This window comes from Bufo gargarizans, chromosome 1 (genome assembly GCF_014858855.1).
Source record: "Bufo gargarizans isolate SCDJY-AF-19 chromosome 1, ASM1485885v1, whole genome shotgun sequence".
NCBI lineage: Eukaryota > Metazoa > Chordata > Amphibia > Anura > Bufonidae > Bufo > Bufo gargarizans.
In genome coordinates, this window is record NC_058080.1 from 540,273,984 (window position 1) to 540,414,846 (window position 140,863).

The 140,863-nt window shown below is 45.8% G+C and overlaps 2 protein-coding genes across 2 annotated transcripts; both read right to left on the reverse strand.

Annotated features, from left to right (window-relative positions):
• Positions 1–10,352: 10,352 nt before the first annotated feature.
• Positions 10,353–22,621, reverse strand: LOC122934308 (macrophage migration inhibitory factor-like). The gene is made up of 3 exons (XM_044289686.1): positions 22,446–22,621; positions 16,787–16,959; positions 10,353–10,531 (listed from the first exon to the last, which is right to left on the reverse strand). Exons 1-3 carry the CDS (start codon positions 22,551–22,553, stop codon positions 10,465–10,467), a joined length of 348 nt encoding a protein of 115 aa, XP_044145621.1. The 5' UTR covers positions 22,554–22,621; the 3' UTR covers positions 10,353–10,464.
• A 16,414-nt stretch (positions 22,622–39,035) lies between these two features.
• LOC122934316 (solute carrier family 2, facilitated glucose transporter member 5-like) lies at positions 39,036–100,824 on the reverse strand. Its single transcript, XM_044289698.1, has 12 exons — positions 100,747–100,824; positions 89,953–90,051; positions 87,347–87,507; positions 86,015–86,139; positions 85,798–85,927; positions 85,502–85,650; positions 63,433–63,620; positions 54,464–54,574; positions 51,191–51,292; positions 49,891–49,966; positions 41,195–41,322; positions 39,036–39,605 (listed from the first exon to the last, which is right to left on the reverse strand). Exons 1-12 carry the CDS (start codon positions 100,768–100,770, stop codon positions 39,408–39,410), a joined length of 1,491 nt encoding a protein of 496 aa, XP_044145633.1. The 5' UTR covers positions 100,771–100,824; the 3' UTR covers positions 39,036–39,407.
• Positions 100,825–140,863: the final 40,039 nt, after the last annotated feature.

The following is a 140,863-nucleotide window of genomic DNA, read 5'->3' on the forward strand; positions in this document are numbered from 1 at the left end:
TGAGAGACTCTAATGGCGGAGCCATGCGTGAGAGACTCTAATGGCGGGGTCATGTGTGTGAAATTAATACGGAGAAGCCATGCGTGAGACTCTAATGGCGGAGCCATGCGTGAGAGACTCTAATGGCGGAGCCATATGTGTAAAAATAATACGGAGAAGCCATGCGTGAGAGACTCTAATGGCGGAGCCATGCTTGAGAGACTCTAATGGCAGAGCCATATGTGTAAAACTAGAACGGAGAAGCCATGCGTGAGAGGCTCTAATGGCAGGGCCGTGCGTGAGAGATTCTACTGGCGAAGTCATATGTGTGACACTAAACGGAGAAGCCATGCGTGAGACTAATGGCGGAGTCATATGTGTAAACTAACACGGCAAAGTAATGCGTGAGAGACTCTAATGGCGGAGTTATATGTGTAACACTGAAACGGAGAAGCCATGCGTGAGAGATTCTACTGGCAAAGTCATATGCGTGACACTAACCGGAGAAGCCATGCGTGAGACTAATGGCGGAGTCATGTGTGTGACACTAAAACAGAGAAGCCATGCGTGAGAGACTCTAATGGCGGAGTCATATGTGAGAGACTCTAATGGCGGAGTTATTGTGTGAAACTATAACGGCAAAGTGATGCGTGAGAGTCTCTAATGGCGGAGTTATGTGTGTGAAAGTAAAACGGTGAAGTAACGCGTGAGAGACTCTAATGGCGGAGTTATAAGTGTAACCTAAAACGGCGAAGTAATGCGTGAGAGACTCTAATGGCGGAGTAATGTGTGTAAAACTAAAACGGCGAAGTAATGTGTGAGAGTCTGTAATGGCGGAGTAATGTGTGTAAAACTAAAACGGCGAAGTAATGCGTGAGGGACTCTAATGGCGGAGTTATGTGTGAAACACTGAAACGGAGAAGCCATGCGTGAGAGACTCTAATGGCGGAGCCATGCGTGAGAGACTCAAATAGCGGAGTCGTATGTATACAACTGAAACGGAGAAACCATGCGTGAGAGACTAATGGTGGAGTCGTGGGTGCGTGCTAAACCGGAGAAGACACGCGTGGGAGACCAATGGCGGAGTTCTGTGTGTAAAACTAAAACGGAGAAGCCATGCGTGGGCGACTAATGGCAGATTAAATTTTTTAGTTTATTTTATTTTTTCACTTATGCGGCACCAATAGTACTCGCATAACCATGACCATCTCGACAATGAACTTGAGACACTAACCCGCCTACAACCGTATAGTACCCCTAATGGACAACACGAGAACGGTCACCGGGCCCCTGAAGCCAAGGGACTGAACGAGATAACCTCACGGTGATGATAAGTAGTTAAACATGAGCCAGACCTGGTGGAAAAAATGCATGGACAGTAGTGATCCGAACCACGTGCACAACCGAAACATTAATCAACCGTGAACCGTGAATTGAACTGATGGAGAAAACAAGAGCCAGAGGCATTGCAGCTCGCTAAGAGAAGACCCTTGTCATGACCAACGAATAACCAACTTGTGAACATAGTAGGAACACACTCTCATAGGCCTAGAAATGAAAAGAAATGCAGCTTTAGTGGAAGCAGGGTAAAACGCATGATGTGAGAACAAGTGGGTGAATGCAGCACTGGATGCGAGTGGTGCCTCACTCTTATAGGCCTAGAAATGAAAAGAAATGCAAATCGTAAGAGCAGGTGTACGTACCTGGTGGTAAGAAAATTCACAGAACACATGTGTGGAGAAAAATATGTCTATGCTAGACCGCCTAAAAGGGGTTTGAAAGAAAGTGGTAAGACGAGTGTGGACTGTGGTGCGAACGGACACATAACCTTGATGGGATCATGAAACGTGAGTATGAAACAAGTACATGCTTGCGCGTGTGACTGGTTGGATCGAGACGTGAGAAATAAGGCTTAGCATGTGGGCTGAAATGACCGTCATGAACGTGTGACCGCATGGTCTACGTAGGCGCCAAACAATTTATTTTATTTTTTTTTGGAATGTGTGACCATGAGGACTATGGCGGTTTTTTTTTTTTGTTGGGACGTGCGGCCATGGACTATATGGCGGGATTTCCCTTTCTTTTATTTATTTATCTATTTACTTTGGACCATGGGGCACGTGGGTGATGTGGTGTTTTCTTTTGGGAACATGTGGCCACGGACTATATGGCGGGTTTCTCCTTTTTTGTTTTATTTTTTTATTTTTTTCCCGTGGCCATGGACTATATGGCGGGATTTTCCTTTTTTTTTATTTATTTATTTACTTTGGTCCATGGGGCACGCGGGTGATGTGGCGGGTTTGTGTTGTGTTTGTGGTGCTGTGACCTGGTGGTGGTGGGGTGTTTTGATATGGAGGGGATGTGAGGGCAACAGGCAGGATGCCCCCCCTGGACTGCGCCGCCTGTGTGGGAGGGGGTATGAAGTAGAACGCCTGACCCGGAGTTCCGCTGGTCAGGCAGGAGGCCGGGCAGACCTGCGGCGGCCCCCCGCATCAGCCGTACCGGCGGACGGCCGCCGGGACACTGCGCACGCGCCGATGGACCGCCGTGCATGCGCAGTACCCCGGCCGCGCGTGCGCAGACCAGGCACCAAGACGCGGGCGGCCGCCATCGGCAGCACGGCAGGAGGAGCGGCAGGACGGTCGTCTTGCAGCAGCGGCGCGTGCCCAGTGGTGCTGACCATGAAGGGAGAGTGTGTGCAGTGGGGCCTGTGCGCTACGGAAGGCCATGTGAGCGGGTGTGTGACTTGTGGCCATGCTGCTTGACCTGAACAGGGGGGGGGGCACGTATGTGAGTGATGCAGGGTGGTGATGGAAGCGAACTGGAATGGGCGGTGAAGCACAGGAACGATAACCTGGGCTGGCTTCTGGGTTGGTGACTAGAGTAGGGCTACTGCGCAGTCGTATCCCTATGCATAATCCAAAAAACATGACAGACATGAAATGGCAAGTGACTTGTAAGCGAGAAAAACCGTGACATGAGTGCAACGATGGTGAAATGAAATGAGTTGGTACAGGGGACAAACAGTGAGGCCCCGTGCTGTACCGTGTGGATGACTCACAGTTTAACTGGCAAACGCGACCCACAGTGAAACAAGTGAAGCAGGACGGATGGAACCGGAATGCTCCAAATCCAGAACACTGATGGCAACGAAAAACTTCCAGAAACTCAGCAACTCGTAAGTGACTCTCCAGTAACTCCACAAGCGACTCTCTCTCTCAAAGCTCAGACCTCAGATGGAGCAGGAGCCAGGTAAGGGGAGTGCCCTAAATAGGCTGGAGGCGGACCTCAGCCCCTCCCACAAATCCAGGCAAATTGCCTTAACACATATAATTTCCTGTGCAAAAGTGACAGTGCCAACTGTTTACATTATAGATTTTTATATTTGCAAGCAGCTTTCCAAGCATCTTTGAAGAACTGGCAGCTGCAAGGAGATTTTGTCCGCTTTTTACTATTGATGACCTACATCAGATCGGTGACTGTTCCATCTGTTCAAGTGAATACTACAGAGCCATCCTATTGAAGAGAATGAGGACGCCATACTTTAATTACAGTGCCTTGCAAAAGTATTCACCCCCTTGACTTTTTTCGTATTTAGTTACATTATAGCCTTAAATTCAATGTTTTGTTAATCTGAATTTTATGATGGATCAGAACACAACAGTCTAAGTCGGTGAAGTGAAATGAGAAAAATATATAAATAAAACTATTGTTTAGAAATAGAAAACAGAAAATTGGCATGTGCGTATGTATTCACCCCCTTTGTTAGGAAGTCCATAAAATGCTCTGGTGCGACCAATTACCTTCAGAAGTCACATAATTAGTGAAATGATGTCTACTTGTGTGCAATCCAAGTGTCACATGATCTGTCATTACATATACACACCTTTTTTGAAAGGCCCCAGAGGCTGCAACACCTAAGCAAGAGGCTTCACTAACCAAACACTGCCATGAAGACCAAGGAACTCTCCAAACAAGTAAGGGACAATGTTGTTGAGAAGTAAAAGTCAGGGTTAAAAAAAATATCCACATCTTTGATGATTCCCAGGAGCACCAGCAAATCAATCATAACCAAATGGAAAGAACATGGCACAACAGTAAACCTGCCAAGAGACTTCCGCCCACCAAAACTCAAGGACCGGGCAAGGAGGGCATTAATCAGAGAGGCAGCACAGAGACCTAAGGTAACCCTGGAGGAGCTGCAGAGTTCAACAGCAGAGACTGGAGTATCTGTACATAGGACGACAATAAGCTGTACGCTCCATAGAGTTGGGCTTTATGGCAGAGTAGCCAGAAGAAACCCATTACTTTCAGCTAAAAACAAAAAGGCACGTTGCGAGTTTGCAAAAAGGCATGTAGGAGACTCCTAAAATGTATGGAGGAAGATGCTCGTCTGATGAGACTAAAATTTAACTTTTCGGCTATCAAAGAAAACGCTATGTCTGGTGCAAACCCAACACATCACATCACCCAAAGAACACCATCCCCACATGTTGGTGGCAGCATCATGCTGTGGGGATGTTTTTCAGCAGCCGAGACTGGGAAACTGGTCAAAGTTGAGGGAAAGTTGGATGGTGCTAAATAAAGGGAATTTCTTGAGCAAAACCTGTACCACTCTGTGCGTGATTTGAGGCTAGGACAGAGGTTCACCTTCCAGCAGAAGAAGGACCCCAGACACACTGCTAAAGCTACACTTGAGTGGTTTAAGGGGAAACATGTAAATGTGTTGTAATGGCCTAGTCAAAGCCCAGATCTCAATCCAATAGAAAATCTGTGGTCAGACTTAAAGATTGCTGTTCACAAGCCATCTCGGTGATTCCTATTGCTATATACACAGTGCTCAATGAGCGTTTGGTATACAGATCAGGAAGTAGCCATGACACTTCCTGCTGTGGTCCTAGCAACAAAGTGATTGCTGAGTTTAATGCATGAGCTGCTGGGTCTTAGTTGTCACAATAGGTAGGTAAGCGGGGAAATACCCAAACACAGGTAAACAAACAGAACAAATGACTAAGCCCAAAAGCTAGGGAGAAAAGGGTCACCTCCTAGCTATCCCCAAAAGTTTTCCCTAAACTGCTGTGCCCATGTGCATACCCTAATTGTGGATATGCACATGCCATCGTGCCTAAACCTATACACCCTGGGCAAACCCTAAGCTGTAGGTAAAAGGGAACAAACAACCTGCTTCTTCAAACCCGGAGGAAGCAAGCGTCTCCCTAGAAGCCTAGATAAAGACACAATGAGAAATAACGGAGAGGACTTATCTTGAGCAGATCTGGAGCAGACGATCCACCACACATCCAGAGCTCACAGGAAAGAACTATAACCTGCACAGGCCACTGGGGGAAGGAGGGATAAATAGCCTCACTAACAATCAAACCCAGTACACCTGAGGGAAGGTGGATCCAGCTCAAACCAAAACCAAAACAAACAGAGAAGTCAGACATGTGCAGCCAGTCTGACAGACCTCCGCACATTCACAGGGCAAGGCGTGACAGTACCCCCCCCCCTTCTACGGGTGACCTCCGGACACCCTGGACCAACTTTATCCAGGTGTGCCCTGTGAAAGGCCCTCACCAGGGGGCTAGCACTGACATCAGTAGCCGGAACCCACATTCTTTCCTCAGGACCATATCCCTTCCAGTGCACCAGGTACTGAAGGGAACCCCGAAGAACACGCGAGTTTATTGTGGACAAGAATAGGACATGCAATACTTTTTTTGCGGACAGGAAACACGGACAGCGGACGCGGAAAAGAAAGGTTGACTACACCGCTATTTTAACAGCTCCATATAAAATGCATGGGTAACCATCCGATCAGCCAAAAAATGGAACGGACACAGAGAAAAACAATTGTCGTGTGCATGTAGCCTTAAAAGCAAAGAGATTGAAATTTAGAAAACAGTGAATTTTTTTAACTTTTTGTTAACTTTAAAAAAATATATATATAGGTGAAATATATTGACTCAAATTTACCATTGGCATGATATACAATATGTCACGAGAAAACAATTTCTGAATGGGTTGGATAAGTAAAAGCATTTCAAAGTTATTATGACATGTCAGATTTGCTAAATTAGGCATGGTCAGGATGGGGGTTAAAAAATAAAAACACACACCATCTAATAATATTGCATAAACGTAAACAATAAAAGAAAGTGTTTTAGTGCCAAACTGTTGTGGCTAGTAAAAAACAATAGTGAAATACCATAAAGTAACGTCTAAGTACCGTATTTTTCTTAGGATAATAAGAAAAACATTTTTCATTAGACCTCAGATCAGACCAGCAATCAGACCCCCAATGTTAATGACACCTCAGCTCAGACCCACAATCATACCTCAGCTCAGACCCCAATGTAAATGACCCCCTATCAGATCTCAGATAGCTCCAATATAAATAAGACCCCCTGTTCAGACCTCAGATGAGACCCCAATATCTCAGATAAGACCCCCATGTCTCATATGAGCCCTCAGCCTCATTTATTCAGCCCAGATGACATAAAATAAAAAATCCACTTACCTCTCCCTTTTCGGACACCGCCGCTCCTCACCTCCCGTGCTCCTCCTGGCGTCGGTTATGCTATGACCCGAAGCGCATATCATGAGGTCACAGAGTGCCCTCACGCTGTGCGCAGCTACAGCACAGGCGATAGCAGAGGACAAGGAAGAGATGAGTACAGAGCCCGGGGAGCGCTGCATTCACTGCTTCCCGGTCATCCGGTACTAATGAGCGCTTCCATAATGGAAGCTGTTCTGCCGTGCCAGGTTTGAGAATCATTACAGATCACGTCTGCCTCAGTTTTGGTATTTCTGTAGTAATTAGTGTGGTTATAGCTCCATCTAGTTTGTTAAGTTGTATTACACTTTGTTTTTCCTGTTACAAAGACTACTGTATTGTGGGTGGTGCACTGCATTGTCGGAGTGCAAAGCATTCTTGGAAAGAAGTCTCCAGGACACAGTACAGAACGGTCCTATGCATATCTCCTTCTCAAACTCCACCATCCTTGTAAATTAATATCTGGTGAGAGATCTACCTTTGTTTCAGGGATATTGTGTGTTGCAGAGCTGTTCAGCTAGTTGTAACTGTTACTCAGGGAGTTGTTACTACTGTTAGATAGACATGTAATCTTATGTATAGGCAGCCATTTTACCATGTGCTTCAGTGTTAATGCAAATGTTATAGTACATGCTATTCTATACTTTATACTTATACATGTTATTTGTATTCTTGTAGTTTTACCAAACAATCCTGTTTTGCCAATTAACAATCCTGTTTTGCCAATAAACAAGCTAGACTACAAAGAACAGTCCTCTTATTTGGAAGACAGGAATGGTTTATGCTGAATGTCAGACTGCACACCGTGTGAACATGTATGAAGACAGATCAGACCCCCCCCCCCCCCCACACACTTTGGGACGAAAAAGTGTGTCTTATGGGGTAAAAAATATTAAGAAACGGCAAAGCATTGTTTTACAGAACCCAAAAGTAGAGTGGCAATTGGTTTCATTTTTACAGCATTCAACATGCAGTGTAAATGACATGCTAAAAGGGATTTCCAAGATTTTTCAACTGATGACCTGTTCTCAGGATAGGTCATCAGTATCTTATCTGTGTGGGCCTGACACCCAGGAGCCGCACCAATCAGCTATTTGAGAAGGCACAGACGCTCCTGCGAGTGCCGTGGCTTTCTCACAGCTTACCAAGCAGTGTGTCGTACATTGTATAGTGGCTGTGCGTGGCATCGCGCTTAGATCTATTCACTTCAATAGGGCTGAGCCGCTCCCAGATCACATGATCGATGAACACGTTGTCACTTGGCCTAGGAAAAGCAGCGAGAAGGCTGCGGAGCTTACAGGAGTGCTGATGCTTTCTCAAACAGCTCATCGGTGGGGGTCCCAGGTGTCGTACCCCCACCTATCAGATACTGATAACCTATTCTCGGGATAGGTCATCAGTATGGAAATCTCAGAAAACCCTTTTAAACTTTATTCTGCGGCTCAGTACTGTTTCAAAAGTTTCTGTAGCTCCTACTGACTTGGGGTGTTATGGAAACGGCATAGCACAGTCCGCTCAGCTGTCTCCTGCCAGGCATAATACTGGCTCTCTGGATCACAGCAATGCATGGCTAATAAAGAAATACCCTTTTAAATCTGTAAAATCATCTAACATTTCAGTTTTACACTGAACAAAAATATAAACCCAACACTTTAGATTTTGCTATCATTTTGCATGAGCTGAACTCAGATCTGAAACATTTTCTACATACACAAAAGACCCATTACTCTCAAATATTGTTCACAAATCTGTCTAAATCTGGGTTAGTGAGCACTTCTCCTTTGCCAAGATAATCCATCCCACCCAAGATGCTGATTAGACAGCATGAATATTGCACAGGTGTGCCTTAGACTCTCCACAATAAAAGTCCACTCTGAAATGTGCACAGTTTTGCCTTACTGGGGTGGGGGGTGGGGTGTGGGGGGCGTTCAGAAAACCAGTCAGTATCTGGTGTGGCCACCATATGCCTCACACAGTGCAACATATCTCTGTCGCATAGAGTTGATCAGGTTGTTGATTGTGGCCTGAGGAATGTTGGTCCACTCCTCTTCAATAGCTGCGCGAAGTTGCAGAATATTGGCAGGAACTTGAACATGCTGTCATATACGCCGATCCAGAGCAAACACCCTCAATGGGTGACAGGTCAGGTGAGTATGCTGGCCATGCAAGAACTAGGATGTTTTCAGCTTCCAGGAATCGTGTGATGTTAGTGGATGAATGGCACAACAATGGGCCTCAGGATCTCATCACGGTATCTTTGTACATTCAAAATGCACCTGTGTTCGTTGTCCATAACATACGCCTGCCGATACCATAACACCACCGCCACCATATCCACGTTAACGTCAGCAAACCAACCACCCACAGAACACCACACACGCTGTTTGCCATCTGCCCTGAACAGTGAAAACCAGGACATTGAATGTGAGCATTTGCCCACTCAAGTCGGTTACCACGACAAACTGCAGTGAGGTCCCGACCCCGATGAGGACGACGAGCATGCAGAGGAGCTTCCCTGAGACGGTTTCTGACAGTTTGTGCAGAAATTCTTTGGTTATGCAAACAGATTGTTGCTGCAGCTGTCCGGGTGGCTGGTCTGACGATCATGGAGGCGAACATGCTGGATGTGGAGGTCCTGGGTTACACGTGGTCTGCGGTTGTGAGGCCGGTTGGATGTACTGCCAAATTCTGAAACGCCTTTGGAGACCGCTTATGGTAGAGAAATGAACATTCATTGCACAGGCAACAGCTCTGGTAGACATTCCTGCAGTCAGCATGCCAATTGCATGCTCCCTCAAACGTTGCAACATATGTGGCATTGTGCTGTGTGATCAAAATGTACATTTCAGAGTGGCCTTTTATTGTAGGCAGTCTAAGGCGCAATATTCATGCTGTCTAATCAGCACCTTGATATGCCACACCTGTGAGGTGGGATGGATTATCTCGGCAAAGGAGAAGTGCTCGCTAACACAGATTTGTGAACAATATTTGAGAGTGATGGGTCTTTTGTGTACGTAGTAAATGTTTCAGATCTTTGAGTTCAGCTCATGCAAAATGGGAGCAAAACTGAAAGTGTTGCGTTTATATATTTTTGTTCTGTGTACCTACCAGGCCGTGACCAAGGTCTAGTGTTTGCGAGTAAATTTGTATTCACCTTCTGGATGAATGCCATAATGATCAACTAATAAAACGTATATTTGATACACCAGCAACTGAGTGCCCTGGTCTATCTTCTACTATATGAACGGCAAAAATTACCACTGAGCACCAACCGCACAAAAAGAAGAGGTGTGCCGTTCAACTTCTTCTTGCACTATTAAACTACTTGTATTCACAATCTAATAATTCTGGAGCATCTATTCTTATGTTGTGCATTTCTTTTATTATTCCTGCTAGAAGTTATGAACGACTACTTACTAGGAGTTTGCAATGAAGGTCCAGATGGGTGTTAAACAATTGGAGGTTTTGTTCCTGCACAGTCTGACACTATCAAACCAGTGCCACCAGTGTCAGACTGTTCAGAGACATTCACCTCCTCACCCCCAACTGGTAATACCCATCTGGACCTTCATTGCAAACTGCTAGTAATTAATTCATAACTTCTAGCAGGAATAATAAAGGAATGCTACAAGATAGGGTTATAAGAATAGATGCTCCAGAATTATTATTACATGGGGAATACAAGTAGTTGGTAAAATAGACATGTCAGGAGAGGTGACGGGTCCTCTTTGATCCATGTAACATTACTGGGGCATGGTGAACCATAGAAAATCAGAGCCCCAATCACCATGAAACTAGGTAATAAAGAATGACACAATGACCTTTTAGTTACCAAGTTTATTTAGTATGGAATGTAATACACAGGTAAATCACATTATACTGCTGTGGTTCTCAGTTCATCTGCTGGCCATCGAGCACTAAGGGCATGGTTAGGCAAAGGTCGTTTTGTTCCAGCCCACATTACTTGGATTCAAGTCCACAAAATTGAAGTAAACCCTGTAAAAGAAGAGACTGACAGTTCAAATACCCACAAAATGAAAAGTAGCCAAAACAACTAAAAGTACCCCATCCGCAACTAAAAATCTATGGCTGAGGCATGGGGAGATATAAGGGGCACAATGCAAGATTTTGAGGAATTCCAGCAGACAGCATACTTGCACTGCACAGCAAACAATTCTAATGATACAATTCAACTCAAATCCCCCTTGAATTTCCTGCCAAACCATAGGTGGATGCTGAAGTCTGCTGCTGCATGGATATGGGCGACTATGCATTGTCTATTAGATGCAGTAGGAATCTGGAGAGGTTACTAGCCAACTAGCACTACTCAATAGGCAACCCATAGAAAAAAGTAGTGTGCTCTGCATTAAAAATGTTTTCCTATTCACGACCTATCCTCAGGATAGGTCATCAATATCAGGTCGGCGGGTGTCCGACACCCCCACCGATCAGCTGTCTGAGGATACGGCGTGCGCATGAGCCGTCTCACTTCTCTCTGTCCGATAGACGTACAGCAGCAGACATGAAGAGAGAAGGGAGACGGCACATGCACACAGAGCGCGCAGTGTGCTCAAAAAGCTGATCGGCAGGGGTGCCGGTTGTCAGACCCTGAGGATAGGTCATCAATATTAAAAGCTCGGAGAACCTCTTTACCCCAGCACCTTTACTATAGTGACCGCACTATGCTATATGCTAAGAACCCTCGTATGGCTTCAGACATCAGCAATTTATTTTATGCTCAGTTGTTGCTGAATCCAATAAAGATGCTTTTTTAATCCTCTCGAATGCTACACATTTTGCTGTGGTAAGGTTGGGTTCACATCACGTTTTTGCCATCTGTTTAATAGATACATTGTAATAAATAAAATAAAAAAGGATACAAAAGCGCAGCACACCACGCTTTTGTATCCTGCAGTCCATTAAAAAAAAAAATTATATGTTAACGTATACTTTTTTTTTTTTTTACAATGGAACTCTATGGTGAACAGCTCCCACTGTTTGGCATGCAGCTGAGGCATCCATTAACGTATACGTTTTTTCTATACAATAAACGGATGGCAAAAACGTGAAGTGAACCCAGCCTTAGAAGTGTTGAGATGAAAGTGCCAATCGCCTAGGGTAGATACCCAACAGTTGCCATTTGGAAAACAGGTAAAATATGACTTAGGCCTCTTTTTGGCCCTTGTCCAATCCGGAGCTCCCATAGAGAATGAATGGAGCGGCAGTGCACATGCACGATTGCTGCTCTATCAGAACGGGACCCATATTCTCATGATCTGTGGGGGTCACAGCAGTCTGACCCCCCCACTGGTCAGCTAGTTATCCGCTATCCTGTGAATGGGGGGGGGGGGGGGGCGCTGTAAAACACTCAACAGGCAAGAACCAATGATTCCCTATGGGAATGGTTCTCACCTGAGCGTTTTACAGCGCGTACGTGAGCTTCTTTGGGGCGTCTTGTCGTGCGTTCCTGTACATAGACTTCAGCAGGAACGCACAACAATGGGCGTTTGCTTGTCTGTATGCGCGATTGCAAACGCCTGTACAATCGCGCATACAGAGCGCTCCATCGCGAACGCTCAGGTCTGAACCCAGCCTCATAGAGGATACCCCAATGATGTCCTAAAACCAGCAGATCGGACTGCATTATCAGCAAAGCGGTCCGATCTCCTGGTGCCCAAGGTCAAAGAAGAGACGGAGAAGATCCGCCTCATCGCAACGTTAGATGAGGCATCAGGACAGATCAGCGATATCCCTCGCAAGCACTGGCCCGTCCTATTGATGGACTCCAAAATTAGGGAGACAGTCTTCAGTTATCCACAGATCTCTTTTAGGAAAGGCAGTATCCTCAAAGACCTGCTTGTCCATAGCCACTACACCCCAACCACTAAAGGGGCGACATGGTTGGACCGCAAGATCAATGGCTGTTATAGGTGCAGTGGCTTTGTGGCCTGCAAGATATTACAAAGCAGTAATACCTTTTTCAGTTCAAACCTACAGAAGTCCTTTACCAAAGATTTTATTAATTGCCGCACACAGGGTGTGATCTACAAGATCACATGCGTGTGCGGACTTGAATATATAGGAAAGACTAAAAGAGAGCTGCGCAGACGTCTTGGGGAGCATTTGGGTGACATCACGAAAGAGCGTGATACACCAGTGGCCCGGCACGTGAAAGACAACCACGGCGGGGACCCCAGCTGTATTAGAGCTATAGGCATCGACAAAATCCCACCACCTACACGTGGCGGGGATTGGGACCATCTCCTACTACAGCGGGAAGCACGCTGGAGTTTTTAACTTGATACAGTATCCCCTAGAGCAAGCATGGCCAACCTGAGGCTCTCCAGCTGTTGCAAAACTACAATTCCCAGCATGCTCAGACTGCCTACCGCTATCAGCCTGCAGCAGGGCATGGTGGGAGTTGTAGTTTTACAACAGCTGGAGAGCCACAGGTTGGCCATGCCTGCCCTAGAGGTTTGAATGAACAGCTTCATTTCGGCTGTTTCCTGTAGTGTCTGCCCTAATAATGAACCCCTCTCCATACTTTGGTAGAATGGATTCTACCTCTTATGGTGCCCACCATTCCCTTTTTGGGTCTCTCTTCTAGCCACAGTTAAGAAATTAAAATATTAAACCACCACAAATACCATTCTGCATTTACTATATACCCATATCAGGGTTTTTTGGGTGTACATTGTATGGACATATATCCCGATGCCCATCGATGTACACCCATACGGTGCTTATATATCAACGCCCGTATGCACGGACTACATATGCATCTATATTGTGTCCGTTTCATGCTTAATATTGGTCCACAGTATGCATCTGGTGGAAAGTCCCCCCATGCTTATATTTGTATACACTGTGGAACCTTCCCTCATGCTATCGATACTAGCATGAGAACTGTGATGCCCGGCGAGAATAGCAGTGCATCCTCAAGTTGTAGCATATATATCGGAGGCGATGCGCCTGCGCGGTGCCCTACTTTCACTATTGGCCACTGGCACACTTAGCACTGCTCCAAGTACGCTACACTTCGGGTCCTGGCAGACTGCTCTGCGCATGCGCCGCATCCACATCTCGCAATGACTGACGTCGCTGCATTGCACGTTGCGCACATATGCCGATGCAATGCTTTAAAAGAAAGGCGGGCTCCTGCAGAAAAAACAGGTAACATCAATGCCTGCGGCCTCAACCCGTGTACCGCAATGAAGGGAGGGGGTGCTTCATCTGTCCCCTTTTTTCTTTCCCTGTATGCTGTGCACTCTACTCTATCTAGGAGCCATTGCTCCTAGTGGTTTTTGTACCTACTGGCGACTACTACTCCCAGCAATTGCTTGGCGGTGAACATAGTCTCCAGCAAGTGAACCATACTTTTTGGCCCATTCTATATATTCCCGATGAGAGGACAGTTTCTGCCTCAGAAACGTGCATGTTGGGATCTTTTCAGGGCTAAATAGGGAATGCAATTCCAGGGTTAGGTTCCGGACGGGGGCTCAATTAGCGGCATACCACGTGGTTAGACCAACAGGACTATTGTAGGTTCCCGAGGGTAGTCTAGGGATAGAAAGGAACATCCTCCTGTGATCCCTTCATATCGTACCGACTTTCTGCTGTCAAACTGGACCACCCTAACCAGAAACATCAGAGAACCCACCATCTGTAGGGTAGGACACTGGGTTTTCAATGGTGCCGCCGTGCACCTTGTGATATGGGTGTAGCTGTGCATGTTTGTTGCACAGTTTCTTCTTACACCTAATCATTGTATGCTTTCTGTTGTATGTCGTTGTGCATTATGTAAACACTGCTAAATATCTTTGTCTGCATCATTGCCTGAATTGTGCACATAAGGTGTCAGTATACACTGACTGTTACTACCTTGTTTCTGTGCACCTTAGGTACTAGTGCATAGCTCTTGTTACCTTCTAGTGTCCGACACTGACTATATAAGTGTGGACACAGCTGTTACTGTTTCCAAAAAGACTCCCCTCGATTGTGGGGCAGTGGAAAAAACTGTATTGTGTATTCAGCTTTTAGTTATTTTGAGGGATATATCTCATTTATTTTATATTGTATCAAAAGTAAAAGTTAAGTCTTAAATAATCCAGATCACTATTCACTACTTCCTATGAATCATGTGAGTGATCATTTGCGAACATCATTTTTTCTAATTTTCAAATAAAGGAATGACACAACATTGAGCCATAAGAATAGATGCCCCAGAATAGTTATTACATGGGGAATGCATGAAGCTATTAAAACAGGCATGTCAGGAGCGGTGAGAGGTCCTCTTTAATGTCAGTATACCTGGTCATCTAGAGCAGTGAATGGGGTTAAGGTCTGTGAATGGGGCTGGGCCACAATACCAAGCAGCACAGCCGATGTACAATGTAGGCACTGTGCTTGGGAGAGAAACCAGGAGCCAGCTGCACTCACACGGTCCCCGGGAATTTTATAATGATGACCTATCCTGTCAAGTGATCAAAGGGAAAAAAAATAAAAAAATATAAACCCCCCCCCCCCAAATGGCACCAATAGAAACGTCGACTATTCCCGCCAGTAATTTGCCTCTACATAAGATGATCAGCAGAAAAAAAAAAACATATATATGACTTTCAGAAAACAGCCACACAAAAACATGAAAAAAAAAAAAAAAAGAAAGAAGAAAGCTTTTATTGTGTAAAACTGAAACAAATTAAATTAAAAAAAATGACATATTTGCTATTGCCACCTTTGTAACAACTGGCTCTATAAAAATATCACATGATCTATCCTGTCAGGTGAACACAGTAAAAAACAAAAATAAAAGGCGGTGCTATTTTTTGTTTCCTCGCACAATATCAAGCAATCCAAATACCCCAAAATAATACCAATGAAACTGTGACATTATCCTCCTTATCCTGTAGTTTCCAAAATGGGGTCACTTTTTGGGAGTTTCCACTGTAGGGGTGCATCAGGGGTTCTTTAAATGCGACATGGTACCTGAAAATTATGTGAAATCTGCCCTCCAAAATCCATGTGTTGCTCCTTCCCTTCTATGCCCTGCCATATGTTCATACAGCAGTTTACGACCACATATGGGGAGTTTTGGTAAACTGCAGATCCAGGGTAAAAAATACTGAGTTTTGTTTGGCTGTTGAAGAGGTTGCCCGGGCTTTTTAATATTGATGACCTATCCTCAGGATAGGTCATCAATATCAGATCGGCAAGTGTTTGACACCTGGCACTCCCGCCGATCAGCTGTATGAGGACCATAGACAGCAGCAGCCGACAGGAAGAGAGAAGGCACCTGCACACTGCGAGCGCTGTCTCCTCTTACAGCTGATCGGTGGGGGTGCCGACTATCGAACCCCCAACAAACTGATATTGATGACCTATCCTGAGTAAAAGCCCAGACAACACCTTTAACCCTTTCTGCCTTACAGGAAAAAATTTATTATAATGGAAAATCTGAAGAAAAAAATAAAATTTCTTCTGCATTTCCCTTAACGTTTGTGGAACACCTAAAGGGTTAACAAAGTTTTCTAAAATCATATGAATAATTTTGGGGGCGTGGTTCCTAAAATAGGGACATTTATGGGAGGTTTCGTGTCTATTATGTAAGCCCCAAAAAATGACTTCATCACTGAATTGGTTAAGTGTTTTTTGGAAAATTGTATTAAATTTATAAAATTGCATCCAAGTTTTTAATCCATCTAACATCCCAAAAAAAATAAAAATAAAAAATAAAAAAAAATGGCATTTACAAAATGATGCCAACATAAAATAGACATATGGGGAATGTAAAGCAATAACTATTTTTGAGCTATCACTATCTGTCTTAAAAGCAGAGACATTCAAATTTTGAAGAATGCAGTGAAATATAGCGGCTCAAATTTACCACCAACATGAAGTACGATGTTTTGCGGGAAAACAAATCTCAGAATGGCTTGGATAAGGCTACTTTCACAGCTGCATTCGGTTTCCGTTTTTGAGATCCGGCAGAGGATCTTAAAACCGGACCAAAATGGCAAGTGGCATCTCTTTTTAGTTTCTCTATGCATTAAAATTCTAAGTGAGCTGGAAGGCTGACTGATGTTCCATATCGAACTAAGTGCTTGTACAAAAGGTAGAAAACATGGTGTTACCAACTAACATTCTGTATTTATGGAGATATATATATATATATATATATATATATATATTATATATACACATATACATATACACACACAGTTCTAGATAATATATAAAGAACCTCAGTTATACCTGTTAGCAGAGATATGCAATTGCTTGGACAAAATATCACTCAGCAGAGTAGTGTAATTTTTGTTTTGTGGACCTCCAATCTTGCCAATGCTCTTCAGGCTGCAGAGGGCACAGGGTTCTGTGGTGCCCCCAAAGCTCATCATCTGATCGGGCATGATGTGCACAGCGATGTACTGTTAACACAAAAAGCACAGTAACTTAGAGAAAAGAAAGAAAACTAATACATTACAAAACACAGGCATATACGATAGACTGTGAATCAGAAAGCTGGTGGAGAAGCGTGTACGGGCCGTGTACGGCCTCATCAACTAGTAATAAAAATATATTTATTCTGATTACTTAAAGGGGTTATCTCACTTCAGAAAATTGCATTTATAATGTAGAGGAAGTTAATACAAGCCACTTACTAATGTATTGTAATTGTCCATATTGCCTCCTTTGCTGGCTGGATTCATTTTTCCATGGTAACAACCACGTGCAATGCAATCCATCAGTGGTGGTTGTGCTTGCACACTATATGAAAAAGCATCAGCCTCTCTGGTGGCCGGGACCGTGGGAGCGCACATAGGCTGGTGCTTTTTCCTAAGTTGTGCAAGCACTAGGGTTGTTGCGATACCAACATTTTTATTCGGTTTCGATAACATAAAAAAGTATTGCGATATTCGATACCATGCGAAAAAAATAGAACATCAAAAAAAGCCGTGTGCATTCCGCATTTTCTGGAACGTCCGGCCCATAATCGAACAGTCCTGTCCTATTTTTTGGGGGGGACAAGGAGACAAAAAAAAAATTAGCCAATCGCGCGGTTATTATTTTATTTTTTATATTTTAATAGTTTGGACTTTTCAGATGTGGCGACATGTAATATGTTTATTTATAATAAATATATATATATATATATATATATATATATATATATATATATATGCAAAAAACGGAACAGCACCTCCTGAGACTAATCGCAGGTGCAAGCTACCCGTCAATAATACAGCAAACAAATAAAGTAGCAGCACACCACTAAATGCACTAAGATTGAGTATACAGGTGAATATGTGAACAGGGTCAAATACATGACTCCAATATTATTATTATTATTATTATTATTTACTGCAAATGCAGTAAAGAAGCTATTAGCGCATATTATTGATCAAAAATATGTCGGGCCCACCTACCCGGCGACAAGGTTGCTTCTTATCAGGTGGGACCTACTCTAACATGGAGGGTCCAGCTCCATTTTCACTCTGATTTAAAAACACCAAGGGCTGGGGGATTAATAATAATAATAATATTGGAGTCATGTATTTGACCCTGTTCACATATTCACCTGTATACTCAGTCTTAGTGCATTTAGTGGTGTGCTGCTACTTTATTTGTTTGCTGTATTATTGCCGGGTAGCTTGCACCTGCGATTAGTCTCAGGAGGTGCTGTTCCGTTTTTTGCTTATATGTATATTATAGAGGACTAGGCATCCTCTTTGGAACTTAGCACTCCTCGCCCATCCCCCAGCCCTTGGTGTTTTTAAATCAGAGTGAAAATGGAGCTGGACCCTCCATGTTAGAGTAGGTCCCACCTGATAAGAAGCAACCTTGTCGCCGGGTAGGTGGGCCCGACATATTTTTGATCAATAATATGCGCTAATAGCTTCTTTACTGCATTTGCAGTAAATAATAATAATAATAATATTGGAGTCATGTATTTGACCCTGTTCACATATTCACCTGTATACTCAGTCTTAGTGCATTTAGTGGTGTGCTGCTACTTTATTTGTTTGCTATATATATATATATATAAAAAATTGGGAAACGGGGCGATTTATACTTAATATTTTGGTGTTTTTTTTATTTAATAACTATTTCCCCACCTTAGGGACTAGAACCTGGGATCTTTTCATCCCTTGTCCTATTCGCCCTGATAGAGCTCTATTAGGGTGAATAGGACTTCACACTCTCCCTGCTGCCCTGTGCATAGTACAAAACAGCAGCAGGGAGCCGACTATGGCAGCCAGGGCTTCCGTAGCGTCCTGGCTGCCATGGTAACTGATCGGAGCCCCAGGATTACACTGCTGGGGATCCGATCACAACTGCCACTGTACCACCAATAAAGAGGAGGGGAGAGGGAACCCGGTGGCCGCTGCCACCAATGATTTTAATACTGGGGGGTGCACTGTGTCACCAATGATAAAAAAACTTTAATACAGATACTGGAGGTGGGTGCTGGACTCTATGATAGGGCACTGCGATCAGTGGCAGTTAACCCCTCAGGTGCAGGCCATGTGATTCTGCCGCCGGCACCTGCCTCCTGTATTAAAGGTTAATTATCATTGGTGGCCAGGCCCGGTACCTGCTATGCTGGCGGCATGACTCTGGGGCTCAGACTGATGCTGGGGAGGACACAAAATACTCAGGAGGAAGAGGCTGCCGTTCGCAGAGCTCACTGGCTCAGACGGTGCAGCAGTTTATTACCTCCCCTATCCCGCTTCCTGCTTTAATTAGTCACACATTCATTGGTGGCAGTGGTGCGGGCAGCTTCAGAGCCCGCTCAGCAGCGGCCGCATCATTAGAGGGAGGGATTCCCTCCCTCCTTCCTTCTCCACTGTCTGGATGGAGAGAACATAGCACAAGCCAAGCGCGGCACACGCCATGTTCTCTTATAAGAGGAGATACTAGACTGCGTATCGAAAAAATGTATATCCTGGTACCGAATCGATACTGGCATATCGATTGGGTATTGAAATTTCGATACCCGAAACAACCCTAGCAAGCACGACCACCACTGATGGATTGCAGGGTGGTCATAACCATGGAAACAAGCAGTGTATAATGTGATGGGAAAATGAATCCAGCCAGCAAAGGGGGCAATATGGACAATCACATTACATTAGTAAGTGCCTTGTATTAACTTTCTCTACATGATGGAGACAACCCTTTTAAAGGGGTATTCTCATCTGAGACAATGGGGGCATATTGCTAGGATAGGACTGTCTGATAGGTACAGGTCCCAGCACTGGAGCCCCGAAAGTGGTGGAGGGCACACTGCGCATGCACAGCCACCCTCCATTCAGTTCTACGGCTTGGCTATTTCCGTCGGGCCCATAGAAGTGAACGAGAGCGGTGGCCGGTCATGAGTGGTGTGCTCCCATTCACTTCTATGAGGAGAGCACTTGGTGGTGGCCAGACCTGGGATCCTCCAGCCAGCGCTTTGGGGGCTCTGTTCTATATATAGGTGCGGGTCATAGCAGTGGGACCCGCACCTATAAGACAATTGGGGCATATCCTAGCGATATGCCCCCATTGTCTGAGATGAGACAACCCCTTTAAAGAGTAACTAAACTTTTCTACAAAATTCCTTTAATATGTTCTAAATTGCCTAAAAGTTTACTTTATTAATCAGAAATACAGTTTTTCTGCTCAAATAGGCACCCAAAGTCCTGGGTGTCTATGGCATCTTAAGTCATTATTCTAGTAGACACTGATTATGTCAGCACTGTACAGATTTCACAGGGGGCGTGCTCCTGCCTTTGCCCCTTCAAACTTGTTTAAACCCTGGCATAGCACCAGTACCCTGCTCAGCAAAATGTGTAGCAATGTGCTGGAGAGAGCCTTGAGCTGAGCAGAGCTAAATCCTGGCATAGCATATCTCTACAGGGCCTAGCCAAGTTTAAAGGGGTTCTGCACTTTCATTTAACTGATGATCTATCCTCTGGATAGATCATCAGCTTCTGATCGGCCGGGGTCCGACACCCGGGACCCCCGCCGATCAGCTGTTTGAGAAGGCAGCGGCGCTCCAGCAGCGCCGCGGCCTTCTCACTGTTTACACTGACGTCACGACTTGTATCAACTAGAGTGGGCGCGGCTAAGCTCCATTCAAGTGAACAGAGCTTAGCCGCGCCCACTCTAGTTGATACAAGTCGTGACATCAGTGGGCGGGCGGCCCGGCGGTAAACAGTGAGAAGGCCGCGGCGCTGCTGGAGCGCCGCTGCCTTCTCAAACAGCTGATCGGTGGGGGTCCCGGGTGTCGGACCCCGGCCGATCAGAAGCTGATGATCTATCCAGAGGATAGATCATCAGTTAAATGAAAGTGAAGAACCCCTTTAAGGGGGGCACAGGCAGGAGCACGCCCCCGTGAAATCTGTATGTTATATATATATATATATAAAAATAATATATGAATATAATTAAGATGTGATGCAGACTTTGGGTGCCTATTTGAGCAGGAAAACTGTATTTCTGATTAATAAAGCATATTACAAAAAAAACATTTTAAGGGTACTTTCACACTAGCGGTTTTCTTTTCCGGCATAGAGTTCCGTCACAGGGGCTCTATACCGGAAAAGAACTGATCAGGTATATCCCCATGCATTCTGAATGGAGAGCAATCCGTTCAGGATGCATCAGGATGTCTTCAGTTCAGTCATTTTGACTAATCAGGCAAAAGAGAAAACCGCAGCATGCTACGGTTTTATCTCCGGCCAAAAAAACGGAATACATGCCTGAATGCCGGCATTTTTCCCCATAGGAATGTATTAGTGCCGGATCCTGCATTCAATATACCGGAATGCCGGCCTGCGCAGACTGGTTAAAATTTGAAAAAAATTAATAAATACAAGACGGATCCGTCTGTCCACATGACAAGCAGAGAGACAGATCCGTTCTTGCAATGCATTTGTCAGACGGATCCGCATCCGTCTCACAAATTCTTTCAGTCACATCCAAAAAGTGTGAAGGTAGCCTTAGTCGATTTAAAATATTTTAAAGGAAAGTTGTAGATTACTCTTTGGTTTACCTCAACCGCAGACACTTGGGGGGCTACTGTCATCTACATCAGACTGGCATCAACAGGATCTGCTACCAATAATCTAACGTACATTCAGCATAGGTCTCTCACTCATTTTATGACGCCGCCTCTGGGCAAAGGGGCCTCCACCCACCAAAATTCTCCCCTATATTTACATACACTTTGATATCCCTGTGCACATCAATAACCAGTTCACGGACATAAATCTCACTGTGGTTACTCTGGCATTGCACATTTTCCTAATTCCACTGCCCCCAATGTCCCTCCCCCCCCTCTCTCGGTGTGTAGGTTCTCTTACTACAAATCCAAAAGCTTTATCCTGACTTCTATATAATACATGCGGAGAATAACACGTGTTCACACTACAGCGGTCTCATGTCTCCACACTCGAGGGGCGTCTGAAAAATAGAAAAGTTCTAGCAGCATCAGCGGAGCGGACCCCAATTGTAAGGGGAAATGCACACGTTCAGGATTTATGTGCAGGCAATCCGCACTGAAATCTGAAAAACCGCATACAATCCTGATCGTGTGCCTGTAACCTAGAGGTACTTCGTTTAACAAGATGTGTGTATGGATAGATAGATAGATAGATAGAGAGAGAGCGATAGATAGAGCTATATCTCTCTATCTGGTCCTCTCTGTATATACTAATCAAATACTGACTGCAGCGCAGCCTGCTTTTAAAGTTAACTATTTACACGCTAGAAATACCTAATGCACTAAATGGCACAGCTATGTGGTTGCCGTTACAAAAGGGGCAGGTTTACTACAAGCCTGGTACCGTGAACATGGCAGCCATGCCAGGGCACTGCCCCTCTGGATGCAGGAGCGCCCCGCCACTACACCTGCCCTCAGTCCGCGCACCTCAGAAGGCTTGCCTGTCGCCTTAGCCAGTTGCTCAGTCAGGCTGCAGAGGAGATTTTCAGGGATGGCATCCCGGGCCACGTTGGTAAAGAGCTCAAAAGTGGGCATGGTGTCTCCGAGTAGAGCGTAGGAGCAGCTATGGCAGCAGGCCGATACAGAACACGTGTGCCCAGCAAACCCTGCCTTACAAAGGGGACAGCCAATCCGCAGCAGCTCCCCCCCCCCCTGCTGGGAGAAGCGGGGTATTACATCCCTGTTCTGATGCAGCAGGCCCGTGACAGCGCAGCATGAGTACGTTTGTGCGCATGTCCGGTAATCAGGCTCGGTCTGTGTCCTTATCATCACCTCAGGGCACCTCAGGAATGGGCCACACCTACAGAGAGTGCCTTATGATCAGAAAGAGCAGGGTGGAGAATACTTTGTGATTATGGGTGCTACATATCTATATATGGGATCTGTAAGAAACAACTAGCTCATAAAAAAAAATGGTATAGTATTTAAAGGGGTTGTTCATCTTCTGGTTATTAAAGCAGACACCTTCTCGTAGCCAGACCTGAGGAGGGAAGCACCTACCTGTTCACCGCCGCTTGCTCCTTTCTGCTTCACCCCCAGTGACAATGTCACCCCCGCGTCACGTCAATTGGCCATGGTACACAAGGGGGGCCAATCACCACTGTGGTCAGTCATTGTATGTTCACATGATTAACATGTTGGTGATCGCCAATTTGTCTTTTTATGGTCAAAATGGTGACCTTAAAAGACGGCTCCCCATATGGCTACACCGACAGAAAAATGAGCAAGTTACAGCTCTTGGAATGCGACAATGATTGCTTGGTCATTAAAGGGGTTTTCCGATACTTTACTACTGATGACCTATTCTGTGGATGGATCATCAGTATCTGAAAAGAATAGTGCCGCCACATGTCAGATTGCCCAAACTGTTAACATATGAAAGTATTTTTCCTGTTACGACATTTACCGTCCTCACGGCCAATGGCCGCTGCTGCATCTCCGCTCACCTACTATTGGTTGCCCCCTCCCTTCGCCGCATTTTTTGATCCGTGCGACGAGGAGATGCAGCCACGGCCGTGCGGGCATCAGGAGTGACACGGGTGCCGGGGAGCGGAGAAAGTATAACTAGTATGAGGGGCCTGGGCATTTTGGAGGGCATTATAGGGGTTGGATAACAGAGTACAGCATTCTAATGTATGGGCTCAGGCGATGCGAAAGTGAATTATCACTGAAGTCTCATGATATTTTGGTGAATAACTTCGGCCATTAATTTTTTTAACTTTAAAACCATTCAAAAACATGTATCCAAAGTCGGCTTCTGAACCAGCTGGTACCTCGGTATCAAAACCGACTTTGGATCCATGTTTTAAAATGGTTTTAAAGTTGAAAAATCAAATCCCGAAGTTATTCACCGAAGTCCCACAAGACTTTGGTGATAACTCACTTTCGCCTCGCAGGAGCCAATACATTTGAATGCTGTATGGAGATGGATCTCTGTACATCATTCAAAAGAAGCTTTGCACAAATCAACTTGGGATCTAAGATCCGAAGCGTGATTCGCTAAACACTACCCGCTGCCCCTGGGCAGAAACATTGCTGATCACATGATCACCTGTGTTTGTCCTGCAAGCCTGGGGCCGCAAAACATGAACACTGATGGATTGCAGGGTGGTTGTAACCATGGAAACAAGCACTGTGTAATGCAATGGAAAAATGAATCCCGCCAGCAAAAGTAGCAATATGGATAATAATAATACATTAGTAAGTGACTTGTATTAACTATGTCTACGCAATAGAGGCCACTTGCTGAAGTGACACAACCCCTCCACTACAGCCAGGTGGTCAGGAGCAGGAGTGAGATAAAGGCATTGGTATACCGTATGGATGAGACATCTCTAACCAGTAGAAACACACATTACAGTGGCTCAAAGGACAAACCAGTGTGATTGTTAAACCTGCTGATAGGCGAGGATTCCACAATATCATATTAGAGTAAATTAGAACCCCTGTTGAAACAATCTGTGGAACAGGGGGTCATTTCCAAGAAAGTGGGTGAGAAACGTAATCCTGTTAACACTCAAAACTGTTTTGGTATTTGAATTTCCTTCACAAAATACATGTCCCTTGTTGAACGTCCAGGTCAACCTATAGTCTCAGGACTCAATTCAGTCACTGAGCCTCTGTCTCGGTACCTGGATGGGTTCCTGAGACCGCTATTGGATGGCATACCATCATGGTGGATACTAAAGATTTACTGAATTCCTTGGGGTCCTTTACATAGAGGAAAGAGTTTACGTTAGATACTATTGATGTAGAAGTCTGTATACCTGGATCTCACAAGATTTGAGTATACAAAGGATTAGACATTTGGGACCCTACAGACAGGGAGGAAATATGCAAGCAATTTATTTGTGATGCACTAGGGTTTGTTTTATCTAACAACGCATTTCAATTTGGTAATAAATGGTATCGTCAGCGGTCAGGGGCAGCAATGAGGATGCGGTTTTGAAGGAGATTACCATTTATACCATTAATAATCCATTTCTGAGTCATTTGAAACTATTTCTGGGGTATATTGATGACATCCTCAAGTGGGATGGTAAGAAATCTACATTTGCTGTATTTATTAATTACATTAATCGTAATCAATATAACATGAAATTTATGGCATGCTGGGGAGAATACAGAGCTGAATGTCTGGATGTATTGATTTAGAGGTGAGCTTTTAACTAGTGACTTTAGGAAGCTATCTGGAATTTCTCTGTGGAGTGACCTGGAGTGAACTGTTAAACAGTTAATGCTATAATATGTTATGGTTCACTTCTGAAGTTTTTAGGATGTTCACTGAGATGCTAACCATACACTTTCAATGGGATAAATGGCAAATGTGACAAGCTGAAGCAAGATAAAAGAATCCTTCACCAGGTAGACACCATCCCTGTGAATGAAATCTTCCAGAAAAGAAACTTTGATAAGAACCAACCTCTGAGGGAAAGAAGAATTGACATATTCCAGAAGGTTGAAGGCTGCATGTGGTAAGGGTTAATTGGTTCTGGCACCTGCCACACTCCTGAGATGGACTGGCCATCCATTGTAGAACTGTAGCGCCCCCCCCCCCCTTAAGAAAGCTGACTGCAAAACGCACATCGGGATAACAAGCCGGTGGTCTGCTGCTGCATTGTTATTAATCCTATATGGGTCTGTGTATCGTTTTCTGTTTCAATTTAGGTAGTTATTTTTACTTACTTTAGGAGTCCTCCAGTCACCACTTTGGCCTGCTCCGTTCTCGATATAGACAATCTATCTGACAATGGGGGAATATCCTAGCAATATTCACCTATTGTCGCAGATGAGACAACCCCTTTAACTACATTCCCTGGGATTCTTGAATTTTATTTGGACTTGATACACTTAGATAACAGTTCTTGGACAATAACAATCTCTTTTGCAGCATAATGACCATTGATCTTTGTTGGTTTTAATATCTTTTTTAAGATTGTGATGCCCATTTTTTATATTATTTATTCTAAGTTCTAATAAAGATTACTTTGTGGTATATATTTCGACTTGTTATTCATTTGTTATTATTTAAAGGGGTTGTCCAGCCATTTATACTGATGACCTATCGTCACACAAACAGGGAATAAACAAACAGACACAATAAGAGTAGTTGTACGGTACCAGGCTCAAAAGCCAGTCAGTCAATGATGTACCTAGAATGCCAGAAGCAAATGAGAGAGACAGAAGTAAAAAGCCAGGAGAGAAATTCAGGGCTAAATCGCCAGAAGCCAGAAAACATAGTCACAATACCAGATCCAGAAGTCACAGCCAAAGTAAACGCAATACCACCAAGGAACAGCAGGGGGAGCCAGAGGAACAGGAACTCACTGGCACCTGCCTCCACAGGAGCCAGACTAAGGCTCCATTCACACGTCCGTTTAATGGGTCTGCATCCGTTCCGCCAATTGCGGATTGGGTGCGGACCCATTTATTCTCTATGGGGACGGAATGGATGCGGAGAGCACATTATGTGCTCTCCGCATCTGCTTTTCTGGAGAGCATCGCCGCTCTTCCGGTCCGTGGCTCCCGAAAAAAATAGAACATGTTCTATTCTTGTCCGCAATTGCGGACAAGATTAGGCATTTTCGATTATGTTTAAACAATTTTTATTGAGTTTTAGATTTTAACATAACAATAAAGCATGTTATCGCCAGCAGGGAATTAATATATCATCAAAAGGCATATACACAAGTGCATTTTACAATACCACCTGGTGTATTAAATAGACCATACAGGGTAATCACAAAGTGCAAGTTAATAAACCTCGCTTCTAGGTTTCCAGTAAAGAATGTAAAGTGATTGCGGTAGGAGAGAAGATGAGTAAAGGAAGTGATTAAGATAGGAGAAGAAGGAGAAAGAATAGAGAGGGGGTGAAAGAGGGGGGAGAAAGAGGGGGGGAAAATGGGGGGGAATAAAGGGGTGACTGCCTGATGTAAGTGTCCCTCTATATCCCATAAGGAATTACTTAAGTGGAGAGCAATGTGGGAAGATTCGGAGAGGACTGAAATTCTAACCAGCTTGACCATACAGTATATTTAGAGCACTGATTATTAGCATTTGAGAAGATTTCTTCCATTCTAGCAATGTGTAGCATTTCTTGGTACCATTCCCTCGAGGTAGGTATATCTGTCGTACGCCAGTGCCTGGGTATTACCGATCTTGCTGCTGTGATGAAGAATCTTAGACTCTTTTTCTGGGATGCAATGTAGCCCGGCAGGATGGAGAGGAGAGCCACTTGGGGGGGAGTTATGAGTAGTCTTTGGTTTAACCATGTCATATCCCCACCAAACATGTAACATTGTGTCTATCTCTTTATTACATCTCCAACAGATCTCAGGGACTGTGGGAAATATTCTGTGTGGTCTGGCTGGGTACTGTAGGGATTTGCTCTGGTAGGCAGGGTAAGCGGACGCAATACAGAGGCAAGACCACGGTTGAAAAAACAAAAGTCCAGTGTTTATTCACACAGAAAAGGCAGAAAAGAAAAAAGTCCTGGTGTTAGTTCACACAGCAAGAGCTCCCAAAAATAACATAAATCACCTGGCAGACCACAGCAGGCTTTAGGGTGCTTGACTCCCAGCAGGCAGCTCTCATGCAGCTCCCAAAAACACAGAGCTCCCACATCCCCACTGTCACTTGGGGGAACATACCACACCCAGCTGAGCTGCTGGCTGGGTTTTTAAACCCCAGACCAAAACCTGGCCTGGACGTGGGGAACAGCCATCCTCATTGGCTGCTTCCAATAAGAACTGGCCCGGATTGGCTTTACAGCCACACTAAGTAAAACAGTGCCAGCCAGCACTAGCTGCCGCTGACACACAAAATTACCGTTTCTTATCTCACCGAGGCCAGGAACCTCGGTGACACGTACCTTCCGTCAATGATGAACCCTTGCGCCCTCCTACATATCTCCCCCCTTTGTTCAACCCTGAGGGGGTGAACACACGCCAGACAGTGTACCCGGGACAGGGTATCTGCATTTCCCTGTAACCTGCCTGCCCTATGTTCCACGGAGAATTTAAAGTTCTGTAGAGACAAGAACCACCTGGTGACCTGAGCATTCCTCTCTTTGGCCTGGCTCATCCACTTGAGAGGGGAGTGGTCGGTCACCAGACGGAACTTTCTCCCCAACAGATAATATCGGAGAGACTCGAGTGCCCACTTGATGGCCAGGCACTCACTCTCCACTATACTGTACCGGGTCTCCGCTGGAGTAAGCTTACGGCTGAAGAAGACAACGGGATGCTCCTCCCCGTTGATTTCCTCAGACAGTACTGCACCGAGACCTACTTCGGAGGCATCGGTCTGTACCACAAATTCCCTCTTGAAGTCGGGCATCACCAAAACCGGGGACCCACACAGGGCCGACTTCAAAGCGGAGAAAGCCTGGTCATTCCAGCAGACTATCACGGACTTCCATCCCTTTAAGAGCCCTGTCAATGGAGTCGCTAAAGTGGCAAAATGGGGGACAAACCTCATATAATAGCCCACCATTCCCAGGAACGACTTTACTTGTCTAGAGGTGGCAGGTCGGGCCAATTCCGTATCGCCTCTATTTTGTTTACTTGGGGTTTGATGACTCCGCGCCCAATGGTATTTAGTGTCCTCTAACCCTATTGCACATTTCTTTGGGTTAGCTGTTAGTCCCGCCTTTCGAACGGAGTCCACTACGGCCTGTACTTGGGGCAGGTGACTTTCCCAGTCGGTACTTTGAATGATAATATCGTCCAGGTAAGCCGAGGTGTACCGCCGATGTGGACGAAGTACAATATCCATTAGCCGCTGAAAAGTGGCAGGGGCGCCATGCAGGCCAAATGGTAATACCTTATATTGGTACAGCCCCTCTGGTGTGATGAAGGCAGTTTTCTCTTTGGCAGCCTCCGTCAGGGGTACCTGCCAGTACCCTTTGGTGGGGTCCAAAACAGAAAAATACCTAGCTTGGCCTAGCGTCTCAATTAGTTAATCTACCCGAGGCATGGGATATGCATCGAATTTAGATATTTCGTTCAACTTTCTAAAATCGTTACAAAATCGTAACGTCCCAATCAAGACTATAGGACTGGCCCACTCACTTTTAGATTCCTCAAGGACGTCTAGCTGCAGCATGATCTGCACTTCCTCCGAGATGGCTTTTCGCCGAGCCTCGGGCTCCCGGTATGGCTTTAACCGGACTTTGGCCTGAAGCTTAGTGACAATGTCATGTTGGATTATGGAAGTGCGTCCAGGGATGTCCGAGAACACATCCGTGTTCCGACTAACAAACTCCCTGGTCAGCAATGTTTATTGTGGCAACCGCTGCCTTTGCATCAGACAGAAGAGCCAGAACCTCTTGCCCTAGAAAGCCCGGCCGCGGGCTGTCTTCTGTACAGGTTTGCCTATCCTTCCAAGGTTTTAGTAAATTAACATGGTAAAACTGCTCCGGCTTTCGCCTCCCCGGCTGGTGTACCTTGTAATATGCGTCTCCAATTCTTTCACGTACCTCGTAGGGAACCTGGCTAAGAACTTACTGTCCACGGTCGGCACCAGAACCAAAACCCGAGCACCCGGGTTAAATATCCGGACCCGGGCCTGCCGATTATAGATCCGACTCTGGGCTCGCTGAGCGGCCTCCATATGCTCCATGACAAGAGGCAAAATGCTCTCTATCCGCTGTTGCATCTTGGTAACATACTCAAGGACTCTTTTATGCTGAGTGGGTTGTTATTCCCACGCCTCTTTGGCTACGTCCAACAAACCACGAGGATGTCTGCCATATAGCAATTCGAGGGGCGAAAACCCAGTAGAGGTCCTGTCACCACCAGACATCTGAGAAGCTCTGACATACGTCCTTCAGAACCTCCTCCTTGAGGTTCCTTTTGTTTTGCTTTCCTTTTCTCATCTCGTTAGCCTCTCTCAGCTGTCATGTAGTTGTACTGATTGCATCCCTTTAAATCCCTTCCCATACTGCATCACTTTGCGGTTTATACAACTTCCTGGAGTGTATGCATGCTGGATGCTACTACTGAGTCTTCTACAGATACGTTTTGTTCATTCATTTGTGTTTTCCTGTTTGCTGGATCCCAGGTGACCCTGACTCCCTCAGTATCAAGTGTAGGGAGCCGGTGGTTGTGTCCCCTCACTATTATAGGGTGTTCAGGTGTTATACAGTCGAGGTACGAGGATATGCGATCATCTACCATTGAGATTTTTGCATAGGCTGAGCAGTTAGGGAGAGAGCCAGGTCTGTTGCAGGGCTCTCCCTTTTGTTCCTTAGTTTTGGATCCAGTCAGTCGGATCTTCATTTTGTGTCTTCTAGTTTTCTATACACCTTCCGTGACATTATAAACCGCCAAAACCGTCTCAAGCATGGATCCGGTTTCACTTTTGACTGAACACATGCAGGGTCTTTCATTGGAGGTAGCAGATCTCCGTAAGACTGTTTCTCAGTTTCAGGTGACCGGTTCAGCTTGCGTTCATGGAGTTTGTTCTGAGCCTAAGATCTCGCTCCCGGATACGTTCTCCGGGGGTAGTGAGAATTTTGTTCGTTTTAGAGAGGCTTGCAAACTCCATTTTCGCCTACTTCCCCATTCCTCTGGTGATGAGGAGCAGAGGGTGGGGATCATCATCTCGCTGCTCAGGGATAACGCTCAGTCCTGGGCCTTTTCGCTGCCGGTGGGGGCACGGCCCCTCTGTTCAGTGGATGAATTTTTTTTAGCCCTGGGTCAGATATATGATGATCCGGATCGTATTGCTCTGGCTGAGTCTAGACTACGTCTTTTATGCCAGGGTAAACAGTCCGCAGAGATATACTGTTCAGAATTTCGGAGATGGGCAGCTGATACTGGTTGGAATGATGCTGCACTCCGAAGTCAATTTTGCCATGGTCTTTCAGAGGGATTGAAAGATGCATTTGCCTTTCATGAGAGACCTACCTCCTTGGACTCTGCCATGTCTCGGGCCTGTTCGTATTGACAGGCGTCTTAGAGAGAGAGGAGAGATCACTCCTTCCTGTCATACTCAGTCCAAGGACAGTGCGGCGGTCTCATTCAGTGCACAGGGGTCTCAGTCGCTCTCAATCCCTTCTGAGCAGGGCCCATGCAGCTGGGTTTGCTTGCCTCTGACAATAGAAGATTCAGCTCTCATAGGAAGGTTTGTTTCTGTTGTGGAGGTATAAATCATTTGGCAAATGTTTGTCCCTCTAGGAGATTCAGGCAGTTTTTTGAGAGTAATAAAGAAACAAAAAGAAAAAAATCCTCTAAAGACGTTCCATCTGTTACTATTGGCAAGGTTGATGCGGAAATTGAAGGTTTTCCGTTTGCTTGTAGTTCCCGTTTTGTCCTACCTGCCAGGGTGGCGCTAGAGAGCAAGAACATTTTTTGTGAGATTTTTGTAGATAGTGGAGCAGCTGTCAATCTCATTGATAATCAATTTGCTATAACTCATGGTTTCCAGGTATGCACTTTGGGAAAGGATATACCTGTTTTTGCTATTGATTCCGTTCCACTTTCTCAGAAATCGTTAAAGGGCATAGTTCACAATATCCGTTTGATTGTGAGTGATACTCATGTTGAGGATGTGTCATGTTTCGTCCTAAGCGGGTTGCCTACTCCTCTAGTGTTGGGGCTACCCTGGCTCACTAAACATAACCCCACCATTGATTGGCAAGCGAGGCAAATAAATGGTTGGAGTGACTTTTGCAGAGAGAATTGCCTCACGACATCTGTTTCATGAGGTTTCTACTAAGACTGTACCATCTTTTCTCTCTGAATTTTCGGATGTGTTTTCTGAGAGTGGTGTTCAGGAATTGCCCCCTCACAGGGAGTACGATTGCCCTATTAATCTCACCCCAGGCGCCAAGCTGCCTAAATCTCGTTTATACAATCTCTCCCAACCTGAAAGGGTCGCTATGCGTGCTTATATCTCTGAGAGTCTGAGAAAGGGACACATACGACCCTCGAAGTCACCTGTTGCCGCTGTTTTTTTCTTTGTTAAGAAAAAAGATGGTTCTTTAAGACCATGTCTGGATTTCAGGGAGCTGAACAGTATCACAATTCGTGACCCTTATCCGCTTCCTCTGATCCCAGACCTGTTTAACCAGATTGTTGGGGCTAAAGTTTTTTCCAAGTTGGATCTAAGAGGGGCATACAACCTGGTCAGGGTCAGAGAAGGAGACAAATGGAAGACGGCCTTCAATACCCCTGAGGGCCATTTTGAGAATTTGGTTATGCCTTTTGGTTTGATGAATGCTCCAGCCGTCTTTCAGCATTTTGTGAACAGCATTTTTTTTATCATTTAATGGGGAAATTTGTATTAGTGTATCTAGATGACATTTAGATTTTTTCTCCTGATTTCAAAACTCATAAGGAACACTTACGTCAGGTCTTGCTCATCCTGCGGGAGAATAAATTGTACGCTAAACTGGAAAAATGTGTGTTTGCGGTTCCAGAAATTAAATTTCTGGGGTTTCTTCTCTCCGCTTCTGGTTTTCGCATGGACCCCGAGAAGGTCCGCGCTGTGCTTGAGTGGGAGCTTCCTGAGAATCAGAAGGCGCTGATGCGTTTTTTGGGTTTTGCCAATTATTACAGGAAGTTTATTTTGAATTATTCCTCTGTTGTTAAACCACTCACTGATATGACCTAGAAAGGGGGTAGATTTTTCCTCCTGGTCGGTAGAGGCGCATAAGGCCTTTTCTAATATCAAGGAGAGTTTTGCTTCCGCTCCCATCTTGGTACAACCTGATATTTCTCTACCCTTCATAGTTGAGGTTAATGCTTCTGAGGTGGGTGTGGGTGCGGTCTTGTCTCAGGGTCCCTCTCCTGCCAAATGGCGACCGTGTGCCTTTTTCTCGAAGAAACTCTCCTCCACAGAGAGAAATTACGATGTGGGAGATAGGGAGTTGTTTGCCATCAAGTTAGCTTTTGAGGAATGGCGCCATTGGCTAGAGGGAGCCAGACACCCTATTACCGTGTTTACTGACCATAAGAATCTGGCCTACTTGGAGTCAGCCAAGCGTCTGAACCCGAGACAGGCAAGATGATCTTTGTTCTTTTCAAGGTTTAATTTTGTTGTCAAGTTCCGCCCTGGGGTTAAGAATGTGAAGGTGGATGCCCTGTCACGTTGTTTTCCGGGAGGTGGGAATTTTGAAGACCCGGGTCCCATTTTGGCTGAAGGTGTGGTGGTCTCTGCTCTTTATCCTGAATTGGAGGCAGAGGTTCAGGTAGCCCAGTCAGAGGCTCCTGATCTTTGTCCTCCTGGGAGGTTGTTTGTGCCTCTCGCTTTAAGACACAAGATTTTTAAGGAGCACCACGATACTGTCCTTGCTGGGCACCCGGGGGCAAGAGCCACAGTGGATCTCATCGCTCGGAGATTCTGGTGGCCGGCGCTTCGTAAGTCGGTTGAGGGTTTTGTGGCAGCCTGCGAGACCTGCGCTTGTGCCAAAGTCCTTCATTCACGGCCATCAGGTCCTCTCCTTCCGTTACCCATTCCTTCCCGTCCTTGGACACATCTGTCCATGGACTTCATAACGGACCTGCCTCGTTCCTCGGGGAAGACTGTGATTCTGGGGGTGGTGGACCGTTTTAGCAAAATGGTGCATTTCATTCCTTTTCCTGGCTTGCCCAATGCTAAGATGCTGGCGCAGGCATTTATTGATCACATTGTCAAATTGCATGGCATTCCTTCAGATATAGTCTCTGATAGGGGCACACTGTTTGTTTCTAGATTCTGGAAGGCTTTCTGTTCTCGCTTGGGGGTTCGGTTGTCATTCTCTTCTGCTTTCCACCCGCAGTCGAATGGTCAGACAGACCGCGTCAATCAGAATCTGGAGACATATCTGCGCTGTTTTGTGGCGGAGAATCAGGAGGATCGGTGTTCTTTTTTGTCCCTTGCTGAGTTTGCTTTAAATAACCGTCGTCAGGAGTCCTCTGATAAGTCACCATTTTTTGGTGCATATGGGTTTCATCCGCAGTTTGGGACATTCTCTGGAGAGGGGTCTTCTGGTTTACCTGATGAGGACAGATTCTCCTCGTCTTTGTCATCTATTTGGCAAAAGATTCAGGATAATCTAAAGAGCATGAGTGAGAGATATAAGCGTGTGGCGGATAAGAGACGTGTGTCTGGTCCGGAGCTGAATGTTGGTGATCTGGTGTGGTTGTCTACTAAGAATATCAAATTGAAGGTTCCCTTCTGGAAGTTGGGTCCTAAGTTTATTGGGCCTTACAAAATCTTGTCCGTCATCAATCCTGTTGCCTACCGTCTTGATCTTCCTCAGACTTGGAAGATCCATAATGTTTTCCATAAGTCCTTATTAAAACCTTCAGTCCAACCCATTGTACCCTCGTCTTTGCCTCCTCCTCCGATTGTGGTTGATGGTAATCTTGAATTTCAGGTCTCTAGGATTGTGGATTCTCGTGTTGTCCGCAGTTCTCTCCAGTACCTCGTTCATTGGGAGGGTTATGGTCCTGAGGAGAGGATGTGGGTCCCAGTGACGGACATTAAGGCCACTCGTCTCATCAGGGCTTTCCATAGGTCCCATCCTGAGAAGGTGGGCTCTGAGTGTCCGGAGTCCACTCATAGAAGGAGGGGTACTGTCACCACCAGACATCTGAGAAGCTCTGACAGACGTCCTTCAGAACCTCCTCCTTGTGGTTCCTTTTGTTTTGCTTTCCTTTTCTCATCTCGTTAGCCTCTCTCAGCTGTCATGTAGTTGCACTGATTGCATCCCTTTAAATCCCTTCCCATACTGCATCACTTTGCGGTTTATACAACTTCCTGGAGTGTATGCATGCTGGATGCTTTCAACCAGTCCGTCCATTTGTGGATGGTACACAGACGTCTGTAACTGTGTAATACGCAGTAACTTCCAGAGTTCCCTCATGACCTTGGACATAAAAGGGGTCCCCTGGTCAGTCAGGACCTCTTTAGGTTACCCCACTCGGGAGGACATTTCCATTAGCTCTCTGGCTATAAGTCTCGCCGATGTATGTCGCAGTGGCACTGCCTCCGGGTACCGAGTGGCGTAATCAAGGACAACCAAGATGTGTTGATGTCCCCTAGCGGACTTCGGTACTGGGCCTACTAGGTCAATAGCGATTCGCTCAAACGGCACCTCGATGATCGGGAGAGGCACCAAGGGACTGCGAAAAAGGTGCTGGGGGCTAGTTGCCTGACAGGTCGGGAAAGACTTACAGAACTCGTCTACCTCTTTAAACACACTGAGCCAGTAAAACCGTTGTAGTATCCGGTCCTGTGTTTTCTGCATTCCCTGATAACCCCCGAGAACATGCTGTTGGGCTAACTCTAACACAAGTTTGTGATAAGCTTGGGGCACCACCAACTGTTCAATAGATTCACCTCTCAGCTGATTTACCCGATACAACGTATCCTGATGAACCACAAAACGGGGGAACACCGACTCTGCCCCTGGTTGTTGTGGTTCACCATCTATTATTAGTACATTTTCCTGGGCCCGGGATAAGGTTGGATCCCGGCGTTGTGCAGTACCAAAATTATCTCCGGAGACATTAAAGGTCCGCCAGCTCAGGCCCCGACGCCAAGTCCTCCATGTCTCCCACAATTACACTTAGCGGGGTTGTTTCCCCCTCTTCCACCGAAGTGGCGGTCACCCCTACCGCTGGCCCTTTGGACTCAGGTTCCCAGGGTTCTGATCTCCCCCCTGAGCAGGGCCACTCTTCTAGGGTTACCCCTGTCACATGGGTATCAGTCACTCTCGTAGCCGGCAACAGTGCCGGGAAACCCGGGAAGTCTCTCCCTATTATAAGTTCATAGTGAAGGTTGGTTGCGACAGACACCTCGTAGGTCCACCTGCCAGAAACTGTGGACAGAGACACCATAGCAGTAGGGTAGTCTTTTAAGTCCCCATGTATACACATGACCCCTACTTTTCAGCCAGTATACTCAGCGGAACGTACCAGGGAAGCCCTTACCAGGGGCACCAGACTCCCCGAGTCCAACAGAGCCTCCGCTGGAGTGTCTCCCACCTCCACCTGGCACAGGTGGTTCAGAGACTCCAGAAAACCCACGGCACACAGTTTCCTGGCATACAATAATTGACGGAAGCCATAGTTCGTGTCCATGGGTTCCCCCTGCTGTGGACATTCCGCTCAAACATGGCCAGGCGCCCGACACCGCCAGCAGACCATTGGAGCGGGGTCCACAGGGGCCTAATCCCGGGCAGGTTTGGTGGGCACCAGTCGCGGGGTCCGGGGCGGAGGGACACGGGATTTGAGTGTCCCCCTCCCAAAAGAACCCCCCTGTAAGTTCCGGGTAGCCTTTATAGTGCTCCACCAGGTTGACCATCTCCAGCGCATTACCTGGAGAGACCTGACCAATCCATTGCTGGAGAGGGGGTGGCAGAGCCCTCCAGAACCTGTCTGCTAGCAACCGGTCCAGCATAGCAGTGGGGCTCAGCATGTCAGGTTGTAGCCACTTAAGGTTGAGCAGGTTATAATACTGGGATCTCACGGGTTCAGCCGAGTTGAACTCCCACTGATGCACCCGCTGGGCCCGAACCAGCACATTCACCCCCAGTTTTGCCAAAATCTCCCCCTTTACCTTTGGGTAGTCGGCTGCTTGATCGTCCGGTAAATCGAAGTACACACGCTGAGACTCTGATGCCAGGAAAGGAGCAATGACCTCAGCCCACTGCTCAGTGGGCAGCCTTTCCCTGGTGGCCACTTTCTCATACATCGCCAGGTATGTTTCGATGTCATCTGTGGGTGTCATCTTAGGGATCGCTGCACGAAATGCTGTCCGGGCATCGTGGATGCTTGGGGGTGTTCCTGCTGTTTGCAAAGCCATCACGTGTTGTAGCAGCAACCGTCATTTATGTACGTTGAATGCTAAATTTTTGGGGCCTGTAATCTAACTGGCCAACAGTAAAATTGTTATACGGTGACAGCCTAATATACCTCCAGCCACATTATCAATTGTTCTTTTCTGTACGGTGAATGAATAATTTTTGGGGCCTGTAGTCCACAGGCCTACTGTAAAATTGATATCCATTGACCGTCTAATATACCTCCGGCCACATAATCACTTGATCATTTATGTACGTTGAATGCATAATTTTTGGGGCCTGTAATCTAACTCGCCAACAGTAAAACCACGACCATGTGTTATCGAATTTTAACTATTATCATAGTTTTTTTTTTCAAGAGGGAGGATTTCGTTAGCCATGTTTTTAATCCAATTTTATATTTTTTGTTCTTTTAAACATACGTATTTGACATCTATTTGTACTGGCCTGCAGTAAAATTCATATCCAATGACCGTTTAATATACCTCCAGCCACATAATCACTTGATATTTTCTTTCAGATGAATGGCTAATTTTTGGGGAATGTACTCCCATGGCCTAAAATATAAATTTTCTAGGCTCCAGATTCGCCTGCCATTAAAGTGAATGGGGCCCGACTCAAACTTGCGGTTCGCGAACATTTGATCACGTTCGTGCATCGTCCCGGCCGATGATCGTCCATCACTACTGCTGACACCCTCTCCACTCTGTCGAGGGGCTCTACTTGTATAAGTGTTTAATAGAACAGGTTCTGTAGACATCTATGTGGAATCAGCTGACAACGGTGTAAAAGGAGTGCGCGTTATGGACCATAATGCAATTCCATGAAGAAATGCATAACGGAATACCTTTAGAAGAATTCCGTTATTCATTCCGTCATAATAGAAGTCTATGGCCAGCATGACGGATCCGTTCGGTTTTAGTTATGCTGGAGTCCTCTCCTGCATAACGGAAACTGGACGGATCCGTTATGCAGGCCATAGACTTTTATTATGAAGGAATGATAAACGGAATGCCTCTAAAGGCATTCTGTTATGCATTCCGTCATGGAATTGCGTTATGATCTGTGGTAACGGAATCCATAATGCAATTCAGTATATGCCCCAACACGAACTTCAAAATATGAAGTTCGCTCATCCCTAATATTTACCAATGACAGTGGGCACTGGATCGGATTGGACAAGTATAGTTATGTATTGGAAGGAGTTAGAGGTGTGGCTTGCTGATTTATTGATATTGTACCTTTCTTATTTATTTTTTTAAGTTGGGAGGTGGGGGGTTGCGAGGGGGGCAAAACTGCTCAGCTCTCCATGCCTGTAGATTGCACTACATTTTCTTGGTGACAGGTGGTCTTTATTGTTATTGGAATTATTGGACTATTGAATTATTGAGATTTATAGAAGCAAACTGCCACAGTATTATGGTCATATGCAAGATACCTAAGACCTGTGGCAATCACATAGACCATGTTTTCTGGACCAAACATGCTGCAATAAAACTGGCCATACTGAGATTTTTTGAGTTAAACATTCTACTTTTTATTTTAAACTTTTAGACACAAACACAGAAATATAGTGGCAAATCTGGGGGAGCTGCTCAACCCCTAACACTGTAGCGTGTTTTCAGGGCCGGTGCAAGGATTTTTGCCAACACAAGCGAAGCTACATTTTGGCGCCCCCCCCCCCCCCCCCCCCTCGCTTCTCCTCTCTGTGGTCCTGGTTTCTTCTCTCTGCTTCAGACAATGGCTGGTTTAAGGACAATATTTTTCGCCCTCTAAGACACACCTAGGTTTTAGAGGAGGATAATAAGAAAAAAATATTTTCCATTACACCTCAGGTCAGACCAGCAATCAGACCCCCAATGTTAATCAGACCTCAGCTCACAGCCCCAATCAGACCCTCAATGTTAATCAGACCTCAGATCAGAACGCCATGTCAGACATCAGCCCCCAATGTCAGCCATCAGACCCCATGTTACATTTCTCCCCCTTCATGTCACATTTTTCCACCCTCCCCCAGGGTGCGCCCTAAGGCAACCGCTTGGTCTGCCTTATGGTAGCACCGGCCCTGCGTGTTTTTCATTGGGGGAGCAGCCCCACCGCATGTGGACCGCAGCAAACGACTATCCCCAGCAAAAAAATGCATACGGTGGAAGATGTCGGCGCGGTCCACATGCACCACAAGGGCATCCTACACAAAATGGAGCATTGTGCGGGTGAAAATATAATCATATAAATCACAGAAAAAGTTTATTTTAAACTTTTAGACCAAATTTTTCAATACACATGCACAATATATGTTATCAGTATATAATAGATATAATTAGATATTAGCACATAGTATATGAGTCGCGCTATAACCAAAAATATAACAAGGCTGCTTCTTTTGTAGTAACTGAGCATTCATGAAAGGACATCGTACAAATGAAAATATTCAGTCTTGTTGATGTCACATGTGTGCTGTGAAATGTAAGGATTCATGCTTATTGTTAGATACGTCCATAAACATATTAGCAAACTACGTATGCTTCTTTTACATTAGATTCAGGCTGACTAATCAAAAGCAGAAAACTGTCTTCTGATGAACTTCTCTTGGGTTACAGTCTGGTAGATATAACATTGACACTTGGTTGGTCTTTTATACACAGCTGGTTTTTGAAGTTGTACTTATTAAAATCCTCTTTTATCTGCATCCAGGATTTCCCTTTTGTTTCAGGTAGGTAAAAGTAAAGAAATGTCCCACAGACGGCAGTGATGAAGAGGAAGATGAGGAAACAAAACTGCTCCATAGTGGCCTGGAAAGATAAACAGAAGAAGACTTCAATTCTGAGGTAAACTGCTAGGAAAGAAACGGGTTGATATTTCACACTTCAGCAGACTTACTCATGCACGTGGCCATTTTTGGGATCCAAGTCTAACAGGGGTACAACACATTGGCACAAGGGATACACTACTGCTGACCTGCAATGCACTGCTGAATGGTTGTGTGGACATAGCATTGCTTTGCCTATAGCTAAGTGCCAACACATTTTTAGATGGCTGACCAATAAATGTATGAACTATGAAGGTTTCCTATATTATTATAAAATTGTGTCCCAAAAGTAAAATTTGAGATGTCTTGCCATCACCGTCTAGTCAATAAGTGGTGTGGCCACTTGAATGAGACATCAAGGAAGTGTTCTCACACACCTATGCCACAAACCATGTGAATGTTGCGCCAAAGAAAAGGATAGAGCATCAATGAGAGGAGGTAAACACTTTGCCCATTTCACCCTTCGCCAAAAACAACTAAGCTCAGACTAGGAGAGGTAAATTAGTGACCACATATGTTTTTTGGGACAGAGGCAGCTATAACTTCTGAATTGATATGTATAAAGGCCGATTTATTGGCCTGTATTTGTGGGAAGGGCGGCAGCAGCCTTCATTAAAGGGAGTCTTTCACCTAAAATGACCATTATACACCACAAACATCGTGATATCCATTACATTCCCCATATTATAATCTTACCTTTCATATTGCCGTCCATCACCTATTTTCTCGTAAAAATGCTTTTATTCCATATGCTAATTAGGTTCTGAAGGTGCCCAAGGGCGGCGTTTATGCGGCCGGTGCCCATGCCCCACGTCGCTGTTCAAATCTAACCCCTCCCCTTTCACCCCTCTGGCCCGCCCTAGGTTCTTCAGATTCCATCCTCCCGTCATTGACAAATCCGGCACCTGTGCCGTTCAACATAATCCTCGCGCCTGCGCACTCCATTATACACTAGGGCAGAGGGAGCAGAGCGTTTAATGTGCATGCGCTGGCCCGTACATCCCAATCTTGCGGCAGTTTACCGGCTAGATCGGGAGGTACAGGCCGGCGCATGCGCATTAAACGCTCTGCTCCCTCTGCCCTAGTGGATAATGGAGTGCACAGGCGCGAGGATTATATTGAACGCCGCAGGCGCCGGATTTGTCAATGACGGGAGGATCTCTCCCCACATCTGCCATCAGGAAAAAGGGAGCCCCTATACCAGTGGTGGTGAACCTATGGCCCTCTCTGTGGGCACCCGCACCCTGGAAAAAGTGTATGGTGTACCAATATGCCTTAGACTTTTCCTGCCATTCATCAGTGCAGGGAGCACTATAAACAGCACAGGCAGCACATGGAATGTAGGCAGGCTGTTATAGCTAAATGATAAAGTACATGGAAGGTATACTGTATTGGACTGTAGTATTCCGGGTAAATTGTCATGTTGGCACTTTGTGATAAATAAGTGGGTTTTGGGTTGCAGTTTGGGCACTCGGTCTCTAAAAGCTTCACCTTGACCTATACTATAATGTGTATGGTCAGCATTAGTCAGTTATTGAAAACAAAAATGCTTTGTTTAATGTTCTTTCTTACCACCACAAAGGGGAAGACCATACCAATGATAGTCAGACCCAGCCAGTTCAATACTCCTACAATCACCATTGCGGCAGCCCTAGCTTCTTGAGAAAAGATTTCCAGACTGATAGGTATGGTGGTAGCACCTGAGAGAAGAAAGTATACATTAAACCAATACATACCGTACATAACAATGTCTGTTGGGAAGAATATCAATAGAAAAGTGAGAGGGGCTGTTTGAATTCAGTATAGCAAAGAAGTAGACCACAAGTAAGAATTATATATAGGACAGATAAGTATAACTTTATAAAGTTTTCAGCTATGTTGGTAAAGTCTGTCATGTCAATATGATAATAAACTAACATACTTTGCCCTTATATATGATGGTATGTAAATCAACTAAGGCTACTTTCACACTGGCGTTTTGGCTTTCCGTTTGTGAGATCCGTCCAGGGCTCTGACAAGCGGTCCAAAATGGATCAGTTTGCATTCTAATGCATTCTGAATAGAAAAGGATCCGCTCAGAATGCATCAGTTTGCATCAGTTCAGTCTCCATTCCGTTTTGGTGTCCGTCTGATGAAACTGACACAATCTGGCACAGTAGAAAACGGATCCGTCCTCCATTGACTTTAAATGGTGTTCAAGACGGATCCGTCTTGGCTATGTTAAGTATGCAGACAATTGTATTATTATGACGGATCCGCACAAAACTCGAGTGTGAAAGTACCCTTATGCCCCTTTCACACGGGCGAGTTTTCCGTGCGGGTGCGATCCGTGCGGCGAACGTATAGCACCCGCACTAAATCCTGACCCATTCATTTCTATGGGGCTGTGCACATGAGCGGTGATTTTCACGCATCACTTGTGCGTTGAGTGAAAATCGCAGCATGCTCTATATTGTCTGATTTTGACGTGACGCAGGCCCCATAGAAGTGAATGGGGTGCGGGAAAATCGCATAGCATCCGCAAGCAAGTACGGATGCGGTGCGATTTTCACGCATGGTTGCTAGGAGACGATCGGGATGGAGACCCGATCATTATTATTTTCCCTTATAACATGGTTATAAGGGAAAATAATAGCATTCTGAATACAGAATGCATAGTAAAACAGCGCTAGAGGGGTTAAAAAAATTAAAAAATAATTTAACTCACCTTAGTCCACTTGATCACGAAGCCCGGCATCTCCTTGTGTCTCCTCTGCGCTGAACAGGACCTGGGGTGAGCTGCTCCATTAAATAGAGCTTAAGGACCTTCGATGACGTCACTCCGGTCATCACATGGTCTTTTACCATGGTAAAAGATCATGTGACATACCATGTGATGACCGGAGTGACGTAATCGCAGGTCCTTAACCGGTATTTAATGGAGCAGCTCACCCCAGGTCCTGTTCAGCGCAGAGGAGACACAAGGAGATGCCGGGCTTCGTGATCAAGTGGACTAAGGTGAGTTAAATTTTTAAGAAATTTTTTTTAACCCCTCTAGCGCTGTTTTACTATGCATTCTGTATTCAGAATGCTATTATTTTCCCTTATAACCATGTTATAAGGGAAAATAATACAATCTTCAGAACATCAATCCCAAGCCCGAACTTCTGTGAAGAAGTTCGGGTTTGGGTACCAAACATGCGCGATTTTTCTCACGCGAGTGCAACGCATGACAATGTTTTGCACTCGCGCAGGAAAATCGCGCATTTTCCTGCAACGCACCCGGCTCTTATCCGGGCAAAAAAACTGACGCCCGTGTAAAAGAGGCCTTAGGCTCAATTTTAGGCCTTCAGGCTTCTTTCAAACATATTTTTTGTGACCATTTTTCTGTGCTTGTAAAAACACCTTGAATTTCATGTGCTATTTTTAAGTGTTTTTGTGGGATTTTTTAGTTGAATAATTTTAACATTCACCACAAAAGTCAGTCCTAGAGCATGTGGCAAAAAAACCTGGCAAAAAAGGAAACAATGCAAAAATGCAACAAAAAAGGCGCAGAATACATACGTTTTATAGTGCAATTAATAACTCCCTATTGACTAATGGTGCTTTTGCATGGACTAATTTAACAGGCAATTTTCGGGAACAAACAAAACATTTCTGATAATTGCCTGATCGTCAGGGAGATGAGAGCTACATGCAACAATCGCTACAGCAATCACTTGTCCCCATCCAGTTTCATTGTCGGGCAGCAGATCCCAGTTTACACAGGCCAATCTGCTGCACAGAAATGATAATTTTAGGTGCTGGTTGAAATATTATTACCCGGAGAACAAGAGCTGGCTCATTCATCAGGTGATCGCTGGCACCTTTTACACAAAGCCAATTAATGGGTACAAACATTTGGCCACATCCCTTTTTTTGCTGCAACCCCCCCCCCCCCCCCCAAAAAAAAAGTGACTTGTTTGTGAAAAAACTCAACTATGACTGAAACCCCCTTTTAAAAATGCCATAAAAATAGGAAACCTTTCTGTTTCTAATCCCATGAATCACACCACAGTTGTGGTGCACTGTTGGCCCATGCACTGGAAAAATGTATGACATTCAGGCCTCATGCACACGACCGTTTTTTTTTAAGGTCCGCAAAAACGGGGTCCATAGGTCCGTGATACGTGTCCGTTTTTTCTTCCGCGGGTCTTCCTTGATTTTTGGAGGTTCCACAGACATGAAGAAAAAATCGTTTTGGTGTCCGCATGGCCGTGCGGACCCAAACGGATCCGTCCTGACTTACAATGCAAGTCAATGGGGACGGATCCGTTTGAAGTTGACACAATATAGTGCAATTGCAAACGGATCCGTCCCCCATTGTAAAGTCAGGAGTCCCTATTATACCATCAGATCGGAGTTTTCTCCAATCCGATGGTATATTTTAACTTGAAGCGTCCCCATCACCATGGGAACGCCTCTATGTTAGAATATACTGTCGGATATGAGTTAGATCGTGAAACTCAGATCCGACAGTATATTCTAACACAGAGGCGTTCCCATGGTGATGGGGACGCTTCAAGTTAGAATATACTAAGAACTGTGTACATGACTGCCCCCTGCTGCCTGGCACCACCCGATCTCTTACCGCACCTGAGGGGTTAATTGTGAGTATCATATGTAGTGTCCCACTAGGTAGGAGTGGGCACTACACAAGGGTCAATTGGGTAACGTGTTACTTCTGCTCACAAGGGACAGTGATATTGCATTTATCCATGCATTGTAATGTATTTCATGTGTGTTTTTGCATTGATATGTTTCCCCTGTTAATGCTTATCAGGCCTAGTTGGGTGTAATTAGACATTCCAGACACTAGAGGGAGATAGGGAGCCCCTAGTATAAATGTCCAGGCCCAGACAGGGAGGGGTTAGGTCATAGTCAGGAGTCTGTGGAGACAGAAGTGAGAAGGCACCAGCCCAGGATATGCTGAGAGCCTCCTCCTGACATGCAGCTAGATAGTCCTGGTTCCTAGCTGCACCAGGAGGCTAGAAGGAGTACAGCCTGCTTGGAGACAGAGTGTATTCCAGGGGACTAGAGGAGTTACCTAGTCAGCCTGAAGCTCCTGAGGCTAAGGATAGCTCAGTTGAGATACCCCAGTAGTAGGAGAGCACCTCCTGGGAGAAACCTGCAGCCACCTTTCCAATCCAGCAGTGAAGACAGCTAGGAAAAGAAGGTATTGTAACCTAGTCAAGTGCCAATACTGGAGGAAGGATTTTACACCAAGGATTTAAGCCAGCAATTAGGCATCCGGGCCTTGGGATCCAGCCAGCTAGAATAGCTGTGGGGATAGAGCAGCATTGCACTGCAAAGCATTGATTATATACCCTCCAAGTATCTTGCAAGATAGAAACCTGCTGTGACATAAACCTGCTGTGCATTTGGAACTGTAAAGGACTGCATCAACCTCTTCTGTAACTACATGTACAAAGTTGGACTGTTTTCACCAAGTAAAGCAACGTTTGGTTCATCAACTGTGTACTCATTTAATCCTCCTGCAAACCGGTGTGCCACCGTCACAGGCACTGGCGTCACGATCCTTAAAGGGACCTTACCTAAGGCACTATAACATTCAGGGCACCTCATATACCATCAGGCCTGGTCCCTATCTACAGAGTGTGCCCCAGAGGAACTAGTGTCTACCTCTCCTTCACTGTTGCATGCCTGCCCAGGGTTCTCCTCAGGAAAGTGAGTAACCCTTGATGGCCCATACCGTGACCTCACTGTCGCTAATACCCTGCAGGTCTGGCGTGTTGCACATAGCCCCCTGTAAGAGATCAGGGGCCACCAGGCTGCAGGGGGCAGACCCAGACCCAGTTTGAATATCATTGGTGGCCAGTGTGCGCCCCCCTCCCTCCCTCTATTGTATTATCATTGATGGCCAGTGTGCGCCCCCCCGGCCCCCCCTACCTGCCTCTATTGTATTATCATTGGTGGCCAGTGTGCGACCCCCTCCCTCCCTTTATTGTATTATCATTGGTGGCCAGTGTGCGGCCCCCCCGGTCCCCCCCTCCCTCCCTCTATTGTATTATCATTGGTGGCCAGTGTGCGGCCCCCCCCTTTCTCCCTCTATTGTATTAATATCATTGGTGGCCAGTGTGCGGCCTCCCCTCTCCCCCCCCCATCATTGGTGGCAGCGGAGAGTTCCGATCGGAGTCCCAGTTTAATCGCTGGGGCTCCGATCGGTAACCATGGCAACCAGGACGCTACTGCAGTCCTGGTTGCCATGGTTACTTAGCAATATTAGAAGCATCATACTTACCTGCTGCGCTGTCTGTGTCCGGCCGGGAGCTCCTCCTACTGGTAAGTGACAGGTCTGTGCGGCGCATTGCTTAAAGAGGACCTTTCACTCGTATACAAACTAAAAACTAACTCTATCTGTGGGCAGAGCGGCGCCCAGGGGTCCCCCTGCACTTACTAGTATGCCTGGGTGCCGCTCCGTTCGCCCGGTATAGGCTCCGGTGTCTCAGCTCCGTCTGTTGTATTGGACTGATTTTTTGTAGGAGGCGTGTCCCTTGCTGCAGTGCTGGCCAATCGCAGCACACAGCTCATAGACTGGCCCACAGATAGAGTTCGTTTTTAGTTTGTATACGAGTGAAAGGTCCTCTTTAATGATCTGTCACTTACCAGTAGGAGGAGCTCCCAGCCGGTCACAGACATCGCAGCAGGTACAGAACTCTCCGCTGCCACCAATGATCAGGGGGGGGGGGGGAGAGGGGAGGCCGCACACTGGCCACCAATGATAATACAATAAAGGGAGGGAGGGGGGGCCGCACTGGCCACCAATGATATAAATACAATAGAGGGATGGAGGGGGGGCCGCACACTGGCCACCAATGATATTAATACAATAGACTGAGGTGGGGCCGGGGGGGGGGGGGCCGCACTGGCCACCAATGAAATTAAAACTGGGTGCGGCACCTGAGGGGTTAATTGTGCGGATCACAGCCCCCTGTGAGAGATCGGGTGCTGCCAGGCAGCAGGGGGCAGTCATGTACACAGTTCGTAGTATATTCTAACTTGAAGCGTCCCCATCACTATGGGAATGCCTCTGTGTTAGAATATACTGTCGGATCTGAGTTTTCACGAAATGAAAACTCAGCTCTGAAAAAGCTTTTATGCAGATGGATCTTCGGATCCGTCTGTATGAAAGTAGCCTACGGACACGGATGCCAATCTTGTGTGCATACCTGTTTTTTCACGGACCCATTGACTTGGATGGGTCCGTGAACCGCTGTCCGTCAAAAAAATAGGACAGGTCATATTTTTTTGATGGACAGGATACACGGATCACGGAGGCGGATGACAAACGGTGCATTTTCCGAGTTTTCAACGGACCCATTGAAAGTCAATGGGTCCGCAGAAAATCACGGAAAACGGAACAACGGCCACGGGTGCACACAACAGTCGTGTGCATGAGGCCTTATGATGCCCCTGAGCCACTTCTTCAGCGATATACAAATGTATAGGAAAATGCAAGCAAGGTAGAGCGCTGCGACTTTTTATTAAAGATTTCCAACACTTTTCTGTTTTCGCAGTTTTTTTCCTGTATGTTTTCAGGTTACAAATTCTGAAGAAAATAATTATCCAAAATACTGCAGTAGTGAAGTGAACTAAGGATTCATTCATACTGCTGTATGAACAGTTCATGTCAGGACCATATATTTTGTACCATAAGGCAAGCAAAGAAACACTCTTTCCTAGAAGGCTGGGCTCACCAAATAGTTTTTTTTTTTTTGGGGTGGTTTTTGCATTTTCTTGGGTGGTGTGTTTTTATCTCTTTTTTTTTTCATGCAAGTAGATGTTTCTTTAATGCATCCCTTCTGTTTAAAAGAAAATTCACATTAACTGGGGAAGGCATATAACACTTACATGGTGACCCCCTTTTCCGTGTAGATCACCAATTCCTCTGCTCCTCATCTGCCTGAAATGGCTGTACAGTTTACCAGACTACATGATGCACATTGTACATTTTGTAGTTCAAGACACGTTCTGTTGCCCTGCAATTGGCCAGCTCTGCTCACGCCAGCAGTACTGGCCAAGCAGGAAGCACAGGGCTGGACAAGCAGGATGTGTCTTGGACTACCAAATGCACAGTTTTCCTCAGGTAGCCTGAGAAGCAGTGGGGCTATTGTGGTTGACAGAAGAGGAGGAGGGAAATTGGCATGCCTGCAACTGAAAAAATGAAACGGAGGTCACCACGTAAGGGATCATACACACGTACGTAATTTCTTTCCGTGTCCATTTTTTTATTTATTTTTTGCCTACCGTATGCGGTACCATTAATTTCAATGGGTCCGCCAAAAAAACGGCAGCTACTCTGTGTGTTTTCCGTTTCCATATGTCCATAATTCCGTTCCGCAAAAAAATATAACATGTCCGCATCACAGACAAGGATAGTACCATTCTATTAGCGGCCAGCTGTTCCGTTCTGCAAAATACAGAATGCACACAGACATCATCCGTACTTTTTGTGGATCCGTTTTTTGCGGATCTACAGAACACTAAGTGTTCTGTTGACTCCCCCAGTTTATTAGAATATTTTTTCTTCAACTGGAGGGTTGATTTAATATCTACAGTAAATTATGAAATGTTAAAGTGTAGTGTTTTTTGCATTGCAATTGTGTTTTTTTTTAGCATTTTTTGTTGTTTTTGTCAAAACACAACACACTTTTGTATATGGCATTCTTACAGGCATTTTCCTCATAGGAAACCCTTTGGGAGTTGAGAAATTCCTGAAAAAATTTATTGTTTTAAGTATATTTTAAATATAAAAAATTCACAAAAATGCGTATACCACTGAAAAAAACGACAACAGAAAAGTTATAGGGCAGATTAAGGGGGAGTTCATACTATCTTTTTCGCTTTTCGTTATAGCACTCCGTTCAATTGAGATTGCAATGGAAAATAACCAAATTGCTGTCATGGAAAGCCAAATGGAACACTTTAAGGCTACATGCACACGACTGTATTTTGTTTCAGTGTCCGATCCGTTTTTTTTGCGGATAGGATGCGGACCCATTCATTTCAATGGGTCCGCAAAAAACAAGGACAGCACACAGTGTGCTTTCCGCATCAGTATGTCCGTTCCGTTGCTCCGCTAAAAAAATAGTGCATGTCCTATTTTTTTCTAGTTTGCGGACAAGTATAAGCATTATTACAATGGATCCGCAAAAAAAACGGATCCGCAAAACACACACGGTCGTGTGCATGTAGCCTAAGGTTTAAGGCATTCAGTTTTAATCCTTCGTAATAGAGTTGAATAGAGAAAAAAAAGGAAAGCAGCATTGCATCCGGTTTCCGTTGTTTTGGACCAAAAAAAAAAAAAAAAGTCCTGCAAACAGGACATTTGTTTTCGTCAAAAATAACGGAACCGCGAAGGAATGCTGGATACCTTTTTTTTTTTTTTGTCTATTCAACTCTATTAGGACTGATTAAAACTGAATGCTTTTAAAGTGTTCCATTTGGCTTTCTGTTATAGCAATTCCGTTATTTTTCATATTAATCACATTTGAATGGAATGCTATAACGGAAAGCGAAGCGCTAGTATAAACTCCCCCTTACTCTCTAGATTTATCCTCTAGATCAGGCATGCTCAACCTGCAGCCCTCCAGCTGTTGCGAAACTACAACTCCCAGGATGCTCAAACAGCCTGCAGATATCAGTCTACAGCAGGGCATTGTGGGAGTTGTAGTTTTACAACAGCTGGAGGGCTGCAGGTTGAGCATGCCTGCTCTAGAGGATAAATCGAGAGAGTAAGGGGGAGTTTATACTAGCGCTTCGCTTTCCGTAGGTTGAGCATGCCTGCTCTAGATGAAGTAAACTTAGACAGGCTAGATGATAAATATGCTGCAGGGATATACCAACTATTGGTTGTCTAACTTATGCCAAAAAATGTTGCGTATAATGTTGCATATTAAACCATACTCCTTTCCAGTTAAGCCACATCCCTTCTTGTAATAGTCACAGAAACTTTCTTAAAAACTACTGTAGGTGCACCAAATTGAGCAACTTTTTGGCTCAATTTATGGGAAAATATTAAATGTCTCATATAGTCATATAAATAAAGTCTAAAGGGTATATGTACATACAAGGCAGATTTGTTTTAAAAATGTCTGTGACTAAAATTCAGGTCCATTTATCTGAAAGGAGGCATTTTATCAAGCACATGGATTAGTGGGTGACCCATTTAGATTTATGGGACAGTAGCAGAAATTTCAACAAATCTACCGTAGTCTGTGATTACTCACTTGCTCCTATGCCAAATGATAGGGTATACATGAAGAGAAGGATTACACTGCAGTATGGCATCCAGGAGAACATGTCCTGAGTATTAATGAGAAATAGTATATTTACATGGAGCGATGATTCTAATACAAACTTGATTTAGTACACGTTTATGATAAAATCTAAAATTCACACATTTCAGTCAAGGATTACATACATTTGCATTACTTGTAATTTTAGTTCCCAGAGGTTTGATGTCGGCCAGGGAAATAACTAGTCATTGTAAGTCTCTTCATTGTATGTAATGCATGAGCACTTCACACAGCTTCATGGAAAATTAAAGGGGAGATTTATCAAACGGGTGTAAAGTAGAACTGGCTTAGTTGCCCATTGCAACAAATCAACGGGTGAAAGGTAGAATCTGATTGGTTGCTATGGGCAACTAAGCCAGTTCTACTTTACACCCGTTTGATAAATCTCTCCCTAAGTTTTTAGGTTCCTTGCTCATATGAATTTGGCTTTGATGTTTTTTTTGTTTAACATTCAAAAATGCAAGAATAACTACAGACTTTTTTGTTGTTGCTGTTGTTTTGTGGCATTTTTCTACCTTTTTTGCTCACAAGCAGGGGTGTAACTACCATAGTGGCAGACCATGCGACTGCTATGGGGCCCAGGGCAAGAGGGGGCCCAGTCTTAGTTGGGATTATCTCCTCTTCTACTGGAGGGGAATACTTGGTCAGGACTCTACCCCCTAAAGGAACAACTTTTAGCAAATGAGGCAGTGGAAAAAATGGCCCAAGGGTCATTGAAAATGGTTTAGGCAGAAACCCTTCTGTCCTGTGTGGGGAGCCTGGTTTGATCCTTGCTATGGGGCCCTTACTTCTTTATGTACGCCACTGCTCACATGGACCCAGATTTACTAATGTGCCTGCACCAAAAAGCTGTCTAAAAAAAAAAAGTGGTGCAGAATGGTACTATTTGGTACATATTGGGGTTTCCACACTTTTTTCTGACATGCTCGACAAGGGAGTGGGATTTAGCAGAAAGGGGCTGGTCCTCTAGTGGACTAAGGCTCTGATACCATAGTGGGCACCATAGGTCCAGGAGAAAAAAAAAAACATTTGGAGATGTATTTGGAGCAAATCATTTGCCACTGGGGGTCTTAAAGGTGGAGCTCCCAAAGATCAGGTATTTATGACTAATTTTATGGGTAGTTTATAAATGTCCACTATTCACAATTGCTGTACTGCTGTTAACACTGGTAATAGAAACTGATTTGGGGTCTCTTTGGTGATTTTGTGGGAGCAATAATAAGAGAGTTACCTGCAGTGAAATTGTGAGCGTCAGAAGCCCCAGTGATAAAATCACGGATGCATACCCAGCCAACAAAATACGTCTTTTGCCCAAATGGTCAACTATTAGAGCCTGAGGAGAGAATTTGTGCAATGTTCAGTTCCATTACTTAGAAATTAATACAATCTTCTGTTTGCACGGATGGATATGACCAGTAAATTCAGTAATAAATACCTTGTAGGATTTAGATGAATGTAACAATACCTTTCAATTAGCGATCTGTTACTTTATTCTGGAGAAAAAGTACTTTTAATCTATACAAAAATTAGCGGATAAGGATGGGGTATGTCCTGACTATGGTGCTGAGTGGACGCATTGAGTGAAGACTCTTGCTTTCTGACTTTTTGCCTCCTCATTTGGGTCTAAGAGCCACAAATACAGCTCTCATTGAAAGAAAATTGTCCTGAGATCCCAGACACCTACAAAAGACACATTATCTCGCACCAGGAGCAGATTTCACCAGTATTTCCCGGACTTTCCTGCATCCATCGCTAGAGCTGCATGTACAACAATGGCAGATCAGAGTAGGCTTGAGGCACTATACAGAGCAAACCGAGAGGATCTTACTTCACCCACTCCTGATTTTCCTCCACTACTTCTAAGGGTCCATTCACACGTCCGTGTGTGTTTTTGCGGATCCATGGACATCGATAGAAATGAATGGGTCCGGAATTCTGTTCCGCAAAATGCGAAACGAAATTGCGGACATGTAAATGGACCCTAAGAGTCCATTCACACGTCCGTAAGTGTTCTGCAGATCCGCAAATTGCGGATACGCAAAAAACACGGACACTGGAAATGTGCATTCCGCAATTTGCGGACCGAACATCGCCGGCACTATAATAAAAAATGCCTAATCTTGTCCGCATGTGCACAGCCAGTATGTGTTTTACATCAGGGCCTAACAGATTCAAGTAAGTCATTAATGAATTCCTTCATTGTAAGCAGACACATTCAGGAAATAGGTGTGAGAAATCAAGTTTCTTGTGCCTGCCTTCCCTGGGAACAGAATCAGCGGTATCATTGGTGACACCTGTATTTTCTAAATGGGAAAATTTAAAAGGCCTGTCGGCCTGCTATGATGGCAGAGTCTACAGATAGATTTCCAGTTGCTCTGACCCATTAGGCCCCTTTCACACGGGCGTTGCGGGAAAATGTGCGGGTGCGTTGCGGGAACACCCGCGATTTTTCCGCGCGAGTGCAAAACATTGTAATGCGTTTTGCACTCGCGTGAGAAAAATCGCGCGTGTTTGGTACCCAAACCCGAACTTCTTCACAGAAGTTCGGGCTTGGGATCGGTGTTCTGTAGATTGTATTATTTTCCCTTATAACATGGTTATAAGGGAAAACAATAGCATTCTGAATACAGAATGCATATTAAAATTGCGCTGGAAGGGTTAAAAAAAAAATGTAAAAAAATTTAACTCACCTTAATCCACTTGCTCGCGTAGCCCGGCATCTCCTTCTGTCTTCATCTGAGCTTTGTGCAGTAACAAGGACCTTTGGTGACGTCACAGTCATTACATGATCCATCACCATGGTAAAAGATCATGTGATGGATCATGTGATGACTGTGACATCGCCAAAGGTCATTGTTACTGCACAAAGCTCAGATGAAGACAGAAGAGGATGCCGGGCTACGCGACCAAGTGGATTAAGGTGAGTTAAATTTTTTTACATTTTTTTTTTATCCCTTCCAGCGCAATTTTAATATGCATTCTGTATTCAGAATGCTATTGTTTTCCCTTATAACCATGTTATAAGGGAAAATAATACAATCTACAGAACACCGATCCCAAGCCCGAACTTCTGTGAAGAAGTTCGGGTTTGGGTACCAAACACGCGCGATTTTTCTCACGCGAGTGCAAAACGCATTACAATGTTTTGCACTCGCGCGGAAAAATCGCAGGTGTTCCCGCAACGCACCCGCACATTTTCCCGCAACGCCCGTGTGAAAGGGGCCTAATGGGTCAGAGCAACTGGAAATCTATCTGTAGACTCTGCCATCATAGCAGGCCGACAGGCCTTTTAAATTTTCCCATTTAGAAAATACAGGTGTCACCAATGATACCGCTGATTATTATTATTATTATTTTTTTTTTAACCCCTCCAGCACTATTGTACTATGCATTTTGTATTCAGAATGCTATTATTTTCCCTTATAACCATGTTATAAGGGAAAATAATAGTGATCGGGTTTCCATCCCGATCGTCTCCTAGCAACCGTGCGTGAAAATCGCACTGCATCCGCACTTGCTTGCGGATGCTTGCGATTTTCACGCAACCCTATTCACTTCTATGGGGCCTGCGTTGCGTGGATTATCGCACCACAACGCACAAAGAGGAGCATGCTGCGATTTTCACTCAATGCATAAGTGATGCGTGAAAATCACTGCTCATGTGAACAGCCCCATAGAAATGAATGGGTCGGTATTCAGTGCGGGTGCAATGCGTTCAACTCACACATCGCATCCGCGCGGAATACTCGCCCGTGTGAAAGGGGCCTTACTCACCAGCAGCTACAAAGCCACACGCACAGGGTACAAGAATCCAACATGGCTTGAAAGCTGGTTTTGATCACTGGTTTAAATCATACAGTTTGAATTTTGTCCATGTGAAAATCTGTTCTGTAGGCCGGGTTCATACATTACATGCTTCTGCAAGATTTCGATTGCAGAATCTGCACCTAAAATCTATGACAAAATGATCATGAATTTTCACCAATAATTTAATTCAGTGAGTAACACCTACTACTACTTTATCCACAACCAAGATCCACAACAAAAACTGTATATGTTACATGCAGTTTTCATCATGGATTGTGGTGCTGATTTTTGGTTTGGTTTAACAGAGTAATCTATTCTATCTGTGAACCAACCTCAGAGAAGAGCACACATATCATTAGGAGTTTTCCCATCTACAGTTTTACTTTTTTCTATAATATACCTGCTTTTTCACCGCCTTGCTTACATTACCTTGATTTATTGTGCTATTACTGTAGATCTTTAGGAAATTAATGATCAGTTCACTTTATGTTCCTAGGCTTATACTTTAAAGTTAAGTTAAAATTTATCAGACAGAAGCATTTAAAATGCAACAGAAAATTAATAAGTAACTACGTTTAGTAAAATGATTGGTACAGTAGTCACATAGCACACTCTGACATACCTACACGTTCTCTAGAAATTCTATGTACGGTAATTCCTTGCTACAGAAATGTAGGAAACATTGGTTGTCACTTACACATAGGATCACTGAGGCGGACTCACATGCTCCTATACCAACTGTTAAGTATGGGATTTCTTTGTCTTGGAACCCAGCAGCTTTAAAAACTTCAACAGCATAAAAATAAACCTAAAAAACATGTATTCAAGGATTACTTAGCCACTTAAAACTGTTGATAATCAATGTTCTATTTAGATATTCTACAATTATGAAGGAAAGTTCTAAATACACTGCCTGTCCAAAAAAAAAAGTAGCCACCTGGATTTAACTAAGCAAATAGTTATGAGCCTCCCATTTAGATAATTACTGCATGGGCGATTATGTTTCAGCTGGCAACAAGTTATTTAACCCCAACTGGTGCAATGAGTTGCTTCTCATTTCTTAAACAACCATGTTGTAAGACACATCTCGTGGTCATGGAAAATATGTTAGTCTATTTGAGAAGGGTCAAATCATTGGCATGCATCAAGCAGAGAAAACATCTAAGGAGATTGCAGGAACTACTAAAATTGGGTTAAGAACTGTCCAACGCATTATAAAAAACTGGAAGGATAGTGGGGACCCATCGTATTCAAGGAATAAATGTTGCTGGAAAAAAATCCTGAATGATCGTGATCGGCAATCACTTAAACGTTTGGTGAAATTAAATCGAAGAAAAACAACAGTAGAACTCGGGGCTATGTTTAATAGTGAAAGTAAGAGCATTTCCACACGCACAATGCAAGAAAACCACTAATCAGTGAGGCAAACCAGAAAAAAAGGCTTTAATTTGCTAGGGAGCATAAAGATTGGACTCTGGAGCAATGGAAGAAGGTTATGTGGTCTGATGAGTCCAGATTTACCCTGTTCCAGAGTGATGGGCGCATCAGGGTAAGAAGAGAGGCAGATGAAGTGATGCACCCATCATGCCTAGTGCCTACTGTACAAGCCTGTGGGGGCAGTGCTATGATCTGCAGTTAGTCAGGTCTAGTTTCAGCAACAGCATGTGCTCCAAGAATGAGGTCAGCTAACTACCTGAACATACTGAATGACCAGGTTATTCCATCAATGGATTTGTTCTTCCCTGATGGCACGGGCATATTCCAAGATGACAATGCTAGGAATCATCGGTTTCAAATTGTGAAAGAGTGGTTCAGGGAGCATGAGACATCATTTTCACACATGGATTGGCCACCACAGAGTCCAGACCTTAACCCCATTAAGAACCTTTTTTTTTTTTTTTTTGGTGGCAACTTTTTTTTGTATATTTGTAGAAAACCTTTAATCTATTATTGACCATTGGTACCAGATTAAAGGCCCCTCTCTTTCTGCTCAAACTAAAGTACCCGTAAAACAGGCTAGGACAGCGCTATAGACCACCCATTAGTGCCGGTGACGTCACCAGGATCACTGCTAGGCAGAAGCCTCCGCCTCACAGTGTAAAAGCGTAAACAAACAGCCCTTGTCCTGCGCAATGCAACCCAAGGCAAGGAGAGATTCATGCTCCGATGCTCCACTCATTCATACTGAATGAGTGAAGAAGGGGATATGTCCGGGTTCAGTTCTGAACCTGGACAACCCCTTTAATCCCAATAGTAAATATTTTCCAGCCACCTTCGCGTTTGAACAATGTCTAAAATACTCAAATACACATATTTCTTATGGCTACTGATCATGCAGGAAACTCCTTTATTCATAACTTTCCATAACTTTCAACTTTATTGACAATTTTATCTGACTGAATTATATTCCATCAGATCCTGTGACACAATGTTTTGGGAGGCACCATCCCCTTCCTCATCAAGCATAACAGATAGGATCCATCCAACCCCTGATATAGCTTATATGCCAATATCGCCATAATTACATAAAAACTATACAATATTTATAGTAACCATTTACATCATTACAAATAGAAATATAACTAGAGATAAGCGAATTTCTCAAAATCTCAATTTAGCTGGTTTGCTGAATTTTCCGAAAAGATTCTATTCAATCTGAATTTATTTGCTATTTCCTGGCTGCAGAGAGCCTGTATAGTGGTGTAGTACACTGTGCCTTGCAGAAACACACATAGGGAGTCTGCTGTGGTACTGAAACAATACTGTGAGTCAGTATGACACGCACATGACAGGCATGGCTCTTAGAATCACTCCACACTTCACTTATTTGGGCAGCTACGGGGCCAAAACTGACCAAATAACTCAAGTGTGAACTCAGCCTTACAGGTCGATGTAAGCACCAGGTATAAAGAACTGTGCAGAGGCCCAAGATCCTACTGTGGTGTGAAAGAGCGCACTCCTTTTACACCGTCATCAGCTGATTCCACATAAATGTCTACAGAACCTGTTCTATTAAACACTTATACAAGTAGAGCCCCCCTAACACTCTGTGGAGTGGAGAGGGTGTCAGCAGTAAGTATGTGTTGACGTCACTGATTAATTTGCCCTTCCTTTGCCCAATAACCCCCCAACAGATCCTGTCTGTTGAGCATCCGTCTTCACTCGGTCAGCATTTGGTCAGTAATCCATCAGTATTGCTAAAGCCCCCCAAAAAATAGGAGTGGATCCAAAAAAGAGATGACATGTGAATGGAATATTTGCATGTCTTCTGTGTTTTGTACCCACTCCTGCTTTTGGCTATCAAATCATAAGCCAATTCTGATGGGACCATACAGGCCTTACAGCTGCTACACAGACAGGATCCATTGTGTGTCTCATTTTTCCTTCCATCTGACAGATCAGAAGAAGGGTCAAATCAATGATGATGTCAACCAGGCAAAAATGCAAAATAATGGCCCAGTCATGAAGTGGAGAGGGTGGGAGAGCAGCTTGACAAGTCCACAGAGTGGCCCAATGTCATAGTGTTGAGGTAGCAGCAACATGAGGAGACCACAGAGTGGCCCAGAGACATAGTGGGGAGGTGGCAGCAGCAGCGGCATGAGGATACCACAGAGTGGCCCATTTACATAGTGTGGAGGTGGCAAAAGCATGAGGAAGCCACAGAGTGGCCAAGTGACATAGGACATAGTGTTGAGTTAGCAGTAGCATGAGGAGGCCACAGAGTGGTAAGGTGACATAGTGTTCAGTTAGCAGCAGCATGAGGAGGCCACAGAATGGCAAGGTGACATAGTGTGGAGGAGGCAGCAGCAGCAGCATGAGGAGGCCACAGACTGACCCAGAGACCTAGTGGGGAGGTGGCAGCAGCAGCATGAGGATACCACAGAGTGGCCCATTTACATAGTGTAGAGGTGGCAGCAGCATGAGGAGGCCACAGAGTGGCAAAGAGACATACTGTGGAGGTAGTAGCTGCATGAGGAGATCGCGGAGTGGCCCAGAGACAGAGTTGTGAGTTGGCAGCATCATGAGGAGACCACAGAGTGGCAAGGTGACATAGTGTGGAGGTGGAAGCAGCAACATCATGAGGAGGCCACAGAGTGCCCCAGTGACATAGTCTTGATTTAGCAGCAGCATGAGGAAGCCACAGAGTGGCAAAGTGACATACTGTGGAGGTGGTAGCTGCATGAGGAGACCGCAGAGTGGCCCAGAGACAGAGTTGTGAGTTGGCAACAGCATGAGGAGACTACAGAGTGGCAAGGTGACATAGTGTGGAGGTGGCAGCAGCATGAGGAGGCCACAGAGTGGCAGGGCAACATAGGGTGGAGGTGGCAGCAGCAGCATGAGGAGGCTTGAGAGTGGCCCAGTGACATAGTGTTGATTTAGCAGCAGCATGAGGAGACCACAGAGTAGCAAGGTGACCTAGTGTGGAGGTGACAGAAACAGCAGCATGAGGAGGCCACAGAGTGGCATAATGACAGAGTGTGGAGGTGGCAGCAGGAGCATGAGGAGACCTGAGTGGTAAGGTGGCAGCAGCATCAGGAGACCACAGAGTGACCCAGTGACAGAGTGTGGAGGTGGGTAGCAATAACAGTACCCGCTGACAATGGTGGGTGTAAGAAGGAGCAATTGGCATCAGATGTGTGGCATCAGGAGGGTGGCAGCATCAGAATAGTAGCTGAGGCAGGTAGCCAGAAGAAATTGGTCTATTTTGCCAAGGTTTGGGTGAGGCAGCAGGGATGATCTAATCTGATGCATTGGTGGGTGGAAATCCTGACTGATCGGCGTCTCATTTATCTTGGCAAAGATCAGTCTCTCCACATTTTGGGTGGTCAGGCGAGTTCTGCTATGGCCCCCGCCACACTAAACACCCGCTCTGATGCCCCACTACTGGCTGGGGAGGACTGCTTTTCCAGGGCAAACTCGGCCAGTTGCGGCCTCAAATCCAGTTTGGCTGCCCAGTAGTCCAGCGGATCTTCAATGTGGGGTGGCAGGATGCTGTCCAAGTATGCCACCACCTGCTGTTTCAGGTTCTGCTCCAGGTCTAGCTGCTGCTGCTGAGTAGTTTCTTCACTAGGCAGGTTAAGAAAGCTGCTCATCATCAACTCTAGACTCAAGCTGCTGCTGATGGAGCTGGTATTGCTCCTACCCCCCCCCCCCCCCGCCCCACAACAGCAGCCATGGCAGCCCCGGTCAGACCTGCGAGAGGATGGACGATGGCGCAGATAGGCAGCGGCCAACTAACTACATAGGATGTCTCTATAGTAGTTTAGTTTCTCCTCCCTCTTAGCAGGTGTAAAAAAAGCCCCCATTTTGGACCGAGAGCAAGGGTCCAACAAGGTGTAGAGCCAGAAGTCATCCCTCTGCCGAATGGTGACAATTCACTACCCAAGCAAGTGAGCATGCAGCGGGCCATTTGCGCAAGTGACTCGGAGGGACTCTCTGTCTCCATCTCCACTGCATACTGCCAGTGCCATGGTGTGCCTGGGTCATCTGCCTCGTTTTTCTCATCCCCCTCTTGCTCCTCCGGATGCTTCTGCTCCTCCTCTCCTATCACCTGTATAGAAAAACCTCCCATTTCGTTACACATTGCTTGTGCTCCAATGTCCTCCTCCTCCTCCAGTTCAGCCTCCACAGGGCTCATGTAGCCGTGAGATGAAGTTGCTACGTCTCCAGTCCCCTCACCAGCATCTTCATATTCCAGGACACAAAGCAGTGGAATGACGTTCTTCATCCTGTAGTCCTGGCAAATGACAAATAACGTGGAATCCTCAAACGGCAGATGTCACGCATGAGCTGCCATTGGCTGACATTGAAGTTACACAGGGGAGTACTCCTGTCCGCTTGGATCATTAAGAAATCATTTACAGTCATGTGAAAAAATTAGGACACCCTTTGAAAGCATGTGGTTTTTTGTAACATTTTTAATAAAAGGTTATTTCATCTCCGTTTCAACAATACAGAGAGATTAAAGTAATCCAACTAAACAAAGAAAACTGAAGAAAAGTCTTTTCAAGATCTTCTGTAAATGTCATTCTACAAAAATGCCTATTCTAACTGAGGAAAAAGATAGGACACCCTCACATGTATTCCCTCTTAAATTGGCTCAGATCTCACACAGGTATATCACACCAGGTGCACATAATTAGTAGATCGTTACTCTGCATGTTGAATGAGGCTTGCCCTATTTAAACCTCAGACATTTAGTTTGGTGTGCTCCTGACTGTTGAAGTGAGAGTGAGCACCATGGTGAGAGCAAAAGAGCTGTCAGAGGACTTCAGAAAAAAGATTGTAGCAGCCTATGAGTCTGGGAAGGGATTTAAAAAGATCTCAAAAGATTTTGAAATCAGCCATTCCACTGTCCGGAAGATAGTCTACAAGTGGAGGGCTTTCAAAACAACTGCCAACATGCCCAGGACTGGTCGCCCCAGCAAGTTCACCCCAAGAGCAGACCGCAAGATGCTAAAAGAGGTCTCCAAAAACCCTAAAGTGTCATCTCGAGAACTACAGCAGGCTCTGGCTACTGTTGATGTAGAAGTACATGCCTCTACAATCAGAAAGAGACTGTACAAGTTTAACTTGCATGGGAGGTGTGCAAGGAGGAAACCTTTGCTTTCCAAGAGAAACATCGAGGCCAGACTGACATTTGCCAGAGATAAAGTTGACAAAGACCAGGACTTCTGGAATAATGTTCTTTGGACAGATGAGTCCAAAATTGAATTATTTGGACACAACAGCAGAGGACATGTTTGGCGTAAACCAAACACAGCATTCCAAGAAAAGAACCTCATACCAACTGTGAAGCATGGAGGTGGAAGTGTCATGGTTTGGGGCTGCTTTGCTGCAGCAGGACCTGGTCAGCTCACCATCATAGAATCCACGATGAATTCTACTGTGTATCAGAAGGTGCTTGAAGAACATGTGAGACCATCAGTTAGAAAATTAAAGCTGAAGCGGAACTGGACCATGCAACATGACAATGACCCAAAACATACTAGTAAATCAACCAAAGATTGGCTGAAAAAGAAGAAATGGAGAGTCCTGGAATGGCCAAGTCAAAGTCCAGATTTGAATCCCATTGAGATGCTGTGGGGTGACTTGAAAAGGGCTGTACGTGCAAGAAACCCCTCAAACATCTCACAGCTGAAAAAGTTCTGCATTGAGGAGTGGGGTAAAATTTCCTCAGACCGATGTCGAAGACTGGTAGATGGCTACAAGAACCGTCTCACTGCAGTTATTTCAGCCAAAGGAGGTAACACTCGCTATTAGGGGCAAGGGTGTCCTATCTTTTTCCTCAGTTAGAATAGGCATTTTTGTAGAATGACATTTACAGAAGATCTTGAAAAGACTTTTCTTCAGTTTTCTTTGTTTAGTCGGATTACTTTAATCTCTCTGTATTGTTGAAACGGAGATGAAATAACCTTTTATTAAAAATGTTACAAAAAAACCACATGCTTTCAAAGGGTGTCCTAATTTTTTCACATGACTGTATAGCCTTTCTCTGTTCGTATAGTTGGTCCAACATTTGGTGGGTGGAATTCCAACAGGTGGCAACATCGCATATCAGCTTATGTTGGGGGATGCCGTTCTGCCGCTGCAGCTCAAGGAGGGTGTGCTTGGTGGTGTATGAGTGGCTGAAGTGCATGCAAAGTTTCCTGGCCATTTTTAGTCTTGCAGTCTTGCAGATGGGTGGGAGAATTCAGGAACTGCTTGACAACCAGATTGAACACGTGCGCCATGCAGGGCGTTGTTGGTCACCATAGTTCTGATTTTGAGTTGTCACGGAGAAAGCCAGGATTCAATTTCTTGATGAAGGACACGGAGCAGTTCCTCACCTGTGTGACTCAGTTCGCCCAGGCAAACGAGATGTGGAACAGCATGACACCGCCGTGCCCTGCACACGTGGTATGCTGGAGGAGCACTGTGAATTGTCCCTGCAGTGGAGGCTGAGGACACGGTGGAGGATGAGGAGGCAGAGGCGGACATTGTTGCAGGACCAATGGCGTGAGAACATTCGGAAGAGAGACAGAAGCGGCGTCACCTGGCGAAGTTGCTGGTTTGGCTGAGCAGGAACTACATTTACTCAGTGGGCCGTAAAGAACATATATTGTCCTTAACCGTAGTTACAACTCCACGTGTCGGCGCTGCCGTGCACTTTGGCAGACACCGACAGGCTGAAGGACTGGCCCACTTTCTGTTCTGCACATGTGTGCAGGGCTGGTACTGCCTTTTTCGCAAAGAAATGATGGCTTGGTACTCTCCACCTCGGCTCAGCACAATCCATCAGTTCTCTGAAAGGAACAGAGTCCACCACTTGGAAAGGGAGGGACTGCAGCACCAGCAAATTGGCCAGGAGCACGTTCAGCTTCTACGCTGTTGGATAAGTGCACGCGCACTGTTGTCTCTTGGAAATCGCTTCGGTGATCGATTGCTGATGGAGTTACTGATGAGGAGTAGAAGGGCGAGGAGCAGGAGCTCCCTTCGGCTAAGGTGGTGGAGCCTTGACTGCCTGAAATCGGGTGTGTGCCACATTGGAGCCACGGTTCTCCCAGGGTACTTTATGGTGACGCTGCATATGTTGATGCAGGGCCGTGGTGCCAACATTGGCACCCTGGTGACGCTTTACCTTCTGCCCACACATTTGGCAAATGACCATGTTCACCTCCTCCGGCGGCTTAACAAAAACTGCCACACCGCCGAGTAGGTGATTTTACCCCCAACATTACTAACTGACTGCTACCGCCGCTGCCTTGGTGAACCCTGGCACCACTACTTTCCGGGCAGGTAGGTTCCTGCGAAGTGGGTGGTCTACCCCGGGCACGTTTGGCTCCCAACCTCCCACTGCTGCCACCTTGCTGACTCCCGGCCTTGCTACCGACTTGCTGGCTCTGCCGCTGCCTCATGCGCAAGCTGCCACCCTCTTCTCCCGATGATGATGAAGCCCCTTCATCACCCGGCTCCCAATTGCCATCAGCTACATCATCATCGAGTACTGTCTGCATGACACTGATATCCTCCTCAATGGTCTCTGAACCAGGAGCCTGACCGCTCGCAACACCAGCTCCCATGCCACTCTCCTCATCACTACTTGCCTGCCTACCGGAGGAAGCGGCAGATGTCTCCTCCAGATCTTGGCTGGGCAGTAGCTGCTGACTGTCCTCTAGTAGCTTGTCTTTGATGTATAGATGGGCAATAGATATTTTAGAACATAAGTCAGGGCAATACCAAGGAATACAGATCAGGAGAACATTACATAGATAACTCCAGCATGGGAAGATGGGGTAAGGGTCATTATGAAGACTGAGACCACTGGACGCTGTTTGGAGATAAGATGCATTGGTGTGTGCTGGCCCTTTAAAAACCCAAGTGCAGAGGACTGAGAATAGCAATGTTAGAGAGAAAGATGCCAGGGACAGATTTCCTGAGCTGAAGAGCGGGAGAAGATTGTAGAATGCCTAGCCAAGCAAAAGTGGGAGATGCGCCAAGCAAAAGTGGGAGATGCTGGGCACAGAAGCCCTGAGGTAGAGGAAGAATCATGACAACATATCGTTTTCACTGGACTTTCTTTTCTAGGATTCTTTATCACTGTTGCATCAATGTCCATGTATTCTATATATTAAAGACACATATGTGGTAACTTATAATATAAAGTAGATGACTAGTAGGCCTTACTGCATTCATCCCACATAGTTGTAGAGCTATGGTCAATGCAAGAAGCATATATAGCTGCCAGCGTAGTGAATGTTCTCTCAGCAATTCCACGACAGTCAGACTCCGACTACTTCTCCGGGAAGTTTGTTCTTGCAGCATTTCATCAATCTCTTTTTGATGGTCTCGATCACCCCACAGTTGTTTCAGTGCTGGGTGAAGAAGTATAATAATCAGAATACAATAGACAGAGATTGTCCGATTGCATTAGAGGTACACTAGTAATAGGTATTACATGCAACTTATAACTACAGGCTATTGGTTTCTTCCCAGTAATAATGTACTCTTTGTAATTCTTTTTTCTCTTTTGGGTTATAGTTTACCTCACTATAATTCTTTTATTACTGTGTTGTACATGTGTTCTAGTCAAACTGTTATACTGTGCACAAGTTTGAAATTCTTATTCACACTGTAAGAAGGTACAAGGAATCATCGTGGATGACGTGTCACCGAGGTTCCTGGCCTCGGTGGAGTTAAGAGCCAGATTTTATGTGTCAGCAGCAGTTGCTGTTTGACACCTTGATACTTAGTATGGCTGTAATAGCTGATTCGGGACGGCTCTTACTGGGAGTAATCAAAGTGCTGAGTGGGTGACTACTCCCCATGTTCCAGGCCGGGTTTTGCCAGGCATAAAAAACAGCCAGCACTGCTAAGTGAGAAGGATTACCTCCATCTGACAGTGTAGCTCAGGAGGTCTGTGTGCTGTGATCTGAGGGCTGTGTTGGGATCTGCGGCTTGAGCCGGGCTAGAGGGCTCAGACCCCTGTGAGGGCTAACAGGCCGCCTAACGCCTGCCTGTGGCCTTGACAAAGCAGAACTTCCAACAGAGTGTGAAGTAACACCCAGGAGAAAAGGTGACTGTTATTTATATTAACTTTTCATGTGCGTGAACGATCACCAAGCAACTTGCATTTTTGTTTTGCTTTCACGTGTGAATTAACACTAATGTTTTGAACCAAGAACTTGTACTTTGCCTCTGTGCTGCACCCGCTAATCCTAACTACCAGAGCGAATCCCCACAACACTTATTACTTCACGTTAAAGAATTTGGATATAGTGAAAGCATGTAGGTTTACTGTACTTCTCTTTATACAGTGAGTCATCTTCTTTTATACTTTGTCCCTTGCACCATGATGTTTGAATCAACTCTGTGACAGCTATAGCTCCTATGTTGAAGGTGGCTGGGGAAGGGGTTATGTTCTTTACATGAGACTGTATGTTGAAGGTGGCTGGGGAGGGGGTAATGTTATTTACGTGGGACAATTGTACTAACAAGTTATCCACTAATTTGAAGTCCTTTGTGACCTCTAAATATTTTAGGACCGTTCTCCTGACATTCAGGAAATGAAATTCTTCCTCTTTAGAGTTTCTAGGATCTGTGCAAAAGGAAGGTAGTACTATCTCTTGGTCTTTATGGAAATCAGATACTACCTTAGCTAGAAAGCCTGGGTCTAACCTCAGGACTATTCTGTCATCTCGTATGGTAAGATATGGTTCCCAGATAGAGAGGGCTTGTATTTACCCCAGCCTCCTGGCCGATGATATGGCTATGAAGAAAGCAGTCTTGTGAGATAGAAACTTAATGGAACTTCCTTCTAAGGGTTTGAAAGATTGTCTTGTTAGGCCCTTGAGAACAGTACTTAGATCCCAGGAAGGGACTCGAGGTCTAATTGAAGGTTTTAATCTAGATGCAGCTTTGATGAAGCTTTTAATCCATCTATGGCTAGCCAAATCAGTATCAAAGAAAACGCTCAGAGCTGATATTTGAACCTTCAGGGTAGAGGGTCTAAGGCCCAACTCTACCCAACTCAGAAAGAAATTCAAGAATCTGCTGAATATTAGGTTCTGAGTGATTGGGTGTGATTTCTCCTACCCAGGAACAGAACTTTTTCCATATCTTTAGATATATAGATGATGTCACCTTCTTCCTGCTTCCTTTCAAAGTGGATATAATTTCCTCTGATAGACCCTTTTCAAAATTTGAGATTCAGGGACTATGCCAATAACTTGAAGAATTCCGGACGAGAATGCGTGATCAGGCCCTGCGTCAGAATGTCCTTCCTGGGGGGAAGGATCCATGGTTGTTGTGATAATCTCTTCAACAGGGAGAACCAACTACTTTTGGTCCAGAATGATGTTATCAGAATCAGATTTGCTTCCTCCTGAATGGCCTTCTGTATAACTCTGGGAATTAGCTGGAATGGAGGAAAAGCGTAAGCGAGATCCTAATCCCAGGTCTGTCGTCTGGGGCTGGTCCCTGGAATTTAGAGAGTAAAAGATTGGAGCCTTTGGGTTGTCCCTTGAGGCAAATAGGTCTATGGATGGATGACCCCATCTTTTTACAATCATGTTGAAAATTTGTTTGTTTAAAGACCATTCTCCCTGGTCTACTTTTTTCCTGCTTTGGAAATCTGCTACATAGTTTTTGCTTTCCTTTAGCTGAATGGCTGAAATGGACTTTACTGTATTTTCCGCCCAGGAGAATATTTTCCCTGACAGGTTTCCTAGCTTCACTGACCTTGTACCCCCCTGATGTCTTAGGTAGGATACAGTTGTCACATTGTTGTAGAATATCTTTATGTGCTGGCCCTTCAATTCCTTCTTGGCTCTGAGTTCGCAATAATTTGATGACTGGGCAGCTATCTCTGGAGACCAGATTCCCTTATATAGATTTTCGCCGACCTTTGCTCCCCATCCTGTACCGCTTGCGTCGGTGTGGATTACTATGGATGGTACTTTCTGCCAGACTACTCCTTTTCCCAATTTTTTTGAATTTAGCCACCATAGGATGGAATTTTTTACATGCCCCGGGATCAGAAACTACTGGTCTAGTGATTTCTGGCGTTTCCCCCATTTCCTCAGTAACCAGGCCTGGAGAGATCTGTAGTGGATTTGACACCAGGGAACTGCCACGATGCAGGCTGTCATTAATCCTAAGAGACTCATGGCTTCTCTTCTGGTGGAAGAAAAGATGCTTGTTTTGTTGAGTCTAGGAGTATGCCGAGGAATTTAATCCTCGTCTTTGGTAGTAGGACTGACTTTCTTTGGATTATTACCCATCCTAGATCTTCTAAAAGATGACAAAATCTGCCTAGATCTCCTTCCATCTAATGTTTTGAATATAATATTATTAGAAAATCGTCCAGATAAGGAATTATAGTTAGTCCCTCTTTCCTCAGGAAAGCCACCATTTCCACTATCACCTTGGTGAAGACCCTGGGTGCAGATGAAATTTCAAAGGGGAGGGCGACAAACTATGCAAAGTACGCATCCTTTAAATCGATCGTACACATTTACATGTTCTTCCCTATCAGCAGTATGGCAGTGCTCAGAGATTCCATCTTGAACTTCCTGTATGTTATATGCCTGTTCAGATCCTTTAAGTTTATTATGGTTCGGTAAGAACCCCCAGGTTTTTTACAAGGAACAGATTTAAGTAATGCTGGGTATAATGACCTCTGACCCCATGCTGGGTATAATTACCAGATGTTGATTCAGTTACATATTTTTTCCTAGAGAATTCTTGTACAGTCACTCAGAATTGAGAAAGCTCATTGGAAGAACGAGTGTTCAAGAAATCTACAGTAATTCCAGTTGCCTTAATTTATTCTTTACAGATTTGCCATGACCTGGGTAAATGAGAACCTTCACATACAGATTTAAGTAATAGCCTTGTCCCTGTTGGGACTGAGGCACCTGAACAACTACTCCTAATTTTATGAGCTCCTGAACACCTGCCCAGATATTTTTTAGGAGTATCTTTGAGGAATGGTAAGTGACGCGGAACCATGTTGGAGGGGGAGAGGAAAATTCTATCTGGTAAACCTCTTTTATTATGTTTATGGCCCAGGGGTTTGAAGTTATTGACTCCCATTGAGGAACAAATTGTTTTAGTCTCCCCCCTATCCTAGCATCATTGTCTGTCTGCATTTTTATTTTGGGGATTGAGGAGATACCCTCTACCGTGCCCCCCTTTTTGGTAACTCCAGCGTTCCGTTTTGCCCTTCCCCCGATAAGACCTTTCCTGGTTATTTTGGGGACGAAAGGGCAATTTTATCCTAGGGGGTCTCTCCTCAGGGAACCCGTTTTTCTTATCTGTGGCCTCTTCTAGTATTTTGTCCAGGACTGGCCCAAACACTCTGCGGAGAAAGGAATGGAACATAATTTCATCTAAGAAGTTTTATCTCCTGCCCAAGATTTCATCCAGATTGCTCTCCTAGCGGGATTTGATAACGCTGTGTAACCGAAAATCTGTCTGTTTCAGCCGACGCATCTGCTAAAAACCCTGTTGCAGACTTCAGTAAGGGAATAGACTATTATTTCTTCCCTTGGATTTTTCTTAGCTAGATGTTTCTCTAGCTCATTTAGCCAGAGGTACATTGACCTGGCCACTGATGTAGCTGCAATATTAGTTTTTATACTGTACATGGCTGCTTCCCAGAATTTACGCAAGAGACTATCAGCTTTCCTCTCCATGGGGTCTTTTAACTGAGTGGAGTCCTCAAAAGGTAGCGAGGTCTTTTTATTAACCTTCGCCACCTGTATATCGATCTTTGGTATCTCATTGAAAACTTTCGACTCAGTGGGATCAAAAGAGAGCCTATTCCTGAATTCTCTACAGATTCCAAGTCTCTTTTCTGGATTCGCCTATTCATCCATTACCATCTCTTTGATGTTTTCATTAATGGCAAAGACTCTAGATTGTTTGGCCTTTAGCTCACCAAACATTTCTTCTTGTACCGAATGGGGTTTCTGAATATCCTCTATACCCATCGTATCTCTGACCGCTTTTAAAAGGTCATTCATTTCCTCGGTGGAATTTTTTTTTTGATTCCTCTACAACCTTTCCTTCTGATAAGGGATTATCGTCATCCAATCTTTTGGACGAGGAAGCTTCATCTTCCAGACCGTCAGAGTCTGAGGAGGAATTTTTCACCAATCTTTGGTGTTTGGGAGGCTGAAGGCCAATGGTCTCCTCACGGAATGATGCAAGAGAAGATTTAACTTCCTCGTGGATCATAGACCTGAATTCCTGCATGACAGATGGCTGTTCCTCTCTTACAATTCCTGTTATACACTCTTTACAGAGTTTTTTAGAGTATTGTTCAGGAAGTTTTGCATAGCATTAAATGCATTTTATACTTCTCTTGGGCTTCTTCAAAGCCACTTTAAAGACCTATAGCAAGAGAGTAAAACCGGAGAGTAAAATCAGTGCAGAATTCCTTAAATATATCTGCAAGTACAGTCATGTCCATAAATATTGGGACACCAATACAATTCTAAAATTTTTGGCTCTATACACCACCACAATGGATTTGAAATGAAACAAACAAGATGTGCTTTAACTGCAGACCGTCAGCTTTAATTTGAGGGTATTTACATCCAAATCAGGTGAACTGTGTAGGAATTACAACAGTTTGCATATGTGCCTTCCACTTGTTAAGGAACCAAAAGTAATGGGACAATTGGCTTCTCAGCTGTTCCATGGCCAGGTGTGTGTTATTCCCTCATTATCCCAATTACAATGAGCAGATAAAAGGTCCAGAGTTCATTTCAAGTGTGCTATTTGCATTTGGAATCTGTTGCTGTTAACTCTCAAGATGAGATCCAAAGAGCTGTCACTATCAGTGAAGCAAGCCATCATTAGGCTAAAAAAACTAAACAAACCCATCAGAGAGATAGCAAAAACATTAGGCGTGGCCAAAACAACTGTATGGAACATTCTTAAAAAGAAGGAACGCACCGGCGAGCTCAGCAACACCAAAAGACCCGGAAGACCACGGAAAACAACTGTGGTGGATGACCGAACAATTATTTCCCTGGTGAAGAAAACACCCTTCACAACAATTGGACAGATCAAGAACACTCTCCAGGAGGTAGGTGTATGTGTGTCAAAGTCAACAATCAAGAGAATACAGAGAGGGTTCACCACAAGATGTAAACCATTGGTGAGCCTCAAAAACAGGAAGGCCAGATTAGAGTTTACTAAACAACATCTAAAAAAGCCTTCACAGTTCTGGAAAAGCATCCTATAGACAGATGAGACCAAGATCAACTTGTACCAGAGTGATGGGAAGAGAAGAGTATGGAGAAGGAAAGGAACTGCTCATGATCCTAAGCATACCACCTTATTAGTGAAGCATGGTGGTGGTAGTGTCATGGCGTGGGCATGTATGGCTGCCAATGGAACTGGTTCTCTTGTATTTATTGATGATGTGACTGCTGACAAAAGCAGCAGGATGAATTCTTAAGTGTTTCGGGCAATATTATCTGCTCATATTCAGCCAAATGCTTCAGAACTCATTGGACGGCACTTCACAGTGCAGGTGGACAATGACCCAAAACATACTGCAAAAGCAACCAAAGAGTTTTTTAAGGGAAATAAGTAGAATGTTATGCAATGGCCAAGTCAAGCACCTGACCTGAATCCGATTGAGCATGCATTTCACTTGCTGAAGACAAAACTGAAGGGAAAATGCCCCAAGAACAAGCAGGAACTGAAGACAGTTGCAGTAGAGGCCTGGCAGAGCATCACCAGGGATGAAACCCAGCGTTTGGTGATGTCTATGCTTTCCAGACTTCAGGCTGTAATTGACTGCAAAGGATTTGCAACCAAGTATTAAAAAGTGAAAGTTTGATTTATGATTATTATTCTGTCCCATTACTTTTGGCCCCTTAACAAGTGGGAGGCACATGTGCAAACTGTTGTAATTCCTACACTGTTCACCTGATTTGGATGTAAATACCCTCAAATTAAAGCTGACAGTCTGCAGTTAAAGCGCATCTTGTTCGTTTCATTTCAAATCCATTGTTGTGGTGTATAGAGCCAAAAATGTTAGAATTGTGTAGATGTTCTAATATTTATGGACCTGACTGTATATGCCCAGGACATACTGACTCAGCCAGAAATATATGCAGGAGCCATGCCCCGGAAAGCACTTCATTAAGGGAGAGGGAGAGAAAAACACAGCCCCCCCCCCCCCCCGAAAGAGTGGAACCACTAGGCCCAGGACGCCTGAAAATGCATGGCTCCCACATATATTCAGAGTCTGCTGCCATACACTCACGGTTTGCTGTGAAGGAGCCTCCAGCTCCCTAGATGGCTACATCTCAGGGCCCAACATCTTCTTCTGGCACCAGACCTCCCTCAGTTCTGTGCCTGCCGGCTCCTGGGCTTAGAAGCACTTCTGGGTATGGGCGCGCACTTCTGAACCCGGAAGTGATGTCAGACGCCTGCTACATGCACGGCTCTTGCGTCAATGCCTGCTAGTCTCACTAGGAGATAGGAGGCAGTGGCAGCATCAGGGTAGGCTCCTGATCAACAGGGAGCGTGACCCTGCCGTCTCCCTGCCAGCATTGAAATACACCACCGGAGGCCAGGGGACGTCCCTAGGAGCAAGGGAAGCGCAGACTGCGGTGCCCAGGTAAAAAATAAGAAATAAATATAACAATCCTTTTCACCTCCCTGACTGTCAGAGAGACCTTCCTCTGTCCTGATCACTGTAGGGGCAGGAACACACTGGTGAACGGTGGTGGGAGGGGGTAATTTAACCTTTCTCTGTTCCTGCCCCTACAGAGGTCAGGGGTCAATCTCTATAATTGGTTGCAATCATGGTGTTGAAATGGAAAGTAATAGTAGTGATAGTGGTGGCACATGCTTTGCGTTAATGGTGGTGACAGTAGGGGATTAACAACGAGGAGCAGCAGCAGCAGCTGAGGTGATGGCTTCAGTAGCAGCATTATGGTACATAGAGAGGCATTATGGTTGGTAAAAAGGCGGCAGCATGATAGAGGCAGCAGCAGCCTTACAGAGGATGATGGCAGCAGGTCGCGGCAGGTGCTTGATAGTGGCATGATGAAGGCGATGACAGCAGCAGCCATACAAAATGTGAATGTAGGCAGTTCATAGCAGTGGCATGATGGAGGCAGCAGTAGCAGCCGCAAGGAACATGAAGTTTGGCAGGACGCATTAGTAGCATAATAAAGGCAGCAGCAGCATCTGTACAGAACGTGATGGTTGGCAGGTTGCATTAGTGGCATTATAGAGGTGGCAACAACAGCTGTACAGAATGTGATAGTAGTTAGGCATACAGACAGCAACAGTGGCGAGATGGGGCACCACCAGCAGGGCAAGATCAGCTGAAGGAGTGTGAAAATCCTCCTGAATCCAGTATTGGTTCATTTTGAAAAAAGTGATAGTTTGGACACTGTCAGAGGACAACTTGCATCCTCCTGGCGCTGAAAACCCTCTCCGAGATGACTCTGTAAGCTCGGCAAGTGTAACAGCAGCTGCTGTATGCCGCCGTTCCCATGCTTACCGCCGCGGTCCCGGGCGCCGTGTTCATCGGTGATCTGCAGCCAGTGCTTCCAACTCACCGCTGCAGTCCGGGGCTCTGACTGTGTAGGCACTGTTGTTTTGGGATCCGCTCCACAGTTTCCTCTCAGCCCTGGCCACAGCAAGCTTGCTGCTTGTTTCCTACAGCACTTCCTTAAGGGCCAGCATGCATCACTTCCTGGGTTTTATGGGTTAGGTCATGTGACCTCGCTGACCAATCCTAGCCCTTCTGCATATATATAAGTGGCTCAGCCACCTTCCCAGATGCCTCTGTGTCATGGTCCTTGTTTCCTGCTAAGGTTCCTGATATCCGCTTGTGTGCCTGTGTTCCTGACTCGTACTTGTGTTCCTGGATTCTGCTACCCGTTTGATCCCTGCCTGCTTGGCTTCACTCTCCTCTTGCCGACCCAGATTGCCGACCTATACCTGTGCCGCCTGCCCTGACTTAGCCTCTGCCTCATCCTTCGGTCCTGCTCTGTTGCTCCTGGTAACAACTCAGTCTGCTGACAACCCCTGTACTTCTGGTTCCCTTCTCAGGTACCTCCTGGTCTGCCTGGGCCAGCTGCCTTGTGTGCCTATGCTTCTTAAGAGGTAGCGACCTGGTGTTCCCCTTGGGAAAGTCTATCCCCACCATCAGATGTACTTTGACGATGGAGGGGATCACTTAGACAACACCCTTAGAGGAGGTAGGACACGTGGCACAGTGGGTTCACACCTGCTGTTCGTGACAGCAAGGAATAAGAAAGAGAGCGTGCTGTGCCAGTCCGGGATACTGTTCCAGTCTGCCTGCGACAGAAACTGGCCATAGTTTAGGTAGGCTTGAACCTGGGCATTGAGGCAGGAGCTATTGGCTTCATGACTGGCCTCAGCCTGGTGCAGCAAGTGGATAAATCGCTCCACCATGAGACGGAAATGGCTGCTGTGGCTTCTGATGCTCGTGGTGGCGGGAGGGCGATGAGGGGGCTCCCTTTCAGACACACTGGCGGCAGGCGTCTGCTCGCCTTAAGCTGCGGAAAACTGCATACAGACTGTTTCCTGGTAGCAACATAATTTGGCCTCCCTTTCTGCAAGAGGAAAACATTCCCCCATTTTGCCCTGGCACCGAGGGTCTAAAAGCATGGGTGTCCATCCAGTAATCATCATACTGCTTGATGTCAACGACACGCCTGTTACTGAAAGGGAGCATACAGATCTCCATTCTGGCCAGTGGGTCCGAGGAGCCAGTTCTTTCCACCTCCACTCCCAACTGAGACAATTGGGTGTTATGGCTGGTGTCACCATAATCATCATTGTCCTCTTTCTCCACCAACTCGGACTCCTCTTCCTCCTCCTCAAGTGGCAGCACCTCCACTTCCCCTATGGGAGTTTCTCATTGTGGGTACCCAACAGCTACAGGGCCACCTGTTGCATCAGCGTCAGCGTCTCTTCAAAAATACATATGAGGGGGATAAAGGACAGCTGCAGCATGAATGGCATGAGTTGCCAGTGCCCAACTGTGATTCCACCTATGTTATTTACCAATTAAACAAATTCCAGTACATTGCTACACCGGTAGCAATCCATATACTTGTAATTTTATTATAATCTACAATCAAAATCATGATGCTATGAAAGCCATTCTGGGAAGGCATTGGCATATTTTAAAAAGAGATTCCATACTCAACCAAATCATTCCAGAGAGCGCGGACTTCCTTGCACCTAGCAAACTAAGACCAGTTAGAAGTGCCACTAAGGACCTGGGTGTTTCTGCCCTCAAAGGCAGTTTCAAATGCAGCCATCAGAGATGCCTCTGCTGCAGAATGATACGTCAAAGATCAACCTTCCACAGCCAAAGTGGTGGTGAATCCTTTTTCATTTTGAGTTTCTTGAATTGTGATTCCACCCAGGTTATTTACTTACTGGAGTGCCCTTATTGCTTACAGTATGTGAGTCGCACCATTCAAACCCAGCGCAATAGATTTAACAAGCATCGGTCCAATATCAAGAAAAAATACCTCAAACATAGCGTTTCAAGACACGCAGTGGAACATCATGAGGGCAGCTCATCCGGTTTTACTGTAACACCAATTGAACAAATTCCGGTACATTTACAAAAAGACGTCCAATACATTAGGCGTCGTGAAATGTATTGGATTTTTAAACTGAACAGCCTAAACCCATATGGACTGAATGAGGCATTGGAGATAAACTTATAAAATAGGTATATCTTTCTGGTCTAAAACAAATCATGACACTTTGTTAGTTTTATTCAACAAATTATTTATTCAATTCACAGAACGAAAGTATCATCATAAAGTTTTTAATCAGTCACAACACCCCCTACCCCCACCTTTAATTTAATAGTTCCCATACACCGAGTATGCACCTTTTTATGCAGCCCTATATACAGATGTAGTAGAGTTAACACTCATGCTTTATGAGATGTGTTATCTAAACTAAATGCGTTAAGCAAACACCTTCAATTGCTTTTCAATGGCTTTTGTTTCAAGATAACGCGATGAGTTAAGAAATTTGAGTTAAGCGTTTGTATGTTAACCCTGCTACATCTGTATATACATACAACAATTCTTTCTATCACTGGTTTGTGCACCATGCCAGACCTTATAACTGAATAATATCCTTTATTGTGGTCTTTTTAGACTACTGCTATTCATTAGCTATGATCGTTTCAGCGTTTATTCCTAATCATCTTTTCATTCAGTTATTTTAGCATAACTCTTATTTATAACTAGTCCTTTTTATGTGCAAAGTCTTTTCGTGCCCATTCTTTTTATATTTGTGCTCATTCTCACTTCGTTTATCCCCCCTTTATATACTAAATACCAACAAGCTGCCCTGCTAGTCCGTATCTATCCTGAGCTGCAAATAGCTGTGTCCTCAGTATCATAGCAACGGGCCACATGACTTCGGGAGGCACGACCATGTGACCCACCCCTTACCTCCAGCAGGTGTGGTCGATTCTGATCTGAGGCGTGCAACCTCAGGAGCGTCCTCAGCACCATAGAAACTGGTCACGTGGTCACGTGAGTTGCGATCACGTGACCCTCTCTATTCTAACCTCTAGCTGCCACGCCGGTGTTCTGCCACTTTTCTATACCCCTCCTCCTGCTGATTCCAACGCGTCCACGTGACTTCCGGTGCAGCTACATCACTTCCGGGTATAGACTTTTGTCCGGGTATAGAAAAGTGGCATAACACCGGCCTGCACAGTTTAACCGCCTCCGGACCGCCTAACGCAGATGTGCGGTCCGGAGGCGGCATCGCTGCGCAGACTGGCGCATATACGCGTCATCTCGCGAGATGACGCGCTATGCCGGCCCGCGCATGCGCAGTTCGGGCCGGCATTTAGTCAAGGAGTAAATCGTCATCAGCTTGCCAGCCAATGATCGCGGCTGGGAAGCTGATGATTTTTAAAAAATCCAATCAGAGCGCCAGATAGCAGATCATATTGGTAAATATGATCTGTTATATGGCTGCCTGCTCCTCTGCTGGTTCTTTTCGTCGGTTGGATCCAGCAGAGGAGCAGGCTACACAGTGAGTACACCAACACTACACACTTAGCCCCAGATCACCCCCCCCTGAACCCCAATTAACCCTTTGATCGCCCCTGTCAATCACTAGTGAAAGGAAAAAAGTGATCAGTGCAAACTGTCACTTTTTCTTTTCACTGGTATTGACCGTTAGGTTTTAGGTATAGTTTAGGCCCCTTGGTTAGGTAGTTTAGGGATTGGTTAGCGCCCAGCCCACCGCACCGCAGTCCGTTATTCGCTGATTAGCGTATCGCTAATCAGCATTTGTACTTTTATAGTATCTGGAAGTGATCAAAACTGATCACGGTCAGATCTATAATTGTATTAGTGTCACTTTAGTTCTCCCTCCACCCAAAACGCAGTGCTTGCCCGATCAGGCCTGATCGGTCGCCCACACGTGCGTTCGCCCACACCCGCCCCACCGCAGTGACAAAAAAAAATATTTTTTTTTGATCGCTGCACAATCACTTTACACGCACTGCGGCGATAAAAAAATCAGTTTTGATATTTTTTATCAACCGCAGCGGCCTCCGGTACTTCGCTAGCCTCCCCTTTGTAACACAGGCTTGCTTTTTTTTCTTGGGTAGTCTCAGGGAATACCCCTAAATTTAGTTGCCCACATGTCAAACAGGGGGTATTCTTCTGAAGAGGCCTACAGGCTTTTGACCCAGTCGGATGAGGAATGGGAACCCTCATCTGATGAATCCAGCGGGTCAGAATACGAACCTGTAGAAAGCAGTGGCTCTCTGACCCAAAGTTCGGACGAGGAGGCTGAGGTCCCTGATAGCGCCAGGTGTACCCGGCCCCGTGTCGCTAGACCACAGGTTGCGCAGGATCCGCTTCAAGAGCAGCAGAGTGGGGCTGGTGCTGTCGGATTACGTGGTGAGGCGTACACCAGCAGCCCAGCCCTCCCTGGACCTAGTACCAGCACTGCCGTACAACCTGGTGAAGTAGCGAGCACCAGAAGGGCAGTTGAAGCTGGTACGGTGGCACGTGCAGTAGTGACCCCGTCGCAGCCACCGCAAAGACGTGCCCGTAGAGCCCCTAGAATCCCAGAGGTGCTGGCAAACCCTGATTGGCAGTCCCCAACTTCAGCCGCACCTGTAGTTTTCCCTTTCACTGCCCAGTCTGGAGTTCGGGTTGAGACAGCTCAGATTGGTTCGGCCCTGGGATTTTTTGAGCTGTTCTTGACTGCGGAGCTCTTAGACATAGTTGTGGCCGAAACAAACAGATATGCCACACAATTTATAACCGCCAACCCGGGAAGCTATTATGCCCAGCCTTTCCGGTGGAAACCAGTCCAAGTTTCCGAAATTAAAACTTTTCTGGGCCTCCTCCTCAACATGGGTCTAACTAAAAAGCATGAATTGCGGTCATATTGGTCCACGAACCCAATTCACATGCCCATGTTCTCTGCTGCTATGTCCAGGGCACGTTTTGAGGCCATCCTGCGTTTCCTGCACTTTAGTGATAACAGCACCTCCCGTCCCAGAGGCCACCCTGCTTTTGACCGGCTCCACAAAATTCGGCCCCTCATAGACCATTTCAACCTGAAATTTGCAGATTTGTATACCCCAGAGCAAAACATCTGCGTAGACGAGTCCCTGATACATTTTACCGGGCGCCTTGGCTTCAAACAATACATCCCAAGCAAGCGCGCCCGGTATGGGGTCAAATTGTATAAGCTCTGTGAAAGGGCCACAGGCTATACCCACAAATTTCGGATCTATGAGGGAAAAGATCAGACCCTGGAGTCGGTCGGTTGCCCTGACTACCTGGGGAGCAGTGGGAAGACAGTTTGGGACTTGGTGTCACCCTTATTCGGCAAGGGGTACCATCTTTATGTGGACAATTTTTACACAAGTGTGGCCCTCTTTAGGCATTTGTTTCTAGAATGGATTGGCGCCTGTGGTATTATACAGAGCCAATTGAATTAAATATACAGACACCTTCTTATACCAGTGTCTGGTTCTGCGGGAAACTAAATACGGAGACAACATCTGGTCATTGAAGTCCACCCCTCCCATGTGAAGGTTATAGTCGTGGACTGAGAGGGGCTTCCCCCTAGTCGCGCGGGCTTCCCCCAACGGCTCGTTAGCACCCGTCTTGCAAGGGGGCAGAGGGCCGCACTGTGTAACGAAGAACTGCTCGCGGTGAAATGGAGAGACAAGCGTGACGTTTACATGCTCTCCTCCATTCACGCAGACACGACAATACAAATTGAGCGAGCAACCCGTGTCATTGAAAAGCCCCTCTCAGTCCACGACTATAACCTTCACATGGGAGGGGTGGACTTCAATGACCAGATGTTGTCTCCGTATTTAGTTTCCCGCAGAACCAGACACTGGTATAAGAAGGTGTCTGTATATTTAATTCAATTGGCTCTGTATAATAGTTTTGTTCTCTACAGTAAGGCTGGGAGAACTGGATCCTTCCTCAAATTTCAGGAAGAGATCATCGAGAACCTCCTGTACCCAGGAGGTTCCGTGGCCCCATCCACCAGTGTAGTTAGCCGTCTACACGAGCGACATTTCCCCAATGTCGTTCCTGGTACCTCAACCCAACCGTCACCGCGAAAAAGATGTTGTGTCTGTAGCAGGAGTGGAATAAGGCGTGACACCCGCTATTTCTGTCCTGACTGTCCTGACCACCCTGCCCTATGCTTTGGAGAGTGTTTCCGGAAGTACCACTCACAGGTACACTATTAGCATAGGGATCATCTCACCAGGACAGGCACACAGGGCTATTAGGGCCCATTCACTCACACAGCTGCTGCAAACCTCTCCTTTCACCTGGGACAAAGTGCATAACGCACTTCGCCACATCTTTGGGCGATTTGCGCTTTGCACATTGACCCATGGGGAAGGAGAGGTTTGTTCTATAAAGGTAAAAAAATAAATAAAAAAAAAGCAAAATTATTGCGTTGCGGCCTGTTTTTTTCTTTTTTTTTTTTTTACCTTCCAGGTGGACTAACCGATCGACTAGCTGCAGCACTGATGTGCATTCTGACAGAAGCATTGCGCTGCTGTCAGATTACACGCAAGTCGGTGTATGCGGCGCTGCAAGACGAGATTTCTCCTCTGCAGTAACAGATACGTTTGCCGAGGCATATGAGCTGAGGAAGAGGCGGCGTTCCTATGCTTTGGCAAACACTTTGTATGTAAAAAAAAAAAAATCCCGCCAATGATTTATTCATCCACATCGATTGATGTGAATGGAGAAATCTGGTTTGCCAGGGCATACGAGCTAAGTGGGTATGGATGTTGGGCAGAGCTCCTATGTCCTGGCAGACGCCTTTCCCCTCCTTTCTTTTTTTTGGTAGAGATTTTTTCATCCACATTGATCGATGCGAATGAAGAAACCTGTGCCGTTCATTTTTTTCTTTCAGCCCAGAGGCTGAACGGAAAAAAAAAAATCTCATTACCTGTATGCTCAATATAAGGAGAATAGCAGAAACTCCTAATGCTGGCCATACATGTAATGATTGCGGAGACCCTCAAATGCCAGGGCAGTACAAACACCCCACAACTGACCACATTTTGGAAAGAAGACACCCCAAGGTATTTGCTGAGGGGCATATTGAGTCCATGAAAGATTTAAATTTTTGTCCTAAGTTAGCGGAAAGTGAGACTTTGTGAGAAAAAAAAATAAAAATCAATTTCCGCTTATGCCAAATAAATTTTTTTCTATAAACTCGCCAGGCCCCTCATTGAATACCTTGGGGTGTCTTCTTTCCAAAGTGGGGTCACATGTGGGGTATGTATACTGCCCTGGCTTTTTAGGGGCCCTAAAGCGTGAGAAGAAGTCTGGGATCCAAATGTCTAAAAATGCCCTCCTAAAAGGAATTTGGGCACCTTTGCGCATCTAGGCTGCAAAAAAGTGTGACACATCTGGTATCGCCGTACTCAGGAGATGTTGGGGAATGTGTTTTGGGGTGTCATTTTACATATACCCATGCTGGGTGAGAGAAATATCTTGGTCAAATGCCAACTTTGTATAAAAAAATTGGAAAAGTTGTCTTTTGCCAAGATATTTATCTCACCCAGCATGGGTATATGTAAAATGACACCCCAAAACACATTCCCCAACTTCTCCTGAGTACGGCGATACCAGATGTGTCACACTTTTTTGCAGCCTAGGTGGGCAAAGGGGCACACATTCCAAAGTGCACCTTTCGGATTTCACCGGTCATTTTTTACAGATTTTGATTGCAAAGTACTTCTCACACATATGGGCCCCTAAATTGCCAGGGCAGTATAATTACGCCACAAGTGACCCCATTTTGGAAAGAAGACACCCCAAGGTATTCTGTGAGGGGCATGGCGAGTTCCTAGAATTTTTTATTTTTTGTCGCAAGTTAGTGGAATATGAGACTTTGTAAGAAAAAAACAAAAAACAAAAATCATCATCATTTTCCGCTAACTTGTGACAAAAAATAAAAAGTTCTAGGAACTCGCCGTGCCCCTCACGGAATACCTTGGGGTGTCTTCTTTCCAAAATGGGGTCACTTGTGGGGTAGTTATACTGCCCTGGCAATTTAGGGGCCCATATGTGTGAGAAGTACTTTGCAATCAAAATGTGTAAAAAATGGCCTGCAAAATCCGAAAGGTGCTCTTTGGAATATGTGCCCCTTTGCCCACCTTGGCAGCAAAAAAGTGTCACACATCTGGTATCGCCGTACTCAGGAGAAGTTGGGGAATGTGTTTTGGGGTGTCATTTTACATATACCCATGCTGGGTGAGAAAAATATCTTGGTCAAATGCCAACTTTGTATAAAAAAATGGGAAAAGTTGTCTTTTGCCAAGATATTTCTCTCACCCAGCATGGGTATATGTAAAATGACACCCCAAAACACATTCCCCAACTTCTCCTGAGTACGGCGATACCAGATGTGTGACACTTTTTTGCAGCCTAGGTGGGCAAAGGGACCCACATTCCAAAGTGCACCTTTCGGATTTCACCGGTCATTTTTTACAGATTTTGATTGCAAAGTACTTCTCACACATATGGGCCCCTAAATTGCCAGGGCAGTATAATTACGCCACAAGTGACCCCATTTTGGAAAGAAGACACCCCAAGGTATTCTGTGAGGGGCATGGCGAGTTCCTAGAATTTTTTATTTTTTGTCGCAAGTTAGTGGAATATGAGACTTTGTAAGAAAAAAACAAAAAACAAAAATCATCATCATTTTCCGCTAACTTGTGACAAAAAATAAAAAGTTCTATGAACTCACTATGCCCATCAGCGAATACCTTAGGGCGTCTACTTTCCGAAATGGGGTCATTTGTGGGTTTTTTCTACTGTTTGGGCATTGTAGAACCTCAGGAATCATGACATGTGCTCAGAAAGTCAGAGCTGCTTCAAAAAGCGGAAATTCACATTTTTGTACCATAGTTTGTAAACGCTATAACTTTTACCCAAACCATTTTATTTTTTTGCCCAAACATTTTTTTTTTATCAAAGACATGTAGAACTATACATTTAGTAAAAAATTTATATATGGATGTCGTTTTTTTTGCAAAATTTTACAGCTGAAAGTGAAAAATGTCATTTTTTTGCAAAAAAATCGTTAAATTTTGATTAATAACAAAAAAAGTTAAAATGTCAGCAGCAATGAAATACCACCAAATGAAAGCTCTATTAGTGAGAAGAAAAGGAGGTAAAATTCATTTGGGTGGTAAGTTGCATGACCGAGCGATAAACGGTGAAAGTAGTGTAGTGCAGAAGTGTAAAAAGTGGCCTGGTCATGAAGGGGGTTTTAGCTAGCGGGGCTGAAGTGGTTAAGCGCCGCCCTACAGCATAGGCCCGCCCTAACTTTCAGAAGTCTGAAAGGACTGCATATCCCGCCCCTCACATTAATATTCATATCACGTGACTGCCGAGGCTGCAGTCACGTGACCAGACATGTAACCTACAGACCTATTTTATTTAAATTTTTAATTTCATTTAGGCCTCATGCACACGACAGTATTTTTTCACGGTCCACAAAACGAGGTTCCGTTGTTCCGTGATCCGTTTCCGTTTTTGTTTCCGTGTGTCTTCCTTAATTTTTGGAGGATCACCAGACATGAAGGAAAGTGAAAGAAAATCTAAGTCAAGTTTGCCTTGCAAATTATAGGAAAAAAACGGACATGGATCAGGGACGCGGATGACAATCTTGTGTGCATCCGTGTTTTTTCACAGACCCATTGACTTGAATGGGTCTGTGAACCGTTGTCCGTGAAAAAAATAGGACAGGTCCTATTTTTTTGACGGACTGAAAACACGGATCACAAACGCGGATGACAAACGGTGCATTATCCGAGTTTTCAACTGACCCATTGAAAGTCACGGAAAACGGAACAACGGACACGGAACACAACAACGGTCGTGTGCATGAGGCCTTAATAAAACATTAGTTTTTAAACAAAACACTCACTCTCTAGACAGAATCAATAGTTTGAATGTACTCTGCAGTTGTTTTTAAGTTTTAAGCATTAACTTGGCTGTCTAGGAATTCTGCCTTGGAAATGACACCAGGTGACATCCCATCCTATTGAGGGCAGCCCACAGGTGCATTTTTTGGCGTTTTTTTTTCTCATGCCTACATGCTATAAATACTCATCTCCTCATTGCTCATATTACCATCTGTCTAACCTGATGAAGGGGAACTGTTTATCCCCGAAACGTGTTGTTTTTATGTGTATATGTGCTATCCTCAAATAAGAAAGGATTTTTATTTGAACATCATGACCGCCTCCACCAGTGAATTTGCGCTTAAGCAGAACCTTCTCCACTACAACCTGGAAACAACACATGCTCCCTGCTGAGGCGGTCTAGTGCATGATCTGTTCACAGCTTTTCTCTGCTCGTATAGACACTTGTACAATGTTGAATGTGTTAACACACACAGGTAGATTGCTGCTACACATTGGGTATTGATGCAGACAGACAGCAACAGTGGCAAGCTAGGGAACTGCAAGCAAGGGGAAGTCTACTTATCGGAATCAGCCGGAGGAGAGTAAAAATGTCGGTATTGATGTAGTAATCACACATATAGAGTTCTGCACATCCTGCTAGGGCACTTCCCTACCTGCTGCAGCACTGATTGGCTCATATAGGCTGCCTGTCAGCCTGAGAGCCAATCAGGGAAAGCTGTTCCCCACTTCCTCTAAGGGTCATGTGAGAACACTTCTTCCTCTCTAGTGCTTTTTTACCACCAACATGCACTAAAATGGTGCTATGTGACTACAGCTACGGTTCAATCCATATGTCACACAAGGAGAGAAAGAAAGTTGTAAAATTTCTGTCACAAGAAAAACTAATCTGACACATGATTGTTCAAAGGGCCCATTTGATCGGGGGGTTCCAACCAGACATGAGATTCAGCCAGTTCCCTCAGGTTCTCCATTTTCAGTTGTAGAAATTACAGCAGGATCGGAGAACCGCGTTACTAGCTGAATCCTGACCTGGTGCTCTGGCAGCGGCAGCTGGAGATGAGAGCTTCCATTTCATAGTTTAGCTCCTTAGGCTTTTTAAAAGTTGGGTGGTATGTGTGTTGTGGTAATGTGAACAGAAGAATATATGGTAAAGTCCTGGAAGGGGTGTATATCTCACCCAGGTTCCTTAACTGGGTGAGGTAAGTAAGATCCAGGATGGTGCTGGCTTCAGAAAACATAGTTGCTGAAGCTATTTTCTTTAGTTATTCATGGGCTGGATTTTATTGGACTGGGGAAGGTAGGCTTGGTAGTGGGACCTCCCCAGTCCACCCCATTCCAGGGTGTGTTTTCCCCTAGCCTGAGAGATCTCCAGCTGTAGTCATTTGGGATTGTTAAGGGGAAATAAAACACATCTGGGAAGTGATGTCTGAAGACAAGTCCAGGAGGCTGGCTGCCGTCCTGACTAAGAAAAGCCTGATGCTCAGTGTGACCTGTGTTTAATAGGTGAGCCAGATACTGATTTGTATTAGTTAGTGCTCAGACAAGCAGGATTTTGTGTTGCAGTTTTTGCCGGAAATGTAAAGGCTATTTATTTTGCTGTTTGTACAACAATAAAGTGGAACTTTATTTAAACTTTATCCTGTTATCTGCACAAGAATCTGTCATCGCCGCCCTGCTTGAGAGAGCAACTCCTGACAGTGTGTAGTGTATGTGTACCATGTATATGGTATATTTCTGTTTATGTATGTTGCATATATACGGTGTATGTATATATAAACATGTGTCGTGATGCCGCCTGTATGCCGTTAAGTAGGGAACCTGTTAAAAATTTGAATCCCACCGCCAATCAGCTGTTTGAAGAGGAGGTTGCACTCCATGTGAACCCCGATTCCTCTTGATTACACTGTTGTCTCGGAAGTGCAGTGTAATTTCAAGTACTTGCTCCATTTACTTGAAAAGAGCAAGTACTTGTGAGTACTTGAGTAGAGTAAGTACTTGTAATTACAATACCACTAAAGGCGAGACAACGCGTAGTGTAATAAAGAGGAAGCAGCGCTCACATGGAGCACTGCCACTTCTTCAAACAGCTGATCGGACCCCCACCAATCAAATATCAATGACTTATCGTGAGGATAGTGCAAGAAAATTTAGACTAGCACATTTAAAGTCACAGGTACACATCCATAAAGCCAACATGCAGACAGCAAACAAAATACGTATGGCAGTACACCTTTACACATACAAACCAAAGAACTAGGGATCATTTTGGATTACAGTGGTACTATATCTACTATACATGAAAAATGGAAGCTCTTCATGCACATTTTTGATCAAACGTGTTGGGACCATCTACCAACGTCAAGGTGGCTTCTTCAGATGGGTATCTAACACTAACAAAACTGCTTGTACTGGGCCTAACCTAAGTCTACAATGTTCAGGGCTGTATAGGAACCCGCTATATTTATACTTTGCTCAGAAGCGGGTTGCCCCCAGAGAGACGGCTGGGACAGTTCCCAGGTGTCCCTGCCTTCTAGATCGCTGTATACTATATAGATCGCTATGCGCTTCCTGTCCCGACCCGGCTGTCATGTGACTGCCGGGGCCGGGAGTGTGCAGGAGCTGTCGGGTCTTCTACAGACCTCGATCAGCCCTGCACTGAGGCTGTACAGCGTTGTATAGTGCTGTCTTGTATGACCTTATGGGGGACGCAAAGTGTTAAATAAAAAAAAAAAGTGTTAAAAAAATAAAAATAAATAAAGGTTTCACATGTAAAAAAAAAATTCCCCAAGTAAGGAATAAAAAAAAAAGTTAAAAATAGAAAAAAAAAATAGACATATTTGGTATTGCCGCTTCTATGATGGTCGGCTCTATAAACTTATCACATGATCCACCCAGTCTGATAAACACCATAATAAATAAAAACTTTGTAAAAAAAAAAGCAATTTTTGTCAACTTACATCACAAAAAGTGCAACACCAAGTGATCAAAAAGGCCTATGTCCCACAAAATGGTACTAATAAAACCGTCACCTCATTTTGCAAAAAATGAGCCCCTACATAAGAAAATCGCTCAAAAAATGTAAAAAACGATAGCTCTCAGAACATGGACACATTAAAACATGATTTTTTGGGGTTTAAAAAATGCTATTATTTTGTTAAAGTGAAATAAAAAGCAAACTATACATATTAGGCATCGCCTCGTCCATAACAACCAGCTCTATAAAAATATCACATGACCTAACCCCTCGGGTGAACACCGTGAAAAATAAAAAAACCATAAAGTACAACACCAAGCGATTAAAAAGCGTATGTCCCCCAAAATAGTACCAATCAAACTGTCACCTCATCCCGCAAGACATAAGACCCTAACTAAGACAATCGGTCAAAAAATAAAAAAAAGCTATGGCTCTCAGACTATGGAGACACTAAAACATCATTTTTTTGGTTTCAAAAATGCTATTATTGTGTAAAACTTAAATAAATAAGAAAAAGTATACATATTAGGTATAGCCACGTCAGTATAAATCTGCTCTATAAAAATGTCACATGACCTAACCCCTCAGGTGAAGTATCATGAAGTACAATGTGTCACGAGAAAACAATCTCTGAATGGCTTGGATAAGTAAAAGCGTTCAAAAGCTATTACCACACAAAGTGAGATATGTCAGATTTGCAAAATTAGGCCTGCTCAGGAAGAGGGCAAATGGCCCGGATGTGAGGTGGTTAAGTAAGAAACAAGTGTTATGCTTACCTTGTATGCATCCATCTTTGTCTTTTTTTTCCATCAGGAGGTATGGTGGGGACTCAGGAAAGAATGGCAAAGTGACCATCTGAGCAAGTGCCCAGAACCCACTTAAAGCTAAGAGAAGACACCACTGAGATTCAATCCCTAAAATCTCCCTGGGATGAGGACAAAACATTAACAAAGCAGACTGTTAGACATTTTATAATCTAGAGTTCAAAGAAACTGATAATATCTAATGTTAGAACAATATTATACCTTGATTTGTAGACTGGCAATATGTTGACCAATAGCGGAATACTTACCGGAGTCCTAAAAGTTGCCCAGCCAGTTTGCCAATTGTCACAAATATGGAGATACTGGTGCTGGTAAATCCTCGCAGTTTCTTGTCTGCAATTTCCCCTGCATACTGGGAGTGGATATTGAGTCCAAGTCCTGAAGTACATATAAAGCAGACAAATCTACATGTATATTTATAGTTCAAAGCAACCAACTCAGAGAGTCCTGGTGTAAACGTCATACCTGCATTAATGCCATATAGAAAGCGGGCGATCAGAATCATTTCAAAAGATTTGGCAGTAGTACTGAGACCCATCAATAATGCGGCAACCATTGGGATCACGTCACCGCACAGTAGACATCTTTTCCTGTAACCAGTGAGGCATAGGTAATTTCATCTTTTTTTACATTTTGTATTAGAAAGTTGCAGAACTTCATTATACAGTGATTTCATTTTGCTTGCCTAAACCTGGAAAACCCTGTTTATGTTTTACTCAATAAGAAGAGCGAGACGTGATTTTCAATGCTCCAGGTATAATTATATACAGTACTGTGTAAATGTTTTAGGCAAGTGTGGAAAAAATCTGCAAAGTAAGAATGCTTTCACAAATAGAAGTGTTAATAGTTTATTTTTATCAATTAAGAAAATGCTAAGTGAATGAACAAGAGAAATCAAATCAATATTTGGAGTTCTTCTACGGTCAGTTTTTAAAGGAACTCTGCAGAGGGGTTGTTCCAAACATCTTGAAGAACTAACCACAGATCTTCTGTGGGTGTATAGAGGTGTAGGCTTGCGCTGTCTTTTCATGTAATCCCAGAGACCCAGACAGACTTGATGATGTTGACATTAGGGCACGTTGGGGGATATATCATTGCTTCCAGGACTCCTTGTTCTTCTTTAAATCTGTTAAAAGGGGTTGTCTCACTTTAATAAGAGAGAAAAGTTAATACAAGACACTGACTAAAATATTGTTATTATTCATATTGCTTCCTTTGCTGGCTGGATTCATTTTTCTATCACATTATACACTGATAGTTTCCATGGTTACAGACCACCCTGCAATCCAGCAGTGGTGGTTGTGCTTGCACACTATAGGAAAAAGCATCAGCCTCTCTGGTGGCCGGGACTATGGAAACGCACATAGGCTAGTGCACAGTATAGGAAAAAGCACTAGCCTATGTGCGTTTCCATAGTCCCGGCCACCAGAGAGGTGTATAATCAGTGTATAATATGATGGAAAAATGAATCCAGCCAGCAAAGGAAGCAATATGGACAATCACAATACATTAGTAAGTGGCTTGTATTAACTTTCTCTACATGATAAATGCATCTTACTGAAGTGAGACAACCCCTTTAATGACATTGGCTGTGTGTTTGGGGACATTTTCCTGCTGCAGAATGGTATTGCACCAGGGTATTTCTCTTTTGCTCATTCACTTTAACTATTAACACTTTTAGCAGCATTTTACCTTGCAGCTGTTTTTTCACACCTGTCTAAAACCTTTGCACAGCACTGTACATGTCAACAAACTGTCATGTCATTACTGTAAATTTATTGAGAACTGTCGACTTACTTTCCATATTTAGAAGACAAATATCCAGATCCCAGAGAGCCCACCAGCCCTCCAATGCAGTAACTTGACACAATAAAAGACCAAAGTAACCTCAGGCTGTTGTCGGTAATAGATAGGTCGTAGCGATGCATCCATGTGTCATTGATGAAACTCTTTACAAACTAGAAGATAATTACAGAGTATTCATTACAATGTAGATGTAGTTTTCCTAATGGTCTTTTACATGGGTAGATAATCAGGTGTATAATAGCAATTAGTACGCTCATTCCTGATTATTGCCTGGTGTAAAGGAGCCCCACAATCAGCCAACAAACAAGCGCTCGTTTGTCACCTAGTCACATCTTGTATGTGCAACATAAAACTATGTCAGTAGCACATCTTCCTTTGAACAGGGAATGTTCTACCGACTATAATAACAAAGAGCAGCTTGAACAATCATTTGGCAGTTTTTTTTAAATCAGAAAAACTCTCTTGGAAAATGTCACTTTTTTATTGTAAATTAGACCAGAAAACTGTTTTCCCCTCTGTTTTCCAGCACCCATAGTTTTTTATGTCTTTTCTTCAATGTAGCCATGTGACACGTTTTATTTTGTGGGATAAGTTGTACTTTTCCTAGGAAATATTGAGGAGTACATATATTTTAGCATAAAATTTATATTGTCTACAAAACACAGTAGTTTGGGCTGAAAAAGTGGGATTCTATAATTGAATGTGGGAAGACACACTTTAGTATAAAGGGTGGGGGCTGAGGTGAGACAGGGCACTGCATTCTGCACAAAGTATTCCTTAGAAATTCTCTGGCTTTTTTACTCTATTGTATCTTCTATCAGTCTGATTGGAGAACTTGCAGAGAGAAACAGCTGCTACTAATTAGCAGCTCATCCTAAAGCTAAAGTGAACCCTGAACCCTGTTTTTACTTGAACAAAGATTGGGGAAATCAGTGTGTGGGGAGGTTTAACCACTTCCTGACAGATGGATTTTCCATTTTTGAGCTTTCATTTTTCACTCCCGGCTTTCCTGAAGCCATAACTTTTATTGGGAAGCTGGAAAAAAAATTCCAAATGTGGCGGAATTGGAAAAATTGTAATCCTGCCACAGTTTTATGGGTTTTGTTTTTACAGCATTCACTAAGCGGTAAAACTGACAGCAATACCATATTTGTAGTTTTATTGTTCCAATAATAAAAAAAATATATGTTTCTTTTCATTGCCATACTCTCATCCCCTTAACTGTTTTATAGTTATGTCTATGGAGCTGTATGAGGGCTAATTTTTGTGTGGGATGATCTGTAGTGTTAATTGATTTTAGGATGTGTAAGACTTTTTATTCATTTTTTTCGGGGAGGTGAAGTGATGAAAAAATGGCGAATCGGCCATTATGTTATGGATTAAATTTTTTTTAATAGTATGGGCATTTTTGGATGCAGCAATGTGTACGATTTTTTTTTTTGTTTATTTATTTTCATTCTTGCGCGGCAGGTTGTGCTGCTAGGTTTTCAGCCTCTCAGATGCCGTAGTCACATTACAACCAATCGCGTACTTTTTCCCCAGATGTTTGCACCCTCTACGATGGCGCCATCTTTAAAAACACAACATCCACAGTAGTATTATGGCTGATGCTGAAACTGGGTTAAAAGAGCACTGATTGACTTGCAATATTGTTGATCGGCGTTCATAATTTGCAGAAATCTGTCAGTGTAAAAGGACCTTTAGGCCTCTTTCACACGGGCGTGTCCGGATAAGGTCCGGATGCGTCCCGGTGCATTGCGGCAAACCAGCGTGAGTAGGTACGCAATTGCAGTCAGTTTTGACAGCAATTGCGTTCCGTTCAGTTTTTATCGCGCGGGTGCTATGCGTTTTGCACGCACATGATAAAAAACTGAATGTGGTACCCAGACCCGAACTTCTTCACAGAAGTTCAGGTTTGGGTTCAAGGTTGTGTAGATTGTATTATTTTCCCTAGGGAAAATAATAGCATTCTGAATACAGAATGCATAGTACAATAGGGCTGGAGGGGTTAAAAAAAATAAAAATAAAAACTTTAACTCACCTTAATCCACTTGTTTGCGCAGCCGGCATCTCTGCTGTCTTGTTGTGTGAGGAATAGGACCTTTGATGACGTCACTGCGCTCATCACATGGTACATCACACGGTCTTTTACCATGGTGATGGATCATGTGACAGACCATGTGATGAACATAGTGACGTCATCAAAGGTCCTATTCCTCACAGATGCCGGCTGCGCGAACAAGTTGATTAAGGTCAGTTAAGTTATTTTTATTATTTTTTAACCCCTCCAGCCCTATTGTACTATGCATTCTGTATTCAGAATGCTATTATTTTCCCTTATAACCATGTTATAAGGGAAAATAATAAAGATCGGGTCCCCAACTTGTTTAGAATTTTAACATGGCTTAATGTTTACCGTATATACTTTTTTATCTTTGTTCACCATGGATCTCCAGATCCCTCCCTCCACTGGTGTAGTGTAGTAGGGTTTGTGTTACATTTTTACAGTTCCCCTTAAAAAGGCTATGTATATGTTTGAGTTAAATGATTCAAAAAGTCACGCTCAATGATAAAGCTTAGTTATATTATATACTGACCTGCGAAGGGGAGTTAATGACGGATATGTGAAATCCATATTGAAAAGATCCCCCAATTCCGAGTACAAATATTAGCATGAATAGTCCATGATATTGTACCTGAAATACACAATGTAACACCAAAATATGATTCTATGTGGTGCTTTGTGATGAACAAAATCTGGAGGGAAACAATAAGGCATAATGGTATGTTCACACGTGTTGGATACACCGCTGAATTTCACAGAGAAATTGTGGGTGGAAAATCGGCAGCATATTATAGTGTCAGCGAAGTGTATGAGATTTTTCAAAATCTCATCCATACACTACAAAAACATCCAAATGGAACTTGACCTGCTATAAAGATGTAACTGTAATTTAATTTTTTTTGGATATGTCACAGTGACATATCAAAGCTTTTGGTCCAAGTGCTGAGACCCCCACTGATCTCTGAAAAAGGGAGATAGTCTTAGGCTACTTTCACACTAGCGTTCGTTGGTCCGCTCGTGAGCTCCGTTTGAAGGAGCTCACGAGCGGACCCGAACGCAGCCGTCCAGCCCTGATGCAGTCTGAATGGAGCGGATCCGCTCAGACTGCATCAGTCTGGCGGCGTTCAGCCTCCGCTCCGCTCGCCTGCGCACGGACAGGCGGACAGCTGAACGCTGCTTGCAGCGTTCGGGTGTCCGCCTGGCCGTGCGGAGGCGTGCGGATCCGTTCAGACTTACAATGTAAGTCAATGGGAACGGATCCGCTTGAAGATGTCACCATATGGCTCAATCTTCAAGCGGATCCGTCCCCCATTGACTTTACATTGAAAGTCTGAACGGATCCGCGCAGGCTACTTGCGCACTTGCGAATTTTTTTAAAGTTATTAATGCAGACGGATCCGTACTGAACGGAGCCTCCGTCTGCATTATATGAGCGGATCCGTTCAGAACGGATCCGCCCGAACGCTAGTGTGAAAGTAGCCTAAATTTGCTTACTGAAATGTATCTTTCCTTGAGTCCAAAGGCAGCACACACAAAGGGTTAATGTCTTGCTCCTCCCGCAAAGGAGTGCACACCCACTAGACAGACGTGTTTTTTCCAAGCAATGTCTTTTCCAGGGAGGGATATATGTGCTGCCTTTGGACTCAAGGAAAGATACATTTCGGTAAGCAAATTTAGACTTTCCTGAATATCCTTCAGGCAGCACACACAAAGGGATCTGAAAAGCGGTATTAAAGAAGCAAGGGGGGGGGGGGGTTGAAATCGCAGCCTTAAAGGGGTTGTCCGGGTTCAGAGCTGAACACGGACATACCCTTATTTTCACCCCGGCAGCCCTCCTGAGCCTGGCATCGGAGCATCTCATGCTCCGATGCGCTCCCGTGCCCTGAGCTAGATCGCGCAGGGCACAGGCTCTTGTGTTTTCAATAACACACTGCCGGGCGGTAACTTCCGCCCAGCAGTGTGTTCGGTGACGTCACCGGCTCTGAGGGGCGGGCTTTAGCTCTGCCCTAGCCGTTTTACTGGCTAGGGCAGAGCCAAATCCCGCCCATCAGTGCCGGTGACGTCACCGGGCTGCCTGTCAGCCCCATAGAGAGCCCGGTATGTCACCGGAACTCAGAAAAATGCCTTTGCCCTGCGCGATTTAGCGCAGGGCAAAGGAGAGCATCGGAGCATGAACTGCTCCGATGCTCATGTCAGGGGGGCTGCCGGGGTGAAAATGGAGGGATGTCCAGGTTCAGCTCTGAACCTGGACAACCCCTTTAATAATCACTGATCTATCAAAGGCTGAATCGCAAGCACCAGATGTATCCAACTTATATTGTTTTGTAAATAGAGAAGACCATGTAGCGGCCCTGCATATTTGATCCAATGCTCCCCCCCCCACTTTCTCTGCCCAAGCAACTAAGTGGACTGAGTTGAGTGTGCTGTAACTCCACCTGGTAACTGGAGTACTAGACATATAGAAATGCAGCGTCCCACTAGCTTAGGTGGGAACTGCAAAAGCTTTTTGTTGTCTTCTGTAATATCATGCTGCATTGTGTTATTATGTGAAATCCCTTTTTACCAGGCTGTCAGGTGCATTACATACATCCACCACTAGATGGGGGTAGCACCACTGTATATATAGGACAGTTCAGGCCTAGCTGAGTTAGTTGAGGGAAAGTGAGAAGTGAAGGAGTGAGACTGCAGCTGCTAGCTGTGGTTAATGCAAGGCAATTCGAGAGAAACAGGGAGAAATAATGCACAAAGGTCAACGGCCATTCATTCAGGCTTTAAAGACCTTTGGATTCCAGATGAAGGACTTATTAGCTTCTGCCAGCCTCACCATTAAAGAGCTGGAGAGACAGAACCAGATTAAAGAGCTGTCTATCAGTGAGTACCTAACTAACTACTATAGCCTGACACATTACCACCAGTACAGCCTGTTATTGGGATTAATCACATCCAACCTGTATGTGTACCAGAGACTGTGTTATTACTGGATGTAAACTGTTACCAAGAACCTGGTTATAGTAAAGTTCTCAGTTGGATTTAAACCTGCCTCATTCTACTAACTTTATACCATTACCACTGTCAACATTTTGCACCACCAAGGTACTGGCGTCACGACAATACCTAAACCAGGGGCCCAGCCGCACAAGCACTCAGTAACTATCCACCATCAAGGGCACCTCAACCACCACCTGGCAGGTGTTCCCTGTAATAGAGTGTGCCCCGGAGAATCCAGTGTGTTCTCCCCTTCACTGCATTGCTGGCCCAGGGAGGCGTCTGCTAAACCGCGAGCAACCGATGAACTGTATATACATTCCGGCCCACCGTGAACCTCATGTGTTCTACCCCTGCGGACTGGCACGCTGCATAAACAGACTTTAATAGTATTCTTAATCCAAGCAGTGTAGGCTGGCTTTTAAACTTCTCTATGAAACTAGCCCTAGAGGTTTATTGTGGAAAGGAGACCCCTCTGTAACAATGATTGATTCTAAAGAGAATTAATTTGGAGAGGAACAAAATGGAGTTAACAGAATGTCCCTCTGCACAGTGTCTATGGGGAACAATGAACTCAGTGGCACATTCAGGGCCCATTCAAGTATTTTTTCTTTCCAACATGTCCCGCAATTTACAGATCTCATGCGGACCCATTATTACAATGGGACTGAGAGACTGGTTCTGTGAATGGACCCCAAATCTTAGTTGACTAAGCAAGACTTCATGGGGAACCAATCCATATGTCACTAGGAGACTGAAGCCAAAGACGCTTTGCACTCTGCCATAGACAAGAAATTACTAATTTCAGCAGGGAAACAATCTGTCTGACTAGAAGATCTCTGACAGGGAATAACCGACTGCCAGAAAAAAAGTCATCCCAGGCAGACTGGCCACTGGGGTATTACCTGAGAAGAAGAGAAAAAAATAATAATCTACTTCTAGGGTATTGCCTGATGATCCTATATTAAAGGGTTTCTGTCACCAGAATTGATCCTATTAAACTGACTGACATTAGCGATGTGCTGAACGGAGCCTCTAGGAGCAAGAGCAATGCCCCCCCCCCCCCTGCTCCTAGAGGCTAATTTGCATATAATCAAAGTTAAAATTGTGCAGTAACCAGGGCATCTATAAGCATAAAAATAGTACAGTTAAAGGGAAGCTGTCACCGGGATTTTGGGTATAGATCTGAGGACATGGGTTGCTAGATGGCCACTAGCACATCCACAATACCCAGTCCCCATAGCTCTGTGTGCTTTTATTGTGTAAAAAAAACGATTTAATACATATGCAAATTAACCTGAGATGAGTCCTGTATGTGAGATGAGTCAGGGACAGGACTCATCTCAGGTTAATTTGCATATGTATAGAATCTGTTTTTTTTACACAATAAAAGCACACAGAGCTATGGGGACTGGGTATTGCGGAAGTGCTAGCGGCCATCTAGCAACCCATGTCCTCAGCTCTATACACAAAATCCCAGTGACAGGTTCTCTTTAAGGTCTGCTGACATTAGCACATCGCTAATGTCAGCCAGTTTAATAGGGTTAATTCTGCTGACATAAACCCTTTAATATAGGATCATCAGGCAATACCCCAGAGTTAGATTATTATTTTTTTCTCTTCTTCTCATCCATTTTGGGTTTATCCCATCTAGGTGCAACCATTTCAAGGTGAGCTAGCACAGCTTTTAATAATTAAGGTAAATTAAGGTACACCATCATGAAACAAAGATCTTCAGAATCCTCCTGGTCACAGAGACAGAGTCCACATCCAGATGGGATGGACACTGGCAGCAGAGAGCCCCTGTGCAAAGGATGTGCCTGGGCCCCCAACCACACATATAGAAATAAACATAGGCCATAGGTAAAGATTAATACAATGAGGTGTGGCAGCAGAAGGGACCCCAATTTGTCATCTTCCCCCAATCCTACAGGGAGAGGAAGGGGTGATCAGCCGCATCAAAGATAGGGGAAACCCTTTAGATACTGTGGTGCGTATTAATGTCCTCTTAATGCTCCTACATAGTAATTTTTGCCTCTTTGTGCCAGCACACAGTAGTAATATCCACATTGTGCCCCTCCACAGTAGCTATGAACAGATATGTACCCCCTCGCAGTAGTTATGCCAGATATCTGCCCCCTCAAAGTAGTTATGCCCAGGTACGTGCCCACCACAGTAGTTATGCCAGATTATTTGCCCATCACAGTAGTTATGCTAGATTATGTGTCCTTCACAGTAGTTATGCCAGATATGTGCCCCCTCACAGTAGTTATGCCAGATTATGTGCCCCCTCAAATTAATTGTGACAGATTGTGCCCCTCACAGTAGTTATGGCCAGAGATATGCCCCCTCACAGTAGTTATGGCCAGATATTTGCCCCCTCACAGTAGTTATGGCAGATATGTTGCCCTCACAGTAGTTATGTCCAGATATGTGCCCCCTCACAGTAGTTATGTCCAGATATGTGCCCCCTCACAGTAGTTATGGCCAGATATATGCCCCCTCACAGTAGTTATGGCCAGATATGTGCCCCCTCACAGTAGTTATGTCCAGATATGTGCCCCTCACAGTAGTTATGTCCAGATATGTACCCCTTCACAGCAGTTATGTCCAGATATGTGCCTCCTTTACAGTAGCTATTGTTGTGCTGATATTGTCCCCCCTTCACAGTAGTTATGGTTAGATATGCGCCCCCTCACATTAGCTATGGCCAGATATGTGCCCCCTCACAGTAGTTATGGCCAGATATGTGCCTCCTTTACAGTAGCTATGCCCAGATATTATCCCCCCTCACAGTAGTTATGTCCAGAAATGTGCCCCTTACAGTAGTTATGTCCAGATATGTACCCCCTCACAGTAGTTATGTCCAGATCTGTGCCTCTTTTACAGTAGCTATGCCCAGATATTGTCCCCCCTTCACAGTAGTTATGGCCAGATATGTGCCCCTCACAGTAGTTATTGCCAGACACATGCCTCCTCACACAGACCTATTGAAATGAATGGGTCAGGATTCAGTCTGGATGATATGCATTTACACTGGCGCTGGATGCGCTGAAGTTATGGAGAGGCCGGCGCCTCTTCATAACATCAGCAGAACCACTTCCAGTTTAGGGTTTTTTAAGACCGGTGTCTAAAAAGAAAAATCTTAATAAATGATCCCCTGCATGTCTGGGAAACACTTCTAACCCATTTACACGACCATATGTATTTTATGATCTGCATTTTTTTGCAGACCTATTAACTAGCCTGCATGTTGCAGACCACTATAGGACATGTCACATTTTCTATCCTTTGCGGAACAGACATACGGATGCGGAAAGCAAATGACTTCCATGTGCTTTCTGCATCTGTATGTCCGTTCAGCACAAAATGGAAAATGTTACGTGTCCTATATTTCTCTACAAAATGCGGACTGCAGACCCATTTAAGTTAATGGGTTTGCAAAAATATACAGATCGCATATAGACGGCATACATATCTTGCAGATCCGCGGACCGCAAAATACATTGTTAATGTAGCTTCACAGTATGTGGGTAAGGGACAGACACACAAGGGCCAGAGGGGGACAGGTGGGGTAAAAAACAACATACCAAGTCAAGTTCAGTGTCTGGCAGAGGCAGTGATCATTGGGACAGCCTCCGGTCCTCACTCACTTCCTCCTAAGTTGCTGCAGGCCTCACACATTAAGCACCAGAAGCGCTAGGAGAGGACCGCATGTGGGCGGGGCTACCACAATGGGGTGGAGCTACTGACATTACTACACGGAGGCGGAGCTACGACACAGCGAAGTGGCTCAGCACAGACCTGGCTGATGCTACCCACCACACAGCAAGACTGAGCTGTATGAAGAATGGGGGGGGGGGGGGATCGCAGATGCAGCTCAGGATGTGCTGCTGTGGCCCTGCTGCGGATGTGTAACATCCTGAAGTATGTCACTAAAACTACTGTCACCCAGCTACTTGATGTTAAGTGTATATGTGTTATCATCCTGTGCAATCTTACATTGCATTTTCCATTATCTGGATTTTCTATGTCTGTTTTATATAAATTGCTGTAATTCTCCAGGTACACCAGTAGGTGGCGGCAATGTATAGGCAGTCTATAGAATAGTTTAGTATATCTAGAATGGAATAGTCCATTCCAGTCTAGGCTCCCCTGTATGAGCAGAAGTGGGACGTTCCCATGTCCTGTATCATGAGGAGGAGAAGGACGTCTAGTGAGTGTACCAGCCACCCCTGTTGGGGTAGGGTGTGTTGATAGGAGCTCCCAGAACCAGGGATCCCAACCCTGGATCCACCTCGGCTGAGGCCAGGATCCATCTTCCGAGCTTGAGCTATCCGCCTCAGCTGGTCGACCAGAGAAGCAGCCATCTCCAGCCTCCAGGAAGAAGCATACCCTGTGAGCCAAGCTGTGAGTACATTTCCCGAGTCCAGGAGAAGCCAAATTCCTCCTCAGCTAGTCAGGCCCCAAACTAAGCAGACTACAGACAGAGCAGAAGATAGATACCTGCCAGATCTACTAGGCATATGATAAAAAACAGAATACCTATAAATTCCTGCCACATATTGCCAATACCTGCTGGGACCTAAAGACCAAAGCTGTAACTTGTATGGATTTAAAGCTGCATCAAGTAAAGACGAGTTGGACTATATCTCATGTCTGGATCTCAATTATTCCATCAAAACTCCTATTGACAACACTCAAATTTATTGCAAGTGAGCCAGGATTCAGGAGTCCAGCCGTACCAAGGTAGGAGACACCGTTGACACTACACAGAGACATTATCCCCCTCTGGCATTCCTCGCCTGGTATATGAGCTATTACATCTTAAAGGGCCCTGCTACAGTACCTGCGCAAGCTGCAATTGGTGTCACGAACTTTTACATATATAAACTGACCCACTGCATAGCAACCCCAGTGACCCAATGTCCTGCTCATTGCATTAAAGTGGCGTCACGAACAGGATCGGATTGAATTGTGTGTCCACTCCTAACAACAGAACCGGATCTAATTGTGCGCAAAAAAACGAACTTAAACTGCATGTTTCACAGTAGAACAGTAAGGGACTTTCTTACTTGTATTGTTGTGCCAAGAAAGCGCTGGACGTGCGTTACAGCATGCAAGGAGTTAATTCGATATTGTGGAAATTCGCGATATTCGTTTTAAGATGGCGCCCCGTCTTCATACTCAGAGGCAAAGGAACTCAGGAACGCCCTCTCATGAGCGCGAAAATGCTGTCTATGCCCCCCAGAAGCGGGAAAAACTAACAACACCCCCTTCAGAAAGGCGAGAATATAGCAAATACGCCCCTTCAGGAGCGGGAAAGATCAAAACCGCCCACTGTGACCCTCCTACTGCGGACCGAGGAGATAAAGACTCCACCCTCCTAGCCGCACCCAGAGAACTGACACCCTGGTGGACTGAGGAAGAAGTGAAGATGGCGTTCCCTCAGCCACGCTGGAACCAAATGGCAATCTGCGGTGAACCTGTCTATGAGGAGCGCCCGCCGGAGATTCATTTCTCCCAGGTCCTAAAGAGGAAAGGACCTTCTGTATTCGCCACTGTGCCGGAGGCTGTGGATCCCTCCGTGCCCAAGAGCCCAGCAGCACCTACCCTGGCCAGTATACCGGAGCTGCCGGAGAAGACCACTGACAAAGTCCCGGCCCCTGCTCATAAAGTTCCTGACCTGAAAGGATTACCGGAGGCTGTGGATCCCTCCGCCTCCTCAGATGCACCCGCGGATGGCGACGCGTATGTAAAGATGGAGATTGATGTCGAGCCACCACCCACGGAGGGCGTCGCCACCTCAGCCAGTATCCAGTCTGCTGCCCAGATGAAGATGGCGCCTGCGGATCGTGACCAGGAGACACCGGAACCGGACGCGACATCAGTTAGGAGCTACCCCGCTCCCTGAGGCCCAGGCCCGGTCCGTCCCACCGCCACGTCCAGAGACCCCAGCCCCGGCCATCAGCCTTAGGCCGGCGACGCCACTACCACCTACTGGTGCGGCGGAGGCGGCTGGTGATTCCACTCCGCCGCCCAGCTATGAGAAATTAAGGAGCCTGAACCCTGAGGTCCCGCACGAAATTACAGCATTCGCCCAGACTGCATGGGAGTATAAGTCAGCTGTGGAAGAGAGCCCCCAGCCCGGAGACCCCAAGCTGACTAGGAGAACTGGAACTGTACTATGGTTCTCTGTGGAGAGTGGTGTAGGGTTCCTCCAGGACAACTATTCTGGGACCAAAGTTTTTATGGGCCGACGGTCTGTGAAGAGACATTATCTGCCCCAGGAAAGGCACAATCTGTATGTGGGGGACCAGGTGGAATACACCCCATGCGGTCCATGCAGGGACTCTTTGCTGCTGGAGTCACCCTGTTGCAGAAGCCACTCTCCCCTGCCATCACCCCAGAGTCCTGGCAGGAGGATCCAGGCTCTGCGGGCAGGACCCGTTGCTTACAGGAAACCCCGGACGGCCGTCTGCTGTTCAAAGAAAAGGCCCAACCTGCACCTCTAATACCAGATTTGGCGCCGCCACCAACCATGAGGGTAGGACAGATTAATAACAGCGTCCTGACCTTCAATCCCAAGGTCCAGCCATGTTTTATGCCTCCATACGTGTTGCTCTGGAAGCAGCCCCAGGCAGCTGTGCCAGCTCTCCCTGAGCCCCTGCAGCCAGAAATTCTGCCCCTTCCTGCACCGGCTGTGGATTCCGGATTGCAGAGAGTTACAGCAGCATTGTCCAGGCTGTCTTCACAGCCAATCCCTATGTCACCGGTAGAGGGCGGTGGCGCACCACTACCAATGCCACTCTCAGCTACCAACAGAGGCAGGAGTTACCTCTAATGAGGTTCAGCAGCTCCAGTAGCGATGAGGAGCTGGACACCTACCTGTAAGGTGTCCCCAAAAATAAAATAAAAAATCCTTCAGTGACATTGTTTGGGAGCCACTCCATGAACTGATCTCCTGACGGGTGAGGACCTGTTGGCAGTGTTTGTGTGCTTTTAACCGTTTTGTTTCAGGTTGCCAGTTTTGTCCTCATCCAGATGGTTATGTCAGTAAGGACTCCCCCTATCAGCACTTTAACCCCCTCATCTCCAAGTTAACTGTTTTATCCCCTTTCTCAGGTTACATAATAGCCTTTGCTGCTATTATTATATTAACTTTTTAACCCTTTGGATTATAATTAACTCCTTTGCCCATCGTGTTATCTTGAAACAAAAGCCATTGAAATGCAATTGAAGGTGTTTGCTTAACGCATTTAGTTTAGATAACACATCTCATAAAGCATGAGTGTTAACTCTACTACATCTGTACACTTTAGATATCGTGTCACATTATAAACTCATCACTGGAGTTTTCTATAGTAAATAGGCACATAACAGTCCAACAGTTCAACATGGGTGGTATTGCTATTCTAATGGTTAGCCACGCAATAGGACATAAATGAAAATAATACATTTTCTTGTAAGAGGAGGTACAGCCATTTTCAATCCTTTTACATCCTTATATCAGTAGTGAAATGTCCTTCAGGCTTGTGTCAGACAGAAGTTTTTCATTAATGGTGATTTCAAGGAACTGTGATCCCTTGGGGAAGGTCGTGGCATGCGATGTGATTTAAATTATAGTGCTCATTTACATGACCTCAATTAAAAATGGAAAATGGTCTTGTAAGTTAGGATGGGTAAATCATACATCAACAGAAGACAAGGGGGGGATTTATTGGTGCAAAAGAAAAGTAGAGATAGGCCGCTTTCACATGAGCGTATTTGCAATCCGTATACGTCCCGAATTTTATGTATCAGAATCCACTGCTAATGTTAATGAATAGAACTATTCTCATGGGCGTATAATTGCCATCAGTATTTGAAATCCCCAGCATGTCCAAGTTTTGTGAGTATTTCTGGGTAACGGAGTCCGCAAAGTGCAGGAGGGGGCAGTTGCCCCTCTATTCTTAACTATGGGACTGCCGAAAATGGCCGAGCATTGGCCTGGCTATTTCTGTAAGCCCCATAGAAGCGAATTGAGCGGAGGCCGCGCTTCCGCGGTGTGCTTTCCATTCATTTCAATGGGACTTCAGAAAATAGTCGAGCGTGCCGCTCGGCTATTTTTAGCACTCCCGTAGAAATGAATGGAGGATGGTTGGTACCTATCAGACATTGGGGGCATATCCTACTGATATATCCCTAATGTCCAAGATGGGACAACGCCTTTAAATTATAGTTGAAGCCAGGATGCTTGCTATAGGCTAAACTTTACACCAGTTTTGATCAATCTCTCCCATTATTTATGATAAATGTGACACTTAGCTTTTACCGCCCACTAATAAAAATTTATACTTACAAGTTCCTTCGGCGAAAGAGACATTTTGGAAGGATTACAGGTACTCTCTTCCTTGTCTTCTCTCTGAGCGCTGCAGAGTTTAAAGAACATATGGATCAAGAACAGAATGAAGTTAAATTTTTACATACACTGGGTTATAGTGAACTTAGGATTAGATATTTTAGATGGAGGAGGTGTCGTTTGTCACTTTTTTCACTCTGTGTGACATGACTCGCAGTTACATCATGAGCTGTGTATTTTAATGTATTTATTAGTGCTGTCACACAATAGTTTTTTTTTAGATGTTTTATTTGGTTTCTAAATACGCTATGCAATTCATGCCTTTTTACAAGTGTTGTTTTGGATGGCATTTTAGTCAACGTTTTACTTGAAATGTTTTTATTTTCTATAGAGAAAACCTGCAGTAGACGACAAGACTTTTTTTTTGTAAACAGTAATTTTCTATAAATATTATGTCCATTATGGAAATTATGTGAACTACAAGAACATGAGAGATATGAGATATGAGATATTTAAATTCATAGAGAAAACTCTCAATTTTATAACAAGACACGGAGGCTTCGTATTGCATATCTCCTTCTTTACTGAAATCCACAGCAGCAAAGAATTAACATAAAAAATTAAGGACAACCCCAAACAACCCCTCCCAATAGATAGTCCATAAATAGGTCCTCCTCCGTCATCTCTTCCTCTTTCTTTGCTGCTGCCCACAGCAGATAAGTGCCTCTCGGTTTTTCTTAGATTTATTCTTAACCTGTATTATAATTGAAGATTTGATTGCCTTAAATGTTTATCCGTTTACCTTTTGTCTACATCCCTATGTATTTACCAGTTTTCTTTATTCCACCTGGGATTTATTCCTTCCCCCTTGCTGCGCGTTCCGCCTGCAAACCTTGTTGCCTCATATCGTGCCCTCCGTTCCGTTTCCCCTCCCCCCTTCTCTACTTACTTTTCAGGCGCCATTCTCCTCTATTCGGCTAGCCGTTCGCGCTTCTTGCCGCCCGAAGTCTCGCGTCTCGCGGGACTTCGGCGGCAGTCGCGGGGGGCGGGGTGCACGTAGAACGAGATTCTCGGGCGCCATCTTTCTGCTCCCTTGTATGCATTGCGGCGCCGGGATTGGTCATCTCGGCAGCCATCGTAGTGCACCTTTTCTCTTCTTGGGTGTAGGGGGGCGTGTCGGATTCCTCCCCCTTCACCTTCTTCCGTTTTTCCGTCGGTGCCATCTCACCTCACGCTTAGACATCGGTGCCTGCTCCTGCCTGCCCTGAACATAGTTAGGTTCTTATTCCTTATTGTTTTCTGTTTCTCCTCAGGAGTGACCAACTCCTATATCATGTCCCTGCCTAACGATGTTCCTTCTGTTCCCTCTGCTCTAGTGGGTCCCTCCACTGACTCTGGCCTGCTCCCTGCAGGTTCAAATCTGATCCATACTGAGCCCCATGGTGTAGATTTACAACAATCTATATCTTCAGCAATTGCTAATGCCATGGGCAATGTTTCTTCTATTATTTCACAGTCAATTTCCCAGGCGCTTAGTGCGCAAAACCCTGTCCCCGCCCCATCTGTTGCTATTACCCCGGTTACCTCCAGAATTGATGGCAATGATGGCTTAGCTCCATCAAAAGACAGCGTGCATAGGTCACGTAAGAGAGCCTGCCCGCGCCAGGTGGAAAAAGCGCGCCCCTGGAAGTCTGCTCGGGCTCGTCCCGAACTCAGCTCTGACTCTGAAATTGAGGATCATTATACCTCTGATGTAGACCTTGAAGGGGTCCGGGTGGCTGACGAATTAGAAGGGTTTTCCCCTCCGCTTCATCCCCCTTCTAGTGTGGGTCCAGATGCTAATCTTCCGGGATCTAGTTCCCTGATTGATCCGCAGGGCGAACCCCTGTTTGATCCAGACAGCCTCCACCATCCAAGGTCGGCCGAATGGTTGCCCATTCCACATGTGGCACAATATCTGGAGAATAGGGTGAGGAAACCTCTTTCCAAAGAAACCCGGAATAAATTAAAGGCTGAATGTCCCCGTCCCTTAGTCCCGAATAAGGTGTGTGAGACGCCCAATGTGGATCCTAAGATGATCCAGTTCCTTTCTAAATCGGGATTTAATCCCCGCAAGGGCCTAGACTCCGCTCTTCGGGCTTGTCAAGACAAGCTCTTGGACAGTCTAGGACCCATGACAAAAATATTTGAATTGGCTGAAACTGCCAGACTTGACGGTACAGCCATAGACCCAGAAGAACTCAGTGGCTGGGCGCAACGCGCCATTTGTTCAATAGGGAACGTTAATTCCTCATTATCCATTGAACGAAGGAAAGCATTGCTCATGAAGATTGAGCCCAAACTCTCCAACATGGCTCTGACGGAGACGGGTAAGGAGGCTCAGGGGCTCCTTTTTGGCGATAGCTTTATTAAGGACTTAGGTAAATTTGTAGGAGCTTTTACTGCGCTTGATAAAGCTCAGAGCTCCATGCGTAGGGTGTTCCACGGGCGTGTCTCTAATAGGGCCGGCAGTTTCAGGGGCCGACTGTCCGGCCGTGTCCACTTCCAGACGCGTGGAAACGCTCGAGGTCCCTATAATCAAAGACCATTGTTCCAAGATCAGAGACAACAGTCTTCCTTCTTCCCATCCAGGGGTCAGCCATTTCGCTCCAGAGGATTCAGAGGCAACCTTGGATCAAGACGTCCACTTGGTAAGTCCTCAAAACCTGTGTCTTTCTTCCAACCAGGGCCGGCGTCAGAACCCGGCAAACCCGGGCAAGTGCCAGGGCCCACTGTAAGTTAGGGGGCCCACTCGTCTCCGCGGCGGCCCCTTTAAAATGTTTGCATACAGCCAGATTCATTCATGCTGCGCAGCGCCCGGCCCCTCTCTCACGTGATCTTCTGACTCCGAGTCCAGGCACTGCAGTTTCCATAGCAGCGCACGCCGCCCGTACAGATCAATGATCATCCTCTGAGTCTGACTGACTGTAAGCCCGCCCCCAGCCAGCAGCAGGACTCATCTCGGCGCAGCTGCAGAAGACAGGACTGATAGCCGAGCCCAGAGCTGGAAACCTGGCGCACAGAGGAAAGCAGACAAAGATGAATGCTGCTGCAGTGCTGCTGCTGGATTTCGTTTTAAATTTAGAATTCAGGTGAACTAGTAAGTCACAGAAAGACCAGTTCTTGTAGTATTTATGTTACATGAATGGGGGGCCTGCTGCCTGGGGCTACAGTGAGTGTCACGATTCACAGTCACTGTCTACACCAAAACACCTAAATAAGGGCTCAAAGGAGCCAATAATTGAATAAAGAACATTTACCATGTGTTGCTTTGCTCTTGCTCAGCATCAACAGCACACATGCCTGTAAGGCCAAATGCACACAGCTGTGAGCGGTCCGTGGTATCCTGGCCTGGCATCCTGCTGAGAGCTGGAGCGCACGGTGTCATTGGTTGCTATGACGCCGTGCGCTTCATGCCGCCGCTGCACTACAGTAATACACTCGTATGATCTATACGAGTGTATTACTGTAGTGCAGCGGCAGCATGAAGCGCTCTCAGCAGGATGCCAGGCCGGGATACCACGGACCGCTCACGGCCGTGTGCATTCGGCCTAAAACACAATATAAATTCCTATAAGAAAATACCAGAACCCATGAAATCAATTATACAGTTTATTGGCAAAAATTCATAAGAGGAAATTTTCCTCTTATGAATTTTTGCCAATAAAGTGTATTATTGATTATTATTTTCTTATAGAAGTTTATGTTTTAGGCCTCATGCACACGGCCGCCCGTGTGCCCATGGCCACACGGCCCATGTGCACTCTACATCACAGATGCGGACCCATTCACTTGAATGGGTCTGCAATCACAGATATGCATAACGAAAGCATGGATCGGAACCCGACAGAAGCACAATGGAGTGCTTCCTCGGTGTTTCTGGCCGTGCCTTTGCGCCGCAAAAAAAAATTGAATATGTTCTGTTTTTTGCGGGTAGGACGGATCACGTACCCATTGAAGTTGAATGGGTCCCAATCCGTCCCGGCCGCCGCAGAGATATTGCCCGTGCATTGGGGACCACAAATTGCGGTCTCCAATGCACAGAACGGATGCATAACGGCAGTGTGCATGAGGCATTGCTTAGACTCCATCCCACAGTCTAGCCAGTGCCTAATGGGTTACAGTTTAGACCACCTTCTGGTACATGTTGATAATTCCCTTTTAAACCTCAGTCCATGTCCCCTCAGTGCTGGGAATCAGTGGGAGTCATATTAGATGGTGACAAAAGGTTGGAGCATAACTAAAGGTGGAATTCCCTTTTAATGTCTCCTAAAGGTGGCCACACATTAGATAGAAGTTGGTTGACGATTGCACAGGTGTCTGTCCATATGTATGTGTGTCTGTCCTTGTGTGTGCCCGTCCCTGTGTCTGCACGTGTGTCTGTCCCTGTGTCCGTCCCTGTGTGTGTGCGTGTCCATCCCTGTGTGTGTGTGTGTCCGTCCCTGTGTGTGTGTGTGTCTGTCCCTGTGTGTGTGCGTGTCCGTCCCTGTGTGTGTGTGTGTGTCCGTCCCTGTGTGTGTCCGTCCCTGTGTGTGTGTGTGTGTGTATGTGTATCTGTTCCTGTGTGTATTTGACTGTCCCAGTGTGTGTCCTTGTGTATATGTGTCTCTTTCCCTCTGTGTGTGTGTGTGTGTCTGTGTCTCTCCCTCTGTGTGCGTGTCTCTCCCTCTGTGTGCGTGTCTCTCCCTCTGTGTGTGTCACCATCACCGGCCCACAGTGTTCCTTTCTCTTGACGCAGCTGCATCAGGACGTTCTGTACGGGGCAAGAAGAAAAGGAGGAGGCAGCGCCGCCAGCATGGAGTCCGTGGCAGAGACATAGGGAGGCACACTAAGGACCTAGGTAACACTACCATATAATCTACACTAGTGTTATCTGTGGTTTTACATAGGACTGCAGGTAACACTACCACGTTATTAGAACCAGTGTTATCTGTGGTTTTAAATAGGACTGCAGGTAACACTACTACCTTTTCTGTACCCGGATAGCCATGACTGTATTATCTGTGCTGTTACATAGGACTGCAGTTGATATCTACAATATTATCTGTACTCAGAGAGTTATCACTATGTAAGGGGGCCCACTGAGACTTTATCGCCCAAGGGCCCACATGAACCTGGAGCCGGCCCTGCTTCCAACCCTTGTATCGGGGGCAGACTCCGACATTTTTTACCCGCTTGGAACCGGGTTACCTCCGATCCGTGGATACTAGCCACGGTCCAGGGATTTCGAATAGATCTTGTGGTGTCTCATCTGTCACTCCCAGATCCTCATCCACTAGTACTATCAGAACCGGCCCGGTCTTGCATGGACCAAGAGCGCCGTTCCCTTTTGGACAAAGGAGCAATAGAGAGAGCTCCTCCTCACTCCTTTGGGGTGGTCAGCAATATGTTTTTAGTAGAAAAGAAGGGAGGCCAATTCCGGCCAGTAATAAATTTCCGGAATCTGAACAGATTTGTGTGTTACCGCCATTTCAAAATGGAAGGGATTCATTTACTCAGGGACCTTTTACTTTCAGGGGACTGGATGGTGAAGTTGGACTTGAAAGATGCCTATCTGACGGTTCCTGTGTCCCCTCAGTCCAGAACACTCCTTCAATTCCGCTGGCACGACCTCCTCTGGCAATTCACGAGCCTCCCGTTTGGCCTCTCGTCAGCCCCCTGGTGTTTCACCAAATTGATGAGACCGGTGGTGGCTTGGCTTCGCAGTCAGGGTATTCGTCTTGTGATTTACCTGGACGATATCCTCTTCATGGCTCAATCCCCATCGGAGCTTTTAACTCACCTACAGGCTGCGATGTCTCTTATTACAGGTCTTGGATTCGTCATCAACACCGAGAAGTCCTGCCTACATCCTTCCAGATTGATGGAATTTCTGGGTTTTGTGGTGAACTCCAGCGAGCAGACCCTATGCCTCCCTGGACCCAAAATCAGGTCTATACGCAAGGAACTATGTCACGTCCTGAGACTTCCTCAGATGTCGCTGCGTCACCTGGCACGCATTATCGGTCTTCTATCCTCTTCCATCCAGGCGATTTTTCCAGCACCTCTTCGTTATCGAGCATTGCAACGACTGAAGATCGCCCATCTGCAAGCGGGTGCATCCTATGCGGACATGGTGACACTGGACCGCGAGACGAGGGACGAACTCATGTGGTGGATCTCCAACCTCGACGCGTGGAATGGCAAGGCCATCGTGGGACCTCAACCGGATCTGATCGTGGAGTCGGATGCCAGTCTCCTCGGCTGGGGTGCATACTGCAATGGGGTTTCCACCGGAGGACCCTGGTCAGGCAACGAGTCTCATCTCCACATAAACGCTCTGGAACTGTTGGCGGGTTCCTTCGCCATCCGCAGCTTCACCAACGACAGAATCTCGGCATGTATCAGACTCAGGATGGACAACGTGTCGGCCGTACGTTATGTCAATGCCATGGGGGGCACCCATTCATCAATCCTAACCCATCTGGCGAAAGAGTTTTGGTCCTTTTGCCTAGACAAAGGCTTTACGGTGGTCGCGGAATATATCCCAGGGCTACACAATACTTTTGCGGACTGGAGTTCTCGTCACTCATCGGACTTCAGCGATTGGAGATTAGATCCAGCGGTTTTCTCTTCCATCATGTCGATTTGGGGACCTCTCTCTATGGATCTCTTTGCCTCACGTTGGAACGCCCAGCTCCCGCACTTCTACAGTTGGAGACCGGATCCTCTGTCGGTGGCTGTGGACGCCCTTCTACAGGATAGGTCGGGTCAACTGGCTTACGCTTTTCCCCCATTTGCGCTCATCCCTCGAGTGCTTTCTCAGGTCCGTCGCCAACTCGCGGACTTAGTGCTGATAGTTTCCTTTTGGCAAGCCCAATCATGGTTCCCTCAACTCCTGGAACTTCTAGTGGAGGACCCCCATCTTCTTCCATCGTTTCCAGATCTTCTTTGCGGACCTCTGGACCAACTTCATCCGCTGGTGACGGACGGCTCTCTTCACCTACTTGTGTGCAGAATCTCAGGGAACATTGGGGCGTCGCAAGCTTATAGGGAACGGCTTGTACCCTTCTGGAGAACGCATGGGCCCCCGGAACCCGACGCGCTTATCAGTCAGCCTGGAAACGTTGGTCTGACTGGTGCGTGGGGCGGAGGCTGGATCCCTTTTCGGCTCCTGTGACTGACATGCTCGAGTTTTTGACGTCTCTTTATGAGGAGGGTAAAGCTTATAGGTCCATTAACCTTTTCCGTTCGGCCATATCTTCTCGACACCAAGGTTTTGCGGGTTGCCCGCCTGGTCAACACCCTTTGGTGTGTCAGCTTCTGAAGGGATCACGTTTATCTCGTCCTCCTAGACCCCGTTTCACTAGTTCTTGGGATGTTACGTTGGTTCTTCAATTTTTCTCTAGTTGGCCCCTCAATTCTTCTTTGACTCTACGCCAACTTTCGGCGAAACTGGTCACCCTGCTGTGTTTGGTCTCCTGCAAAAGGGTTTCAGATGTGCGAGCTTTGGATTTCGATGCTCTGTCTTTTACTCCAGGTGGTGTCTTGTTTAATATATCTCGCCGCACAAAGACTAATATTCGGTCGGTATCTTACCCGGCTTTTCCTGATAACCAAGCCCTTTGCCCGGTGCAATGTTTGAAAGAGTACTTGGACCGCACGACTGCCTTACGTATTCCTTCTAATCTGCAATTGTTCATTTCTTTCCGCAGACCCTTTCTCCCGGTTGCTAGTGTCACTTTATCCCGCTGGGTTAAGTGGATTCTTTCTCTAGCTGGAGTTGATACGTCGGTGTTCACGGCTCATTCGGTGAGGGGAGCTTCGGCTACCTCCATGACCGTTGCAGGTGCCCGTCTGGAGGATGTTCTACGTTTAGCTGATTGGTCTAGAGCTTCTACGTTTAGGGAATTTTATTTCAGACCACCTCCACATGCTTTTTCTGCGGTGATTTCGACCTTTAAACCTGCAATACGAAGCCTCCGTGTCTTGTTATAAAATTGCATGATTTTCCTATTTTATGACGTAAAGTCATGATTTTATTAAAGACATGGAGGCGAGTATTGCCCACCCTAATTTGTTTTTCCCTCCCTATCTTGTTTGCTTATATGTTATTTATAGCTGATAACCAGATGATTGTATTATGTTATTTATTGTGTTATTTATGATTGACGCTTGTCTCCCACATGCTTGGAAAATACTTTAAGTTCTGAGAATTACCTCGTATTATCCTGTTTTTTCTTTCCGTAGGTTGATTCCCAATACATACCTAGTGAGGTTTCCAGGAAGTTCTTAGGGTCAGTTGGCCGTTGTTCCGGTTGAGCTCTGGTTCCAGTTTCTCGGTTCATGGTTTCCGGTTGGAATTTCTGTTACAAGCTGTTCGGTCCAGTATTCAAGTGGTCCACATCAAAGAAAGAGGAAGAGATGACGGAGGAGGACCTATTTATGGACTATCTATTGGGAGGGGTTGTTTGGGGTTGTCCTTAATTTTTTATGTTAATTCTTTGCTGCTGTGGATTTCAGTAAAGAAGAAGATATGCAATACTCTGTGTCTTTAATAAAATCATGACTTTACGTCATAAAATAGGAAAATCATGCAATTTTCTTTTTTCTTTGTTTTTAAACAGGTGAACATATACTGAGATGCTGGATGTTCATTTGTGACCAGTTCATGAGGAATATAAACACAGAAAATGGGACTCCCAGTGGGTCAGGAGCGTTCAGCCGGAAAACATATGCAGCGAGCCCTGTTTTCCCAAACTCGCTTCGAAACATAACAGGTTTCTTCTTCAGTGGTAATCTATAACAACTATAATCTATAATCTCATCCACTGAAGAAGAACCCTGTAAGGTTTTGAAACGCGTTTGGTGAAACAAAAGTGAATACAGCGGTATATGTAGAACGGAAAACCTTAATCAAGAAGAAGTATGCACAGTTATTGAACAAAGTCGGCGTCTCAACATCCCCAATACGTGTGCGCTGAGAATTAAATGCGCAGAGAAGTAAGTGTGGGGATAGATTGCGGGAACTTGCAATCCAAAAGATATACAGCCTCAAGTATGTATTAACTGTTACCAGCGATACCGATAACAGCACATCAGGACTCTGGTAAGCAGAGAGATATTACATTACATCGGACCTGAGTACACTGCTAGCATGCTGCATGGAACTGTAATGCAAAATAGCAATAATAAGACTTTATAACAACGTAGAATACTACTGTACATTGAGAGAGATAAAAAAAAATGGATTTCTTGTTTGCTCTATCTTTGTGAAAAAAAAAATTATATTACAAAACAGTGCTTGAGCTCCGCACTGGAACAGACAGAGGGACCGGGACTGTAGATTATCATAAGATAGCAACTATATTTTTTATTTAAAGTTTTTTATATTTTTATCTCATTTTTAAGGTATTTTCATATGGTTCTCTATTAGAGACATTGAGATAATTGTGTTTTTATATGGTGTATTGATAAATAAATTGATTATTATTTTGTATATAAAACCGGCCATTAATAATAATTATGCCGTAGTTTTATTCTTTTTTTTTTTATCAGATATTTTTTATTCAAGTTTTGTAAAAAAACATTATATTATTACAATAACAATCCCCTTTACCCACCCACCCCATCCCTTCCTTCCATCCCTTCCTTCCATCCCTTTTTCAGTCCTGCAACAATTTAAAGTCCAGAATGCCGTAGTTTTATTCTGGCCGCCTCTCGGCATGTCTGCATTGCTGCGGTCGGACCTCCGGCCCACCCCCATTATGGAACAAAAGTGGTCGACATATGAAAAGAAAATTGAAACACAGAAATCCTAAAAGCTTTTTTTATTCAATTCAAACAACAATGGCCTATTCCAGCATTGGCAGTGCACATATATTTTCTAGGTCCAAAATGATGACCCCAGGGCATAGGCATTACATTATATAAAATATAGAATACAAATTTTAAATAAAACAAAAGTTTGCACCTTGAGCCAAAAAGTGGACTACACTTGGTAATATATACAGTATATATATATATATATACACTCACCTAAAGAATTATTAGGAACACCTGTTCTATTTCTCATTAATTTGATTATCTAGTCAACCAATCACATGGCAGTTCCTTCAATGCATGTAGGGTTGTGGTCCTGGTCAAGACAATCTCCTGAACTCCAAACTGAATGTCAGAATGGGAAAGAAAGGTGATTTAAGCAATTTTGAGCGTGGCATGGTTGTTGGTGCCAGACGGGCCGGTCTGAGTATTTCACAATCTGCTCAGTTACTGGGATTTTCACGCACAACCATTTATAGGGTTTACAAAGAATAGTGTGAAAAGGGAAAAACATCCAGTATGCGGCAGTCCTGTGGGCGAAAATGCCTTGTTTATGCTAGAGGTCAGAGGAGAATGGGCCGACTGATTCAAGCTGATAGAAGAGCAACGTTGACTGAAATAACCATTCGTTACAACCGAGGTATTCAGCAAAGCATTTGTGAAGCCACAACACGCACAATCATGAGGCGGATGGGCTACAACAGCAGAAGACCCCACCAGGTACCACTCATCTCCACTACAAATAGGAAAAAGAGGCTACAATTTGCACGAGCTCACCAAAATTGACTGTTGAAGACTGGAAAAATGTTGCCTGGTCTGATGAGTCTCGATTTCTGTTGAGACATTCAAATGATAGTAAACAGAATGAGAACATGTGTCCATCATGCCTTGTTACCACTGTGCAGGCTGGTGGTGGTGGTGGTGTAATGGTGTGGGGGATGTTTTCTGGGCACACTTTAGGCCCCTTAGTGCCAATTGGCCATCGCTTAAATGCCACGGGCTACCTGAACATTGTTTCTGACCATGTCATCTCTTCATGACCACCATGTACCCATCCTCTGATGGCTACTTCCAGCAGGATAATGCACCATGTCACAAAGCTCAAATCATTTCAAATTGGTTTCTTGAACATGACAATAAGTTCACTGTACTAAAATGGCCCCCACAGTCACCAGATCTCAACCCAATAGAGCATCTTTGGGATGTGGTGGAACGGGAGCTTCGTGCCCTGGATGTGCATCCCTCAAATCTCCATCAACTGCAAGATGCTATCCTATCAATATGGGTCAACATTTCTAAAGAATGCTATCAGCACCTTGTTGAATCAATGCCACGTAGAATTAAGGCAGTTCTGAAGGCAAAAGGGAGTCCAACACTGTATTAGTATGGTGTTCCTAATAATTCTTTAGGTGAGTGTATATACTGTGTCACCTTCAATACCTGTTAATAAAGCAGACCACCTAAACATTATGATCCTCATTAGTTTAATTAGAGTCCGTTGTGATCAATACTTCTGCATGGTATTTGACCGCAACTGTCACGAGAGGCAGGCGGCGGGCTTCTTGTTCCCTGCGCCGCCGACGGCCCCCGATCTCGCGGCAGCCAGGACATTCATCTGTCTGCGGCGTCCCGGTTGTCATGATGACGGGTAGGCGGGACGTTCGGCCGCACTCCTCCTGCAGGAGCGTCTGACGCTCCCTGTCACCATGGGGACCAGGTGGGGCTGAGCGCCGAGCTAGGCACTCGGCTACTGTCAGGGAGGAGGGATCATGTGACGTTGGCCGCGTCACATGACCCCTTCCCTCCACTATTTAAACAGGCAACCTGCTGGCCACAGGTTGCCTGTGATTTTCGTCTCTTAGGCTGTGTATTGTTATTACTATTCGCTGACCTCTGGTATTGACCCTTGATTTGCTTCCTGACACCTCTTCTGCCTGCTCCTTGGACCTTGACGCTATCTGCCGGATTTTGTCTTTGGCTTGCTTTCGGATTTTGTCTTTGCCTCCTCCCTGGTACTGACGTGACCTCCCAGATTTTGACCTCGGCTCGCTCTCTGATTAGTCTCTGTCTCCTCCCTGGTACTGACGTGACCTCCTGGACTGACCTCAGCTAGTTTACCCGCCTTGCCCATCCGTTTTTTGGGATACCGTGTTTGTCTATCTCTCTGTCCGCTAGGGTGCTACTTCTTGTTGGCTGTCCAGTTCCCTTGCTGTCTCTATTTCTCTGCTTGCACGTCACCTAGGGCGGGTGGTGCAAGCAGGCAGGGACCGGCTGGCAGCTCAGGGGGTGCACTTCCGCTCTATCTTGCTACCCATGACACCAACCCATGACAGAATCACAGGCCCATTATTAGCATGGACCCTCTACAGAGCCTCACTGAACATGTGCAGAGTCTTGTGCAGGAATCGTCCCGTGAAGGATTATTGTACTCAGTTCCACAAGTGGTGCGTTCCCTCGGGCTGGAACGAACCAGCGCTCAAATGTCAGTTTAGGGCAGGCTTGACTGAGAAGTTAAAAGACATGTCAGTTTAGGGCAGGCTTGACTGAGAAGTTAAAAGACATGTTGGTTTGTTAGAGGAGACCATGACACTAGCCTTCAGACTAGATAGACGGATCAGAGAGAGACAGCGGGAGCATTTGATTTCTCCTCATACCCTTTTTAAACCTGATGCTTCGCCCATTGAACCCAAGATGGAGGCCCACTGGGACGAGCCCATGCAGCTCGGGATGACGCAAAGAGAACTACACCATCGTCGGGGCTCTTGTTTTTATTGTGGGGATCCCGACCACTGGGTCCGTCAGTGTCCTAAAGCTCCGCCTTCAGGAAAATCATCCAAGTCAGAAGGATCCAAGGACAAGGTACTCCCAGAGGTGGTAAGAAGTAAATTATTGCTGTCGGTTTCAATTGCCTTTGGGGTCTTAAAGGGGTCAGGAAATGCCTTTGTGGATTCAGGGTCAGCTTTTAGTTTTATTGATTTCAAATTTGTTGAACAGATGGGAATTCCTATACTAGAATTGTCCACCCCGATCCAGGGAGTCGCCATCGATTCTACCCCCCTGCTGGGGGGCACGGTAAAACTCAGTACTCCAGAGGTTACCCTGTCTGTAGGGATCTGCTACTCAGAGAAATGTTCTTTATTTGTTTTAGAGAATCTTTCTGTTCAGGTAGTCCTTGGTATGCCCTGGCTTCAGCAGCACAATCCGGTCATTAACTGGAGTTCGGGCGAGTTAGAGAGATGGGGGCCCAACTGTAGTTCTTGCTTAACCGTAGTTCAAGCTGGGGTTTCATCAGATGTTATTCCTCATTTTATTGCTGATTTTTTTTTTTTTCCACTACTGAGACCGATACTCTCCTTCCCATAGGTCTTATGACTGTGTTATTGACTTGGTTCCAAATTTCCTAAAAGACGGATTTATAATCTTTCCGGTCCTGAGCGCAAGGCCATGAAAGACTATATCCAGGAGAGTCTCAAGAAGGGACATATTAGGCCCTCCACCTCTCCCCTGGGAGCAGGATTCTTTTTCGTTAAAAAGAAGGACGGTGGTCTCAGGCCCTGCATTGACTATAGAAATTTGAATAAAATCACTATTAGGAATCAGTATTCCATCCCGTTCATTCCTGATTTGTTTAACTAGATTTTGGGTGCTTCGTGGTTTTCTAAATTTGATTTGAAAGGGGCTTATAACCTAGTACGTATTAAGGAGGGAGATGAATGGAAAACTGCTTTCAATACTCCAGAGGGACACTTTGAGTACCTTGTTATGCCATTCGGTCTTTGCAATACCCTAGCTGAAATTTCAGAATTTCATGAATTAAATTTTTAGAGAACTTATCAGCAAAGTTATGATTGTTTATCTCAATGATATTCTTGTTTTTTCACCTGACTGGGATTCTCATGTGTCTCACATCAAATTAGTTCTTAAAATCCTCAGGGAGAATCATCTGTCTGCTAAATTCGAAAAATGTGTGTTTGGAGTTCAAGAGGTTCCCTATCTCGGCTATATTCTTACTCCACATTTATTTAAAATCCATCCTAGTAAGGTTCAGGCTATCCAAGACTGGGTAAGACCATCCTCCTTAAAAGCACTCCAATGCTTTTTAGGATTCGCCAATTTTTACCGTAAATTCATTTTAAAAAAATCTGTTATTGCCAAGCCGCTTACGGATTCAACTAAGAAAGGTTCTGATATGGTTAACTGGTTGTTGGAGGCCTGTCAGGCCTTTGATACTCTAAAACATTGTTTTTCAAATGGCCCCAGTCTTGGTTCAGCCCGATACTGAGGAACCTTATGTGGTCAAGATAGATGCCTCGGTGGATGATGGTCTGGGGGCCATCCTTTCTCAGGGGTCTTCTAACTTCACTAATTTAAGGCCATACGCCTTCTTCTCTCGCAAGTTCCCTCCTTCGGAGAGAAATCACGATATTGGAAGACGCAAATTATTGGCCATAAAATGGGCATTTGAGGAATGGAGGCATTTTTTAGAAGGATCTAGACACCGTATTAATGTCGGCACCGATCATAAGAACTTAGTGTTTCTTGAGGCGGCCAAATGCCTTAATCCTAAACAAGCCAGATGGGCCCTGTTTTTTACTCGTTTTAACTTTTCTGTTACTTTCAGACCAGGAAGTAAAAATATTAAGGCAGATGCATAGTTTTAATGCCGTCCAACCTCCTGACACCCCCCGGAACCCATCTTGCCGGCAAGCATCTTTGTAGCAGCAGTTTCTGCGGATCTTTCCTCTGAGATTCAACAGGCTCAGCAACTTGTTCCGCCACAAACACTGGCAGATAAGTTGTTCGTTCCTGAGTGTTTTCGTTTTCAATTATTGGGTGAATGTCATGACTCCGTGCTGTGTGGTCATCCAGGTATCACTGCCACTAAGGAATTGCTGCTGAGGTCTTTCTGGTGGCCCACTTTGTCTAAAGATGTACGGTCTTATGTTTTGGCTTGCGATGTATGTGCCAGGTCTAAGACCCCGAGAACACATCCCGCTGGTGAACTACAAACACTACCCATTCCCTGCAAGCCATGGTCTCACATTTCCATGGATTTTATTTCTGACCTGCCCCCCTCTGAGGGGAAGTCAGTGGTGTGGGTAGTGGTTGACCGTTTTAGCAAGATGGTGCACTTTGTTCCCTTAAGTAAGCTCCCTGATGCGAAGACCTTAGCATCCTTGTTCATTGAACATGTGGTACGTCTGCATGGTGTCCCTGAAAATATTGTCTCTTATAGACGATTTTGGTCTATTTGTTTCTGGTTTCTGGAGGGCTTTTTGTCAAAGATGCGACATCTCTTTGTCCTTTTTATCTGCTTTCCATCCACAGACCAATGAGCAGATGGAACGGTTAAATCAGGCAGTGGAGCTTTTTCTAAGGTGCTATGTATTGCATTATCCACTTTTATGGGTGAAATACTTCCCGTGGCAGAATTCGCCATCAATAATTGGGTTAATTCTTCCACGGGGGTATCTTCTTTTTTTTTTGTAACAGTGGTTTGCATCCTTGCTTAAGTTCTAATCCCTCTGTATCCTCACTCAACCCGCAGGCAGATTGTTTTACCTCTAGACTGTGCACAGTCTGGGCACAGGTTCAAGCGAACCTGGAAAAGGCCCAGGAAACTCAGTGTAAACATGCCAATAAGAGACGTTCCAAGGGGGTAAATTTTGTACTCGACGATAAGGTGTGGTTGTTGACTAAGAAACTTGCTTTGAAACAGTGTTCTAGGAAATTCTCTCCGCGTTTCATTGGACCATACAATATTATTGAGTTTATTAACCCAGTGTCTTTTAGACTTAAGCTACCCGACTCCCTTCGTATACATGATGTTTTTCATAAGTCGTTACTTAAGAGATATGTGTCACTTGGCTTGTCCGCTTAAAAAACCTCCTCCACCTGTTGAGGGTCAGGAGGAATTCATTATTTCTAAAATAATAGACGTCAGAAAGGTTAGAAATTCCTTTCAATACCTGGTCCACTGGAAAGGTTTTGGACCTGAGGAGAGGTCCTGGATACCTATGTCTAGGATGCATGCTTCCAGGTTAATTGCTAAATTTCACTGGGAACACCCTGAGAAACCTTGTCCGCAATTGTCGGGTCCGGAAGCCCCTCGTGGCGGGGGGGCAGGCGGCGGGCTTCTTGTTCCCTGCACGCCGACGGCCCCCGATCTCACGGCAGCCAGGACATTCACGGCGTCTGGCTGCGCTGTCCTGTCTGCGGCGTTGCGGTTGTCATGGTGGGAGGTTCGGCCGCACTCCTCCTGCAGGAGCGTCCGGCGCTCCCCGTCACCATGGGGACCAGGTGGGGCTGAGTGCCGAGCTTGGCACTTGGCGCTTGGCTACTGTCAGGGAGGAGGGATCATGTCATGCTGGCCACGTCACATGACCCCTTCCCTCCACTATTTAAACCACAGGTTGCCTGTGATTTTCGTCCCTTAGGCTGTGTATTGTTATTACTATTCGCTGACCTCTGGTATTGACCCTTCATTTGCTTCCTGACACCTTTTCTGCCTGCTCCTTGGACCTTGAAGCTATCTCCCGGATTTTGTCCTCTGCTTGCTTTCGGATTTTGTCTTTGCCTCCTCCCTGGTACTGACGTGACCTCCTGGATTTTGACCTCAGCTCGCTCTCGGATTAGTCTCTGTCTCCTCCCTTGTACTGACGTGACCTCCTGGACTGACCTTGGCTAGTTTACCCGCCTTGCCCATTTGTTTTTTGGGATACCGTTTTTGTCTACCTCTCTGTCCGCTCGGGTGCTACTTCTTGTTGGCTGTCCGCTTCCCTTGCTGTCTTTATCTCTCTGCTTGCACTTACGCAGATCAGGGACCGTCGCCCAGTTGCGCCCTGTCACCTAGGGTGGGTGGTGCAAGCAGGCAGGGACAGGGGACAGGGTGGCAGCTCAGGGGGTGCACTCCCGCTCTATCTTGCTACCCGTGACACCAACCCGTGACAGAAACAAGGCACACCTGCAACATGACAAGCCAAGTGGTCATAACAAGACAAATAAATATCCAAGTCTTTCTGTGCTAATTCTGCTTGTGAGGATATACATGAAAATATCATACATGTTATTTATTTATTTTTTCGTTTTACAGTTCTATTCAGTTCTTAGCATCTTAGTTACCTGGCTCTGTCAGTCTTAACAATCCTAAAACCAAACACAATGCAACAGCACTCTGTAAACATTGAATGTATGGATTATAAATGTTATTAATGCTCTATTATAGAAATGCAATTAGAAAATATATTTTGATCAAAACAAGTCAGGTTCTAACTCATTTTTTTTTTTTTTTTTTTAGAACAGAGGTATTTTCCAGTCAGAAAGAAGTATTTTTAACTCTTTTTTCATGAAAACACAAAATATTGTCTTCCTCAAATAATAAGACCTACTTCCTATATATACAGGTAATTCATTGGCAGTTTACCACTGCTGTGAGGGTTGCTACTAATGTAACACCCCAGAGTCCGGTTACTAAACGCTTTTACCCCGCTACAATCTGCTAAGAGCATTAACACGGTCATTTTATGTGATTTCCCTCATGTCATTGACAACTGTGCAGATAAAACCATTTTAAATGTGATATTTTCCTTGTAATTAGAGTTGAGCGAACACCTGGATGTTCGGGTTCGAGAAGTTCGGCCGAACTTCCCGAAAATGTTCGGGTTCAGGATCCGAACCCGATCCGAACTTCGTCCCGAACCCGAACCCCATTGAAGTCAATGGGGACCCTAACTTTTCGGCACTAAAACGGCTGTAAAACAGCCCAGGAAAGGGCTAGAGGGCTGCAAAAGGCAGCAACATGTAGGTAAATCCCCTGCAAACAAATATGGATAGGGAAATGAATAAAAATAAAAATTAAATAAATAAAAATTAACCAAAATCAATTGGAGAGAGGACCCATAGCAGAGAATCTGGCTTCCCGTCACCCACCACTGGAACAGTCCATTCTCAGATATTTAGGCCCCGGCACCCAGGCAGAGGAGAGAGGTCCCGTAACAGACAATCTGGCTTCATGTCAGCAGAGAATCAGTCTTCATGTCATAGCAGAGAATCAGGCTTCACGTCACCCACCACTGCAACAGTCCATTTTCATAATTTAGGCCCAGCACCCAGGCAGAGGAGAGAGGTCCCGTAACAGACAATCTGGCTTCATGTCAGCAGAGAATTAGTCTGCATGTCATAGCAGAGAATCAGGCTTCACGTCAGCCACCAATGCAACAGTCCATTGTCAGATATTTAGGCCCAGCACCCAGGCAAAGGAGAGAGGTCCCGTAACAGAGGATCTGGCTTCATGTCAGCAGAGAATCAGTCTTCATATCATAGCAGAGAATCAGGCTTCACGTCACCCACCACTGCAACAGTCCATTTTCATAAATTTAGGCCCAGCACCCAGGCAGAGGAGAGAGGTCCCGTAACAGACAATCTGGCTTCATGTCAGCAGAGAATCAGTCTTCATGTCATAGCAGAGAATCAGGCTTCACGTCACCCACCACTGTAAGAGTCCATTGTCATAAATTTAGGCCCAGCACCCAGGCAGAGGAGAGAGGTCCTGTAACAGACAATCTGGCTTCATGTCAGCAGAGAATCAGTCTTCATGTCATAGCAGAGAATCAGGCTTCACGTCACCCACCACTGTAAGAGTCCATTTTCATAAATTTAGGCCCAGCACCCAGGCAGAGGAGAGAGGTCCCGTAACAGACAATCTGGCTTCATGTCAGCAGAGAATCAGTCTTCATGTCATAGCAGAGAATCAGGCTTCATGTCACCCACCACTGCAACAGTCCATTTTCATAAATTTAGGCCCAGCACCCAGGCAGAGGAGAGAGGTCCCGTAACAGACAATCTGTCATGGAACCATGAACCAGACGTACAACAAGAGATGAGTGGAAATAATAAGGCTTTATTGAAAATAAAGCTGTAAGGCAAAAGTCCAAACGGATGGCTAAACCGAAGCAGGGTCTTGCGAAACCAGAGATCAGGAACCAGAAGGGTAGTCAGATGAAGCCAGGATCAGGAACCAACAGGGTAGTCAGACGAAGCCAGGATCAGGAATCAGCAGGGTAGTCAGACGAAGCCAGGATCAGGAACCAGAAGCAGCAGCAGTCTTAGAAGCATGTGAGCACAGGAGGACCAAGCAGGGAACTGAAGCCACAGACCTCCTATATATATGAGCTAGGCATCCAGCTCCTCCCAGTGGGAAGGAGGAGCCGCAGGGTGGGAGGCTACAAGAAACCCAGAAACCAAGATGGCCGCCAGCACATGTCAAACGAAGGAGAACAGCAAGGAGGTAAGACCATGACAGTACCTCCCCCTCAAGGGCCCCTCCTCCGCGGAGTAAGGAACGGTTTCTGAGGGAAGCGTGCGTGGAAGGCTCGGAGCAAGGCAGGAGCATGGACATCTGCGGAGGGAACCCAGGAACGCTCCTCTGGACCATAACCACGCCAATGGACCAAAAACTGCACCCGGCCGCGGACCAGGCGTGAGTCCAGGATATTGCTCACCTCATACTCCTCACGATTGCCCACTTGGACCGGACGAGGCCGAGGAATCGAGGAAGTGAAACGATTACACACCAGTGGCTTCAAGAGGGAGACATGAAACACGTTGGAGATCCGCATGCCAGGAGGAAGCGCAAGGGCATAGGCTACCGGGTTTACCCTGCGAAGCACTCGGAAGGGACCAACAAAGCGAGGCGCCAGCTTGGGAGTGGGCACTCGAAGGTTGAGGTTGCGGGTGGACAACCATACGCGGTCTCCGACCTGGTAGGAAGGAGCGGGCGCTCGTCTGCGATCAGCCTGGAGTCTCTGGCGCTGCGCAGAGACCTCAAGGGACCTCTGGATCTGTACCCAAGAAGCACGTAGGACGGAAAGGTGATCCTCCACAGCCGGAATATCCTGGGGAGAGAATACCTCCGGTAACACGGCAGGTTGGAACCCATAATTGGCCATGAAGGGAGACGTCCCAGAGGAAGAGTTCACCGCCGTGTTCCTGGCAAACTCAGCCCAAGGCAGGAGGTCAACCCAATTGTCTTGGTGATCGGAGACATAGCAACGAAGGAATTGCTCCAAGGCCTGATTGGATCGTTCTGCGGCCCCATTGGACTGAGGGTGGTAGGCCGATGAGAAAGAGAGATGAATCCCCAACTGGGAGCAAAAGGCGCGCCAGAACCTGGACACAAACTGACTCCCCCGATCCGACACAATCTCCTTGGGCAAACCGTGCAACCGGAAGACCTCCCTGGCAAAAATCGAGGCCAACTCTTGTGCAGAGGGTAACTTCTTGAGAGGTACACAGTGGCACATTTTGGAAAACCGATCCACTATCATGAGAATGACCGTATGGCCTCGGGATGCAGGGAGGTCCACAATGAAATCCATCCCCAGGTGTGACCATGGACGCTCCCCGGTGGCTATGGGTTGCAAAAGGCCCAACGGAAGGTGCCGAGGGGACTTACTCTGGGCACAAACGGAGCATGCCGCTACATATGCGGCGATGTCGGAACGTAGAGAAGGCCACCAGAACAGACGTGAAACAGCCCAGGACAGCTGATTCTTTCCAGGATGCCCCGCGGCCTTGGAGTTATGGTAGGTTCGCAACAACCGAGTGCGCAACTCCTCAGGCACAAAACACCTGCCGTTGGGTCTCCCAGAGGGAGCACCAGATTGAGCCGCCAAAATCTGCTCACCCAGGGGAGAGGTCAGGCTGGTGCGAATGGCGGCCAGGATCTGATTCGGAGGTATGACCGAAGTCGGAATCGACTCCTCCCCGGACAGCTCGGAGTACTGCCGTGATAAGGCATCCGCTCTGATGTTCTTGGAACCGGGTAGGTAGGAGACCACGTAATTAAAACGTGACAAGAACAGAGCCCATCTGGCCTGACGTGGTGTCAATCTCTTGGCCTCAGAGAGGTAGGTCAGATTCTTGTGGTCCGTCAGGATGAGAACCGGAACCACCGAGCCCTCGAGCAAGTGCCTCCATTCTTTAAGGGCCTGCACGATGGCCAATAACTCCCTGTCACCAATCTGATAGTTGCACTCCGCGGAAGACAGTTTCCGGGAGTAAAACCCACAAGGAAGCAGAGGACCCTCTGGTGTTCTACGCTGAGACAGGAGGGCGCCTACTCCCGTCTCAGACGCGTCCACCTCGAGGACAAACGGCAACCCAGGGTTGGGATGCGACAGAATCGGAGCCGACACAAAGGCGGACTTTAGAGCCTCAAAAGCTCGGATGGCCTCGGGCGGCCAGACCTGGGGATTACTGCCCTTCCTGGTCAGATCCGTGAGAGGCTTGGCTAGCATGGAAAAGTCCCTGATGAACTTCCGATAATAATTGGCGAAGCCCAAAAAGCGCTGCAGGGCACGAAGACCACTGGGCTGGGGCCACTGTAAGACAGCCGAAACCTTCTCAGGATCCATGGAGAACCCCTCAGCGGAAATGATGTAACCTAAGAAGGTTACCTGGGATCGGTGAAATTCGCATTTCTCAAGCTTACCGAACAGCTTGTTCTCTCGTAACCGTTGCAACACTCGTCTGACATCCAGAATGTGGGCCTCCATGGATTCAGAATATACCAAGATGTCATCCAAATAGACCACCACACACTGCTGCAACAGGTCACGGAAAACATCGTTGATGAATTCCTGGAAGACTGCGGGCGCATTGCACAACCCAAAGGGCATAACCAAGGATTCATAATGACCGGTCCTGGTGTTAAACGCGGTCTTCCACTCATCGCCCGCCTTGATCCTTACCAGGTTATATGCCGCCCTCAGGTCGAGTTTGGTAAAGACCGTGGCCCCTTTGAGGCGATCGAACAGCTCGGAAATCAAGGGTATCGGGTAAGCGTTCTTGATCGTGATGCGATTGAGACCCCTGTAATCGATGCAAGGCCTCAACTCACCGCCCTTCTTTTTCACAAAGAAAAATCCAGCCCCTGCCGGGGACGAGGATTTGCGAATGTGTCCGCGTGAAAGCGCCTCCCTCACGTACTCCTCCATGGCCTCATTCTCCGCTACCGACAGTGGATAGACTTTGCCACGAGGAGGAACGGCACCAGATTGTAACTCTATGGCACAATCGTATGGGCGGTGCGGAGGTAGGGCAACCGCACGCACCTTATCGAATACATCCCGGTACTCCTCGTATTCAGGAGGCAACAGAGAGTCCGAGGAAGTACACAGCAACTTGACAGGCCCATGGATGCAACTAGCCCCACACTGCGGTGACCACGAGAGGATCTCGGCCGATTTCCAATCGAAAGTCGGATTATGCTTCTGGAGCCAGGGGTACCCCAAGACCACCGAGTAGTGTGGAGACGAAATAACCTGGAGACAGACCGACTCTCTGTGAACGGCACCAATGGCCATCCCCACTGGAAGGGTCTCATGAGTCACGTGTGGCGGCAGAAGGGGTCTGCCGTCTATCGCCTCAAGAGCCAGTGGGGAACCTCGAGGCTGCAGAGGAATGGAATTGGCGGCAGCGAACACACTATCAATGAACAAACCACCAGCACCAGAGTCCACCAACGCCTGGGTCGTCACCGAGCCCCCGACCCAGGAGAGGACAACAGTAATCAGTGGTTTGTCAACACGGGAAACCGGGGACGAGGAGACTCCACCCAAGATCTGCCCCCGACAGGATCTCAGGTGCGAGCGTTTTCCCGGACGGTTCGGGCATGCCAACCGAAAATGCCCACCGAGACCACAGTACATGCATCGGCCCTCGCGTCTCCGGAGTACCCTCTCCCCCTCGGACAGGCGAGCAAACCCCAGCTGCATGGGTTCACCCCCAGACAAGTCATCCCCAGGAGGCGTGGGAGGAGAGGGAGGCACGGGTGGGACAGCAAACGTAGGCGCCAATCTGTTAGAAGGCCTCCGCAGGCTCTCCTGAAAGGAAGGTCTCTCCCTGAGTCTGGTGTCAATCAAAATCAGGAAAGAAATAAGAGACTCGAGCTCCACAGGTAGGTCCTTAGCTGCAACCTCATCCTTCAAGGCATCCGAGAGACCATGAGAGAAAGCAGCGACCAGAGCCTCATTATTCCAGCCCACCTCTGCTGCCAGGGTACGAAACTCAATGGCGTATTCAGCTACGGATCGTGAACCCTGTCTGATGGACATAAGGAGCTTCGCAGCAGAGGCAGCACGAGCCGGCACATCGAATACCTTCCGAAGAGAAGCAACAAAACCGGAAAACTCGGCAACCACCGGATTGTTGTTCTCCCATAAAGGGCTGGCCCAGGCCAAGGCCTTGTCCGAGAGCAGCGAGATCAAGAAGCCCACCTTTGATCTCTCAGTTGGAAAGGCATGTGGCAGCAACTCGAAGTAAATGCCCACCTGGTTAAGGAAACCTCGGCACTGAGTTGGCTCTCCCCCAAAGCGCTGTGGAAGGGGGGCAGAACCGGTCATACCCCGAAACACCGCAGGCGCAGCAACAGGTGTCGGGGTAGACTCTGGCGCAACAACCGGAGCGGCAGTAGGAGCGGGCCCAGGAGCGACAACCGACCCATCGGCAACGGAAGCTAAATGAGCCGTGCGTTCAAGCAGGGTTTGCAACGCCACAGCGAACCGACCCAACAGGTGATCCTGCTGATCAAGTCTGGCAACCAGCGTAGGTAGCGAGGATGGCCCTGTACCGTCAGAATTCATGGCTTGGTCCTAATGTCATGGAACCATGAACCAGACGTACAACAAGAGATGAGTGGAAATAAGAAGGCTTTATTGAAAATAAAGCTGTAAGGCAAAAGTCCAAACGGATGGCTAAACCGAAGCAGGGTCTTGCGAAACCAGAGATCAGGAACCAGAAGGGTAGTCAGATGAAGCCAGGATCAGGAACCAACAGGGTAGTCAGACGAAGCCAGGATCAGGAATCAGCAGGGTAGTCAGACGAAGCCAGGATCAGGAACCAGAAGCAGCAGCAGTCTTAGAAGCATGTGAGCACAGGAGGACCAAGCAGGGAACTGAAGCCACAGACCTCCTATATATATGAGCTAGGCATCCAGCTCCTCCCAGTGGGAAGGAGGAGCCGCAGGGTGGGAGGCTACAAGAAACCCAGAAACCAAGATGGCCGCCAGCACATGTCAAACGAAGGAGAACAGCAAGGAGGTAAGACCATGACACAATCTGGCTTCATGTCAGCAGAGAATTAGTCTGCATGTCATAGCAGAGAATGAGGCTTCACATCAGCCACCACTGCAACAGTCCATTGGCATATATTTAGGCCCAGCACACAGGCAGAGGAGAGAGGTCCCGTAACAGAGGATCTGGCTTCATGTCAGCAGAGAATCAGTCTGCATGTCATAGCAGAAAATCAGGCTTCACATCACCCAGCACTGTAAGAGTCCATTTTCATAAATTTAGGCCCATCACCCAGGCAGAGGAGAGAGGTCCCGTAACAGACAATCTGGCTTCATGTCAGCAGAGAATTAGTCTGCATGTCATAGCAGAGAATGAGGCTTCACGTCAGCCACCACTGCAACAGTCCATTGGCATATATTTAGGCCCAGCACACAGGCAGAGGAGAGAGGTCCCGTAACAGAGGATCTGGCTTCATGTCAGCAGAGAATCAGTCTGCATGTCATAGCAGAAAATCAGGCTTCACGTCAGCCACCACTGCAACAGTCCATTGTCAGATATTTAGGCCCAGCACCCAGGCAGAGGAGAGAGGTCCCGTAACAGAGGAATCTGTCTTCATGTCAGCAGAGAATTAGTCTGCATGTCATAGCAGAGAATCAGGCTTCACGTCACCCAACATTGGAACAGTCCATTGGCATATATTTAGGCCCCGGCACCCAGACAGAGGAGAGGTTCATTCAACTTTGGGTAGCCTCGCAATATAATGGTAAAATGAAAATAAAAATAGGATTGAATGAGGAAGTGCCCTGGAGACCAATAATATATGGTTAAGGGGAGGTAGTTAATGTCTAATCTGGACAAGGGACGGACAGGTCCTGTGGGATCCATGCCTGGTTCATTTTTATGAACGTCAGCTTGTCCACATTGGCTGTAGACAGGCGGCTGCGTTTGTCTGTAATGACGCCCCCTGCCGTGCTGAATACACGTTCAGACAAAACGCTGGCCGCCGGGCAGGCCAGCACCTCCAAGGCATAAAAGGCTAGCTCTGGCCACGTGGACAATTTAGAGACCCAGAAGTTGAATGGGGCCGAACCATCAGTCAGTACGTGGAGGGGTGTGCACACGTACTGTTCCACCATGTTAGTGAAATGTTGCCTCCTGCTAACACGTTGCGTATCAGGTGGTGGTGCAGTTAGCTGTGGCGTGTTGACAAAAGTTTTCCACATCTCTGCCATGCTAACCCTGCCCTCAGAGGAGCTGGCCGTGACACAGCTGCCTTGGCGACCTCTTGCTCCTCCTCTGCCTTGGCCTTGGGCTTCCACTTGTTCCCCTGTGACATTTGGGAATGCTCTCAGTAGCGCGTCTACCAACGTGCGCTTGTACTCGCGCATCTTCCTATCACGCTCCAGTGCAGGAAGTAAGGTGGGCACATTGTCTTTGTAGCGTGGATCCAGCAGGGTGGCAACCCAGTAGTCCGCACAGGTTAAAATGTGGGCAACTCTGCTGTCGTTGCGCAGGCACTGCAGCATGTAGTCGCTCATGTGTGCCAGGCTGCCCAGGGGTAAGGACAAGCTGTCCTCTGTGGGAGGCGTATCGTCATTGTCCTGCCTTTCCCCCCAGCCACGCACCAGTGATGGACCCGAGCTGCGTTGGGTGCCACCCCGCTGTGACCATGCTTCATCCTCATCCTCCTCCACCTCCTCCTCATCCTCGTCCTCCTCGTCCTCCAGTAGTGGGCCCTGGCTGGCCACATTTGTACCTGGCCTCTGCTGTTGCCAAAAACCTCCCTCTGAGTCACTTCGAAGAGACTGGCCTGAAAGTGCTAAAAATGACCCCTCTTCCTCCTCCTCCTCCTCCTCCTCCTGGGCCACCTCCTCTTCCATCATCGCCCTAAGTGTTTTCTCAAGGAGACATAGAAGTGGTATTGTAACGCTGATAACTGGCGTCATCGCCACTGGCCATGTTGGTGGAGTACTCGAAACAGCGCAACAGGGCACACAGGTCTCGCATGGAGGCCCAGTCATTGGTGGTGAAGTGGTGCTGTTCTGTAGTGCGACTGACCCGTGCGTGCTGCAGCTGAAACTCCACTATGGCCTGCTGCTGCTCGCACAGTCTGTCCAGCATGTGCAAGGTGGAGTTCCACCTGGTGGGCACGTCGCATATGAGGCGGTGAGCGGGAAGGCCGAAGTTACGCTGTAGCGCAGACAGGCGAGCAGCAGCAGGATGTGAACGCCGGAAGCGCGAACAGACGGCCCGCACTTTATGCAGCAGCTCTGACATGTCGGGGTAGTTGTGAATGAACTTCTGCACCACCAAATTCAGCACATGCGCCAAGCAAGGGATGTGCGTCAAACTGGCTAGTCCCAGAGCTGCAACGAGATTTCGCCCATTATCACACACCACCAGGCCGGGCTTGAGGCTCACCGGCAGCAACCACTCGTCGGTCTGTTGTTCTATACCCCGCCACAACTCCTGTGCGGTGTGGGGCCTGTCCCCCAAACATATGAGTTTCAGAATGGCCTGCTGACGTTTACCCCGGGCTGTGCTGAAGTTGGTGGTGAAGGTGTGTGGCTGACTGGATGAGCAGGTGGAAGAAGAGGAGGAGGAAGCCGAGAAGGAGGAGGTGGCAACAGGAGGCAAAGAATGTTGCCCTGCGATCCTTGGCGGCGGAAGGACGTGCGCTAAACAGCTCTCCGCCTGGGGCCCAGCTGCCACTACATTTACCCAGTGTGCAGTTAGGGAGATATAGCGTCCCTGGCCGTGCTTACTGGTCCACGTATCTGTGGTTAGGTGGACCTTGCTACAGATGGCGTTGCGCAGTGCACACTTGATTTTATCGGATACTTGGTTGTGCAGGGAAGGCACGGCTCTCTTGGAGAAGTAGTGGCGGCTGGGAACAACATACTGTGGGACAGCAAGCGACATGAGCTGTTTGAAGCTGTCTGTGTCCACCAGCCTAAATGACAGCATTTCATAGGCCAGTAGTTTAGAAATGCTGGCATTCAGGGCCAGGGATCGAGGGTGGCTAGGTGGGAATTTACGCTTTCTCTCAAATGTTTGTGAGATGGAGAGCTGAACGCTGCCGTGTGACATGGTTGAGACGCTTGGTGACGGAGGTGGTGGTGGTGTTGGTGGTACATCCCCTGTTTGCTGGGCGGCAGGTGCCAACGTTCCTCCAGAGGCAGAGGAAGAGGCCGAGGCGGCAGCAGCAGAAGAGGTAGCAGGGGGAGCCTGAGTGACTTCCTTGGTTTTAAGGTGTTTACTCCACTGCAGTTCATGCTTTGCATGCAGGTGCCTGGTCATGCAGGTTGTGCTCAGGTTCAGAACGTTAATGCCTCGCTTCAGGCTCTGATGGCACAGCGTGCAAACCACTCGGGTCTTGTCGTCAGCACATTGTTTGAAGAAGTGCCATGCCAGGGAACTCCTTGAAGCTGCCTTTGGGGTGCTCGGTCCCAGATGGCGGCGGTCAGTAGCAGGCGGAGTCTCTTGGCGGCGGGTGTTCTGCTTTTGCCCACTGCTCCCTCTTTTGCTACGCTGTTGGCTCGGTCTCACCACTGCCTCTTCCTCCGAACTGTGAAAGTCAGTGGCACGACCTTCATTCCATGTGGGGTCTAGGACCTCATCGTCCCCTGCATCGTCTTCCACCCAGTCTTGATCCCTGACCTCCTGTTCAGTCTGCACACTGCAGAAAGACGCAGCAGTTGGCACCTGTGTTTCGTCATCATCAGAGACATGCTGAGGTGGTATTCCCATGTCCTCATCATCAGGAAACATAAGTGGTTGTGCGTCAGTGCATTCTATGTCTTTCACCGCTGGGGAAGGGCTAGGTGGATGCCCTTGGGAAACCCTGCCAGCGGAGTCTTCAAACAGCATAAGAGACTGCTGCATAACTTGAGGCTGAGACAGTTTCCCTGGTATGCATGGGGGTGATGTGACAGACTGATGGGGTTGGTTTTCAGGCGCCATCTGTGCGCTTTCTGCAGAAGACTGGGTGGGAGATAATGTGAACGTGCTGGATCCACTGTCAGGCCACCCAATTGACTAATGCCTGTACCTGCTCAGGCCTTACCATCCTTAGAACGGCATTGGGCCCCACCATATATCGCTGTAAATTCTGGCGGCTACTGGGACCTGAGGTAGTTGGTACACTAGGACGTGTGGATGTGGCAGAACGGCCACGTCCTCTCCCAGCACCAGAGGGTCCACTAACACCACCACGACCATGTCCACGTCCGCGTCCCTTACTAGATGTTTTCCTCATTGTTATGGTTCACCACAACAACAAAAATATTATTTGGCCCAATGTATTGTATTCAAATTCAGCGGGATATAAATTTGAGGCCTAGTATTTAGGCGCTGGGTGACCGGTATGGATTTAGTGACAGAATTAGACTTGGAAATGCACAGTAGCGTGTGTGTGAAGTTATTCTGAATGACCCTATGTGCACCTTGAATATTATATACCCTTTTAGGGATAGATTTCAAATAGCTCTGATATAGCAGAAACCACTAAATTATGAAATTGCTAAATTGGGAATTGTATTTCAACCCAGAACAAAAAATGTGCTTTGACGGACACTAAATAACTTGCCCATCCACAACAGGACAGCGGTAACGACAGATTTAGCGGGATATAAATTTGAGGCCTAGTATTTAGGCGCTGGGTGACCGGTATGGATTTAGTGACAGAATTAGACTTGGAAATGCACAGTAGCGTGTGTGTGAAGTTATTCTGAATGACCCTATGTGCACCTTGAATATTATATACCCTTTTAGGGATAGATTTCAAATAGCTCTGATATAGCAGAAACCACTAAATTATGAAATTGCTAAATTGGGAATTGTATTTCAACCCAGAACAAAAAATGTGCTTTGACGGACACTAAATAACTTGCCCATCCACAACAGGACAGCGGTAACGACAGATTTAGCGGGATATAAATTTGAGGCCTACTATTTAGGCGCTGGGTGACCGGTATGGATTTAGTGACAGAATTAGACTTGGAAATGCACAGTAGCGTGTGTGTGAAGTTATTCTGAATGACCCTATGTGCACCTTGAATATTATATACCCTTTTAGGGATAGATTTCAAATAGCTCTGATATAGCAGAAACCACTAAATTATGAAATTGCTAAATTGGGAATTGTATTTCAACCCTGAAAAAAAAAAGTGCTTTGACGGACACTAAATAACTTGCCCAGCCACAACAGTACAGCGGTAACGACAGATTTAGCAGGATATAAATTTGAGGCCTAATATTTAGGCGCTGGGTGACCGGTATGGATTTAGTGACAGAATTAGACTGGGATATGGCCAAAAAATAACCACACTATTGCTGGTTAAATGCACTTGGTGTGACAGCTTGACCAACCACACTACTGAGGGTTAAATGCACTTGGTGACGGGCGCAGCTTGCCCCTGATGTAGTATATGGCCAAAAAATGAACAGACTATTGCTGGTTAAATGCACTTGGTGTGACAGCTTCACCCTGATGTAGGCTTTAGCCAAAAAACAACCACACCATTGAGGGTTAAATGCACTTGGTGACAGGTGCAGCTTGCCCCTGATGTAGTATATGGCCAAAAAATGAACAGACTATTGCTGGTTAAATGCACTTGGTGTGACAGCTTGACCAACCACACTACTGAGGGTTAAATGCACTTGGTGACGGGCGCAGCTTGCCCCTGATGTAGTATATGGCCAAAAAATGAACAGACTATTGCTGGTTAAATGCACTTGGTGTGACAGCTTGACCAACCACACTACTGAGGGTTAAATGCACTTGGTGACGGGCGCAGCTTGCCCCTGATGTAGTATATGGCCAAAAAATGAACAGACTATTGCTGGTTAAATGCACTTGGTGACGGGCGCAGCTTGCCCCTGATTTAGTATATGGCCAAAAAATTAACAGACTATTGCTGGTTAAATGCACTTGGTGTGACAGCTTCACCCTGATGTAGGCTTTAGCCAAAAAACAACCACACCATTGAGGGTTAAATGCACTTGGTGACAGGCGCAGCTTGCCCCTGATGTAGTATATGGCCAAAAAATAAACAGACTATTGCTGGTTAAATGCACTTGGTGTGACAGCTTCACCCTGATGTAGGCTTTAGCCAAAAAACAACCACACCATTGAGGGTTAAATGCACTTGGTCGCAGATTGGATGCACTTGGTCGCAGCACCGCACAAGACACAAAATGGCCGCCGATCACCCCAGAAAAAAGTGACTGACAAACGGTCTGGGCAGCGTAAAAACAGTGAGCATTTGAATTTCAGCAGCTCAATGATGCACAGCTGCAGATCGATCGATTAATCAAGTCCTTTGGAGGAGTTAATCTGCCTAATCTCGCCCTACTGTCGCAGCCGCAACCTCTCCCTACGCTAATCAGAGCAGAGTGACGGGCGGCGCTATGTGACTCCAGCTTAAATAGAGGCTGGGTCACATGGTGCTCTGGCCAATCACAGCCATGCCAATAGTAGGCATGGCTGTGACGGCCTCTTGGGGCAAGTAGTATGACGCTTGTTGATTGGCTGCTTTGCAGCCTTTCAAAAAGCGCCAAGAAAGCGTCACAAAAGCGCCAAGAAAGCGACGAACACCGAACCCGAACCCAGACTTTTACGAAAATGTCCGGGTTCGGGTCCGTGTCACGGACACCCCAAAATTCGGTACGAACCCGAACTATACAGTTCGAGTTCGCTCATCCCTACTTGTAATGTTTCAGGTCTACCAGCAGGTGGCAGCATCATTGGTAGGAATAGTTTTAATGTTATGGCCATTCATAATGGAACGTTCCAGTTCTGTTTTGCCCCCCTGCTTAAGGGAAGTGGAGTTTCCCACAACCTGCAGCAAGGGAGGAAAAACCAGTTAGTTCCAGTTAGTTCTAGCTCTCCCTGCATGTGGAAGGCTGTGTGTGTAGGCGCTAACAGTTTTAGGGATCCAAGCCAGAATCTTGTCTCGGCTGAGACAAAAGATCATCATTCCCAGTCTGAGCCCTTCAGCCTCAGCTGGTAGAAAACAAGCAGCCATCTCCAGTATTCCAGGAAGAAACATACACTGTGAGCACAACTGTGAGTACCGTCCAGAGACCAGGAGAAGCCAAATTCCTCCTCAGCTAGTCAGTCCCCAATACAGCAGAAGATAGAAGCAGAAGACAGATCCCTGCCACATATTGCCAAAACCTGCTGGGACCCAAGACTTTTGCTGTATCTCACTTGGATGAAAGCTGCATATAGTAAAGACAGTTTTTAACTTTATTCCAAGTCTGGATCTCAATTATTGCTGCAAATCCCTCAATTACTCCTACTAGCAACACACTAATTTTATCGCAAGTGAGCCAGGATCCAGGAGTCCAGCCGTACCAAGGTAGGAGACACCGTTGACACCATTGATATTACCACACAGAGATATTACACCACTCTGGCATTCCTAACCTGGTACGTGAGTTACAACACCTTAAAGGGCCCTGTGTTAGTACCCTGCGCACACTGAAATTGGCGTCACGAACAAACCATAGACTATTATACCCATATCCTGACCCACTGCATAATTTGGCGTCCGTGTAACCGTACCAGGGTCCAGCTCATTGCACTAGATAATCACCATTATAATAGTAGGTAAACAATTGAGATAACATTATGGCAACTCTATTTTTTACAGTGTTTACCTAAAGTGTTAGTTCATGTGATATAGAGTAGGTTGTTACTGACGTGGCAATACCTAACATGTATACTTTTTTAATTTATTTAAAATAACAGCATTTTTTAAACAAAAAAAAATCATGTTTTCGTGTCTCCATATTCTGAGAGCCATAATTTTATTTTATTTTATCGGCGATTGTCTTCGGTAGGGGCTCATTTTTTCTCGGGATGAGGTGATGGTTAGATTGGTACTATTTTGGGGGACATATGCCTTTTTGATCGCTTGGTGTTGCACTTTTAGTGATGTAAGGTGACAAAATAATGTTTATTTTAGCACAGTTTTTATTTTTTTTAAATTTGACGGTGTTCATCTGACGGGTTAGGTCATGTGATATTTTTATAGAGCCAGTTGATACGGATGTCTCAGACGGGTGTCTGATCCCCTTTACAATGCATTACAATACTTCTGTTTTGTGATGCATTGGTTGTAAGTGTATTACCAGTGTAATACACTTACAGCCTGCTTCCTGTGAGATCCAGGGGGCTGGATCTCACAGGGTTACATGGAAGGCAGCCACAATGCCTAAGGAAGGCATCGGGCTGCCTTACCTGCTATCGGGTCCCCGTCACAGCAGCGCAGGGACCCGGTGGCTGCTCCGATCCCCGCACGGACATTGCACGTCGTGCCCCGGTCAGCGCTGACCACGGCACATCAAGGGTTAATGCGCTGGCATGGGTGTTTTCACTGATGCCGACGCATACAGTAGGGGTCCGGTTATCAGTGACTGCCGGACACCGCCGCTGATCGGGCGGCAAGTCACGTCCCGTTGCTCTGTACCATTATGGCGCTGAGCGGGAAGGGGTTAAATTGCCAAGCCAGAAAGTATAATACATGGAGTGACTTCAAAAAATTATATCCGGAAATTTCATTTTAATAAAAATTACATTAAATATTTGCATATAAATTGTAACTATGTGCAATTTTTTTTTTTTATGGAGTGTCCTTTTAATATGAAAAGGTAGACTGATTGGATGTTATGGGCAGCACTGGCCCTTTTTTATTTGAAAAGTTTTCATAACTGCCCTGCCAGTCACTTTTTTATTGAATACTCTTGATGTTTTGTATGTACTGTATATCATCTATCACTGACTGTATAGTGGAGATAATGCAATATGATATAGGTCAATATGCCAAGCAGAAAAACATTCCATATGCATTTCTAGGCACAGATGCAGAAAAGGCATTTGATAGGGTAGATTAGATGTATATATGCTATAATGAAAATGTATTTGTAGCCCATGGTTAGGATACAGATAAATGGCACACACTCTTAAAATTTTCTAACCACGCAAGATGTCCCCTATCTCTATAACTCTTTGTCCTAGTAATAGAGAAATTAATACAACCGTCAGACAACACCCATGGATAAACAAAATACACATAACTAATAATAATAGTGTCTGACCCAGCAGTGGAAATATCAGCGATCGTCAATACTTTTAAACAATTTGGCAAACTGTTTAATTTCAAGATAAACCTAGGGCTCCAGACTTATCTAGGTATTAACACAAACCAGCAAATAGTTGAGCACTTACAGCAGATATTTCCATTTAAATGTCCACCAAAGTACGGTACTTCCCATATTTAATCATAAAATGATGCTGTTATTGGACTGAATTGTTCATACTGAATGACTTACCACTAATGGAGGAACAATATGCTCCTCAAAATACATTTATTTCAATAGTCACTACTAGTGTTGAGAGAATCGAAGCATCTAAAATGGAATTTGATCCAAAGTTTAGGAAAAAATTGTTTTGCAACAAATCTGAATATGCTCGTGCTTGTGGTAACGAATAATTTTTTTCCCAAAATTGCCTGTGATGTCAAAGCCCTTTAAAAATCTCATCCCACACGTTCTTCACCATTTCACTGTGAGCTGAGCTTAGGAAGAGAGTGATAAGCGCTAGGGACAGTGTTGCTAAAAGCTTTTAATTGTGGAATATTGGATAGGGAGGGACAGTATAGGGAGACTGCAGAGACAGTGTAGGGACTATAATCTGTAGCTGGAGGGATCCATAGGAGACAGGGCAGTTTGTATCAATCCTTGTGTAGGGCACAGAGCTATCTAACTAAAGTGTCCTCCCTGTTTAATAGATAAGCAATTCTATTAGGCCTTGATTCCAAAATTGAGGTGAATAAGCTGTCTAATTTTACTGTTATTGGGGGGCCCACCTTGTTTATTACATACGCAATTCTATTAGGCCTTGATTCTCAAATTGGGATGACAAATCTGTCTACTTCTACTGTTATTGGGGTGTCCACCTTGTTTAACCGCCTCCGGACCGCCTAACGCAGATGTGCGGTCCGGAGGCGGCAGCGCTGCGCACAACGACGCATATACGCGTCATCTCGCGAGACGCGAGATGACGCACTATGCGGCCCACGCATGCGCAGTTCGGGCCGGCATTTCGTCAGGGACCATTTCGTCATCAGCTTGCCAGCCAATGATCTCGGCAGGCAAGCTGATGATTTTCAAAAAAAACAATCACAGAGCCAGATAACAGATTATATTTGTAAATATGATCTGTTATATGGCTGCCTGCTCCTCTGCTGGTTCTTTTCGTCGGTTGGATCCAGCAGAGGAGCAGGCTACACAGTGAGTACACCAAACAGCACACTTTAGCCCCAGATCACCCCCCTGAACCCCAATTAACCCTTTGATCACCCCTTTGTCAATCACTAGTGAAAGGAAAAAGGTGATCAGTGTAAACTGTCACTTTTTTTTTTCACTGGTATTGACCGTTAGGTTTTAGGTATAGTTTAGGCCCCTTGGTTAGGTAGTTAGCGATCAGTTAGCGCCCAGCCCACCGCACCGCAGTCCGTTATTCGCTGATTAGCGTATCGCTAATCATCATTTGTACTTTTATAGTATCTGGAAGTGATCAAAACTGATCACGGTCAGATCTATAATTGTATTAGTGTCACTTTAGTTCGCCCTCCACCCAAAACGCAGTGTTTGCCCGATCAGGCCTGATCGGTCGCCCACACGTGCGTTCACCCACGCCCGCCCCACCGCAGTGACAAAAAAAAATATTTTTTTTGATCACTGCACAATCACTTCACAAGCGCTGCGGCGATAAAAAAAATCAGTTTTGATATTTTTTATCAACCGCAGTGGCCTCCGGTACTTCGCTAGCCTCCCCTTTGTAAGACAGGCTTGCTTTTTTTTTCTTGGGTAGTCTCAGGGAATACCCCTAAATTTAGTTGCCCAAAATGTCAAACAGGGGGTATTCCTCTGAAGAGGCCTACAGGCTTCTGACCCAGTCGGATGAGGAGTGGGAACCCTCATCTGATGAATCCAGCGGGTCAGAATACGAACCTGTAGAAAGCAGTGGCTCTCTGACCCAAAGTTTGGACGAGGAGGCTGAGGTCCCTGATAGAACCAGGCGTACCCGGCCCCGTGTCGCTAGACCACAGGTTGCGCAGGATCCGCTTCAAGAGCAGCAGAGTGGGGCTGGTGCTGTCGGATTACGTGGTGAGGCATACACCAGCAGCCCAGCCCTCCCTGGACCTAGTACCAGCACTGCCGTACAATCTGGTGAAGTAGCGAGCACCAGAAGGGCAGTTGAAGCTGGTACGGTGGCACGTGCAGTAGTGACCCCGTCGCAGCCACCGCAAAGACGTGCCCGTAGAGCCCCTAGAATCCCTGAGGTGCTGGCAAACCCTGATTGGCAGTCCCCAACTTCAGCCGCACCTGTAGTTTTCCCTTTCACTGCCCAGTCTGGAGTTCGGGTTGAGACAGCTCAGATCGATTCGGCCCTGGGATTTTTTGAGCTGTTCTTGACTGCGGAGCTCTTAGACATAGTTGTGGCCGAAACAAACAGGTATGCCACACAATTTATCACCGCTAACCCGGGAAGCTTTTATGCCCAGCCTTTCCGGTGGAAACCAGTCCAAGTTTCCGAAATTAAAACTTTTCTGGGCCTCCTCCTCAACATGGGCCTGACAAAAAAGCATGAATTGCGGTCATATTGGTCCACGAACCCAATTCATCACATGCCCATGTTCTCTGCTGCTATGTCCAGGGCACGTTTTGAGGCCATCCTGCGTTTCCTGCACTTTAGTGACATCACCGCCTCCCGTCCCAGAGGCCACCCTGCTTTTGACCGGCTCCACAAAATTCGGCCCCTCATAGACCATTTCAACCAGAAATTTGCAGATTTGTATACCCCAGAGCAAAACATCTGCGTAGACGAGTCCCTGATACATTTTACCGGGCGCCTTGGCTTCAAACAATACATCCCAAGCAAGCGCGCCTGGTATGGGGTCAAATTGTATAAGCTCTGTGAAAGGGCCACAGGCTATACACACAAATTTCGGATCTATGAGGGAAAAGATCAGACCCTGGAGCCGGTCGCTTGCCCTGACTACCTGGGGAGCAGTGGGAAGACAGTTTGGGACTTGGTGTCACCCTTATTCGGCAAGGGGTACCATCTTTATGTGGACAATTTTTACACAAGTGTGGCCCTCTTTAGGCATTTGTTTCTAGAACGGATTGGCGCCTGTGGTACCGCGCAAACTAGTCGCGCGGGCTTCCCCCAACGGCTCGTTAGCACCCATCTTGCAAGGGGGCAGAGGGCCGCACTGTGTAACGAAGAACTGCTCGCGGTGAAATGGAGAGACAAGCGTGACGTTTACATGCTCTCCTCCATTCACGCAGACACGACAATACAAATTGAGCGAGCAACCCGTGTCATTGAAAAGCCCCTCTCAGTCCACGACTATAACCTTCACATGGGAGGGGTGGACTTCAATGACCAGATGTTGTCTCCGTATTTAGTTTCCCGCAGAACCAGACGCTGGTATAAGAAGGTGTCTGTATATTTAATTCAATTGGCTCTGTATAATAGTTTTGTTCTCTACAGTAAGGCTGGGAGAACTGGATCCTTCCTCAAATTTCAGGAAGAGATCATCGAGAACCTCCTGTACCCAGGAGGTTCCGTGGCCCCATCCACCAGTGTAGTTAGCCGTCTACACGAGCGACATTTCCCCAATGTCGTTCCTGGTACCTCAACCCAACCGTCACCCCGAAAAAGATGTCGTGTCTGTAGCAGGAGTGGAATAAGGCGTGACACCCGCTATTTCTGTCCTGACTGTCCTGACCACCCTGCCCTATGCTTTGGAGAGTGTTTCCGGAAGTACCACTCACAGGTACACTATTAGCATAGGGATCATCTCACCAGGACAGGCACACAGGGCTATTAGGGCCCATTCACTCACACAGCTGCTGCAAACGTCTCCTTTCACATGGGACAAAGTGCATAACGCACTTCGCCACATCTTTGGGCGATTTGCGCTTTGCACATTGACCCATGGGGAAGGAGAGGTTTGTTCTATAAAGGTAAAAAAAACAAAAAAAACACCAGTAAGCAAAAAGGTTAATGTTCAGTTAAAAAAGTTAAAGTTTATATGTTCTGTTGCAAAGTTAATAAAATTATTGCGTTGCGGCCTGGTTTTTTCTTTTTTTTTTTTTTTTTTTCTTTTTTTACCTTCCAGGTGGACCAACCGATCGATTAGCTGCAGCACTGATGTGCATTCTGACAGAAGCATTGCGCTGCTGTCAGATTACACGCAAGTCGGTGTATGCGGCGCTGCAAGACGAGATTTTCTCCTCTGCAGTAACAGATACGTTTGCCGAGGCATACGAGCTGAGGAGGAGGCGGCGTTCCTATGCTTTGGCAAACACTTTGTATATATATAAAAAATAAAATAAAATCCCGGCAATGATTTATTCATCCACATCGATTGATGTGAATGGAGAAATCTGGTTTGCCAGGGCATACGAGCTAAGTGGGTATGGATGTAGGGCGGAGCTCCTATGTCCTGGCAGACGCCTTTCCCCTCCATTTTTTTTTTTGGCTGAGATTTTTTCATCCACATTGATCGATGCGAATGAAGAAATCTGTGCCGTTCATTTTTTTCTTTCAGCCCAGAGGCTGAACGGAAAAAAAAATCTCATTACCTGTATGCTCAATATAAGGAGAATAGCAGAAACTCCTAATGCTGGCCATACATGTAATGATTGCGGAGACCCTCAAATGCCAGGGCAGTACAAACACCCCACAATTGACCCCATTTTGGAAAGAAGACACCCCAAGGTATTTGCTGAGGGGCATATTGAGTCCATGAAAGATTTAAATTTTTGTCCTAAGTTAGCGGAAAGTGAGACTTTGTGAGAAAAAACAAAAAAAAAATCAATTCCCGCTAACTTATGCAAAAAAAAATAATTCTATGAACTTGCCAGGCCCCTCATTGGATACCTTGGGGTGTCTTCTTTCCAAAGTGGGGTCACATGTGGGGTATTTATACTGCCCTGGCTTTTTAGGGGCCCTAAAGCGTGAGAAGGAGTCTGGGATCCAAATGTCTAAAAATGCCCTCCTAAAAGGAATTTTGGCACCTTTGCGCATCTAGGCTGCAAAAAAGTGTCACACATCTGGTATCGCCGTACTCAGGAGAAGTTGGGGAATGTGTTTTGGGGTGTCATTTTACATATACCCATGCTGGGTGAGATAAACATCTTGATCAAATGCCAACTTTGTATAAAAAAATTGGAAAAGTTGTCTTTTGCCAGGATATTTCTCTCACCCAGCATGGGTATATGTAAAATGACACCCCAAAACACATTCCCCAACTTCTCCTGAGTACGGCGATACCAGATGTGTGACACTTTTTTGCAGCCAAGGTGGGCAAAGGGGCACATATTCCAAAGTGCACCTTTCGGATTTCGCAGGCCATTTTTTACACATTTTGATTGCAAAGTACTTCTCACACATTTGGGCCCCTAAATTGCCAGGGCAGTATAACTACGCCACAAGTGACCCCATTTTGGAAAGAAGACACCCCAAGGTATTCCGTGAGGGGCATGGCGAGTTCCTAGAATTTTTTATTTTTTGTCGCAAGTTAGTGGAATATGAGACTTTGTAAGGAAAAAAGAGAAAAAAAAAATCATCATTTTCCGCTAACTTGTGACAAAAAAAAAAATATTCTAGGAACTCGCAGTGCCCCTCACGGAATACCTTGGGGTGTCTTCTTTCCAAAATGGGGTCACTTGTGGCGTAGTTATACTGCCCTGGCAATTTAGGGGCCCAAATGTGTGAGAAGTACCTGGCAATCAAAATGTGTAAAAAATGGCCTGCAAAATCCGAAAGGTGCACTTTGGAATATGTGCCCCTTTGCCCACCTTGGCAGCAAAAAAGTGTGACACATCTGGTATCGCCGTACTCAGGAGAAGTTGGGGAATGTGTTTTGGGGTGTCATTTTACATATACCCATGCTGGGTGAAAAAAATATCTTGGTCAAATGCCAACTTTGTATAAAAAAATGGGAAAAGTTGTCTTTTGCCAAGATATTTCTCTCACCCAGCATGGGTATATGTAAAATGACACCCCAAAACACATTCCCCAACTTCTCCTGAGTACGGCGATACCAGATGTGTGACACTTTTTTGATGCCAAGGTGGGCAAAGGGGCACATATTCCAAAGTGCACCTTTCGGATTTCACCGGTCATTTTTTACAGATTTTGATTGCAAAGTACTTCTCACACATATGGGCCCCTAAATTGCCAGGGCAGTATAACTACGCCACAAGTGACCCCATTTTGGAAAGAAGACACCCCAAGGTATTCCGTGAGGGGCATGGCGAGTTCCTAGAATTTTTTATTTTTTGTCGCAAGTTAGTGGAATATGAGACTTTGTAAGGAAAAAAGAGAAGAAAAAAAAATCATCATTTTCCACTAACTTGTGACAAAAAAAAAAATTCTAGGAACTCGCAGTGCCCCTCACGGAATACCTTGGGGTGTCTTCTTTCCAAAATGGGGTCACTTGTGGCGTAGTTATACTGCCCTGGCAATTTAGGGGCCCAAATGTGTGAGAAGTACCTTGAAATCAAAATGTGTAAAAAATGGCCTGCAAAATCCGAAAGGTGCACTTTGGAATATGTGCCCCTTTGCCCACCTTGGCAGCATAAAAGTGTGACACATCTGATATCGCCGTACTCAGGAGAAGTTGGGGAATGTGTTTTGGGGTGTCATTTTACATATACCCATGCTGGGTGAGAAAAATATCTTGGTCAAATGCCAACTTTGTATAAAAAAATTGGAAAAGTTGTCTTTTGCCAAGATATTTCTCTCACCCAGCATGGGTATATGTAAAATGACACCCCAAAACACATTCCCCAACTTCTCCTGAGTACGGCGATACCAGATGTGTGACACTTTTTTGCTGCCAAGGTGGGCAAAGGGGCACATATTCCAAAGTGTACCTTTCGGATTTCACCGGTCATTTTTTACACAGTTTGATTGCAAAGTTCTTCTCACACATTTGGGCACCTAAATTGCCAGGGCAGTATAACTACCCCACAAGTGACCCCATTTTGGAAAGAAGACACCCCAAGGTATTCTGTGAGGGGCATGGTGAGTTCCTAGAATTTTTTATTTTTTGTCGCAAGTTAGTGGAATATGAGACTTTGTAAGAAATATGAGACTTTGTAAGAAAAAAATAAAA

Bases quoted from the DNA above. Each gene is read 5' to 3' on its own strand.
- LOC122934308 (XM_044289686.1), bottom strand. From the start codon at position 22,553: ATGCCCACTTTTGAGCTCTTTACCAACGTGGCCCGGGATGCCATCCCT. The intron at 16,960-22,445 runs GTGCGCGGACTG...TTGTGTTAACAG, and splicing joins CGACAGGCAAGCCTTCTGAG to TACATCGCTGTGCACATCAT. The intron at 10,532-16,786 runs GTATAACTGAGG...CTTCTTTTACAG, and splicing joins TTGCATATCTCTGCTAACAG to GGTTTACTTCAATTTTGTGG.
- LOC122934316 (XM_044289698.1), bottom strand. From the start codon at position 100,770: ATGTCTCTTTCGCCGAAGGAACTT. The intron at 63,621-85,501 runs GTAAGCATAACA...TTCTTCACCCAG, and splicing joins CAAAGATGGATGCATACAAG to CACTGAAACAACTGTGGGGT. The intron at 41,323-49,890 runs GTGAGTAATCAC...TTCTTCTCTCAG, and splicing joins ATCATTTGGCATAGGAGCAA to GTGCTACCACCATACCTATC.